At 42.8% G+C, this 121,896-nt stretch overlaps 2 long non-coding RNA genes and 1 pseudogene across 6 annotated transcripts; 2 read left to right on the top strand and 1 right to left on the bottom strand.

The window, feature by feature from the left end:
* Nucleotides 1-13,921: 13,921 nt before the first annotated feature.
* Nucleotides 13,922-76,328, bottom strand: LOC144313297 (uncharacterized). 2 transcript variants are annotated; one of them, XR_013378978.1, is made up of 3 exons: nt 76,176-76,328; nt 72,109-72,520; nt 13,922-14,046 (listed from the first exon to the last, which is right to left on the bottom strand). It is a non-coding gene; the product is annotated as an uncharacterized LOC144313297 (long non-coding RNA). The 2 variants fall into 2 exon arrangements; XR_013378977.1 differs by lacking the exon at nt 13,922-14,046 and adding an exon at nt 28,893-29,024 and having other exon boundaries at nt 76,176-76,327.
* Nucleotides 29,989-49,893, top strand: LOC144313589 (uncharacterized). 4 transcript variants are annotated; one of them, XR_013379187.1, is made up of 4 exons: nt 30,016-30,573; nt 30,990-31,138; nt 31,630-31,844; nt 33,003-33,591. It is a non-coding gene; the product is annotated as an uncharacterized LOC144313589 (long non-coding RNA). The 4 variants fall into 4 exon arrangements; XR_013379185.1 differs by lacking the exon at nt 33,003-33,591 and adding an exon at nt 49,571-49,893 and having other exon boundaries at nt 30,019-30,573; XR_013379184.1 differs by lacking the exon at nt 33,003-33,591 and having other exon boundaries at nt 29,989-30,573.
* LOC144315074 (U6 spliceosomal RNA) lies at nt 52,848-52,944 on the top strand (annotated as a pseudogene).
* Nucleotides 76,329-121,896: the final 45,568 nt, after the last annotated feature.

Here is a 121,896-nt window from a genome sequence, read left to right as displayed (position 1 = left end):
CTATGTCACTCACTGGTTCTTCCACCTCGTTAACCCTCGTCGTTAGGACTTCTAGTTTGGATTGCATCTCATTCAATTGATTTTTAATTTCTGCCTGATTAGCTCTAAATTCTGCAGTCATGAAGTCTCTTGAGTCCTTTATACTTTTTTCTAGAGCCACCAGTAGCTGTATAATAGTGCTTCTGAATTGGCTTTCTGACATTGAATTGTAATCCAGATTTTGTAACTCTGTGGGAGAGAGGACTGTTTCTGATTCTTTCTTTTGAGGTGAGGTTTTCCTTCTAGTCATTTTGCTCAGTGCCGAGTGGCCAAAAGCAAGTTGTATTGGGAAAAAGAGAAAAAGAGAGGAGAGAAAGAAGGAAAGAAAAGAGAAAGAGAAAAAAAAGGAAGAGAAAAAAAACGAAAGAAAAAAAAGAAGAAAAAGAGAAAGAAAAAGAAAGGAGAAATAAAAGGGGGGGTGGGGGAAGGAAACAAATCAAAAAGCAAAACAAAACAAGAAAACAAAAAAAAACAAAAAAAAACTAACAACAACAACAAAAAAAAAACCAAAAAAAAAAAAAGAACCACAGGGGAGTATCTTCTGATTCTGTGTTCTTTAAGTCCCTTGGCTTCTCCTGGAAGTTGTCCGTCTAGCTGGTGTTCTGGGGGAGGGGCCTGTTGTGCTGATTTTCAGGTGTTAGCACTTGGGGGAGCTGCTGTGCCCCTGCCTGGTGCAGGGCTCAGTGGGGGTTGTTTACCCCGTGAGGCCGCAGGAGGAACAGCCCCAGTGGCGGGGCAGCTCTGGAAACCTGGATTCAGCTCCGGCAGGAACTCCGTCTGCAGGGCCTGGAGGCTCCGGGGCGGGGCCGCTGATCTGCTCAGCTGGGGCAGGAGCGTCCTCGCTGTCCTGGGCCCTCCCGGTCTCTGCCTGTCCCGGAGGAGGCCGGATCCTGGGCTGTGTCCCGGCGCCCTGTGCTCCGGAGCCTGCGCTGGTGGATTCGCGCTCCCGGGCCGCGCAGCCCCCTCCGCGGAGCCGCCGCCCGAGCTCCCCCCCCCCCCCCCCCCCCCCCGAGCTGCTCCGGGTCCCGCCGTGCGCGCTGCAGCCCTTAGGGAGCTTGGCGCACTCTCCTGGGCGTGCAGTTGCTGTTACTGTCCCGGGGAGCCCGAGGGCATCCCCGCCCTCCTGGGTCCTGCTCCAACTCCCCGCGAGCCCCTTTCCGCCCGGGAAGGTCGGTGCAGCTCCTGCTCCTCCGGGACGGGGCTCTCCTGTCCTGGGGACACTCGCCCCGGCCTCAGCCCGGTTCCTCGTGGGGCCCCTCCCCCTTGGAGCCCTTTGTGTCTTTATTTCTTTTTCCCCGTCTTCCTACCTTGATAGAAGCGCGAACTCTTCTCACTGTTGCATTCCTGCTGGTCTCTCTTTAAATCTCAGGCCGAATTCATAGATTTTCAGGATAATTTGAAGGTTTTCTAGGTAGTTTGGTGGAGACAGGTGATTTGGAGACCCTACTCTTCCGCCATCTTGCTCCTCCTCAATGTTCTTTTAAAAGTAATGGGTTGGACATATAAATCATAGGAGTAATGTTGTACAAAATAGTGAATGAAATATTTATACATTCCATTGAAGCTTAGCATGTGTTCCAGAGGGAGATGTCCTAGAGAGATGGGTCTTCCCCTTTGTTCTGAATCTATTTTTCCAATTGCTCTGACACAGCTGTTGGCTTCACAATCATTCTGAAGTTGATTAGATCAGAAAGCAAAGGCTTGCCTGCTCAGCATGACCAATGATAAACATCAAGGTTGTGGGTATTACAGGCTTGTAGTTTATATATTGAAGTTGTTTTTGGTGTTTTGTGGGTCTCCGAGTGGTTCTCTAAATTTTCATCCTCCTGTATTTATATATCATTTGTAACTGAAAGAGTACAGCATAATGTGCATTGCATACACTTGCATAAACTCTACCAATCAAGTTTGAAAATGGCTGTCAGATTTATGGAGCACAACTACAATTACATTCATACACATGTTCAGCTAAAAAGCAGAAATAGAACCTTGTTACCTTTGTTTTGCTTGTTTTAATAAAACAAAACATTTGAATTTAACTTCAAGGAAGTAAATTGTTACCTGCTGAGAAATTCTTTTGACTTGCTGTTGGAATGATTTAATGTTTCCAAAGCATGATGTAGGTGAGCCTGAGTGCAGATTCTTTTATGTCCAAAGGTCAGAGAGGTTTATAAAAATTCCTAAGAATAATCAGAGATGGGGATCCCTGGGTGGCTCAGCGGTTTGGTGCCTGCCTTTGGCCCAGGGCGTGATCCTGGAGTCCTGGGATTGAGTCCTGCATCGGGCTCCCAGCATGGAGCCTGCTTCTCCCTCCTCCTGTGTCTCTGCCTCTCTCTCTCCCTCCCTCCTTCCATGTCTATCATGAATAAATAAATAAATAAATAAATAAATAAATAAATAAATCTTTAAGAAAAAGAATAATAAGAGATACTATACTAAGTGCTTTGCAATCACTATTTTATTTAATCTTCACAAAAACTCAAAGAGGGAAATACGGTTTTTATTTTCTGTTTTATAGATGTGGAGATTGAGGCTTTTAGATGTCTTCCTGAGATCTGGGTTAGCCTTTAGCACAGGTTCTGACATCAGGTCCATCTGAGAACAAAGCTGCAGGTAGGGTAGTATTTTAGTGAAGTGCTTTTCTTCTTTTTAAAGAATTCTCCCAAGTGAGTATTGGTCTCTGGGTCTCTGTGACTATGAGCTTGGTCTGGAATGATTTGAGGTGGCATGGAGAACCAAACCTGGGTCTTTGCCAGCAACAGCATTGCTTCCACTTGCCTTTCTCAAGTCCCATTGCCAGCTTGGCTCCTTGAATGCTTTATCTTGCCATAGGTACCCAGTCTCGAAATGTAGGCTCTAAAGTCAATGTTATTTTAACTATGTCATCGGGAATAGCCAGCTGAGTTATTGAGTCATACAATTGTAGGGTTGGACATGACCTTATAGACCATCTGATGTAACCTCTCTTTCTCCAGGTGATCAGGCTGGTGGTCTCTAGGGAATGAAGAATTGTTCTAAGTCAAACTAGTGGGGTGGGGGCAGTCTGAATGAGAAACCACATATATTCACTCTTTCAACCATAAGGTATTAGTACACGCCATGTACTTTACCTTGGCAATAGATATTTTCCTCTTGACACTATAGTATACAATGTTGAAACGCCATTAAAGAAATAAATATTGAATAAGATTTTTTTTTACTTTTTAAAAATATTTTATTTTTTTATTCATGAGAGACAGAGAGAGAGAAAGAGGGGGGAGGGAGAAGCAGGCTCCAGGCAGGGAGCCTGACATGGGACTTGATTCCGGGTCTCCAGGATCATGCCCTGGGCTAAAGGCGGCACTAAACCGCTGAGCCACCTGGGCTGCTCAAGATTTTGTTTTTTAATTTTTAGAGAAAGGAGCTGTTTTTCATTTATTTTAAAATCCTTACTTGAAAAACCATTGATCATTCCTCATCAAAAAGAGAAACAGAAAATGAAATCGTTGTCTTAGAATATCCAGCAATAAAGATAAGCTCACAGGAGACCAAGACAACTCTTAAGGGTTTTTTTTTTTCTACTCATTCAAATATTACTACTTTGTAGGAATTTGGGTAAGAATCTGGAGGCTAAATCTCGATACACAGTTCCTTTAAGCTAATATAATTGCAACAACAAAAAAAATGAGGAGTGGGCACAGAGGAGGATATCATATCCTAGATACTGACATTTCAAATAGCAGTAGTTGTGTGTTTCAGATGGGTACAGGCCGATGGGACACATGCCCTATAATAACCAGTACATTGCGGGTGTGTTTTGATGTCCTCTGCTCTTCTCACAAAATTTAAATCTGTTTATATAGTTCTTTGGCACAGTCATAGGACAAGAAGGCTACCTCCCCTGAAAGACCCTTCCTAATCACCAAAACTAAATTTAACCATCCTGTCACTACCAAATGGTTCCCTCTCAGTCAACTCACCTTCCTTATTTTCTGCCTAGTGCTTATGGCTATCTGGAATTGTCTAGTTAGTCTACTTATTTACCTGCTTCTTGCCCATCCCAGCCACTCACATCCAAATGTGAAAGTGGGGATTTCATCGGTTCTGTTCACCACTGTTTTTCTGAGTCCAGCTGGGAGCCTGACACATTACCACCAAGCAATAAATGTCTGTTCAATAGATGCATGAGTTTGCAATGGCACAGACTTGACCTGAAGTATTTTCTCTGAGGGAGATAGAGTAACATAGGGACTGGGGAGGAGAACTTGGAGCTCTAAGTGGCTAAACAGCAAAGTGCGCTGTCCTGAGAATGTCGCGGCACCTCGGGAACCTGCACTTGATCTCCAGAATACCATGGGCTCACATTTCCCTGGACCAGGAGCTGCCCTGCTGAGAGTTCCATAGAGACTCTGGTCTCTTTGCCTACCGAGTCTAAGCATACTTGCATGTAGGTTAGCAGTGGGACAGCAATATGGTAATAATATGTGTGGGATGGATAGAAGGTATGTCTAGAAGGGATACTCCCCTGAGCTGTGAGAATCATCCTGGTGTGACTCAGGATCTGGGATACCCTATTAATTCCCCTTTGACAGATAAATAATAGATACCAGAACATACTCTATGGGATAGTACATTGTTAATTTTATAGTGATTCATCTGTAATCAGGAGTTCTGGGATACTCTCCTATTCTACCATAATTTAGTTATGATTTGATAATATCATTAGTACTTACGGAATACTGAATCTGCTAATATATTAGTAGGGATATTATAATCTGCTATTGTATTAATTTTTAGTTTGAGAAGGGGCATATGTTTTAAAACACAAGTGAAACATGAAAGTGGCATCGGGTTATCTGAAATTTATCATCATGTGTAATATATTTCTAATGTAAAACATATTTAATTAAGATATATCATCCATTGGTGTCAGAACTGGCAAATGATCCTATATATAAAACATATATTTATGAATAACCGTGATATTGATCCCTTCAAATAAAATTGAGAATGTTCTTTTCTTCTTCTCCTCCTCCTCCTCCTCCTCCTCCTCCTCCTCCTCCTCCTCCTTCTTCTTCTTCTTCTTCTTCTTCTTCTTCTTCTTCTTCTTCTTCTTCTTCTTCTTCTTCTTCTTTGCTTTAAAGCATTCCACTTTAGAATGTAAAGTCCTAAGTCCATCTTTAAAGATTTATTTGAAATTCTTGAATTTTTTTTTAAATTTAAGCATCACTGTTTATAGGGCTCATTTGGTGGCAGGCAACAGAGACTATCTTTGGCTAACAGCAGTAGAAGCCATTTATTGAAATGATAAGTAGATTGTGAAATCAAAGGCCTCTCAAAGAAGAGCTGAATTTGAGAGATCAAGGAGCAGGAACTAATGAGGATTCTGTTCAGAGCATCACTGTGATGAGGAAGAAATGTCAACCATTTTGCATCCTGTGGTCACTTAAGACAAACAGTTTTGGGAAATACATCTGATTGGTTCAGCTGAGTCAGATGCCCAGCCCTCCTATGGGTGGGAGACCATCTTTAATAAAAATTTAGAAACACAGAGGGACTTCCCCAGGGAAAAATTAGCATGCTGCCAGCACTAAATAAACATGAGAGAGAGAGAGAGAGATATGCTGGGCAAGCAAAAACACAAATATCCACTATAGTAAATGAGCTAATCCTGTCAGTTTCCCATAATTTGTTCTCAGAAGCATGGGAAATAATCTCTCATACTGATCACATCACCTTGAACAATGATAAAAGAATAAACTTAGATTAAATCTTAGTGTTGATTATGGTACAATACAGCCAGTGCGTTAAAAAGAAATATTAATTGATGGTGACATGGTAGGAAAGTGGAAGGAAATTAATATTTGGAGAGAGCCAAGTGTTATGCTAATTGCTTTGCTGGAGCCTCTCATTTAATATTCATGATGATTACAGGAAGAAGGCATTTTAAACTTATCTTGCTGATAGGGAAACTGAGGATCAGAAAGATTAAGCAACTTCTTTTCAAGGTCACATACTTAATGGCATACAAATAGAACGATGTGGTACAAGTGTTGTATTACTGTCAATACAATTCCAAAGGAAAACAACATGTAATTGTTAGTCTGCCTTGCTGATGTGATGTTGCTGTTGTCACGGATAATTACTACATAACTCCTCTTTGTTGGACCATCATGTTATCTTGAGACCTAATGAAATATAAGCATCTCTTCTCTTTTGCCAGTATTGTTAGGATTATGAATATTACCACCAAATAGTGTTCTCCCTCTCTTATTTTGCTAAAAATCTCAGTTGCCAATTTTTTATTTTAGGCCAGCCATATTATTGGTAAGCCTTTTATTTTAGGTCACGTTTCCTAAAAGCAGGCCTTGGGGGAGACATTTGGGTCTCAGTGATTTACTGTAAGAGTGCTTTTCAGGAAGCAAATGGGAAAAAAATAAATAAATCAGGGAAGTGAGGGAAGCAGAATAGGAAAGAGAAAAGAGTCAAGCAAGGATGTGCTCTCAGGGGAAAACAATCAGCTCTGTCCTGATCTTTGGGGGTCCTGGAACCTAAGTCATATTAGAAAGTATTTCTCTCTGGAAAGTGGGGACTCTGGGTAATTATCCGGAGGCAGGGCAGCTGTGAGCTCTTATGCACAGGAGCTGGGGGATGGGTGTACCGGCTCTATAAAGGGGATCTGGGTTGTTTTGTTTTGTTTTGTTGTTTTGTTTTGTTTTTTAAGATTTTATGTATTTATTCATGAGAGACCTAGAGAGAGAGGCAGAGACACGGGCAGAGGGAGAAGCAGGCTCCATGCTGGGAGCCCAACTTGGAACTGGATCCAAGAATACTGGGGTCATGCCCTGAGCCAAAGGCGGGCACTCAACCACTGAGCCACCCAGACATCCCATATAAAGGGGATCTGTCTACACTCATGTGCATTCAGGAGAAGAAGCATTGCCAGGCACTTCCCTTGGTCAAAGGGGGAGTATCTTTGCTTCCTTTTCCCTCCCTCCTAGTAAGATAAGTCACTAACAAAACTTGCTTACAGGAGGATACAACTCACAGCTGAGCCTGTGAATTTTTGGCAGGAGGGCATGGGTCATTGGATGCCTAAGACAATGTTTAGCCATTGGCTGGGCTCAGACCTGCTGTCATAACACAATGGCATAGTGGCCTCTCCCAGAGGAGACTAGAGTAGCGTAGCATCAGTGCCATGTAGCTATGATTCATGGCCATAGTTAGCAAACCCAGAGTTTAATGATGAAATTTTACAAGAGAAAAATGACACCTTTTTTGTTGTTTTCCTAGCTTTCAGACCTAGCTAAATGTTCATATCTCACTTTTATGATTTAGGAAGATAGCTTTTGTTTATGTCTCTCTCTATTTCTCTTTTCCTTATCTGCCTCTCTTGAATTGAGTTTTGCAAACTGATACACTTTTGTGGTTTAACAAACAAGAAGCTATTTAATATTATTTTAGTGTGCTAACACTGTGGCATTTCTGAGCATGAAGATTTTTAAGGTGGCATAAATAGGTATTTTCTATTTTAGCCTATCTTACTTCCAAAGGATAGCCAGTTTGCATTTATTTTATTTTTACCGAATAAATCTTTCAGTGCCCCATCGTGATCCTCCCATCCCTTTCTCCTTCCCTAGATCATTGTCTTAGTTTAACCCTTATCACTTCTTCCCTGGGATATTGTAATGGGTTGCTGTGTGCCTGTCAAAAGCATAATGGTGATTTACAGAGAAATCAAAGAATACAAGTCCCTTTAATATAAAGAAAAGATGGAAGATATCAACTGCGTGGGAATGGTTTCACAGAGCTGGAGATTCAGAAACATTCACCCCATTGGAGAGACAAATGTCTTTTTTTTCACAGAGGGATCCTGTTGCTGATAATAGGACCTGACGGATGACTGAGAATTTTTCTTTGCCCTTCTCACGTGGAGTCCCATACTCTCTGACCTATCCTGAAAGATGTAGGGGGTCTGGCTTTCCGCCTACTTACCTACTAAGTGCAAGAAATAGAATGACCCCAACACATCTGAGTGTATAAGTAGATTTAATTACAGACCAGTTCCTCTAGAGCCTGCATCCTCCCAGCCTGCAGAGTTTCTGGCACCTTTACTCCCATCGTTCAAATGGTTTTTCCTCCTGCAGATCCACTCCATTCCCTTACATTTTCTATATTGTTGCTAGAATCTTCTTTAACTAAATGTTTATATCATGTTATACATTTTGAGTTTTTTTCTCATCCATTAGTTTTTCACCTAAACTAAAATAATTAATTTAAAAAATTTTTAAAGAAATCTATGTCATTTTCCTACTTATCTTTCTCCGGTTCTCCATCATGTAATTGATCGAAAATTCTATGTAATTCTATGTATGTGCATATGCACAGACACACATTCATCTTGTACCAATTTGCAACTTATTCCCTCTTAGCACATTACGTGCACATTTGTGAACACAACATGTTTCTCAAACCTCTTTTAACTAAACATGACATTTTCTCTCTGGTTCAGCCTTACCCCTTGTCTACCTGAGCAAATCTCAGCCACTTTCATGTCTTCATGATTGAACCCAAATTTAACTCTCTCAACAGAGCTTTCAGTGACTTCCCAGCATCATTATTCACTCTTCTCTCCGGTATTTCTTAGCACCCTTCATCTATGTGCATTTTACTAATTTGTGATTGTTCATTTACGTATCTGTTTCCCCCTGAGGCCGTGAGGGCAAACGTGTAAATCCCTAGGTCTGGTTCCCTAAGGCTCAACTGGTTGTTTTCAGACGATGATGCTGGCCAAACATCTTGTAGAAACCAGTAGAAAACCTCACCCAGCCGAAATCTGAGCAAACATGCTCTTAGGCAGGGCTGTCTAGAAGCACTTGTGATTCGTGTAGAAGTGACTCACTGAAGGTGTGCTCTCACGGAAAAGCTTTGAGTCAGGGAAGCTGAGTAGGACGGGGAGGCGTTAGGCAAGGGCCTGCTTTCAGAAGTCCAGTTTAGCTTTCTCCCTGGGGAAGAAGCTCTGAAGCAGTTGCATCGCCTGCCTGTAGGCAAAAGAGCTGGGATTGTCTACTCTGGTCACGTGCGTGCACCCACCCCCCACCCCAGGGGGGCAGATAGTTGTAACCTCCCAGGCTACTCTGGGTAAAGGGGGTTTTTTAGACCAAAGCACGCCTCCAGAAAAGAGAAGGGCCTGGGGACAGGAATTTAATAAAGGAGATTAGCAGAGTCAGGATCGGCATCTGCTCCACATACTCAGATATTTCATGCCAAAGAAGGCAGTTGTTCTCATTGGTTGAAAGCTTGCTTTTTGTCAGGCGAAGTGCTAAGTACCCTCGCGTGTGGGACCGGGGACCCATCTGTCCTGGAATATAGTTAACCAACTTTCGGCCAGGTATAATATCATACGACAAACCTAGTTAGTGAGCCAGGGAAACAGTGTCTGTTCCTATAGTTCATTGAATTCAAGAAACAACGATTACAAGAAACATCATCATTTTATGTTTTATCACTCCAACTGGGAAGGAGAACAAAAGGCATCCTATTAAGCTAGTGTGCGGTACTTTCATATCATCCATTATGTGACACAACCTGCTCTCAGAGATGCGGAAATGAAAATTTTAAAAAAAAGTGCGCATGAAATATGGAAATTTATGAATATTGATGACCAAATGACAAGTAGAAAGATGTTTATATTTAGAATTTCACAATATTAGATTATTAATAAGTTTAATCTCTTAGAAATAAATTCTATAATGGGTTATTTAAAATGATTATTACTAACTTTATTTTATTTTATTTTAAGATTTTATTTATTTATTCATTAGAGATGCAGAGACATAGGCAGAGAGAGAAGCAGACTCCACGCGGGGAGCCCGATGTGGGACTCGATCCTGGGACTCCAGGATCACTCCCGGGGTCGAAGGCAGGTGCTCAACTGCTGAGCCACCCAAGGATCCCGATTATTACTAATTTTAAAATAATATAGTACATGCAAGTGTTTGTAAGAATTATATGTACTTGTGAGTTGATCAGAGGGATGGACTTTTGATAGAATTTACAAATAATTTTTGAAACTTATATCTAATTGAGGGCAATTATATGATGTTCTCATACACAATCATTATGTGTCCTAAGAAAAGATTAATTACATTTATCAATTGTTACTCAATGACTACTATGATTTGCAAGAATGATATATATGGTATTGAAAATAGTGTTATCACCTGCATACTTAAAAAATCTGCAGCGTATAACATACAACCAGTGAGACTATTGATAATTTCAAGATTTTTAAATAAATGGGACCACTCATGTGTACTTTTGTATGACACACCATCTTTCATTCCTACCCATTGCTTGCCTGGCACCTGCCACATTTCTAGAGGTCAAAAGCCAAGGACAACACCATTAATTCAATAAAAACAAGAGTTTTAGTTGGTGTAATGGCCCTTCTATCTCAGATTTGTGTTTTTCTAATTTTCCAATATTAGTATGAACATTATAGTATTAGTTATAATGTTTATGTTAGTGTGAACATTATAAATATTAACAATGAAACATTTTTTGAGTGAACATTCTTTGAGCAACAGCCAAATGAAATGAAACAGTCATGCTCTTTATGATTTGGTTCAGTTAGTTAATTGAAATATGAGAGATTTCTTTATTTAGTCTTTGTTAAAAAGGGCTTATTGCCTTAGCCAGCTAGTTGCTATTACCAAAATTAAAAACTATATAAATTATATAAAGCTATCCACCGAGGCTAGAGTAAAAGTGATTCTCCCTCCTACGGACGGAATGATGTCTTTGGTTGAACTGCCAGATACAAAATAACAGCACGAGATAAATTATTTTCTGGACTATTATTAAAGGATTAAAGGTAGGTCCCATATTTCTGCTGACCAGACTCATTTTCTCCTCCATGGTTGGTATGTCTTTGCTCGATTTTGAGTTGTTTATTACAGAGGAAATTGCTGCAATATTAAATAAAGCAAAGAGTGGCAAAGGATGAATCTCATATATGGTTTTTGTTTGTTGGCTTGGTTTTATTTACCATTGTCAGAGAGTCAGGTCGGAGATATTTTGCAAATTATCAAAATTTTCAGTGGGTTAATACCTTAACTGACTTTAAAAATACTTAAAAGCAGATTTAAAGATGGGTTCAAATGCACTTGGTCATTAACATTTTTAGAGCTGAAAGTCTGAGTCTTCAGAATGTTTTCTGCCATGTGTGAGGGTAGGAGGACTCGTAACAGAGAAAAAGTTTCATCGTATAGTATGTCCTTAGATATAAGCTTCAATTTTTCTCCTAAGAAACACTATCTTAAAAGAAAGCCCAAAGGATAACCTTTTAAGAGAATGTGAGAGCATCTCTCTGCTGGACCATTCGACTTGGCCCATGATGGAATCATATCATAGAAAAATTGAATAGCTTCAGATGTTATGAAATTGGGTCATCTCCTACCATCGTGACTGATCAGAAACTACACCAAAATCAGTGGGAGTGAGGAAAACCCATGGAAATAACTGAAGAGCTTAGAGATGCTTTACTGGGTATTTGATTCAATGATAGTTTAAACAGATAATCTTCTTTAGTTGTTCTTTAGTGTGAGTCCAGAAGAAATTTACTTTCCAGGCTAAGAGCAAGAGAAATGAAATGAGTAGTAGTATACATTTTTCTTTTTACTAATTATTTTCTAGTTTTTATAAATAATAGGGGAAACAGAGATCATTTACAGAAGAAAATAAAAATCACTTTTATTCCTACTATCCTGTGATTCATTCATCCAGTAGCAGGTGCTACATGCCAGCATTATTCTAGAAACTGAGGTGAAAGCCATAACTGCTAAAGACATTTCTGCCCTCATGCAGCTGACAGTCTCACGGGGGGGGGGGGAGTAAAATAAAGTGGGATCTTTACATTGCTCACAATGTCAGAGGGCATGGTTCACATTCTACTTTATGAGAATCTCATTCCCTGTAACTTTGCAACATGGCCCCAAGAAAGTAAGTTGTGGAATCTTGCTTACAGGAGGGAGGAAGAGGGTGTTTGGGGTAATGGCTAGGCTGCTAGGAAAGGAGGCATTAAAGACTTGAAGATGGTGCTATTGAAAGGAAGGGTGTTCTAGGCAGCAGGAACAACCTGTGCAAATAGAAGGGGATGTTTGGCAAGTCTGAAGACTGGAAAGAAGACCAGTCTTATCTTACTAGATTCTGTACAAGGATGATAGCAGGAGAAATATGTAAAGTAATAAAGAGGTTTATGAAATGAGTATGATATGCAGCCACCGGAGAGTTTTGAGCAGAGGAATCTGACTCACATTTTTAAAAGCTTACTCTAGCTGCTGTGTAGTGGATAGACTATGAGAATGGAAGCCAGGAGGCCTATTAGGAGGCTAATGCACTAATCCAGGTGAAAAATGATGGTGCTTCTGACCGGGGTATTTGCAGTGGTGAATAGAGTATAGGTTCTGGAAATATTTGGAATGAAGGGCCAATTAAATTTCTTTTCTCATAACATGTAAAATAGAAAGAAAAATAAAGATAACTTTGGGATTTTTTTTTGGTTATTATTACCATAATGGAGTATATCTTTCTACTACTTTTGTATGGATTTATGTGTGTGCTGTATGTATAAAATATTGTGAAGTTGTAATCCAATACCCCTGACTCATGTATGCACTTTTTCATTCACTTAATACAACATATATCATGACATGAGGATATTCTGCATCATATTCTGCATCCTTGAATATTTAGTTGAGAATATGGTATTTAAAATGAAAGTTATATAGCATTCCACAAATAGAATATATTACCCAATACATGGAACTGAGAACTGGGTTGTGTGCCATCAGAGATTGAGGGGTGACCTACAGAAGTCTTTCAGAGAAAGGACCAGCTTATGCATGCTATGCTCCTATCTTGCCACTCTAGAGCCCCTTTGCCTGGAGATTTGCTGAGCAGTGTACTCCTCAAGTTTGTGAGGAAGCCAAGAGTTAGCTGATCAGAGCTCTGTTCTTTGACAGGCAAGGATACCCTTGTTCTGAGGTCAAAGTCTGAGGTCAGGGTACCCCGATCTCCCTTCAGCACTGACTGGGCTATGCTAGCATAACACAAGCCTAGGAAGGCTGCTCACGAAGGTGTCTGCTACCTTAGTCTTCCCAGAGATGCTGCTAGAGTCCAGACATACACTACCATCACTGTCTCCACACAGGCAGTGAGTGTGATCTAGGTTCTGCTGGAACCTCATTCTTATTTATCTTAGACAGTTTTTTTCCCTCTCACTTCCCTGTCACTGTGGTGTGGTTGCCTTTCTTTTAATCTGGCATATTTACACCAAAATGACCAGAAATCATGCCTGCTCTCTGGTACATCTATATGGTTCCTAGCGTGTCCTTTTCCCAAGTCAAATATAGGCTTTTTCATAGTTTCATGTGGGTGATTATGTCCACATATTCATATCACCATTTTGCCTGAAAGTCTCTAAAACAGTGTGTGTCGGGGATCCCTGGGTGGTGCAGCGGTTTGGTGCCTGCCTTTGGCCCAGGGCGCAATCCTGGAGACCCGGGATCGAATCCCACGTTGGGCTCCCGGTGCATGGAGCCTGCTTCTCCCTCTGCCTATGTCTCTGCCTCTCTCTCTCTCTCTGTGTGACTATCATAAATAAATTTTTAAAAAATTAAAAGTAAATAAAAAATAAAACTCTGTGTGTGTGTGTGTATCTGTCTCAACCAGAGCATTAGATGGGAGCTCCAAGTCACATGGTAATGTACTTCTTAAGTTATTGTTGAATAATTACATTACCTTATTTCCTTGTGGCTTTTAGATATGCTTTTATGAGTATTTCTGGCACTCAAGATAAATTTTAATCAGAATTGAAACACATTTTATTAATTAGATAGTATTACAAGTTATAGGATGTGTCTTAAGTTGAGACTTGCCTTTTATTTCATAGTAGAGAGATAGATACTGTTCAGATTTCAAGACATACACAGCTACACAGTGCATCCTGGAAAATGAAGGTCTTGCCTAGAGGGAAATAGGTGAAAAAGAAAATATGACCTCCTTAGACTTACTGTGGGCATCAGAGTTATGACAGAAAGATGCCTACACAGGATTAGGTCCCATTGGCTTCTACTCTGATGCAGCTCAATGTTTAGCAATGGAATGCCTGCTTTTTAGGCACTGTGTCTAGGCTCAGAAGAACCAACAATGAATAAAACATAAACTCGGGGATCCCTGGGTGGCGCAGAGGTTTAGCGCCCACCTTTGGCCCAGGGCGCGATCCCAGAGACCCGGGATCGAGTCCCACGTCGGGATCTCTGCATGGAGCCTGCTTCTCCCTCTGCCTGTGTCTCTGCCTCTCTCTCTCTCTCTCTCTCTGTGTGTGTGACTATCATAAATAAATTTTTTAAAAAAAGAAATCAATCTAAAAAAACATAAACTCTAGTCTCATGGGATTTACTCTCTATTTAGGAGAAAGATAGTAAACACCTACATACCATGTCAGGTGGTTATAAGTGCCAAATATGTGGAAAGTAGGGTAAAAGGCTACAGAGTGAGGTAAAGGTACTATGTTATGTAAGAGGATCAAGGAAAACCTCTTTAATAAGGTGGCATATGGGTAAGAAAACTATAAGAAGCAAGGAATTAAGCCCTGAGGCTATCTAGAGAAAGCTTGTTTCAGGCAGAGGGAAGTCAAGTGCAAAGGCTCCCAGGTGTAAGTATTCTGGCTTCCTGGAGAGACAGCAGGGAGGCCAGTGTGAATGTAACAGTGAGCAAGGTGAGCAAGGTAGGAGGGTCACAGTGGGTCTTGAATCCTTTCTTGCCTGCCATACTACCATTACTACTTTGGTCTTATAGATCTTGAAGATGATTATATCTTTCAGAACTCCCTTTTAGAACAGAAATGCCCCCAAGGAGAGCAAGACCTTAAACTCATTATCATTATGATGTTAATTTTTCAGTTAACTTTTTAGAGATTCATGGATAACCAGCACACATTTGATTAAAAAGGAGTGTCTAGCTGGTAAATTAAGGAAGGACAATGTTATCGGGGAAGAGAGCGTGATAATGTAGGTGAGAAGATAACGAAACAAGTTTAATTTATATTGGAGACAATTGCTTCTTGCCTCCCTGAATATAGTTCCTCTTTAAGTCCCCCTTTCTTTTCAGGAGGACTCCACTTCTTGTCCACAGCACATGTTCCATTCTCCAGCCATATGCCGCTGTTTGGAGCCAATGATCTTTTGCCTAGGCTCAGAGGGAGGTGTGTCTTACGTAGTCTAAACCAATCATTACCCTTCCATCTGCATCAGTGAATGAGTTAGGAAATTGCACGTGACCCGTTTTGTCCAATGAACTGTGAGGAGCAGACTGTTGGGGGTAGGAGCCTTTAGTAAGATTTCTTACATTTTTAAAAGATACCAGAGGAAGAAGAAACTACTTGAGGTGGGCGATTATAACATGGCCAACACTGCTGTGGTCATCTTGTGACCATGAGGCTAGATATCAACACACAGAAGATGGCTTGTCATGGTCATGTGGATGACCCAGACACTGCCCACTGATGGATATCTGGCCCTTGTTGCAGAAAGGAATCCCAGAATCCACACTGAGGGGGGGGGATTTCAAAACATGTATATATGAAATATATATAAATATAAGGTTATACATAACAAACATTAAAAAACCTTATACATCCGTAACAGAGAATTACAAAATATTATGATTATATATTATGCCCCCATTAAGTGCTGTGTTCAAAGAAAATGTTCATGGTATGTTGTCAGAAGAAGGAAGTGCACAGAAATACAATATTTTTTCTAGATCTCACATATATGGACAGGGACAACACAGAGAAAGAAAGAAATATATATTCATTATTCATAGGAAAAACTAGAAACAAATAGAGCAAATATTAATAGCTGTTACCTCTGTGTGATAGGATCAGAGATGTATTTTTTAAGCGCAGCTTTTATTTATTTTTAATTTTTTTTAATTTTTATTTATTTATGATAGTCACACACAGAGAGAGAGAGAGGCAGAGACACAGGCAGAGGGAGAAGCAGGCTCCATGAACTGGGAGCCCGATGTGGGATTCGATCCCGGATCTCCAGGATCGCGCCCTGGGCCAAAGGCAGGCGCTAAACTGCTGCGCCACCCAGGGATCCCAAGAGATGTATGTTTAATGTAATTTTTATACAATTGTTTTAATGCAATTTTGCATTTTATAGTGAGAAAGTAGAGCTTTTACAGTCTTATAAAAATCTTCAATTTTATGAAAATCAAAGGATGATCCATGTCCCTCATGGGTCTTCTCTAATACTACTTTTAAGGTACTACAGTCCTTTCCATGAACTGAAAGACTGGTCCCTCAGCTCACCTTAGGCCCACTCTGGCTACTATATTAGGCACTGGCCTCAATTTGCCCTTAAAGAAGCCAGAGGTCTAAACACCGGTGTCTTCAAAACTGCTGAGAATTCCCTGCATTTCTCTATCTAGTGTGGCCAACAGGGTAGCCCTCCAGTGAGTATGAGGCAGTCAACTCAAAGATGGCTTGGCCCTCCTCTGTGGCAGCCCGTCCTTGGCTTCATGATGTGCATAGTCATTACATGGTGGACCCAAGTCTTCATCAGGCTGTATTCTTAGGTTAGGACACTACCCATTGATGATCTACACTAAGCAGGGATGGCAGAGACAGGTGCTACTGCAAATATGTTTTTTCCAAGGGCCAAGAGAGCAAAAGACTTAAGCATGCAAGTGGCATTGCTAAGGTTGCTGCATAGTACAAATTAGGATTCAAGTCAGCTTGAGTCATACAGAGGCTTGGGGCCTCTAAGCTAATTTATGATGACCTGCAGAGGCTAAAATGAGGCAGAATCTGGACTGTCCTACTAATTATGAGACTCTGGGAATGCCTCTTGAGCCATTGGTAAGGTAAGATATTTAGAGCTAAACTAATATAGTTAGAATACATCAAGGCACAATCTTAGTTCTCCTCCTTTTTCCTGGCATAAATATAGCATATAATCTGTCAGCCTATATATATATCAGAGTGGTCTTGGTGTATGGCTTATCTGTCCTATGATAGGGAAAGAAAATGAATGGTGGGGGAATAGGTACTCTATGTGTTCATATGTGGATAGTCTGCTGGTGTGACTGTCAGCATGGTGATGTCCTAAGTCATTAGAGTCTGGATTCCCCCAAATTCGGAGCCTGAGGCAAGGGGGCAGATAGTCCATTTGAGAGGTGATTCCCTGAAGCAGGAGCAAGGGAGTGGGAAGATGGGAAGGAGAAATGTCCAATACAATGGTGTGTTATCAAGGTCACTGAGAAAAAGATTACAGAAAAAGAAAAAAAAACTGAGGTTGGTCAGTGGGATTCAGTTTTATGGAGATATGCAGAGAAGGTATGGAAGGACTTCCAGGATTGTCTGCCTGAAGTCTGGAAGGCAGGAGCATTTCTCTACTAGTCCCTATCTTCCACTGGTTTACTGTTGGTTTGGTGCACTCACCTTGAATCTGCAGACCAGCATCTCTGGCAGTCACCTCTGAGAGATGGTATTGGTCGTTTGCAAGGTGAGCCTATGCTTGCACGTAACTGTTCCTAGAGCTCAGGTAGCCAAGGGATGTGACTTTGGGGCCACCAATGTTCCTGGAGTTTTAAGGTGTACCTTAAAAAACTATACCTTGACCTGCAGTCCTTAAATTGCATTTTGGGTCTTAGAGCTAAAGATTAAATAGGTTTGTCTACGTAGTCTATATTTTAATCCATTAGTTAAGTACCTACTATGTTCTAGGTGCCAGGGAAACAGAAACGGATAGGATACCTTCTAAGATTCCAGTTTGTTACAGGAGATAAGCTCTTTACAGTTAAATGTATTACCTACTCAAATAAGATATGCATAGAATGCCTAACATGGTATTTTTGTGGGGAAAGCTGTTTTTATTCCCAACTAAAAAGGACCCCCCAGAGGGAGGTAAGAGTTGGTATACCCAAACACACACACCCCTATACGTGCATGGAAGGATGTGTGCACATACCCATGTGCCCCCGTGTGTACATGTATTTGTGTGTAAAATTCTTTGAGAAAAGGAATGATTGCTTTATGTGAATTATTTATCCTTATTGTCAACATTCAAATCTAGAAGCATTATAAGATTCATGGAATGCAAAATGATCACACAATAGATTGGTTTTAGTGAGCATGTATTTTCTTTTCCATTCATATTGATGCTTTGGATGCTTTTATATTTTTGGTTCTGTGAAAGTTATGTTCATTGAGAAAAATAAAAATAAAAAGCATCCAAGAAGCTTATTCCTATGTTAGAATTTGTATTCAGCTGAAGAAAACCTTTGCACCTGCCACTAAAATGTATCCACTTCTGGGGTGGAATGCACCAGCTGTTCCCCAGCCTCCATCGGCACGCCAGGCAGTTCAGGACCGAGAAGGAGGCACCATATTCCAGGCAGATTAAACTGGTGGGGAAATTTCAAGTCGACAGAATGCAATTACCCAAATTGAAATTAGGCCAGGGGCATATCAGGAGGCCCTTCCCATCTGTTGGGTAAAAGGATCACCAGATATTTAACAAGGGCAAGTGGTCAGGATCTCAGTTCTAGGAGACACTTAAAAAGCAGGCACTTAGGGGATCCCTGGGTGGCGCAGCGGTTTAGCGCCTGCCTTTGGCCCAGGGCGCGATCCTGGAGACCCGGGATCGAATCCCACATCGGGCTCCCAGTGCATGGAGCCTGCTTCTCCCTCTGCCTGTGTCTCTGCCTCTCTCTCTCTCTCTCTCTCTGTGACTATCATAAATAAAAAAAATAAAAATAAAAAGCAGGCACTTAAAAATGCTAAAGGAAAACTGTACCTGGCATAAAAATCATATCCCTTCACTGGAAAATAAATAACATTAGGCCTTGAGAAGATCAGCCTTTTTCTGCTCTGGGAGGAAAGAAATGTTTATGGATGGGGTGGTTAAATATTTCTACATCAGCTTCTCTTAGCAAGGACATGGTATAATGGACAATTGGTTATCCTGGGTTTGACAAAAAGAGATTTCCCAAACCAAACATATTGAATCGAATACATTTATCCCTGGTCAAAATGGATAGATCCTCCCATTAAGACCTTACAGAATAACACTGTTTGATTTTTCCAGGGACCTTGACACAACATTGTTTCTTTACCAGGAAACTAATTTTTAAAGTTTTCAGCAAAAATAAGTAAGCTGGATCTGGACACCAGATCCCATTTCAGAACCATCTTTGGTTTCCCATTGTCAAAACCACCAGATCCACAGGTCCACATTAGCACAGTGGTCCCTGACTGTTTCCCTCTCTCTGGACACCTGTGTACCTTTCTCTCAGGAGGGGAGAGAAAACTCTGTCTTAATCTTAAAATCAGAATGAACCCAAGCATTGGCATGAGCCTCCCACCCCCTAGTCAGAGAGAGATGAAGAATGGGCATCTGACCCCAGATGGTTGGATGGCATTCTAGGACATTGAGAAATAGACGGGCTTCCCTATGGCCCTTTTAATAATATGTCCTCCTTTATAGACCAAGAGAACTCAATGTTTTCAGCCTAAGGTCTGGGAGGGGAGGAAGAAAGAGGCATCTCTGGGCGAGATGTCTCCTTTTCCAGATGCTGCTTTTTTGGAGACTTGCTGACACTGGGTTCCTATGGGCCACTCCCCAAAGCAATGTACCAGGGAGTCTCTTCTCTGTGCCTTCCCTGGGAGGGACTGTTTAATGCCATGCAGCTAATCCTGACAAGCTCTCAATTCTCTTTCCTACTGAATTTGGAGAGGAAGGAAAAGAGATGAGCTGGTAAGGGGTCTTATTCAGCATTGTTATTTTTTTCCTTTGTTGGAGTGGTTCACTTTTAACTCTCTTTGCTAGCCAAGAGGTGACATCCTGGGGACCCTGACAGTACGGCCACTCCTGGAAGGGGTAAGGCAAGGTTAACTGACAAATTTAGCACAGCTGCCCATTGGGGGGTTGGGGGAGAGCTACAGGCAGGCCATGTACACACTGAGTTACTTGCAGCATCTCTGTCCCTCCTCCCCTGCACACACATATGTACCTGTCATTGCAGCAGTTAAGGTAGGAGAGCAGTAATCCAAAAGTCTAGGGATTTCACACTGGTTTCTCCCATTCTGCAATGCCAAGCCTTCCTGGACAGTGTCCTAAAAATGAGCTCAGTGTGACCTAATGGTCCATCCTAGTCATAAGTGACCATTGTTCTTAACTCTGAACAGGTGTAAACATTTGCTTGCACTTGCTGAATTCTGACCTGAGCTGCTTACCTTTTTTTTTCTTTCTTTCTTTCTTTCTTTCTTTCTTTCTTTCTTTCTTTCTTTCTTTCTTTCTTTCTTTCTTTCTTTCTTTCTTTTTCTTCTTCTTCTTCTTCTTCTTCTTCTTCTTCTTCTTCTTCTTCCTTCCTTCTTCTTCTTCTTCTTCTTCTTCTTCTTCTTCTTCTTCTTCTTCTTCTTCTCCTTCTCCTCCTCCTCCTCCTCCTCCTCCTCCTCCTCCTTCTTCTTCTTCTTCTTCTTCTTCTTCTTCTTCTTCTTCTTCTTCTTCTTCTTCCTCTTTCTTCTTTTTTTTTCTAATTAGCTAGAACCAATTTCTTTGTTTTGTTTTCTATCTTGATAATTTGTGAATAACGAAGTTTTTTTCTCACAGAGGAAAACAGAGAGAGAAGTTATTAGTTAATGTTGATCCAGAACTCTGCAAATGTTAAAACTTGACATTATTATTTAGAGGTTTGGTTTGTACTAATTACCTCTCAGTTTTACTTGCCCTATATAACAAGATAGCTTCTGCAAATTTTATGGGAAAGCCAGTTTTCTGAAAGGATGAAAGTTGTTGGAGCAGGGAATGAAATAGGCGCTAAGTTTTATTTTCCACTAAATAATTCTCCTCAAGGTGGGTAAACTTTCAGTAGTTAAATTGCTAAAAATGAAGATTCTACACTACAAGAGCAGATCTTCAGGAGACAATTATATGTCTGTGTTCATAGCATTTATGAGTGTCAGTAAACAGTCAGTACATTTATGTTCCCCCCATTACCTTCGGTCATAAACTTCCTTAAAGAAAAACGAATAATTATGTTTCCTGACTGCAGAATGAGCATCAACATTCAAATACTGAAAGCCCTGGGTGGGATGGATGGTACACCTAGACTTCCAGGGATTGAGCTGTTTTCGAGGCATTGGCTAGAGTGTCAGGCTAACTGCTTGGCCTTGATTTAGTGCCATTCACAGAGATGTCATCTCTAGAAGGTAAATCATAATTTGTGGGGCTATTTTTGGACTTGGGGCCTCCCAGCCTACAGCTGTTGGGAATGGCTGGGCATCACATAAAGCCCCTGGCTGAAGCGTGTCAAGCTTGTGCTATTGGCCTGAAGCTCGCCATCCACCCCAGGGGCCAGCCAGTGTATCCCTGGAGCTAAAATGATGCGGTGTCATTGGAGTTTAACAAGCATATCCCGGCATCGTGGACTATTGGAGTTAGGAAACGACCTTAGATGACCTCATTACAACCTGCATTTTACACAAGAGGCTTTGGCTGGGGAATCATTCTATCCAGGGTCCCAACCAACAAGTCTCATATCTCCTGGCTTTGGGTTTGGTACTCTTAAATATTGTCCTTGGGGTCAGGAAGGTGACATAGGTTAGAGGGTAAGGAATAGATTTTTAAAAAGTGAGTTAGGAAGACAAAAGTAAATTTGAGAGAATTGCATTTTTCCTTTGTAGTTCATATGAGTTTCATTATTCCTTGTATCTCAATCAGAAAACACATCGATGCAACTTCTCCACCACTAGAAATGTGCAAATGGAAATGAAAGGAAATAAGACAATTGAATATTTTCTAGATCAGCACTTTTCAAACTGTCATGAAAGACAGGTTTTTGTTTATTTCTAATTGACCTCAGCTGATATCTCTGTAATGTGCGATAGAAATTACTAGAAAAAATGAAGTGTAGACTTTCAAAATACAAGTCCAAACTTTTATTTCTTGGAGACAAGAGACATAAACTTCTGCTGACAAATTACTATACAGTTGCTAGACACTTATTCTTGATCGCAGTACACACTGATCATGGACACAGGAGAACTGCCTTGGTCTCCTTTTCTCTATTATTTTGTGCTTTTGTCTGGTTCTCTAGGTTGCAACTTTCTGATATCAGGGATAGGATCTAGGCATCTGTCATTTTTGATAGGTACTTTATTGCGTTGAATAACAACTTAAGAAAAAATTTAAATGTTTCCTCGTGTAAAAGGAAAAAAAAAAACAAGTTTACAATCATAAAAAAAAAAAAAACAAAAAACCCAGAGATCAGTGTATGGATTCTTCTTAAGAGACTTAAAATGGGGATATTTTTGGTTTACGTGGTTTGAGTGTAAAGAGGATTGAATATATTAAGCATTTCCGTTGTCATTAAGTTTGAACTTTCTACCAATTCTTATATCCTCTAAAAGACCTGTAGACCTTCTAAGTGCATCAATTAGGATTAAGTTTGTTAGCTTTAGGAAATAAAAAGTATGTAACACCCAGGTACATTTAAGTCTCAGATAAGCATTGAGTGCTTTTTAAAAGTATGGCCCAGATATTTCATGAGAAGTGCCATGTGCAATATTTGGGCGGGACATAATTTGTATTAAAAATGTATTAATCGGGATCCCTGGGTGGCTCAGCGGTTTGGCACCTGCTTCCGGCCCAGGGTGTGATCCTGGAGACCCGGGATCGAGTCTCACATCGGGCTCCCTGCATGGAGCCTGCTTCTCCCTCTGCCTGTGTCTCTGCCTCTCTCTCTCTGTCTGTGTCTCTCATGAATAAATAAATAAATAAATAAAAATCTTTTTAAAAAATGTATTCATCGTTTGTCTGAAATTCAAGTTTAACTGGATATCTTGTATTTTATCCAGTAATTCTTCTTTTTTAATTTCTTTTTTTAAAATTTTTTAATTGAGATATAGTTGACATACAATATTATGTTAGTTTTAGGTGTACAGCATAGTGATTCTAATTAGTAGTGAACTTTTAGCCTGGACTTCTGCAGATGTTTCTAGAGAGAAGGCTCAGCCCAGCCAATCAAATGTGGTCATATTGACCTACCTTGCTTAGCTTTTGGCAGCTGGAAGCTGAATAGTGAATACAAAGTAATGATATTCCTTTTAGGAAAATGTGTTTCTCATGTGACAAAGCAGCTACTCATCTGTCCTGACTTTGAGGCTGTTAGTTGGTGTTTTCTAAAGCTCTGGTTCACTGCTGGCAAAAGTCATGGCGGAAGGTGTGTTTGTAAGAAGGCCACAAGAATCTGCCAGCTACATGAAGACAAAGTTGGCTCAGTGGTCTGCAAATAGTGGAATTCTTTGCACGGAAATATACAAGGAGACAGTGATAGCCACCCCCCAAAAAAAGAAAGAAAGAAAGAAAGAAAGAAAGAAAGAAAGAAAGAAAGAAAGAAAGAAATTCCCTGTTTCTACAGCATATTGTAAGCAAACTGATGTTTACAAATAAACTTATGAGAAAGAAATGCAAAGGCAGAATTAGTGGATATTAAAAAAATTAATGTTTTAGATACTTATGTAGGTTTACTGTAGTGTCTGCAAAGATATGTCCTTTGCCGTTGGTAGCTGTTTTTCTTTCTTTAAATGAGGATATTTGGTTATAGGCCTTAAATCAGAGTTTTGTCATTGTTAAATTATAGAATTTATGCTCCCAGTCTTTAAAGAAAGGTAAACTTTTCTTAAAGTGATGTCTGATTCAGGTAAGAAGGAAATGGCTATTTCAAGTGCACACACAATTTATTTTAATGTCATATCTGGGTGTTTTAAAATGTCCTGTCAGCTAACAACAACAACAACAAAAATCTTAAGAATATACTTACCTAAGAGAATTCTTTAAAAATAATATTTATTTTAAATAATGAAATATATGCTCATTTTAAGACAAATTTGAAAAATGCTGGGATTTCTGGAGGGATAAGGAAAAAAAGTAAAATCACCAATAACACTATCATAGAGGAAACATTTCCACTATTGTTACTTCGATGTAGTTGTTCTATTGTCTTGTCTATGTGTTTTTAGTTCATAGTTGGAAACCTACTGTATATACAAGGTTGTATTCTGATTTTTTCTTTTTTAAAAAATATTTTATGTATTTATTCATGAGAGATAGAGAGAGAGACATAGGCAGAGGGAGAAGCAGGCTCCATGCAGGAAGCCCTATGTGGGACTTGATCCCAGGACCACAGGATCACCCCCTGAGTCAAAGACAGGCGCTCAACTGCTGAGCCACTCAGGTGTCCCTGTATTCTGATTTTTTCATTAGCTATTTGACTTAAGCATTTCCCATATGTTAAAGTATTTCTTAAGTATCGTTTTAATGGTTGAATCATACTCTGTACTGTGATTTACTTAACCAAACTAGAGTTGGATACTCAGAGTTCTCCAATTACCTATTCCTAAATGTCTAGTGATGATCTGTTTGGATTCCTAGAACTGAAATTACTGGGACTGACAAGGATGAAAAGTTTTAAGGCTATACATTTTGTTAAGCTCTATTAGAACCATTATAGATATTTACTAGGAATGTGTAAGAGTGCCTATATCACTGACCTTCATTGTTGTCATTTATTTCATTTTATTAACCTAGTGTATTTGTCTGGGTTTTCCAGAAAAACATAACCTGTAAGATGTGTTTGTATGCAAAGAGAATCTTAAAGGAATTGACTCATGTGATTCTGGGGGGTGGGAGTGGATCCCCAAACTTCAGGTCAGGTTGTCAGGCTGAAGACTCAGGAAGAGCTGACGTTGAATCTAGAAGCCAAAGGCAGTCTGGAGACAGAATTTCTTCCTTCTAAAAGGATCTCAGTCTTCATTCTTAAAGCCTTTACGTTTTTGGATGAAGTTCAGTCCCATTGTGAAGAATAAGGTGCTTTACTCAGAGTCTACTCATGTAAATGTAAACCACATTGAAAAATACCTCACAGCAACATCTAGACTGGTATTTGACCAAATGACTGGGCACTATAGCCTAGCCAAGTTGACACATACAATTAACCATCACATCTGTGGTCCAAATAGAGTTTATACTATTTGATAGAAGGCCATGTTCTTTCTTTCCAGTTTTTTCTCTGTTCAGTACCATCTGTTTCTATGAAAACACACTGACTTATTTAGGACTTTTATGTATACTGTGAGTTTTCTGTTGTAAACACAAAGATTATCTTAATCTAGTTTTGGAATAAAACATTTAAGATCTCCATCAAGTGATGCTGAGAAAAAAATCTGGGTTTGGGCTTTATGCAGATGTGACTTAGGAATATTCCCCTACCACGTTACAACTGTATTAATTTGGTTTGGATAGCTAAACCCTTTCCTTCTTAATTTGCTCAACTAAAAAGTAGGGAGAATCATACCCATTTTCCAGTAACTTGTTAAGTTCTAACTGGGGAAACATTTATGAAATTCTAGTACAGCATCTAGTATATGAAAGGCCATCTATATGATCAGTACAGAAAAACCTTCCCTGTCTCTGAACATTTAGTAGTTCCACTCGTAGCAATTTTCCTCCTAGAAGACTTAAACATTTTTTCCATTTTAAGTATAAGCTTCATTTCCCTTCTATTTCATGAAGTATTGCATTTTAACCACTGATAGATAAATTAGATGATTTTAAATTAATATTTTACTCATTTATCTAACAAATATTTATTAAATGTCTATTAAATCCCAAGGATTGTTCTGGGTGCTGGAGATTTAACAGTGAAGACGATAGATAAATTCCTTGCCCTTTTAGCTTGGATATTAGTGGGAGAGACTCTCAAAGAAAGAAATCAATAAGCATAAAATCACACTACAAGTAATATCATATTAGTCAGGGTAGGCTAAGTGATGCTGTGGTAAGTCACTAAATCTCATTAGCATAATTACAACAAAAGTTTATTTCTTGCTCGTGACAAGTCAGTGGCTGGTTCAGGTGACTATTTGAAACAGCTATTCTAAGCCTTCCAATATGCTTCCTCCATCTAAGCACATGCTTCCATCAGGGAAGAGTGGACCAGTGAATCAAACAGCAACAGTTAAAAGATTCTACATGTATCACTTTTGCTTCATATTTTTATTGGCCATAGCAAGTCACATTGTCATGCCTAATTTCAATGAAGGGGAGAAATGTGACTCTTGGTAATCCTAGTGGTAAAGGAGAAACATATGTGACTACCACAGTATTAAGTATATAAAAAACAAGAGAATAAATAAGTATTTTTAAAAAGATAATAAAACAAAATAAACATAAGTTTTCAAGTATATCATTGTTTAAATTTATAATAAAATATGTATTTAAAAAATTGGGTCAACTTAAAGTTATTTAATAACAATTATTAAAATTTAGTATTTAGATAAGAGGAAAGGCATTTAGGTCATTTATGAATGACTGATGTTTAATAGATATTGAGATGTTAAGTCTACTTGAGGACAAGGGTGATGGTTTTTATATTGCTATTCTTGGTTATTTAGGCACATACAAGATGCTCAGTAAAACTTCATTGAAGTTAATAATGTTCATTGTTTTAAATTATTCTTCTGCATTTGGTTGACTGTCTTAAAATATAGTCCATTATAATTTTGCTCAGAAGCAAGGCCAATTTTCATTGTTTTTATCTACATTAAAATTTTACATTTAATTATAGTTTAAATTTGGACCACAAATGCTTGAATCACTAGTGGTCTCTTTCTCCTAGTTTGTCTCGGGTATGTTCCTAAACCATGGGTATGTCCACTAGGACAAAAGACTACTACTTTACTGTTGGAGTTTGTGATCTACCATCTTGTCTTCTAAAAACAACAACAACAACAACAACAACAACAACAGCAACATTTACCTTTAATATCTGTTTGGCAACTGCTGTGTTGAAGAGATTTCACAAATTTGAATAAAGAGGGCAACAAATACCGAGTGGCAGTTTTGTTTGTTTTAATTTATTCATGATCATGAATGTAAGAATAGTATACTTGCTTTCAAAGATAGCATATGATGATGATGGTGATGATGATGGTGATGATGATGATGATGATGATGCCTCTCTCTCTATTGTTCTTTCCTTTTGCTTTTGACTAAGTCTTTGTCATTTAAAAAATAAATCAGCCAAAGAGAGGACCCAGTTATTCTTTGACTGGATAGATCAAGAGCAAACCAGAAGAGAATCTCTGTCTCTACCCAACTGAACCTCGTTTCGGTACCATCACTTCTCTATTTATGGATGGTATGTCTGAGATGTTGTCTCTATCCTAGAAACCAAGAACTTGTCTTAAATCAGTGCCTCTCCAGTCTGTGCCATGAATCCCGTGAATCTGTAAGAGTCCATGCCCTTTGATGAGTTTGCTGCTCTTGGATTTGTACAAAATTTGTTTGTTATTTGGCAAATGGGACACAGCTGGCTTCTGATTTAGAGAGTGTTTTAAATTAGTTACCTCCTACCTTAACTTGATCATTTAAATGGAAAGCACTATGGCTCCAACAGAGTAGACATGATATAAAAACCATTTCCGACATGAGTATCTTGCCTCCTCAGTTGTGATGGCTACTGGTATCTCTGAAGGAAAATAAATAATAAACAAACAAACAAACAAATAAATAATAATAAATAAATAAATAAATAAAACACAGGTTCTGTGATTCTCACAAGTGGTAAACTGTCTTTGCATTATTTAAGAAAAGCTTTAAGTGTTCAATGAATGTGCTTAGACTAATGACAGTTGATGCCAAGAATATAGCAATAATCCAATACCATTTTGTAAAGTGGCAATTTGTGTAGAAATTGCAGAAAGCATCAACACATGCTGGGAACTTTACGTATAAGTGAGCTATAGCATGGGTGAAGGAGTTATTTATTTGGCCTTTCATTTGTAAATAAGACACTAATCTTTTCCTTCCAAGGAGTAGCTAGGCCAGTTATTAGTAAAAGAATATTGATAGCCTTTGCTCATCATGGCAAAATTGAGGATCCTGACCTTAAAAGTCTTAGTATTTGGAGGAGCCTTAATAAGTCATTTAGGAGAACAGCATTCTATAGTTGAAGATGGCTAGATCTATAATCAAAATATTTGGGTAGAGTCCAGGCTATACTATTACCTGTCAGTAATTTAGCTTTCCTCATCAAGGCTTATATGATCTGGTCTAGGGAACCTCTCTAGTCTTGTTTGATAGTCTTTACTTCTTACTTGCTCCATTTCAGTCCCTATGCCATTTCTCATACATTTCAAAAGAAGTGTTCTTGCTGCCAGGCCTTCTGTTCTTCCTGTTCTCTCTTCCTGGGATGATCTTCCCCCAGAGACAAGCTGACATTTATTGGGCAGATCCAGTATGTTCCAAGGCGTTATAAATGCTTTGCATGTTTGTTGTGGTGAATTTTCATGATAACCGTATGAAGTGTGTAGTGACACTGGATGGATGAGAAAGGAGGCAGAGTGATCTGGCAAAGGCAGGATTGGAACGAAGGCCTTGGCTCTCACAAGAAGTGCTCTCATAGTACACAACACCCAGGGTGTGGTTCCCACTCTTCCTTTAACCTCAGAGCTCTTTCTTGGTGAGCATTTCCTGACTATCTTATTTAAAGTGGAATTCCTGTGACTCTTTCTGTTTACTTAGCTTTATATTTATGAACAGTACTACATATTACCTGATTTATAATGCCTGTTTACTTGCTTACTTCTTTGCTTATCTCCCTCACTAGAATATATATTCTATGAGGGATGGACATTGTTCTGATCCGTGTTACCACTCTATCCCCTGCATCCAGAAGTGTACTGAAATGTACTGAGAGAGGATAGGAATTGAGTTAGAATTTTTATCGGGTTTAAGGTATCTTACTCTTCAAACACTTGCAGAGCACCATTTTGTGTCAGATTCCATGACAGTTTGTGGAAATAGGAACGTGAATGTGAATGATGGGGACTCCTACTTTTCTGCTTTTCCTGATGCTTTTCCGGCATCCTAGAAGAAACAAACATGCAATTAACAGACAGTTGCCCAGGATAAGCATCCTTTTAGGGCAAATATAAGGTGCAGCAGGGAAGGGAGGCTTTAGGGAAAGCTATTCCGAGGGGTGATATCCATGTTGAGAGCTGAAGGATGGGCTGAATGGGGATGCAAGACCATTTGGGGCAGAGCAGATGACAGAAGTCTCTGAGAGGGCACATTCCAGTTTATTATTTTTTTAAAGATTTTATTTATAGAGACAGAGAGAGAGGGGCAGAGAGACGCAGGCAGAGGGAGAAGCAGGCTCCATGCAGGGAGCCCGGCGTGAGACTCGATCCCAGAACTCCAGATTCAGGCCCTGGGCTGAAGGCAGGCGCCAAACCGCTGAGCCACCCAGGGATCCTCCGCACATTCCACTTTAAAAGCAGTTCACTGTGACTCAGATATAGACTACGAGGGCCAGAGTTTACTCTCTGAGGCTGGAGAATAAAGTTGGGTTTTCAAGGGTCTTGAAAACTATTCCAAGAAGCCAAGACTTTATTGTCTGAGCATTGAGATGTCACTGAATGATTTTTAAATCAATGTAGTTTTGATTTAGTATCTGATTCCGTTTACCACCTTCAGCCACATAAGTTGGCAGTATTTCCACTTTCTGGATGGGACGAATAAGGCCCAGAAGAACACATTTCAATGTTGGTGGAATTGATTTAATTCTCTTAATGACAGTGATATCAGGGCTTCTAACTCCTACCTTCCCACCCTCTCTCCTTCCTTCTTTCTGGTTGTTATTCTTGTCAAACATAAAGCTATTTATCCACCATCCTTAACTTTTTCCAAGGAATATCCATGCACTCACACAGCTTCTAATAACCAGACCCCTGAGTGAAAGCCAGTGACCTCACGGGCGGCAGGGCTTGTTTGTGGCTGGATACCATATTGTGCACCGGGCTGGAATTCTCTGTTCTTCCTCACTAGGAAGCTGGATTTGTACCAGGAACCTCTTATCTGAAAAGGCAGCTCTAGGCTGGGGAGAACAGAGCTGGTTTGACGAAGTGGAGAGGCGCTCAATGTTGGTCTGGCCACGCTTTGGGCATGCGTGAGCGCTCACAGCAAAACACAGCTGGCATGTCTAATTTTAGCCTTGACTGCCTTGAAAAGGGACCCTTAAAGGAAATATATTTTCGCTGAAACCATTTGTATTATAATGTAACAGCCGACAGACATGTCAGAATATTACTTATTATTGGTGGGGAAAAACTCTGTCAGGTAATTGTGCTTTTTTTTGTGATGACATCGGGAAAGTGATTAAAGCATCCCTGAATCAAAATCATCATAGATAGACAGTGAGAGAACCAGAGCTTTTATTTATGAAGACGCCTGTAAACCTAATGGGATACCTCCTTTGATGCTTACAAAACGGATGTAAGGGTAAGAATGATCATTTCGGCTATGGCAAGTGGGTCCTTGTGATCTGACGATGCAGGGCTTGCTAATAGTAGTCCTGGCATAGACTCTCAAATTTCTTCAATGCTTAGCATCCTCCGTGTCGTCCGAGAAGTAAAAGGTTAGTTTCTGGACCGGGTCTTGGATTCATCTGGCTTTCGTATGTTAACAGGTTCTGAAAGCATCTGGGACACACTTGTTCCATTTTAACCAGCACGGGTCGTCCGTCTGCTTTTATTTTTGTCTTTCTCTTCCTTCCTCCCTTCGTCCTCTCTTCCCTCCCGTGGTCTTCTGTGTTTGCTTTAGCAGTGTGGCTTACCTTGCCACTTGGCAAGAAAAAAAAGGCAGCTCTTGTGTGGGGTAGATGGAGGGAAGGATAAGAAATAATCCACCGCCCGAATTTGAGTTCCCTGGGTTCAGTTCCAGCGGCAGCAGCTTTGCTGCAAAAATTGCTTTGCTGTTCGAGATAGCCAGCAGAGGGAATCAGGACTTTGCTTGCAGCAGGGGTTGAAGCAGGCTTTTTTTTTTTTCTTGGAGGAAATACTGCAGCTTTCTGGACTGCATACCCTGCTCCCTGGAGAGGTTCCACCCACCAGCTGGAAGGAGAGGAAGTGAATGAAAGGACAGGAGGAGCCCGAACACCATGTCACTCTGGAAGGGAGACAGCAGCAACCAGGCTGTGCAAGGTTGTTTTGTTTTGTTTTCTTTTCCCCTTTCTCTTTCTTTTTTTTTTTCTTTTTCATTTTTTTGTTTTCTTTCTTTCTTTCTTCTTTCTTTTTTTCCCTTTTTCTTTAAGGTGGGGAAAGAGACAAACAGGAGACAGGAAGCTGATCTGCAAGGATTCGGAGTTGTGCTAAAAAGACTTTGATTTTTTTCTTCTCTCCCTCTTTACAAACGCTGGCAATTGACATCACTACAGACAGCCTGGGTAGAGAACAAAGTGCCTCATCCCAAGTGGACCCTGGCAGCTGGGGGAAGGAAGGCAGGATCTGGGAAGGCTGTGTGTGTGTGTGTGTGTGTGTGTGTGCGCGTGTGTGTGTGCGTGTGTTGTTCTACCAATACCTTTCCTTTTTTCTTTCTTTCTTTCTTTCTTTCTTTCTTTCTTTCTTTCTTTCTTTCTTTCTTTCTTATTTTTTTGGTGTGTTTCTTTTTTAAATTCCTGCCGTGTTGGAACTAGTGAGTGGTGGAAGACGAAGGATCTCTGAAGCCTCATCAGTCATCGGGACCATCAGGAATAGTGGTTTAAGAGGACGCTCGGCCTGGGGCACTATACCCTGTCATCGAGTTCCCTGCCTCGGAGATAAAGATTCCAGCTACATGGGTAAACGCCTGGATCAGCCACAAATGTACCCCCAGTACACTTACTACTATCCTCACTGTCTCTAAACCAAGGTATGGCTCGACCCACAGTCTGGCAAGCAGTGTGTATCCTGCACTTGGGATGGGAAACAGGCATGTGGATTATTATTTACCTCCCCTTTCCCATCACCTTTTCCTGCTTCTTTGAAATTAGTAACATAGCAATGGAGTTAATGAGGCAGAGGAGAATATGAAAAGAAAGCAAGCCCTGGGACTGTGGTTTTTCTCTTCTAGCAGAGATAATAGTTTCGCTCGTGTTCCTTTGTTGTTATTTGGCAACATAAAAATGTTCCTGATATCCGTAGTAAAGTGCTTTGCAGATGGACAGGGTTGATAGAAAGGAGATTGTGACAGTGATTATCAGGAACAACAACGATTTCAGAGGCTTTTCTGGTGAGCTGTTCTTTGTGGCTCTGAAAGGGTTTTTCTCACTGGATAGGATGCACCAGGGTGGGGGCAATTCAGACTTTCAATCACAGAGTATAGAATGAAAGAAGGGTGTGGGAAGGTATAGTACGACTAACTGACGTCCCGTAGAGTTTGTTTGGGTGTGCTTTTGTTTTTGTGTATTTGCCTTACATATTTTATTTTATATGGAGGGTGATCAAGACTCTAGAGACTGAAGTTTGGAGCTTTACAATAGATGTTCTTTACTTTTCGAAGCTCTGTTTTTCTGTGCTGGCTGCCATCAGGAGGCCTGTGGATCTTGAAACGGGATGAAATATAACTGATGATAATTGGACACGAATTGGTTAAATACTTCAGTCTTGGGATCCCTGGGTGGCGCAGTGGTTTGGCGCCTGCCTTTGGCCCAGGGCATGATCCTGGAGACCTGGGATCGAATCCCACGTCGGGCTCCCGGTGCATGGAGCCTGCTTCTCCCTCTGCCTATGTCTCTGCCTCTCTCTCTGTGTGTGACTATCATAAATAAATAAAAAAAATTAAAAAAATTTTTAATACTTTAGTCTTTATGTGTGTGCGCAAATGACCATTACGGGGCCAGTGGAAAGCCCACGTAACTAAGCAGTGGGCAGTGCCAACCATGAACTTGATCCTGCAGTTCAGACCTGAAAGGCTCTCAGGTGTGAAATCACTGCTCCAATTTGTCAGTTAAATTGGACTTGATTGAGTTGGGGGGGAGGGTGTCGGTAGAGTTATCGCTTTGAATGTATGGGTTATGTTTCTTTACAGATGATATTAATTTTGTATCGCATTAGCCAGACTCCACTGTCTTCTTAATAAATAAATATGCGGAGAGTGACCAAGGCGTGCCTGAGTGATCTGTGCTGCCACCGGGACTCGTTGATGGGATTAGTGTTTGGTAATTCATGCTGTAGTTAGCTCTTATTTATTCTGTCTCCTCCAACAATGCCTATTTGTAAACCAGACGAGGCAGCAGACTTTCCGAATTCTATTAAAAATTGTTGCTTTTTTTTCTTTCTTTTTCAATCGCTCCATGACTCGCCCTGCCCCTGCAAGGTCTACTCACATTGCTTTTTGCCCTTGTGAGCATTTAGTTTGTGGGGCTGCTGCTTTAGTAGACCAGCCCTCCTGCTCCCGTGCAGTGCAATGTGTTTTAACTCTTTGGGGGATTGGGTGGAGAATGCTGTCTGCCTTCCTCAAGGAAATGGCAAAGCAAGGGCTAGTCTAAAAGAGGAAATTTATAGTCATTCCTCATCCCCCCCCCAAGAAATAAAAACAACAAACCCAAGGGTTCCATGAAAAATATCGGACATTCCATCCCTTTTACTCATTTGGCTAAATTTTTCCAAATGTTTCAAAATTCATGCTTTCTTTTTGGTTCTTTTTTTGACTACGAAGCATATTCAGAAAGGAAACTTTAGATAAAAATGAATGGAATAATTGCTTTCCTGCCTGAGATTTCTTTTAACTTATTGCTAGCAGGAAATAATGTCTTGCACATTATATTAAGGACAGGATGTTGGATGAGCTACACTGATGGGAAGTGTGTGTGTCTGTGTGTGTGTGTGTGTGTGTGTGTGTGTGAAGAGAGAGACTGGGAGAGGGAGAGAGAGAGGGATTGAGGTAAAGAAAGTGCAGTGGTGAGGGAAAAGAGGAGAGCCTGAAAAACATAGAGGGAATTTAAAAAAAAATCTGTTTGGGGTCCTGTGTAGTTTAGTGTGTAGACAGGCGGCATCTGGATCTTGTTACTTTCAAGCTAGTCAAAGCCATCAACTTCTGGAACATTTTTAAAGAAGGTAGATCCATTAGGTGACCTAAACTGATATTCGGGCAATCAGATCAGGGTGGTGGGGAATATAGGATCAGCTATTTGGCTATCATGGTAGTTCATATTGATTATTATGTTGCAAACTTTCGACAGAGCTGTGAAGTTGTTGAATACTGTTTCGGTGGCTCTGAAATGATAGACATTAATAACATTCCTGGAAGCTGAAGATGTGAAAACTTGCCCTGCTTTGAAACTTGGGCACACAGGGAATAAGAATAAGGATCAATCATACTTTAAAATGTGGGGACTTTCTGGCAGCATGAATACTATGTAAGAAAGTACTATCATGACCCAGTATAGCATGAAAACAACTGGGTTATTTCAGTGGTGTCTTTTTGCTCCTTTTATATTTTTATCTTAAAATATTACCTATAATAATTCTGAGGGGAATACATGCTGCTCATGTTTATTTGGTAAGCAAGCCTTGGTGGAATTCACAAAATCTACAGTCCTAGCCTTGGCTTATAGTTATAATCTATTTTAAAAATCAGCTATTTAAAATGATACTGATACATAAAGAATACTTATGGTTGATAAAAATAGAGTTCTGTGGTTGACTATAAAAGTCATATTCTGGTGACATCATAACTTAAGCTGTCCTGTAAAACCAGGTGTTCTTAACTAATCAACAAAAGCCATTTACTGACATTAGTTTGGGGTGAAGAATCTTTATGGGGTTCTTAAAGAACTCAAGGTGTATCATTGCATTTATTCAGACAGTACAAAATACTGAACCTTTTCTTTCTACTTAAATGTGTGTGTTAGATACAGCTGCTCTTTTCTTATGATAAAACAAAATGAGAGTAGGGTGTCTAAATAAATGGAAAGGTTTCCCTTTCCTCAAATGCAATTAAAGTTTTAGAAAAACTTGGGGCACTTCCCTGCTTTCTCTGATCCTCTTATTTTCCCATCACATTAGAACTAATTCACTACCTTTGTTGCTTAAAAAGAAAAAGAAATTAGAAATAAGTTACTTATGCTTCTCTCCCTTTGAATAATTTTCCAAATGCTTAAATTATTATATTAGATAAATGTACATAGAAGTAAAATGAAAACCCAATGACTAGCTGATAGCTATCTTGTAGCGGTATTGTTCTAGGATGCATGCTTTCCAAGACCTTGCATTAAAAGCTGTCATTTGTCAATTTTCTTTTGGCCATTTTTTCCCCCTATTAAAAGAAGCAATTTAAAAAAGAAACATTGTGATTGAGCAGAAAAGAAGCAATCTTGATGACATGTTTTAATACTTACATAAGAGCCATAGCCAGATTTAAAAAAAAAAAATCTTCATCAAAACGAATTTGCTCTTTGAAGGCCACCAGGATAATCAGCAAATTTTAGAGAAAGGGGACCAAAAAATAGCTCATTAGCTTAATGATAATATCCATAATCACGTTTGATTGAGTCACAACCTAATATTTCTCAGCAATTTTGTTATAGCCCATTCAAAGCAAGCAACCTGTTGCTATTGCATTGTGAGACCCAGGGTGAATCGCAATCTGAGTTATTTTGTGGAGGGTTTCTTGGAAAAGCAACTTAATCATAACTAGGAAGGCTAAAAAGAGTAAAACATGGTCACAGCCTGGTGAATTGATACTTTGCTGCTGAGAAAGATATTTCCCTCATGTGTGGTATCTGGAAAACTTTATCATCTTCCCAAAACTTTAAAATGCATCCAAACGCACACAGCAAGCTAGTCCTTCCTTCCATTTCCTTACCCTGACCGGGTCACGATGTTTCTACCGATCCAGGGCATGGTTTCTACTCATGCTGCTTTTCCATCAGCCTACTGCTTTCCCACCTTGGACCATCTGCTTCCCCTGAAGATCTTGCAGAAAGATCTGTGGGACCCAACAGAGTTTTTCTGGCTGCTGGTACTCAGATCGTATTCAGAACCTGGTGTGAAGTTGGGGTCAGGTATAGGGAGTAACTCAACTGCACACTGACTTCAGGCTGAGTTTCCAACCATCTGCAGCCTGGACAGCTGCTTATCTCTCAAAGTCTAGCTAGAGCCCGATTGATTGTGCCATAGAAAGAGCAAACACTTGAAACACGAAGGACTAAGGAGTAGGGAAAGGAAGAGAGAGGCTCCTATGGGGCAAGGGATATTCTCAAAGATGTGAATGTACAGATCCTTCAAAAGCAAAACAGGACAACCCCTTAACATGCTTCTTGCACATGAAAATGTAGAAAATCCTGCAGAGGGAGGGAAAGAGTTTACGATTTCCTTAGTACTTCCTGCCTCAGATTTGCATTGATAGCCAGAGTTGGTAACTTGCCTGTTTTAAAACAGCCTTGAAAACTCCCAAGTTCTGTTTTCCTTTGAAAGGCTGAAACATACAAAACTGGTTTTCTAAAAATTGTCCAGCAATAGAACCTTGAGGTACAACTCCAAATATTTCTTCCGCTTCAGGGGGTAATATGATAGCATGAAACTATGATAAATCTTGTTTGTCTCATTTGAGAATGTACGCAATTTTAATTGGTTTTGAATAAGAGAAAAATAGTAACAAGGGGCCACTCTCCCTTTCTAGTTGTCCTGTTTTCTTTACCTCCTCCCCCATATTTAATTATCTTTGGAATTGTCTTTTCTATAATGCAGCCATTGTTTTCACAGTACTAAGTTTAGTGCCTAGCTAAAAGGAGGAGCTATGTAAAAAGTTCATGTTGTTGTTGTCTTTCTCTCCAGAATCATTCTTAATTCAAAAGAAACCTCATGTCAATTTGTTCTAACAGTATCTTCCTAACAGCTTCCTTTCGCTTTCTCTCAGTTTGGGAAAAGAACAATAGAATTATAAATCAAAATTATTTCTCTGAAGTAATTAAATCTATTAGAGGGTTGGAGGTAGGGGTGATTTGCAGGGAGGGAGACAAAAGAAGAGAAGTAGGATGTAAGTTCATTTCAGGTCTTTCTGGCTCCAGGAATTCTGGAAAGCATCATTATTGCACTAATATGATTTTACACAATCCTTTTTGACATTATCAGTCTTTTTGGCAGAGAGAGGGCTCAGTCACAATTACGTCCATGCCAAATTCTAAGAAAACCAGTCTTTCTTTAAAAGAAAATCTTTTTAGTGTTGGACTTCTTATTCGGAGTAAATGGTTGATGTTTATCCACAATTGGCTTCGAGTACTACATTAAAATTGTGTTTTGTAGCAGTCTTGTAAGCCACAGCTGTATGTGATTAAATAGTGTAATATCAAAAGCGTGTGCGAATAGGCTTTTTTATGCTATAGCTGTTGCACAGCAAGAGAGCAGATGGAACCAGAGGGAGAGCCAGGGCAACAGTGTATTTATGTGTTGTAATACCTGCGTCGAGGATACACATTGCTGTTTTTTGCAGTAGTGGGAAAATGCTGACCTATCTTGGATGTCATTGAAAAATACACTTTTTGAAAATGGACATGGACCTATCATACCAATTTTTATTTTAAACAGAGAGTTACTGTTTAATTAGAAAACACATATTTACCGAAGGGTCCGAAACATTTGCAAGTGGAAGGATCATAATGATTTTCCATGCAGCACACATTCAAATAACAAAAGTGAATTTCTCATTTCTGTTTTGAAATCATAACTTTTTTGGTTTTTAAAAAAAATTTTAAATGTTTTTTGCTGCTTTAAGCTGTGGAACTATTGTAAGAAAATCATCAGGCCATTTATCCCTAAAAAAGAGTGACAGGTAATGAGGAGAACAAAATAGGCGGTGGTATGATTCTTTTTTTTTCTTTTCAGATATTTGGAAATATAGTATTTGGTTTTGTATGCCTATTGTTCCTTTGTGGCCACTGTTAAGAAGTACATACTTGTACAAAGGGACACACTTTTGGGTCTATCTCTTTAGCAGGATATCATAATAAGGAGATTTATTTTTCATGGGATGGTTAAACTATAAAGTTCTTGAAAGAAAATATTCATGAAACCTGTCATCTTGAGTTTTCTTGAGCTTGTGAATCTATAGGATACTAATAAGAGATTTACTAGTACGTCATTGTTTTCAGGGCCTTGAAAAAGCCTATAGAAGTAGCTGTTGGTTTTCAAATTTCAGGCATTAAAAAGCAATTTGGAAAAGGAAAAAAAAGAGGGGGTTGACAGAGATAAGTTGGATTCTGTTTGTTTTGTTTTTCATGTTGATATAAGCAGCAAATTTGTTCACATTTAAACTTTTTTTTTCATGTAGATTTACTGGTCAGGAAGTATATACCATGTGGAATCAGTAACTGGATATAGCTTTGGAATTCAGAACATTGACATCTAATAGATAACAAATTTCAAGAGTATGGATAACAAATGCTGAGTCATGGAGTCTGGTTTTGTTTTATTGTTGTGGAGGGAGGGAATTCTCTGATTTGTGTGTCAATGGATTGGTTTCAGGTTCTCTAAGATCTCTTCCAGGCTTAGTATTTGTGACTCACACTTTGAGACTAAATGAGCCTGCTTTGATGTATTCGTGGTACTGGGAGATGACCTTGGTTTTGTGCTGTCAATGAGTTTTGTTCAGGTCCCCATCCTTTCTCCAGAGCAGATCAAATACTGCTTTGCCCACTCTGGTGATTGATGAATTTAACTGTCTGCTTCCTTTGCCAATCTAAACCCAGTGTACCAAGAGAAACACATCCATCACCTGGGAGTGGGTGGAGAGCAGCTCCCAGGGGTAGGACAGAATGACAGGCATCATTTAATCATGGTCATTGCCAGCTTTGTTATCATGGTTAAAGTTTTCTCCTTTGGGTAAAATTAGAGCTTATCTAAAGATGGTGACAGTGTGATGCTTTACTTTTCTTCATTTAACTTCCTCTCTGCAGGTGGTTTCAGAACTGAATGGGTCGGCATATGTTTGGCCTAACCAGTGGGGTGATGGAGGCAGAAGGATTGCCTCATTAAGGCCCTGACAACCCTAGTTTTGTGAATGAAACTAGGAGCTAGTGCCAATATGGAAATGACAATTGATACATGAAATACTATTTTGACTGGAGGTTATAAATCCTTAAAACCCCTAAATTGCTGAATAGTAGTCTTTAAAACATGAGAAAAGAATACTATAGTAACTCTAGTATATGGAGTAGTAGGAGGAAGAGAATTACTTCTCCGGGACACATAAGCACAACCGTTATCTTTCTCTCTTTTTCTAAGTACCCTTCTCATTCCCCCAAAAGCTCCTATTAGCTGAATTAATGAAAGTAAATAGAGGGACGCCTGGGTGGCTCAGCGGTTGAGCGTCTGCCTTCAGCTCAGGGCATTATCCTGGAGTCCTAGGATCCAGTCCCACGTCAGGCTCCCTGCACAAAGTCTGCTTCTCTCTCTGCCTACATCTCTGCCTCTCTGTCTCAGTGTCTCTCATGAATAAATAAATAAAATATATTTTTTAAAATAAAGTAAATAGAACCTTGAATTTTGTTTTTATGAATGATAGCCAGATAGAAAAAAATAGACTTACCAGCCCTTTCTGGCCATAGACATGGCCAACATGCACATGAGAAAATGCTCTGCATCACTTGCCATCAGGGAAATACAAATCAAAACCACAATGAGATACCACCTCACACCAGTGAGAATGGGAAAAATTAACAAGGCAGGAAACAACAAATGTTGGAGAGGATGTGGAGAAAAGGGAACCCTCTTACACTGTTGGTGGGAATGTGAACTGGTGCAGCCACTGTGGAAAACTGTGTGGAGGTTCCTCAAACAGTTAAAAATATACCTGCCCTACGACCCAGCAATTGCACTGTTGGGGATTTACCCCAAAGATACAAATGCAATGAAACGCTGGGACACCTGCACCCCGATGTTTCTAGCAGCAATGGCCACGATAGCCAAACTGTGGAAGGAGCCTCGGTGTCCAACGAAAGATGAATGGATAAAGAAGATGTGGTTTATGTATACAATGGAATATTACTCAGCTATTAGAAATGACAAATACCCACCATTTGCTTCAACGTGGATGGAACTGGAGGGTATTATGCTGAGTGAAGTAAGTCAGTCGGAGAAGGACAAACATTATATGTTCTCATTCATTTGGGGAATATAAATAATAGTGAAAGGGAAAATAAGGGAAGGGAGAAGAAATGTGTGGGAAATATCAGAAAGGGAGACAGAACGTAAAGACTGCTAACTCTGGGAAACGAACTAGGGGTGGTAGAAGGGGAGGAGGGCGGGGGGTGGGAGTGAATGGGTGACGGGCACTGGGTGTTATTCTGTATGTTAGTAAATTGAACACCAATAAAAAAATAAAATAAAAAAAATAAAAAAAAAAAAAAAGAAAAAAATAGACTTGACTTCATACATAGTTCAGGCAACCCTGATAATATCCTGTCTTATTGTGTGGAAAGTAAGAGACAATGGAAGAAAAATAAATCTTGCTATATTCTAAGTATTGGTACTAATTATTTTAGGTATGGAGTTTTGGTCTCAGAGTTAGCTTTCCTACCATTATATTGTAGGGTTAAGAAGTTGGTATACATCACACTTCATATGCTAGAATCTTTGGCTATTTCATTCTTAACTAATGGTTTTTTTTTTTTTTTTAATTTTTATTTATTTATGATAGTCGCACAGAGAGAGAGAGAGAGAGGCAGAGACATAGGCAGAGGGAGAAGCAGGCTCCACGCACCAGGAGCCCGATGTGGGATTCGATCCCGGGTCTCCAGGATCGCGCCCTGAGCCAAAGGCAGGCGCCAAACCGCTGCGCCACTCAGGGATCCCTTAACTAATGGTTTTCAAGCTGAATATGAATCATGCATAGAATTTAAGGAGAGTTTTTGAGGAGCCTTCCTATTTTTATCTTGTGTACTGCTGTCTATTTATCTTAGTCACATTGCTGATTGATGACGATTTAATGAAAACGAAAATGGAAAACAGAATACTAACTGTCTGGGTTTCTGGACCGGTTAAGATACCTTAAAAGTTTTCCTTACATATGCGAGTCATATTTGAAGCTATTATCGATGTCTGTAAACTCTCATATTGCCCCTTTTAAAACTTATCAGTCACATAAATTGGGTGGTGGCACCCTGACTATAGCTCCTGTTGAGGTCACTTAGCATTCAAGCAAATATACTTTTGAGCTCCTAGCTAGTTTCGAGTGGATGAAGTATTTGAAGGAGTGTGTACAAAGCTTGGAATAAAATTTCAGAGATTGTTTTCTAGTGTATCATACAAAAAACCCATCTGACATACTTACGATGTTTCATTTCTTCATCTCTTCTCAAGAGATGAGAAAAACACTTTTTTGACTTGGTACTCATCCCTGGAAGGGTTGTGACACTCCTGAATTACCCTCGGTCTTGCTTTTGGCCCCTAGACCTCTTGTCCCTTGCTGTGCATACCAATTCAAACTGAACCATTAGAAATAAGGATGTTGTATTTCAGTATAAGACAGGAAATTCTGAAAAAGCATAAAATTCTGATGTCCTTTTTAAACTTATTCCAAAAAATTAACCACTGCTTTTTTTCTTATGATAGTCACACAGAGAGAGAGAGAGAGAGAGGCAGAGGGAGAAGCAGGCTCCATGCACTGGGAGCCCGATGTGGGATTCGATCCCGGGTCTCCAGGATCACGCCCTGGGCCAAAGGCAGGCGCCAAATCGCTGCGCCACCCAGGGATCCCTTTTCTTTCTTTTTCTTTCTTTCTTTCTTTCTTTCTTTCTTTCTTTCTTTCTTTCTTTCTTTCTTTTTCTTTCTTTCTTTCTCTTTCTTTCTTTCTTTCTTTTTCTTTCTTTCTTTCTTTCTTTTCTTTCTTTATTTCTTCCTTTTCTTTCTTTTCTTTCTTTATTTCTTCCTTTTCTTTCTTTCTTTCTTTCTTTCTTTCTTTATTTTTCTTTCTTTCTTTCTTTTTTTCTAATAAAAATTTATTTTTTATTGCTGTTCAATATGCCAACATACAGAATAACACCCAGTGCTCATCCCATCAAGTGCCCCCCTCAGTGCCCACAACCCAGTCACCCCCACTCCCCGCCCTCCTCTCCGTCCACCACCCCTAGTTCGTTTCCCAGAGTTAAGAGTCTTCCATGTTCTGCCTCCCTTTCTGATATTTCCTATCCATTTCTTCTCCCTTCCCCTCTATTCCCTTTCACATCTTCTTTATCCATTCATCTTTCGATGGACACCGAGGCTCCTTCCACAGTTTGGCTATTGTGGACATTGCTGCTAGAAACATCAGGGTGCAGGTGTCCCGTCGTTTCACTGCATCTGTATCTTTGGGGTAAATCCCCAGCAGTGCAATTGCTGGGTCATAGGGCAGGTCTATTTTTAACTCTTTGAGGAACCTCCACACAGTTCTCCAGAGTGGCCTGCACCAGTTCACATTCCAACCAAGCGTGCAAGAGGGTTCCCTTTTCTCTGCATCCTCTCCAACATTGGTGGTTTCCAGCCTTGTTAATTTTCCCCATTCTCACTGGTGTGAGGTGGTATCTCATTGTGGTTCTGATTTGTATTTCCCTGATGGCCAGTGATGCAGGGCATTTGCTCATGTGCTTGTTGGCCATGTCTATGTCTTCCTCTGTGAGATTTCTGTTCATGTCTTTTGCCCATTTCATGATTGGATTGTTTGTTTCTTTGGTGTTGAGCTTAATAAGTTCTTTATAAATCTTGGAAATTAGCCCTTCATCTGATACGTCATTTGCAAATATCTTCTCCCATTCTGTAGGTTGTCTTTTAGTTTTGTTGACTCTATCCTTTGCTGTGCAAAAGCTTCTTATCTTGATGAAGTCCCAATAGTTCATTTTTGCTCTTGTTTCTTTTGCCTTCATGGATGTATCTTGCAAGAAGTTACTGTTGCCGAATTCAAAATGGGTGTTGCCTGTGTTCTCCTCTAGGATTTTGATGGAATCTTGTCTCACATCTAGATTTTTCATCCATTTTGAGTTTATCTTTGTGTCTGGTGCAAGAGAGTGGTCTAGTTTCATTCTTCTGCATGTGGATGTCCAATTTTCCCAGCACCATTTATTGAAGAGACTGTCTTTCTTCCAGTGGATAGTCTTTCCTCCTTTATCGAATATTAGTTGACCATAAAGTTGAGTGTCCACTTCTGGGTTCTCTATTCTGTTCCATTGATCTATGTGTCTGTTTTTGTGCCAGTACCACACTGTCTTGATGACCACAGCTTTGTAGTACAAGCTGAAATCTGGCATTGTGATGCCCCCAGCTATGGTTTTCTTTTTTATTTATTTTTTATTTTTTTTAAACAAGCTTTTTTAAAATTTTTATTTATTTATGATAGTCAGAGAGAGAGAGAGAGAGAGAGAGGGAGGCAGAGAGAGAAGCAGGCTCCATGCACCGGGAGCCTGATGTGGGATTCAATCCCGGGTCTCCAGGATCATGCTCTGGGCCAAAGGCAGGCGCCAAACTGCTGCGCCACCCAGGGATCCCTGGTTTTCTTTTTTAAAATTCCCCTGGCTATTCGGGGTCTTTTCTGATTCCACACCAATTTTAAAATAATTTGTTCCAACTCTCTGAAGAAAGTCCATGGTATTTTCATAGGGATTGTATTAAACGTGTAAATTGCCCTGGGTAACATTGACATTTTCATAATATTAATTCTGCCAATCCATGAGCATGGAATATTTTTCCATCTCTTTGTGTCTTCCTCAATTTCTTTCAGAAGTGTTCTATAGTTTTTAGGGTATAGATCCTTTACCTCTTTGGTTAGGTTTATTCCTAGGTATCTTATGCTTTTGGGTACAATTGTAAATGGGATTGACTCCTTAATTTCTCTTTCTTCAGTCTCATTGTTAGTGTATAGAAATGCCACTGACTTCCGGGCATTGATTTTGTATCCTGCCATGCTGCCAAATTGCTGTATGAATTCTAGCAATCTTGGGGTAGAGGCTTTTGGGTTTTCTATGTAGAGTATCATGTCATCGGCAAAGAGGGAGAGTTTGACTTCTTTGCCAATTTGAATGCGTTTAATGTCTTTTTGTTGTCTGATTGCTGAGGCTAGGACTTCCAGGACTATGTTGAATAACAGTGGTGAGAGTGGACATCCCTGTCTTGTTCCTGATCTTTGGGGAAAGGCTGCCAGTGCTTCTCCATTGAGAATGGTATTTGCTGTGGGCTTTTCATAGATGGCTTTAAGATGTTAGGAATGTTCCCTCTATCCCTACACTCTGAAGTGTTTTGATCAGGAATGGACGCTGTATTTTGTCAAATGCTTTCTCTGCATCTAATGAGAGAATCACATGGTTCTTGTTTTTTCTCTTGCTGATATGATGAATCACATTGATTGTTTTATGAGTGTTGAACCAGCCTTGCATCCCGGGGATAAATCCTACTTGGTTATGGTGAATAATCTTAACGTACTGTTGGATCCTATTGGCTAGTATCTTGTTGAGAATTTTGACATCCATGTTCATCAGAGATATTGGTCTATAATTCTCCTTTTTGGTGGGGTCTTTGTCTGGTTTTGGAATTAAGGTGATGCCAGCCTCATAGAACGACTTTGGAAGTACTCCATCTCTTTCTATCTTTCCAAAGAGCTTTAGTAGAATAGGTATGGTTTCTTTTTTTAAACGTTTGATAGAATTCCCCTGGGAAGCCATCTGGCCCCGGACTTTTTGTGTCTTGGGAGGGTTTTGATGACTGCTTCAATTTCCTCCCTGGTTATTGGCCAGTTCAGGTTTTCTATTTCTTCCTGTTCCAGTTTTGGTAGTTTGTGGTTTTCCAGAAATGCATCCATTTATTCTAGATTGCCTAATTTATTGGCGTATAGCTGTTCATAATATGTTTTTAAAATCGTTTGTATTTCCTTGGTGTTGGTTGATCTCTCCTTTCTCATTCATGATTTTATTAATTTGAGTCTTCTCTCTCTTCTTTTTAATAAGGTTGGCTAATGGTTTATCTATCTTATTAATTCTTTCAAAGGACCAACTCCTGGTTTTGTTGATCTGTTCCACAGTTCTTCTGGTCTCGATTTCGTTGAGTTCTGCTCGAATCTTTATTAACTCTCTTCTTCTGCTGGGTGTAGGATCTATTTGCTGTTTTTTTTTCTTTTTTCTCTAGCTCCTTTAGGTGTAAGGTTAGCTTTTGTATTTGAGTTCTTTCCAGTTTTGGATGGCTGCTAGTATTGCGATGTATTTCCCCCTCAGGACTGCTTTTGCTGTATCCCAAAGGTTTTAAACCGTAGTATCTTCATTCTCATTAGAATCTTTTTAATTTCTCCTTAATTTCCTGGTTGACCCTTTCATCTTTTAGCAGGATGGTCCTTAACCTCCACGTGTTTGAAGTCCTTCCAAACTTCTTGTGATTTAGTTCTAGTTTCAAGGCATTATGATCTGAGAATACACAAGGGACGATCCCAATCTTTTGAAATCGGTTCAGACCTGAATTGTGATGCGGTATGTGGTCTATTCTGGAGAAAGTTCCACGTGAACTTGAGAAGAATGTGTATTCATTTGCGTTGGGATGTAAAGTTCTGTAGATATCTGTGAAATCCATCTGGTCCAGTGTATCATTTAAAGCTCTCGTTTCTTTAGAAATGTTGTGCTTAGAAGACCTATCCAGTGTAGAAAGCGCTAGATTGAAGTCACCAAGTATAAGTGTATTATTATCTAAGTATGTCTTAACTTTGGTTATTAAGTGATTGATATATTTGGAAGCTCCTACATTCGGGGCATATATATTGAGGATTGTTAAGTCCTCTTGTTGGATAGATCCTTTAAGTATGATATAGTGTCCCTCTTCATCTCTCACTACAGTCTTCAGGGTAAATTTTAGTTTATCTGATATAAGGATGGCTGCTCCTGCTTTCTTTTGGGGACCATTTGAATGGTAAATGGTTCTCCAAACTTTAATTTTCAGGCTGTAGGTGTCCTTCTGTCTAAAATGAGTCTCTTGTAGAGAGCAAATAGATGGGTCCTGCTTTTTTATCCAGTCTGACAGCCTGCGCCTTTTGATGGGGTCATTAAGCCCGTTCACGTTCAGAGTTACTATTGAAAGATATGAGTTTAGTGTCATCATGATACCTATTTAGTCCCTGTTTTTGTGGATTGTTCCAGTGGACTTCTTCTTAAAGGGGAATTTTGAGAGTCCCCCTTAAAATTTCTTGCATAGCTGGTTTGGAGGTCACATATTCTTTCAGTTCCTGCCTGTCTTGGAAGCTCTTTCTTTCTCCTTCCATTCTGAATGAGAACCTTGCTGGATAAAGTATTCTTGGCTGCATGTTTTTCTCATTTAGGACCCTGAATATATCCTTCCAGCCCTTTCTGGCCTGCCAGGTCTCTGTGGAGAGGTCTGCTGTTAATCTGATATTCATCCCCATATAAATTAGGGATTTCTTGTCTCTTGCTCTTTTAAGGACCTTCTCTTTATCTTTGGAATTTGCAAGTTTCACTCTCAAGTGTCGAGGTGCTGAAGGGTTTTTATTGAATTTAAGGGGGGATCTATTTCCTGGATCTGAATGCCTGTTTTTCTGCCCAGATTAGGAATACATATTCTGGCCCTCTGGCCCTTTCAGCGCCCTCGGAAACCCCAATTAAATGTAGATTTTTCTTCCTCACACTGTCACTTATTTCCCTTAATGTATCCTCATGATCTTTTAATTGTTTGTCTCTTTTTTCCTCAGTTTCTCTCTTTGCCATCAACTTGTCTTCTATGTCACTCACTCATTCTTCCACCTCGTTAACCCTCGTTGTTAGGACCTCTTGTTTGGATTGCATCTCATTCAATTGATTTTTAAGTTCTGCCTGATTAGATCTAAATTCTGCAGTCATGAAGTCTCTTGAGTCCTTTGCTTTTTTCTAGAGTGACCAGTAGCTGTATAATAGTGCTTCTGAATTGGCTTTCTGACATTGAATTGTAATCCAGATTTTGTAACTCTGTGGGAGAGAGGACTAGTTGTGATTCTTTCTTTGGAGGTGAGGTTTTCCTTCTAATCATTTTGCTCAGTGCAGAGTGGCCAAAAACAAGTTGTATTAGGAAAAGGAGAAAAAGAGGGAAGAGAAAGAAGAAAAGAAAAAGAAAAAAAGAAGATAGAAAAAGAAAAAAAAAGAGAAGAAAAGAAAAAAAGAATAAAGGGGGGCAAACAGAAATCAAAAAACAAAAAACAATGGGGAGTATCCTCTGATTCTGTATACTGTAAATCCCTCGACTTCCCCTGGAACTTTCCAGTGCTGCTTGGTTAATAATTTGTTTTTCCCCTGTCGGTCTAGCTGGTCCTCTGGGGGAGGGCCCTGCTGTGCTGATTTTCAGGTGTTAGCACTTGGGGGAGCTGCTCAGCCCCCTGCCTGGTGCAGGGCTCAGTGGGGGTTGTTTACCCCGCGAGGCCCCAGGAGGAACAACCGCAGTGGCGGCAGCCAGCTCTGGAGCCCTGGAGTCAGCTCCTGCAGTAGCCCCAGAGCTCTCCGTCTGCAGGGCCTGGAGGCTCCGGGGCGGGGCCGCTGATCTGCTCAGCTCGGGGCAGGAGCGTCCTCGCTGTCCTGGACCCTCCCGGCCTCTGCCTGTCCCGGGGGAGGCCAGATCCTGGGCTGTGTCCCCGGCGCCCTAGGCTCCCGGCCTGTGCTGGTGGGTTCGCGCTCCTGCCCTGCAGCCCCCTCCCCGCGAGCCGCCGCCGGAGCCCCTCCGAGCTGCTCCGGGTCAATGCGTGCATGCGCTGCAGCCCTTTAGGGAGCTCGGCGTGCTCTCCCTAGGGCGCGGTGTCTGTTAGTGTCCCAGGAGGCCTGAGGGCACCCCCGCCCTCCTGGGGTCCTGCTCTAACTCCCTGCGGGTGCCTTTACACCCGGGAAGGTCGGTGCAGCTCCTGCTTCTCCGGGACGGGGCTCTCCTGTCCTGGGGACACTCGCCCCGGCCTCAGCCTGGCTCCTCGCGGGGCCCCTCCCCCTTGGAGGCCTTTTGTTTCTTTATTTCTTTTTTTCCATCTTCCTACCTTGGTAGAAGCGTGAACTCTTCTCACTGTAGCATTCCAGGTGTTCTCTCTTTAATTCGCAGGCCGAATTCATAGATTTTCAGGATGATTTGAAGATTATCTAGGTAATTTGGTGGGGACAGGTGACTTGGGGACCCTACTCTTCTGCCATCTTGCCCTTTCTCCTCTCTTAATATTAGAGATATTTGGATGGCTGCATTGAACTCATATCATCCTGCAAATAAATATCTTTTTTTAATTTATTTTTATTTTTTTAGAGATTTATTTGTTTTAGAGAGTACAAATGAGAGAGAAAGAGAGACTCTCAGGCAGACTCCCTGCTGAACCCAGAGCCCAATATGGGGCTCCATCTTACCACCTTGAAATCATAACCTGAGCTGAAACAACCCATTGGGCCACCCAGGCACCCCTAAATAGCTTTTTAATATGCAAACACAAGCACTAGATTTAAGCAAAAACCTTCACTCCATAAAGAAAATGTGCTATCCTCCCTTACTTATATTTCTGTGACTACTGAATGAATATACCAACAACTGGAGAAGATAACAGAGCTTTCTTTTCTGCTCTACTAAAGTTCACCATGTATTTTTTTATACTAAGCCTTGTGTAGACTTTAACTTTTGTTCAATATGTTTTAGTATCTACAAAATCTCCAGAAAATTTGAAATTCGATGCATTTTCTTTTAAAAGGATAAAAGGTTTTAAAACCCACTTTTATGGTTCTCCTTGGTGACTGAAGATATTAAACTAAATTAATGATAAATTGAAAGGACAACTAAACCAAGCAGAAGTAGGTGAAGAAATTTTTCCATTAGAGTAAAATTACTGAAAATGCAAATTATAGTAAGAGATGTATTTGGCTAAATTTTAGGGAGCCACTTTATGAAGTAAACTCAAAAAAAGCATTTCATTAAAAAAAGGCATTTCAAAGCACTTTTTCCTAGTGCTGATATTTAAGAAAGACAGAGAAGGGAAAATATTAAGGCCTGGGATTAATGAGATTTATAATCTAGTAGGAGAAGGAAAATAAACCCACATGGATATGTGTGTGAAAAGGACAACCATACAGTATATTACTGAAATAAATTAAAACCCTAACATCAGGAAGAGTGCTCACTTTGGCAGCACAGATGCTAAAGTCAGGAAGAAAGTTTTTTCTTTCTGTCTCAGCCACCTCTACTCTCCACTTACAGATACAGCTTACCTGACAAACATCCTAAAGCTTAATTGGTACCATTTCCTTCCTGGCATCTTGAGCACAGCAAAATATATTCTCCACTACCCTAGCAACTTCTAGTCAAGATTCTCATCTAATATGATTCTTATATAAATATTCAGTGCCCTTAGAATTTAAAATAATGGCTGTGATTTGGCAGATCAGTAGTGTTATTTTCTAGACATATTTTGCCCACAGTATTTTTTCCACACAGTCCTCCATGCCATCAGATATGATGCCAACCTCAGAAGCAAAAGTTACTTTCACTTCATTCCGGACATAACTTCTCATCTTTTCTAAGTAGCATCCTTTAGTTTTGTGAATATCTTTATTCCATTTTAGAGACCCATCTTCTTCCCATTATGGTTGATAGTATTCATAATTAATTGAAGGTGAATGTATGTTACAAACAGAAATTTCTTTTTTTTTATGATAGTCACACAGAGAGAGAGAGGCACAGGCAGAGGGAGAAGCAGGCTCCATACACCGGGAGCCCGACGTGGGACTCGATCCCCAGTCTCCAGGATCGCAACCTGGGCCAAAGGCAGGCGCCAAACCGCTGCGACACCCAGGGATCTCCACAAACAGAAAATTCTTTAGAACTCTGGAGAGACAATCATTCATCATATAGGTAAAAATAATGGCATTGCTTCTGCCTTCCTGGAGCTTATGGGCTGGGAAAGACATAGAAGGTCTTTACTTCTCAGAGATACTGTTTCTCTTTAGTTCATGTCAATAAATCTCCCTGAATCATTTCAATGAATTTTCCTCTTTCTTTTCTCAATTCTGTCCACAGATACCAGATTAATTTTTAATGCCCCTCTCTTATCTTATGACTCATTTGCATAAGAACCTAAATGATTCCTGTATGCCCCCGAAATCCCCCCACCCCTGCCAGTATTAAACTCCTTAGTGTAGTATATAGGCTGTCTGCAATTTAATTCAACTGATCCTTCCAATCCTCTATCATAATGTAAGAACTTACATTTAACACTGCATTAGGGACATGTACTTTGATGACTTTTTGCATGTATTTTCTGATTTGTAGCTGACAATTATTATATGAGATATGTAGTATGTATGCTGATTTTTTTCAGATGAAGAAACTAAAATATAAAGAGTTTGCACCATCACCTATTTCCACACAGATAATGAATGCTGGCTCTGGGATTAAACTTAGTGTTATTTGATCTCACTTGTTCACTACAGTAAGTTAAATAATGGCCCCCAAAGATATCAGGTCCTAAACCCTGGAACCTGTAAAACCTGATATCTTATTTAGCAAAGCCTATGCAGATGTGATTAAAGTAACAATCTGGAGGTGGAGCAATTACCTGAATTAAATGGATGAACTCTTAATGCAATCACAAGTGTCACTACAAAAGTGAGGCAGATAGAGACTTGACACAGACACTAGAGGAGGCAGCAATGTGACCATGGAGGCAGAAGATGGGAGTGATGTGACTACAAACCAAGAAATGGCAGCAGCTACCAGAGCCTTCAGAGGGGAGTACCCTCTCAATACCTTGCTTTTGGCTCAGTGACATTTATTTCAGACTTTTGGCCTCTGGAACTTGGAAAAATTGTTTTCTATTGTTTAAAGCCTCCAAGTTTGTGATCATTTGTTACAGCAGCCACGGGAAATTAATGCAAGAACAGAAACTCTGTTCTACACTGCCACCTATAGGCAAATTCTCTGGTTCCCAAATCAGAATCCTCTCAGTAGGAATTAGATGGCCACAGATCTGGATACAGGGGCATTACTTCCAAGTCTGCAGTAATAAATACTTGGATAGAAAAGTCAGATAACCCAAACCTGAAGGAAATGAGGTACCCAGAGTCCAGGGATACTCTTCAAAAAAAAAAGGCATCAAATTAGAATTAGAGAAGCATCGCAGAAGACATAGGCCAGGAGCAACCCTAAATAATGATGTTAGCTTCCTTTACTTGTTATACTGAAAGAAAAGTTGATTCTTGAACTTGTCAGTCCTAATCCTGCAAGATAGAGAGAGCTACTTGTTTCTAAAGGGAGAGATTCCCATGTAAGAACAAACTAGTAAGGTAGGTTTAATGAATGTAGTCACATGTATTCATTGTTGGGTGAACAGCTGCAAGTAGGTGCATGGTTTAATGACGTGGCAACATAAAAACAGATCCCTGGGTATATGTAAAGCTTTGGGCTTTGACTGATTCTACTCAACATGTACATCATTAAGTGCTAGCAACAGAAAGACACCAGGATCAAGATGCAGATTTCGTCACCTAGGGCTACACATCATTCAGTGACAAATTATAATAAATTGAACCAGATTGCATTTATAGGCACAGCTTGGAGATATTGTGTCTTCAATTCCAGACCACCAAAATGAAGCAAGTATCTCATGAAAGTGAATCAACTGAATTTTTTTTTGGTTTTGCACTGCATATAAAGTTTATGTGTATACAATATTGAAGTCTATTAAAAGTGTGCAATAGCATTATGTCCAAAAAACACAATGTATATACTTTAAATTTAAAAATACTTTATTACTGAGATGCACGGGTGGTCCAGTGGTTGAGCATCTGCCTTCAGCTCAGGGCATGATCTTGGAGTCCCAGGATGGAGTCCCACATGGGGTTCCCCACAGGGAATCTGCTTCTCCCTATGCCTAGGTCTATGCCTCGTTCTCTTTCTGCATCTCTCATGAATAAATAATTAAAATCTTTAAAAAATAAAAATACTTTTATTACTAACAAATGCTAACCATCATGTGAACTTTCAGTTGGTTGCAATCACTGATCATAGATCCACGTAACAAATTAAGTAATAATGAGTAAGTTTGAACTGCAAGAAGGACACAGAGACATGAAGTGAGAAATGCTGTTGAAATAAAAATAACACCAAAAGACTTGCTCAATGCACGGTTGCCACAAACTTCAATTTGTAAAAAAAAAAAAAAAAAAAAAAAAAATATTTGTGTGAAGCCCGATAAAATAAGGTATGTCTATATAAAAAAGTGTTAAAGTGATTAGTTATTAAAGAAAAAAAGGGTTTTTTTCTCATAACATTTATCAAAATAAATTCTCAGATGAATTAAAGGCATAATTGTGAAACAATGAAACTACTGACATATAGTTGATAATATAGGTGAATTTTATATGAACATGGATAGAGAAAGCCTTTTTAAGCATAAAAGTCATAATGATATCACCAAGATGGCAAGAAAAATGATCTTCTCCAGTTCCCTCAGAGAAAAACCAACTAGGAGTATCTATAGTCAAGGCATCTTTGTGAAAGTCCTAGAACCAAGGATGAGGCTGGAGTATCTACTTGGCTCAGAAAAAAATAAAATAAAATAATGCATTTGAAGGGTAAAGGGAGCAGTTTTACTTTGACCTAATCACCCTTTCCCAAAACCAGTGCAGTACAGCACAAAGATATACTCCCAGAAACCTCTGATTTCTCCAGTGTGAAAAAGCCCAAAGGAGGATATCCAGCTTCTCCACTGTTATGAGTGCTTCTAAGGATGCCTACACTTCAGTCTCATCTCACAGGGACCACTGAAGAAATAAATAGCATAAGACTTTCAAGCATCAGAGATGGAGAGGGAGAAAGGGGCTCATAGCAATTAAGGCAGGGATCATGGTAAGCTGTGGTTTGGGGAGTGTAAGTACCTGAACAGAGCTCTTAGCTAAGAGCCAGAGTGAGAGCCATTTGGAGAACCAAAGTGATGGTGCTCACTTCAGCAGCACAAATACTAAAATCGGAATGATACAGAGAAGATTAGCATGGCCCTTGCACAAGGATAACATGCAGCATTCCATATTTTTTCAACTTCTGGTCTTTGGCCTTGTCAGAATCATCTAGGGTGAAATTTACTTAGGTCATGGTTGATATTCTTGACTCAGCCCGCTCATACAGCCACTCTGCACTTAGCAAAATGACTAGAAGGAAGAATTCAACACAAAAGAAAGAATCAGAAACAGTACTCTCTGCCACAGAGTTACAGAATTTAGATTACAATTCAGTATCAGAAAGTCAATTCAGAAGCACAATTATAAAGCTACTAGTAGCTCTGGAAAAAAAGCATAAAGGATTCAAGAGACTTCATAACTGCAGAAATTAGATCTAATCAGGATGATATTAAAAATCAATTAAATGAGATGCAATCCAAACTGGAGGTCTTAATGATGAGGGTTAATGAGGTAGAAGAAAGAGTGAGAGATATACAACACAAGTTTATGGCAAGGAGGAAGCTGAGGAAAAAAGAGAAAAACAATTAAAAGACCATGAGGAAAGGTTAAGGGAAATAAATGATAGTCTGAGAAGGAAAAATCTACATATTGAAAAAATCATAGCTGAGAACTTCCCTAATTTGGAGAGGGAAACAGGAATTCAGATCCAGGAGATAGAGATATCCTCTATCAATAAAATAAAATAAAATAAAATAAAATAAAATCAATAAAAACCGTTCAACACCTCAACATTTAATAGTGAAACTTGCAAATTTCAAAGATAAAGAGAAAATCCTTAACGTGGTAAGAGACAAGAGATCCCTAACTTATATGGGGAAAAATATCAGATTAACAGCAGACCTCTCCACAAAGACCTGGCAGACCAGAAAGGGCTGGCAGGATATATTCAGGGTCTTAAATGAGAAGAACATACAGCCGAGAATACTCTATCCAGCAAGGCTCTCATTCATAATAGAAGGAGAGATAAAGAGCTTCCAAGAGATGCAGAAACTGGAAGAATATGTGACCACTAAACTAGCTCTGCAAGAAATATTAAGGGGGACCCTGTAAGATAAATAGGAAGCCCAAAGTACCTACCCACAAAAACAAGGACTGAATAGGTATTATGATGACACTAAGTTCATATCTATCAATAGTTACTCTGAACATGAATGGGCTAAATGATCCCATCAAAAGACACAGGGTTTCAGGCTGGATAAAAAAGCAAGACCCATCCATTTGCTGTCTACAAGAGACTCATTTGAGACCTAAGGACACCTCCAACCTGAAAATGAAAGGGTGGAGAACCATTAACATTCAAATGGTCCTCAAAAGAAAGCTGGGGTGGCAATCCTCCTATCAGATAAAGGTTATCCCAAAGACTGTAGTAAGAGATGAAGAGGGACACTATGTCATACTCAAAGGGTCTATCCAACAAGAAGACCTAACAATCATGAATATTTATGCCCCTAATGTGGGAGCTGCCAAGTATATCAAACAATTAATAACCAAAGTAAAGACATATTAAATTATAATACACTAATAGTAGGAAACTTCAACCTAGCACTTGCGGCAAATGACAGATCTTCTAAGCACAACATCACCAAAGAAACAAGAGCTTTAAATGATACACTGGATCATATGGATTTCACAGATATCTACAGAACTTTAGGTCCAAACACAACTGAACACACATTCTTCTCAAGTGCACATGGGACTTTCTCTGGAATAGACCATATTGGCTTACAAACCAGGTCTCAGGCAATACCAAAAGATTGGGATTGTTCCCTGCATATTTTCAGACCACCATGCTTTGAAACTTAAACTCAATCACAAGAAGGAATCTGGAAGAAACTCAAACACATGGAGGTTAAAGTGCAGCCTGCTAAAAGATGAAAGAGTCAACCAGGAAATTAGAGAAGAATTTAAAAAGATTCATGGAAACTAATGAGAATGAAGATACAACCATTCAAAATCTTTGGGATACAGCAAAAGCAGTCCTGAGAGGGAAATACATCACAATATAAGCATCCCTCAAAAAATTGGAAAAAACAAATACACAAACTAACCTTGCACCTAAAGGAACTACAGAAAGGACAGCAAATAAACCTATACCAAGTAGAAGAAGAGAGTTAATAAAGATTCGAGCAGAACTCAATGAAGTAGAGACCAGAAGAACTGTAGAACAGATCAACAAAACCAGGAGTTGGTTCTTTGAAAGAATTTGTAAGAGAGATAAACCATTATTCAGTCTATTGAAAAGAAAGGAGAAAGGACTCAAATTATAATATTATGAATGAAAGGTGAGAAATCACAACCAATACCAATGAAATACAAAATTTAAAATTAAAAAAATATGTAATTTTATATATATATAATAATAAAAATATTATTATAATATTTTAATAAAGCAATTTATTTATACACCAATAAATTAGTCAATCTAGAAGAAACAGACACATTTCTGGAAAACCACAAACGACCAAAACTGGAACAGGAAGAAACAGAAAACCTGAACAAGCCAATAACCAGGGAGGAAATTGAAGCAGTCATCAAAAACCTCCCAAGACACAAAAGTCCAGGGCCAGATGGCTTCCCAGGGGAATTCTATTAAATATTTAAAGAAGAAACAAAACATATTCTACTAAAGCTGTTCCGAAAGATAGAAAGGGACAGAATACTTCCAGACTCATTTTATGAAGGCAGCATCACCTTAATTCCAAAACCAAAGACCCCACCAAAAAGGAGAATATAGACCAATATCCCTGATTAACACAGTTGCAAAAATTCTCAAAAATATACTAGCCAATAGGATCCAACAGTACATTAAGAAGATTATTCACCGTGACTAAGCAGGATTTATCCCTGGAATGCAAGGCTGGTTCAACACTCTTAAAACAATCAACGTGATAGATCATATCAACAAGAGAAAAAACAAGAGCCATATGATACTCTCAATAGATGCAGAGAAAACATTTTTAAAAAGATTTTATTTCTTCATGAGACACACACATACACACACACAGAGAGAGAGAGAGAGAGAGGCAGAGACACAGGCAGAGGGAGAAGCAGGCTCCACGTAGGGAGCCCAAGGTGGATTCGATCCTGGGACTCCAGGATCAGGCCCTGGGCTGTAGGAGGCGCTAAACCACTGAGCCACCCAGGGGGCCCCAGAGAAAGCATTTGACAAAATACAGCATCCATTCCTGATCAAAACTCTTCAGAGTGTAGGGAAGGAGGGAATATTCCTCACCACCTTAAAAGTCATCTATGAAAAGCACACAGCAAATATCATTCTCAATGGTTGGAAATACTGAGAGCCTTTCCCCTAAGATCAGGAACACGACAAGGATGTCCACTCTCACCATTGCTATTCAACATAGTACTGGAAGTCCTAGCCTCAGCAATCAGACAACAAAAAGAAATAAAAGGCATTGAAATTGCAAAGAAGTAGTCAAACTCTCCCTCTTCACAGATGACATGGTAAGGTACCTATAAAACCCAAAGACTCTACCCCAAGATTGCTAGAACTCATACAGCATTTCGGCAATGTGGCAGGATACAAAATCAATGCTCAGAAGTCAGTGGCATTTCTATACAGTAATAATGAGACTGAAGAAAGAGAAATTAATCAATACCAAAATCCCATTCAGGTTTATTGCACCCAAGCATAAGATACCTAGGAATAAACTTAACCAAAGTGATAAAGGATGTATACCCTAAAAACTACAGAATGCTTCTGAAAGAAATTGAGGAAGCCACAAAGAGATGGAAAATATTCCATGCTCATGGATTGGAAGAATTAATACTGTGAAAATTTCTCTGCTACCCAGGGCTATTTACACATTTAATGCAATCCCTATCAAAATACCATAGACTTTCTTCAGAGAGTTGGAACAAATTATCTTCAGGTTTGTGTGGAATCAAAAAAAGACCCTGAATAGCCAGGGGAATTTTGAAAAAGAAAACCAGAGCAGGGGGTATCACAATGTTGGATTTCAAGTTGTACTACAAAGCTGTGATGATCAAGACAGTGTGGTACTGGCACAAAAACAGACACGTAGATCAGTGGAACAGAATACAGAACCCAGAAACGGGCCCTCAACTCTATGGTCAACTAATATTCAACAAAGCAGAAAAGACTATCTCCTGGAAAAAGGACAGTCTCTTCAATAAATGGTGCTGGGAAAATTGGACAGCCATGTGCAGAGGAGTGAAACTAGACCATTCTCTTACACCATACACAAAGATAAACTCAAAATGGATGAAAGATCTAAATATGAGACAAGAATCCATCCAAATCCTAGAGGAGAACACAGGCAACACCCTTTTTGAACTTGGCCACAGAAACTTCTTGCAAGATACATCTGTGAAAGCAAGGGAAACAAAAGCAAAAATGAATTCTTGGGCCTTCATCAAGATAAAAAGCTTCTGCGCAGCAAAAGAAACAGTCAACAAAACTAAAAGACAACCTACAGAATGGGAGAAGATATTTGCAAATGACATATCAGATAAAGGGCTAGTATCCAAGATCTAAAAAGAACTTAGTAAACTCAACAGCAAAGAAACAAACAATCCAATCATGAAATGGGCAAAAGACATGAACAGAAATCTCACAGAGGAAGACATAGACAAGCACATGAGAAAATGCTCTGCATCACTTGCCATCAGGGAAGTACAAATCAAAACCACAATGAGATACCACCTCCCACCAGTGAGAATGGGGAAAATTAACAAGGCAGGAAACCACAAATGTTGGAGAGGATGTGGAGAAAAGGGAACTCTTACACTGTTACTCTTACACTGTTGGTGGGAATGTGAACTGGTGCAACCACCCGGGAAAACTGTGTGGAGGTTCCTCAAAGAGTTCAAAATAGAGCTGCCTTATGATTCAGCAATTGCACTGCTTGGGGTTTTACCCCAAAGATACAGATGCAGTGAAAGACCGAGACACCTGCACCCCAATGTTTATAGCAGCAATGTCCACAGTAGCCAAACTGTAGAAAGAGCTTCAGTGCCCATTAAAAGATTAATGGATAAAGAAGATGTGATCTATATACACAATGGAATATTACTCAGCCATTTAAATGACAAATACCCTCCATTTGTTTCAATGTGGATAGAACTGGAGGGTATTATGCTGAGTGATGTAAGTCAATCGGAGAAGGACAAACATTATATGGTTTCATTCATATGGGGAATATAAAAAATAGTGAAAAGGATTAAAGCAGAAAGGAGAGAAAATGCGTTGGAAATATCAGAGAGGGAGACATAACATGAGAGATTCCTAATTCTGGGAAACAAGGGGTAGTGGAAGGGGAGGTGGGTGAGGAAATGCGGTGACTAGGTGATGGGCACTGAGGATGGCATTTGATGGGAAGAGCACTTGGTGTTATACTATATGTTGGCAAATCAAACTCTAATAAATAAAAAATATACAAAAAAAATGAGAAGCGAAGAAAAAAAAAGTGATGACACCCCAACCCAACTGGCTGGGTTTGGTTCTGTGTGTCCACCTAAAGGTCTCTATAAGGAATGCCTGGGTGGCTCAGTGGTTTAGCGCCTGCCTTCGGCCCAGGGCATGATCCTGGAGTCCTGGGATCAAGTTCCGCATCAGGCTCCCTGCATGGAGCCTGCTTCTCCCTCTGCCTGTGTCTCTGCCTCTCTCTGTGTGTCTTTAATGAATAAATAAATAAAATCTTTAAAAAACAAAAACAAACAAACAAAAAAACAAAGGTCTCTATAGACAGAGCCATCTTACAGCCTGCTCACACAGGGAAGGAAGTCAGCAAACCCACCCAGTGTGGTACACTGCCTCACCTAGGAGCCTAATCAATGATCTATGAGAGGTCACACAGCCCAGGCTATGACCTCACCTAGACAAAGAGCCAACCCAGTAGCTCTGTTCAATTGTTGAGCAGAGACTACAGCCCTTCTTATTCAGGACACCTCAATAGTGACCATGGACATCCTTGGAGCTCAACATACAGGACACAGAGCATAGCCAATGGCCCTGTCCAGCACTAGAACCCAGCCCACAGCCTTGCCTGATTGCTGAGCACAGCCTGAGGTCCCCCCTAATCCCAAAGAGACTTTACCTGAATGCCGAGTCATGCCAGAGGCACATCTGGATTGGGGGCACAGCCTGCGCTCTCACCCTACCAGGGCCAATTGCAGACCCAGCCTACAGCCCCATTCATAAGCAAAGTAAAAACTAGTAGCACCACTCTGCCTGTGACTCCAGCCCACCAGAGGTGAATGCTGATCCAGCTAATGGCTCCACCTGACCATGAAGCCAATACATAGCCACTCAACCAGGGAGCCAGCCAGCAAGCAGCCCAATCTGAATGCCAAGCTGAGTCAGCAGGCTCACCTAACCAAAGAGCTCAGCCAGGAGTACTCCTATCTCAGAGAAGAGACAGAAGCCTCACCAAATTAGAGACCCTAACAGTAAGCCCCTCCTGCCCTCAGTTACTTCCATCTGACCCATCCAAGCCCCACAGTGAACTATTATTGGTTTAAAAGAGAATGCTGAAACTATAAGATAGGGTACATAAGCCTCACGGCACTAACAAAGAAAAACCCTGTAGTAGATGAGCAAAGTATTGAGATAGAAGAATCAAAGCACACCACCACAAAGGGTCATCAAATCAGAAAAATAAGACAGGAAGGGACAAAGAAGAGAATATAGGAATTACAAAACAATCAGAAAAAAAACAATTAACAAAAGTTAAAAAAGAAAAGAATACAATTAACAAAATGGCCATAGTAAGGCCCTACCTATCAATAATTACTTTAACATAGGTGGATGAAATTCTCCAATCCAAAAACCTAGAGAAGCTGGGATGGTTAAAAAAAAAAAAACAGGAAACTAGATCCAACAATATGCTGTCTACAAGAGATTCACTATAGTTTTAAAGACACACATAGATTGAAAGTGAAGGGATAGAAAACATTCCATACAAATGGCAACCAAAAGAGAGGAGGAATGGCTATACTTCTATCAGAAATAGAGTAAGTTTCAAATAGTCACAAGAGACAAAGAATGTCACTGTATAATGATAAAAGGATTAGTTCACAAACAAGCCATAATAATTGCAAATATGTATGCATCCAACATCAGAACATCCAAATATATAAAGCAAATAATAACAGAGCTGCATGGGGAAATAAACAACAATACAATAAGAAGGGTTTTAATATTCCATACCCAATAATTGATGGATTACTCAGACAGAAAATCAATAAGGAAAGAGCACTACAGTGTTATCTGACTGTATATACACATGATTGCATATAACATATGACTATATGATCATATATTGTTATTCAACACTAGATAGTGATATGTGAAAAACACTATAGATCAAATAGACGTAGCAGACATATATAGAACATTCCACCCAACAGCAGCAGAATACACATTCTTCTCAAGTGCAGACAGAACACGTTCCAGGACAGATCATATGTTTAGACACAAAAAAGTCTTAACAAATTCAAGAAAATTAAAATTATATCACATGTCTTTTCTGACCACTATATAGATACCAATAAGAAGAGGAAAGTTGGGAAATTCACAAACATAGAAATCAAAACACACTACTGAACAAACTATGGATCAAAGGAGAAATTAAAAAATCTTGATATAAATGAAAATGGAAATATAACATGCCAAAATTTATGGAATGCATTAAAAGCTGTTCTAAGAGGAAAGTTTACAATCATAAACACCTACATTAAACAAAGAAATATCTCACATAAACAATCAAACTTTACAACTCAAGGAGCTTGAACTAAGGTCAATGGTAACAGAAGAAAAAATAATTAGGATTAGAATAGAAAAAATGAAACACAGAAGAATAAAACAAAAGACTAACAAAACTAAAAAAAAATTTTTAAAAGAATTAGTTTTTTTTAAAAAAACTACACAAAATTGACAAGCCTTTCACTAGGCTAACCAAGAAAAAGAGAAAAGACTCAAATGAATAAAATTATCAATAAAAGAGGGATATTACAATTGAAACATCATTCCAAAATATCAGAAGAGGGCAGCCTGGGTGGCTTAGCAGTTTAGCACCTGCTTTGGCCCAGGGCCTGATCCTGGAGACCAGGGATCGAGTCCCACATCAGGTTCCCTGCATGGAACCTGCTTCTCCCTCTGCCTGTGTCTCTGCCTCTCCCTCTCTCTCTGGCTCTCATGAATGAATAAATAAAATCTTTTAAATATATATATATATATATATATATATATATATATATATATGTATATCAGAAGAGACTATGATAAGCAATTATATACCAATGAATTGGATAATCTAGAAGAAATTGTACATTTCTAGAAACATACAACCTAATAAGACTGAAGCAAGAAAAAAACAATATCTGAGCAGAATAAATATGAGAAAAGCCATTGAATCAGTAATCAAAAACCTCCCAACACAGAAAAGTCCAGGACAAGATGGTTTTACTCATGGATTCTACCAAACACTGGTGAATTTAAAGAATCAAAGCCAATCCTTCTGAAATCCTTCCAAAAAATTGAAGAAGAGGGAATACTCCCAAATTCACTTTATAAGACCTCCACTATCCAGATACAAAAGGCATATAGATACTAAAGGTCCAATAGCCCGATGAACATAAATGCAAAAATTCACAACAAAATACTAGTTAATGAAGTTAGCACATTAAAAGGATTATATGCCACGAAGATGGGATTTATCCCTAGGATGCAAAGAAGGCTCAACAAACACAAGTCAATAAACATGATACATTAATATATCGTTGGATAAAAATCACACAATCCTCATAGCAAAAGCATAATAAAAGCATTTCATAAAATGCAACATGACAAAAATAAAGCCCATATGTAATATAATTAAAACTTCTGGAAGAAAATATAGGGTTAAAAACTCCTTGATGTTGGTCTTGGTAATGAGTTTTTGCATAGAACACCAAAAGCACAAGCAACAAAGCAAAAATAAACAAGTGGCTCTACATCAAACTAAAAAAGTTATCTTTACAGCAAAAGAAATTATTAACAAAGTACTTAATAACAGAATAATAATGGTGACACAAAGAATAGGAGAAAATACTTGTAGACCATATGTCTGATAAGGCATTAATTTCCAAAATATTTAAGGAACTTCTACAACTCGATACTTAAAAAAACAAAAACAAAAAAACCCCAAATAATTCAATTAAAAAAGGGGCGAAGGACCTGAGCTGATATTTTTCCAAAGAAGATATCCACATGTCCAAGAGGTACATGAAGTTGTGCTTAACATCAGTAATTACCAAGAAATACAAATCAAAAACACAAAAAGATATCACCTCACACTTGTGAGAATGACTATCATCAAGAAGACAACATATGCTGGAAAGGAAGTGGAGAAAAGGAAATACTTCTGCGCTGTCAGTGGGAATGCAAATTGGTGCAGTAGGTATGAAAACAGTATGAAGGATTCTCAAAAAATTTAATACAGATTCTCAAAAAATTAAATACTCTATATGATCTACCAATCCCACTTCTGGGTATATATACCTAAAGGAAATGAAATTAGTATCTTTTTTAAAAATTTTTTTATTTATTTATGATAGTCACAGAGAGAGAGAGAGGCAGAGACACAGGCAGAGGGAGAAGCAGGCTCCACGCACCGGGAGCCCGACGTGGGATTCGATCCCCGGTCTCCAGGATTGCGCCCTGGGCCAAAGACAGGCGCCAAACCACTGCGCCACCCAGGTATCCCTGAAATTAGTATCTTTAAGAGATGCCTGCATCCCTATGTTCACTGCAGCATGGTTCACAATAGCCAAGACATATAAAGAACCCTAAGTCTCCACTGACAGATGAATGGACTAAGAAAGTATGGTGCATAATACCGACATATATTCAAATACAGGTGTGGGCACACAGGAATACTAAAAAAGAAAAAATCTTGGGGCACCTGGGTGGCTCATTTGGTTAAGCATCTATCTGCTTTTGGCTCAGTTCACAATCCCAGGGTACTGGGATCAAGCCCCACATCAGGCTCCTTGCTCAGTGGGAAGCTTGCTTCTCCCTTTCTCTCTGCCCTCCCCGCCCCCATTTGTGGTCTATCAAATAAATAAATAAAATCTTAAAAAAAAAAAGAAATCCTGCCATTTGGAACCACATGGATGTATCTTGAAGTCATTATGCTAAGAGAAATATGTTAGACAGAGAAAGATAAATGCTGTATGATCTCACTTACATGTGGAATTTATAAAATCAAACTCATAAAAATAGACAATAAAAAGGTGTCACCTGGGAGAAGGGCTTGGAGAGATGGAGGAAATGGTTACAAGATAAATAACTACTAGGGGTAAAATACACAGGATGGTGACTACAGTTAACAGTAATGTATTGTATATATGAAAGCTCCTAAGAGAGTAGATCTTAAATGTCCTCACCACATTCTCTAAAAAAAAAGGTAGCTGTGACATGATGAATGTGTTAATCAACTTTCCTGTAGTAATCATTTCACAATATAATCACATTGTACACCTTAAATTTACATGTTATATGTCATTCATGTGTCAATAAACCTAATGAAAAATATCATTCTGGAAAAAATAACAAAAAGATAAACTATAAAGGACACCCTGGCAGACATAACTATGCACAACCTAAAAACTAGGAAGGGTGAAAACATGAAAAACTAATAAAAGGTCAATAAAACTTGGGGAAAATCTTTGCAACTTTCACAACAAATAAAAAAATACCTCGATGCTTTAAAAGATTAAGTCAGTAAGAAGAATAATAAGCATTACACACTGAAAACCAAGCAAAAAGCACAAATAGGAAATATAGATACACACAGAAATATAACTACACAAGGCACACATGCACACAAACTTGATCAACCTGCTTAGCATTAAAGAATTGGAGAAAATATACAGTTACCTCCTACTTTAACCATATTTTCAGACTGAAACAATGAAAAAAATAATTAGACAGTGTTTGGCAAGCATACAGAAAAACAGACACAGTCATGTATTGCTTGTGAAAAAAAGGTACATTATTGAAGAGTAATTTAAAATCATAAATCAGGGATCCCTGGGTGGCGCAGCGGTTTAGCGCCTGCCTTTGGTCCAGGGCGCGATCCTGGAGACCCGGGATCGAGTCCCACGTCGGGCTCCCGGTGCATGGAGCCTGCTTCTCCCTCTGCCTGTGCCTCTGCCTCTCTCTCTCTCACTGTGTGCCTATCATAAATAAATAAAAATTTAAAACAATAAAATCATAAATCAAATGGTTTAAAAATGAATATCAATTAAAAATTCTACTCTGTATTTTCTTTTACTCTTAGGATATAATTTGCAATGTGTGCAAACCTGTATACTGTTCAGTAAAGACTTTTTAATTTGTGTACAATCGAAAGCAACTCCTAAATCAATAGTGAGGAACTGAATTAGTGAATGGTGGTACATCCATTTGATGGAATACTATTGGCCCAAACAAAATATTGGTGAATAGGTGTTTAAAAATTATATATAAAATTAAAGCAAATTAATTGAAAACAGTGTTGCTTTTATTTATTGTATTAATTGAAAGCAACGTGGTAGATTGTAAAGACACACACAATGTTTTTATCATGAGGGTGTAAGCAGCATTGATGTGGTTTACCTTTTCTACCTATATTTAAACATTTTCCTACAATAAAAATGAATTTCGTCTTTTGTGGTAAAAGGAAAGATTTTTTTAGAAATAAAAATAGTTAAATTCTTAAAAAGAGTCAGTATGTGGTCTTTATCCATAGTATTATCTTAGTTCATTTGTATTATCCAGTAACATCCAAAAGTAAAGACTCCCTTCAAATATTTTTTTTTAAATGGAAAGGTCCTCTTTTTTTCTTTTTTTAAATTTATTTATGATAGTCACAGAGAGAGAGAGAGAGAGAGAGAGAGAGGCAGAGACACAGGCAGAGGGAGAAGCAGGCTCCATGCACCAGGAGCCCGACATGGGACTCGATCCCGGGTCTCCAGGATCGCGACCTGGGCCAAAGGCAGGTGCCAAACTGCTGCGCTACCCAGGGTTCCCCCCTTCAAGTATTATTAAAGACATACACACCCAAGATAGACCTGAAGACTTGTAAGTTACCTGAGTCTCCCAATGGACCTCTCTTTCAGCAAGTAACATTTTCCCCGAGGCATTACACATCAATTCTGCGTATGCTGGTTCCATGTGTGATTAAGTTTTCTCTTCTCACGGAGTAGATGCTCCAAAAACACATGCCTAACCTAACAAATTATGTGCCTAGCCAAGGCCATCTCTGCAATCTTTCAGGCCAGAAAGCTCTTTGATGTCTCCTCTAGATTTGTCTAACACATCTGTGCAGGAAATAGAATAAAACTACATTTTTTTTCATTTTAATATAGTGAAAGGAAAAGCATATTTAAAAATTATACCATGAAAATGAATTTTTAATTAACTTCTGAATGCAGTTATAACCATGACATAAAATTATTTTATTATTAAAAAGTGATCTTGGCCATGTCTATGTCTTCCTCTGTGAGATTTCTGTTCATGTCTTTTGCCCATTTCTTTTTTATTTATTTATTTTTTTAATTTTTATTTATTTATGATAGTCACAGAGAGAGAGAGAGAGAGAGAGGCAGAGACACAGGCAGAGGGAGAAGCAGGCTCCATGCACCGGGAGCCTGATGTGGGATTCGATCCCGGGTCTCCAGGATCGCGCCCTGGGCCAAAGGCAGGCGCCAAACCGCTGCGCCACCCAGGGATCCCTCTTTTGCCCATTTCATGATTGGATTGTTTGTTTCTTTGCTGTTGAGTTGAATAAGTTCTTTATAGATCTTGGAAACTAGCCCTTATCTGATATGTCATTTGCAAATATCTTCTCCCATTCTGTAGGTTGTCTTTTAGTTTTGTTGACTGTATCCTTTGCTGTGCAAAAGCTTCTTATCTTGATGAAATCCCAATAGTTCATTTTTGCTTTCGTTTCTTTTGCCTTCGTGGATGTATCTTGCAAGAAGTTTCTGTGGCTGAGTTCAAAAAGGGTGTTGCCTGTGTTCTCCTCTAGGGTTTTGATGGAATCTTGTCTCACATTTAGATCTTTCATCCATTTTGAGTTTATCTTTGTGTCTGGTGCAAGAGAGTGGTCTAGTTTCATTCTTCTGCATGTGGATGTCCAATTTTCCTAGCACCATTTATTGAAGAGACTGCCTTCCTTCCAGTGGATAGTCTTTCCTCCTTTATCGAATATTAGTTGACCATAAAGTTGAGTGTCCACTTCTGGGTTCTCTATTCTGTTCCACTGATCTATGTGTCTGTTTTTGTGCCAGTACCACACTGTCTTGATGACCACAGCTTTGTAGTACAACCTGAAATCTGACACTGTGATGCCCCCAGCTATGGTTTTCTTTTTTTAAATTCCCCTGGCTATTCAGGGTCTTTTCTGATTCCACACACATCTTAAAATAATTTGTTCTAACTCTCTGAAGAAAGTCCATGGTATTTTGTTAGGGATTGCATTAAATGTGTAAATTGCCCTGGGTAACATTGACATTTTCATAATATTATTTCTACCAATCCATGAGCATGGAATATTTTTCCATCTCTTTGTGTCTTCCTCAATTTCTTTCAGAAGTGTTCTATAGTTTTTAGGGTATAGACCTTTATCTCTTTGGTTAGGTTTATTCCTAGGTATCTTATGCTTTTGGGTGCAATTGTAAATGGGATTGAGTCCTTAATTTCTCTTTCTTCAGTCTCATTGTTAGTGTATAGAAATGCCATTGATTTCTGGGCATTGATTTTGTATCCTGCCATGCTACCAAAGACATGGCCAACATGCACATGAGAAAATGCTCGGCATCACTTGCCATTAGGGAAATACAAATCAAAACCACAATGAGATACCACCTCACACCAGTGACGATGAGGAAAATTAACAAGGCAGGAAACCACAAATGTTGGAGAGGATGTGGAGAAAAGGGAACCCTCTTATACTGTTGGTGGGAATGTGAACTGGTGCAGCCACTCTGGGAAACTGTGTGGAGGTTCCTCAAAGAGTTAAAAATAGACCTGCCCTACGACCCAGCAATTGCACTGCTGGGGATTTACCCCAAGGGTACAGATGCAATGAAAGGCCAGGACACCTGCACCCCGATGTTTCTAGCAGCAATGTCCACAATAGCCAAACTGTGGAAGGAGCCTCGGTGTCCATTGAAAGATGAATGGATAAAGAAGATGTGGTTTATGTATAGAATGGAATATTACTCAGCCATTAGAAACGACAAATACCCACCATTTGCTTCAACGTGGATGGAACTGGAGGGTATTATGCTAAGTGAAGTAAGTCAATCGGAGAAGGACAAACATTGTATGTTCTCATTCATTTGGGGAATATAAATAATAGTGAAAGGGAATATAAAGGAAGGGAGAAGAAATGTGTGGGAAATATCAGAAAGGGAGACAGAACATAAAGACTCCTAACTCTGGGAAACGAACTGGGGGTGATGGAAGGGGAGGAGGGTCGGGGGTTGGGGGTGAATGGGTGATGGGCACTGAGGGGGGTACTTGACGGGATGAGCACTGTGTGTTATTCTGTATGTTGGTAAATTGAACACCAATAAAAAATAAATTTATTATTAAAAAATAAAGGGTTAAAAAAATGAAAAAAATGTAAATGGTCTAACAGCTCTAATCAAAAGATAAAAGGGTGGCAGAATGGATAAGAAAAACAATATCCATTGGGGTCATGTTGGTGGCTCAGTGGCTGAGCATCTGCCTTTGGCTCAGGTCATGATCTCTGGGTTTTGGGTTTGAGTCCTGGATCAGGCTCCCCACAGCAAGCCTGCTTCTCCATCTATGTCTCTGCCTCTATCTGTTTATCTCTCATGAATAAGTAAAATATTAAAGAAAAGAAAAACAATATCCATCTAATGATGCCAACAGGAGTCTCACTTCAGACCTAAAGACTCATAAAGATTGAAAATGAAGGATTAAAAAAAATTCACCATACAAGGAAAAGCAAAACAACAACAACAACAACAACAACAAACAACAAAACAGTCCAGGATGGCAATACTTATATCAGACAGGACAGACTTTAAAACAAAGAGAGTAGCAAGAGACAAAGATGGTCATTACAAAATAATAAAGGGATTAATCCATAAGAGGATATGGCAATTATAAATATCTTGATCATATGCTATAAAACTAGAAATAAATCACAAGAAATAAGTGAAAATGTCACAAATATATGGAGACTCAACAACATACTACCAAACAGTCAACAGGGTAATTAAAGGAGAAATAACAAAATGCATAGACACAAATATAAATGACAACACAATGGTCCAAAATTTTGGGAAGGCAGCAAAAGCAGTTCTAAGAGAGAAATATATAGGGTTATCAGCCTACCTCAAGAATCAAAATAAAGCTCCAATAAACAATTTAACATGTCTACGGAACTAGAAAAATCCCAAGTATTTTTCAAAGAACTACAACAAATAATACTGAAATTTGTAGGAAACCACAAAAGACTGAATAGCCAACACAATCTTGAGAGCGAATAACAAAAGCTAAAAGTGTCATGGTTCCAGATTTCAAGATATATTGCAAAACTGTACTAATAAAAAAACTATGGTACTGGTACAAAAAATCAACACATAAATCAAAAGAACAAAAGAGAGAGTTCAGAAACAAACATAGGATTAAATGGTCAATTAATCTATGAATAAAGAGGCAAGAATATGCAATGGAGAAAAGATAGTCCTTCGATAAATGGTGCTGTGAAAATTGGATAGCTACATGAAAAAGAAGGAAATTAGACCACTTTTTAACACCACACACAAACTCAAAATGGATTAAAGAACTCAACATAAGACCTGAAACCATAAAAACCCTAGAAGAGAGCACAGGCAGTAATTTCCCTGGCATCAGCCATAGCACTATTTTTCTAGATATGTCTGCTGAGGCAAAGAAACAACATCAAAAATAAACTATTGGGACTACGTCAAAATAAAAAGCTTTTACACAGCAAATATAATTATCAACAAAACAAAATGACAACCTACTGAATGGGAGAAGATATTTACAAATGATATATGTAATAAAGTATTAATATCCAAAATATATAAGGAATTTATACAACTTAATACCAAAAAAGCCAAACAATCCAATTAAAAAATGGGCAAATGACATACATACATTTCTCCAAATACATATAGATGGCCAACAGACACATGAAAATATGTTCAACATCACTAATTATCAGGGAAACGCAAATTAGAACCACAATGAGATATCACTATAAACCTGTCAGAATGGCTAAAACCAAAAATACAAGATACAAAAAGTTTTAGCAGGACATATAGAAAAAGGAACCCTCTTGCACTGTTGGTGGGAATGCAAGAGGAGCAACCACTGTGGAAAGAGTATGGAGGTTGCTCAAAAGCTTAAAAGTAGAAATATCTTATGATCCAATAATGCACTATTATTTACCCCCAAAACACAAAAACACTAATTTGAAAAGATGTATGCACCCATATGTTTACCACAGCATTATTTGTGATAGTCAAGATTTGGAAGCAAACTAAATGCCCATCAATAGACAAATGGATTAGAAAGTATTATGTATATACATACACACACACTCGGAATATTATATAGCCATAAAAAGGAGGAGGTGTGCCATTTGAGAAAACATGGATTAACCTAGAGGGTATTGTGTGAAGTGAAATACCTCAGACAAATACTTAAGTGGAAGTTTTTAAAAATGAGTAAACAAACAAAAAACAAAATGAGATGCATAAATCCGGACCACTAACTGGTGGTTGTCACAGGAGAGGAGTGTGGGGTGTTGGGCAAAATGGTGAAGGGAAGTGTGAGATATAGACTTCTAGTTATTGAATGAGTAGGCCATAAGAATGAATGCCTAGCGTGAAGAATACAGTTAAAGATGGTGTAAGAGCAGTGTGTCAGGACAGGCCGTAGCTACACTTGTGGTGAACATAGTATAATATATGGTCTTAAAAAAAATATATATATATATATATTTATATTTATAAAAAACATATATATATATATATATATATATATATATATATATAGTCTTGTTGAATCACTATGTTGTACACCTGAAGCTAATGTAACCTTGTGTGTCAACTATATATACATACATAGCTCCTGAAAAATCCTTGGATTTTTCTTTTAAACAAACATTTAATGAGCACATTACCTGCTGGACTGACACTAGCTAATTTCACCTACAATATCACAGCTAAGTAAAATCTTGGTTATTTCTGCTCTCACCACAACTCTGTATACTTATTATTCAATGAAGGAATATCTCTGGTCGCTGAAATTGGACCCAATTTTTATTATCTTAACTACACCACAAGCACAATCTGATTTTACCTTCTCAAGCCTGAATGTCATTGGAAAAAAATAAAGCCTAGAAGAACCATTGGATAAAAACAGAGTACTGCATGTATAACCCAAAATTGGTTCCACACACCAATTTCTATATTTTTGATTCATAACTAAAGGATTCCTTGGTTAGTTCTCTGTTCATCTGAATGTGAAACAGCTCCCTTGCCAAGGTGATTTTCTCCTGGCAACCAACTCTTGAGTAAATATCAGAAGGATACTAGTTTGACCCAACTTACAATTCATCTGATTAAATTTGAAGTGGGTGATCCATTATTAAATAAAAGTCGAAGAACCTTCCTTCCATTTCATTTCTTGTGATTACATGCACCTGCCACATGGCTGAACAGCAAAATAACACTCTACATATAGCAGACTAGTTCTCATAATTTCCGCCTGTGTCTATCTGGACAAATCACCCATTTCAATGTATTCTTTAGTGAGTCATATACAACGTATATCTATGATGGCTTTTTAAAAAGCTTTTATTTATTTATCTGACACAGAGAAAGAGAGCATAAGCAAGAGGAGTGGCAGGCAGAGGCAGAAGCAGGCTTCTTAGTGAGCGGGAGCCCAATGCAGGGCTGGATCCCAGGACCTGAGATCATGGCCCGAGCCCAAGGCAGATGCTTAACTGATGCAGCCACCCAGACGCCCCTCTATCATGGCTCTCAAGATATTTAGGTTGAAACAGCGCTTTAAATAAGGGAACAGAGAAATTCAGTACATGTAAAAAAAAAAGTTTAGCCAGGAGTGGTAAGGAGTTCCTCCCTGTATATTACATATAGATCTATTGGAGCAAAGAGAAAAAGAATATTCGACCCTCCTACACATGACAGGCTGTATGATATATTAGAAAGGGAATGAATGTGAATTAATTGGAAACTGCAGATTCCATTCCAAGCCCCCATCCTGCTGTGCACCATCTATTTGGCCAGATATAAATAACAACCTCTCCAAATGTTTTATTCATATTTGTAAAACTGATAAAAAAAGATCCTGACTTACCCACTTCAGGAAATTGCTAAGGGAATCCAAGAGATAATAGAAATTGCCTTCATAAAATCTTAAAAGCCACGTAAGCATTTAAACCCACCATTCCAAGTTTTTCTTTTATTTATTTTTTTAAGATTTTATTCATTTATTCATGAGAAACACAGAGAGGAGAGAGAGAGAGAGAGGCAGAGACACAGGCAGAGGGAGAAGTAGGCTCCTCACGGGGAGCCTGAGGTGGGACTCGATCTCGGGACTCCAGATCAGCCCCTGGGCTGAAGGCAGCGCTAAACCGCTGAGCTATCCGGGCTGCCCCCAAGTTTTCCTTTTAGGAGAAGGTAGGTGAGAATCACAGTAAAGAATATTTCAGCAGGAGTGAGGAGACCTAGCTAGACCTCTGGCTCTGCCCCAGAGTAGCTGTGTGATTCTCCAACACAGCATGCACCCTTCTCGAATTTCTGCTGCTTACCTATAAAAGGTGGAAAAGTCTGATGGAATATTTAAAAATCACAGATTTTAGAACCTGAACATTTGGCAGAGTACCATATATTGTGCAAAACTCTTTTTCCCTCCAGATTTTTTATTTCAAGAGAAAAATGACTTAAAGTCAGAGGGACCTGTAGCTGCTGCCAATGCCATGTGTCCACCTTTAGAAATTTTAATCACAGATTATTGGGGGTAGTCAAAGAGGAAAGCAACTTAACATGCTTTGGCACAACCTTAATTGCATGATAAATGTACTTCCAAATAACTCTGACCAAATTCCACTGGCTTTTAATTCAAGGATATAGTGATCTTTCATATTCCTTAGACATTCTGAATGCATCTTAAATACACATTACGAAAGCCATTATCTATACCTGAAAAGGCTTCCTGCTGGAAAGATTGAGGCGTTTCCTTATCCATCTGTTGCCTTGATTCCCAAATATCTGCCACAGCAGCTGTCTCTTGTGTTACTCCAAACTCTCTGGTAGATGGCCAGCCTATAAATATGCTTTCCACACATGTGGTAATATAAGCGGAAGGTGCAGCCCCCTGCATCGGTGGCATTGAGGACAGGGCTGAGTAAAGTAGCTCTGTTTTGGGAAACCTGTGGCTCCGAAGATTCTATGTAGAGATAGTGTCCTTTAGCTGTGCCCAAGGTATGAGCCTTCATTGGCCCTGTATTAAGTGTTGAAGTTGGACCGTGCTTCCTGGTCCAATCAACGTCGTCTTCTGTATCTTGTTCCCAGTTACAGATTCCATTTTCAAAGTTACATTGGAACTCAGGTACTGAAATTGGCATGAAATAACAACAAAAAAATAATTAAGGACAAAAAACATGATTAAGAATACTTGTTGATATTTGGCTCCTGCCAAGGTTAATGATTTTAATGTTTTTTAAATGTGACACTAAAAATTTTTAAAAAGTGAATAAATCCTAGATTTATATCAAGTAATAATATTTTATAGACTGGGGGGGCATTACTTCAGCCATTATTTTCCAAATGCCTTTTATACCCATCCTTCACCATTTCCAGCACTATAACTTTATGCAAATGATGAGGGCACCATGGCTGACTCAATACTATAAACTTCTGGCTCAGTCGATTTCAACCTTAGCCAAATGTCCCAATCACCAGTGAATGTTAAAAATCAAAACAAAACAAAAAACATGAAGTTCCAGAACTTATCTTGAGGGATGTTGATTTATTTTTTTAAAGATTTATTTATTTTAGAGAGAGAAAAGGGGGGTCAAGGGACAGAGGGAGAGATAATCTCAAGCAGGCTCTCCACTGAGCACAGAGCCCTACAGGGGCTCAGTCTCACAACCCTGAGATTATGACCTGAGCTGAAATCAAGAGTTGGATGCTGAACCAACTGAGCCACCCCAGCCCCCCCAGAGATGTTGACTGAACTGCCACAAATAGTGCGGTTAAACATCAAGATAATTCATTATCTCCCTTGGCGATTCTAACATGCAGAACTGAAGAGTCATACTTTAATAGAGTCCAATCTTTCAGAATCACCTGATGTGTACAGCATAATTGCTTGCTCCATGGCGAAGCTCCATACCAGCACTACCTGGTTAGATATGGGGGACCGAGCAATCCATATTTTTAACAAGTACTCAACATGATCCTGATGCCAGCATTTTCCAGACCTCAGGCTGAAAAACTCCTCCCTTTGGTTTCATCTTGCCCCAATTCCACATTTCCCTCCATCAGTGCCAGAAAGACCATTCTTCTGCCTTCCATGGCAATTTATCATTTTCTTCCTGTACATACATGCTCATTTAATCCAAACTGAAATCTAAGCTCTTCTTTCAAGCTTTACCTTTCCCAAGTTAAATTAACTTCCTGTTTGTCCCTGGCCAGCCTTTTCTTAGCATACACCACCTTCCCCACTTGCCTTAAACACCTCACTCCTCTCTCCTTCTCTATTTATGCCTCCTGTTGTGCTGCGGGCTCTTGGCAGCATCTCCTGAGAGGCAGTCTTTTCTTCTCACTGGATTGCAGCTCCTTTGAGCTGGAGCTTTTAAGCTTAAAACTCCTTCCAGGCACTAGAAAAATTCAAAGCACTTATAAAGGATTGACTAGCCCCTCGTCACCTAGCTTATCTACCACAATTTCCAGAATATAGTAATGTAGTCATTTTCAGGATGTGAACATTTTGTTGACAACAAGGATTTGTTTTTAGAATAAAAACGTTTAGCATTATTTGGGTAGAAGGAACAGGAGTTAGAATTAATGCATAGTTTTACATTTTAGCTTCATTCACCGAAGTTAATATTTTTTAAACATATAAATGTCAGCTGTCCTTTCACTATTCATCTTAGTAAATGCACTTGGTGCCAAAGGGGAATAAATATTCTGAAACAATAAATATAAGCAAATGTGGATAAATGCAGCCGGGCTAGAACAAATCATCTGTCTTTGAAAACCACAGAACAGGAGCTTAGAACTAATGATGGGAGCCCAGTGAGTAAATGTCAAATGGGAGATGAGCTTTTGTTTGATATTTCCTCACTTGTGACTAATCAAGCCCAGCTGTGACGTGAACTGGGGACCCACAGCATACTCTCCGGGTGTCAATCTTTGGCTGTGGAGCAGAAGGAGAATGTCAAGCTGCTAAGTTTTTTGACATAAAACTGGCACTAAAGCCAACAGATTTTGATATTGCCTGTCTTCATATTGACTGTATGTTCAATCTCTATTTTGAAAGGGAATGCACGTAGCTCCACCTTCAAATAAAAAAACCCTATCTCTAAACGTAGGAAGATTTAGGAAATAAAACATAGATTTCTGGATGCCTAATGCTTTCTATGGAATCCAGGAACACATTTATATGGAAAGCTGCGAGAGAAACTGACACTCTGATACCACTACTGTTCTCTTTCACTAATATTTAGTCACAAGTAGTATTTTGATTATTATAGTTGTACTGACATAACTCCATTCTAAGTTAATAGTAGTTTTAAGGATAATTTTCTTTCTTTTTTTTTTTTTTTTTGAGGAGTGGGCTTCGGAGAGCTTCAGAAAGATGAAAAAGCTTTCTAAAGCGGCAAAAATAAATTACCTTGGGGACAAGTTACACTTCTTATGTTAGCCATTGTCTAAATTATCAACTTTATTCATATCCACTCAAAGAATTAGTTGTGTAATGAGATGCATGGTAATTCTGACTTCAATCCACCTGACTGTATCAAAGATCACATATATGCAGCATGCTGTACAATAATTTATATGGAAATTTCTTAATGCAGTGTTTCCTATGATGCACCAAGCATTTTATGGCTTCACTTTGGTTTATAATTAGCCTCTCAATGTAATAGGCATATAGCTTGAATTTTAAGAATTGTTGCTATTTCTGGACAAAGAAAGATGCAAATTCTTTTTCTGATTGATTTTGTAATTGAAGTAAAAAACAGCTATAAGCTTCTGATTCATTTTCAGGAGCAAGTGCAATGGGCACTACCTGGTGCTAGGTTTATTAAATTATAAAATGTATACAATCATCAGATACCATAAACTTTCTGGTAATTTAAACCAGAAACTCAAGACTTACCTTTGACACAGCACTCCCTGCTCCCTATAGCCAAAACATCATCAAATGTCCCTCCTAAGTATTTCCCCAAACATCAGTCCCTCCATCTCCATCACTGCCGCTGTGATACAGGCTGCCCACCCCTCCTCAGTGGATTATCGCAATGGCCTCATGATGGGTCTCCCAAATCCACTCTCCTCCAATCCACTTATCACTCTGTATCTACACTGACATGTTTTAATATGCCAATTTTATTATACCACTTTCCTTCTTAAAAACCCTCAAATGAAGAAAAACTTTCCTAATATAGACTATAAATATCTGCAAATCTGGCCTCCTTCACATTTCTGTCCTTATACTGCACCCTATCTCTCCTTCACCTCCTCGCTCCTACCGCACTGGCTGGCCTCCATCTGCTACACGGTCACATATCAGGGCTTTTGCATATATATGCTTTGACTTTTTTATTTTCAGATCTCAGCTAAGTCATCTCCTTTAGAAAGTTTAATACCATTATTATAAAGTCACCACACTCCTCTCCATATCTCCCATCAAAGCTTCCAGTTTGTATTTTTTTTTAATTTTTTTATTTATTTATGATAGTCTCACAGAGAGAGAGAGAGAGGCAGAGACACAGGCAGAGGGAGAAGCAGGCTCCATGCACCGGGAGCCCGATGTGGGATTCGATCCCGGGTCTCCAGGATTGCGCCCTGGGCCAAAGGCAGGCGCCAAACCGCTGCGCCACCCAGGGATCCCTAGTTTGTATTTTTAAAACAATATTTGAATAATATCTACTTCTCAATTAGACTGTAAATTCCATGAGATCTGAAACTCAGTCATTGTGGTTAGCACTTTATCTATAGTATCTAGTTAATAAGTCCACATAACAAATATCGGTTACCTGATTAATCAACCACTCATCACGGTCGTCAACTCTGGAACAATGCTTCCTGTCTTTGCCTTGATTGGCTAGAAAACAGTGAACAAATCAAGATCTCCACTGTAAAAATACGATGGACCAAAATAATAATAATAATAATAATAATAATAACAACAACAACAACAACAAAGCACTTACCACGGTCAACCTCATCAGTATGATCACCACAATCATCTACCAAATCACATAACAGAAGTTTTTCTATGCAAGCCTTGCTGCGTCGACACCAGAAAAAGTCCGGCTCTTCACAGCTCTCTGCAGGAAGAGAAAGGGTACAATTTTCAAATCTGATGTCATCAATAGCTGAGACTCCGTCATAAATGCCAAGACTGACTTTATCTAGTGACAAATGGAAGGGCTGAGTAAGGCGTCCAAGCTGAATAGTGGCCTGTGACCACTGGTTGCCCTGGTTACACAATACTCTCCAGAGTACTGTAGAGTCATTGGAATCTTCCACATGTAGCTGTAGCTCAGCTGCTCCCACTGACAGACCATGGTCATAAAACCTGAAAAAGAACAAACACAAGGAATGGAAATGATTTATTGCATAGACTAAATATTTAACTTATAGGCTCTTCCACTCAGTCAACCGTTGATTAATAATTAGCTACAATGGACGCCTTTATTTCTTGCAGTAATCATTGCTGCTCATATGCGAGAGCTTATCTGCTGAGGTGCATACTCTGGCTCCAGGACCCTGGGAGCCTTTCTCAAGGAGTTCCACCTAGAACAGAGGAGGCAGAGTTAATTAAATTATAATCCACTGTTGGAGGGAAAGAGTCTCTTTCATCTAAAGAAAGAACACAACAAATACTGATAATGTGCTTCTAAGTAAAATGCTAATTGTATAAATATAACAGTACCTATTTTTAAAGGCAAACCAATGGCAAATCATAAAGTCTAACAAGTGCAGAAGTACACCTGCAACCACCGGGTTGCTGGGGTAGCTGACCACAGTTTTTAGTATTTACCAGAAGGAAAGTATGCATCCAGGTCCTGCCTGGCTAAACGTTGGGCTCTGGAGTTTGGCAACTTGTGACAAGCTTCTGCTTTCTTCAGAATGAACGTAAAATGCCCTATTGAGATACAAATACAAATTGTAAGTTAGCCAACTGAGTTGAGGCACCTGCCTCTTAACCTTGTACTAAGCTCTGTGTCTGACTAAAATTAAGACTATACAATCAAAAATCAATAAATATGATGAGTCAAATTTGCTCTTATGAAAACTAAACTAGTATCTACCTCCAGGTTGAAAATCATGCAAAAAGTTAATTTAAGTGAATTCAGCCAAAAGCATATCTATACTCCCTCCCCACCACCCTTAAAGGAGTCATTTCACACTAACAACATAAACGTAATTGACACTATTTAGCTATTTGTCACACTATTTGTTGCAGTAACATAGAGCTTTAAATGCTTATCTTTCTCTTAACAGGCCTGACCAAGGGTGAACAAAAGCCTCTCCTTGCTTATTACCTTCAGTTGTGTTGGGAGTATGATCCCTAGGTGGAGCCTGTTGCTCAAATTCAGCCGAAAGGTTACTTCTAGAGTTCCATACCCAATCAAAATGGTCACGACTAATTGCTTCAAACCAACCACAGCTATCTGCTTCAAAGTCACATTTGGAGCCTGAAAAACAAAATGTGACTCCTAGGATGGCTCTCCGGAGTATTCATATAGTTTAGAATCGTAAAGCTCAACTGAAATCACCTTGTTATACTTCTCTAAGTACATTAAAGGATACATTTGAGGAAAAAATGGATCCTATCTGATCTGAAAGAAATAAAAACCAGAGTTGTGCTTTCCATACTGAAAAATTAATAAAGCAGAATTATCAATTTAAGAAGTTACATTTTTACCAAATAATTTTTCAAAGAAACAGCATTATTCAGCTATATTGAGTATAGAATTGCCAAGGTCTACCTAATTTATTCGATACTCATGTTATTTCTCTGCCACTATGACATTATTTGGAAGACTTCATTGTTCCTACAGATTATTTTATACTAAAATATGAAAAGTAGCTACTTCAAAAAGATTAAAATTTGAAAAACCAAGATTATTATAATTAATATTACGTTCACCACCAATTTTGTAGAGCTTAATATTTCCCAAAGTATTATATGCATTGCATAATATTTATAGGGCAGAATAATTTGACCCACTTTTCAGGAAATAGGTAAGGAATAGTTAATTTCCACAAAGCCATTAGAAAAGAGGAAGAGAAAGTCAGGACTGAGAAGTTATAATAATAGTATGAATTATAGCTAATATTTAATAGATACCTATGTCATAGACCCTGTACTAAACAATTTATATAGATCCAACTTTCACAATAGCCCAAGGAAGAAAGGAAAGTTCAGGGAAGTTATTAATCTAACTAAGGTCATAGAGTTAGGAAACTATGTAAATGGATTGAAATCCAAAGATTTTTCACTCCAATGATAATTATGACAAGTTAGGGGAAAAATACTAAGAATTTTTAAAACTACATTTTTATAGGCCATCTCTGTTTATAAATACATAATATATAAATAACTCATAAATATACCTAGATTTCAGTGGTTTCAAAGTATGTAGTTGCCATTTCAATCCCTGAGAAAGTAATGCTTTTGATTCCTTTTTCAGACAATTAAAAAAAAACAAAGGGGGACACCTGAGTGGCTCAGTGGTTGAGCATCTGCCTTCGGCTCAGGGCATGATCTCAGGTCCAGGGATCAAGTCCCACATTAGGTTCCTGCAGGGAGCCTGCTTCTCCCTCTGCCTATGTCTCTGCCTCTCTGTCTCTCATGAATAAATAAAATCTTAAAAAAAAAAGATCCAGGAGTTCTTTTACGAAAATACAGAAAGAAAACAAGTTATTGCTACTATGGAATAGCTATCACACATAGTTACCTGGAAAGGGAGCCTTATTGTCTATTGTCTGCTATCCAAGGAGATACCAATGTAGAAATAAATGAATATACTAATGGTGGTAAAATTTCAGAAACCACTGTGGCAATTTTCTAGTTTTATTAGATAAGATCCATCAAAGACAGCAATTTTTAACAGATGCTTTGCTGCTAAAATTTAAATACGCCTATCTAATATACTGTGTTCCCAAATATTTAGATTTCTATACACATTTTAAAAACTCACCTCAAAAAAAAATAAAAAAAATAAAAACTCACCTCAGCTGTTCAGAGATGTAATAAACCAGCTGAAATTAATTTAGCTAGCTGTTAACCAAATATACACTTTATAAGAACAGCTATTAAAAATTCTGTATGTTGGGACGCCTGGGTGGCTCATCAGTTAAGCAACTGCCATCAGTTCAGGTCGTGATCCCAGGGTCCAGGATTGAGTCCCGCATTGGGTTCCCTGCAAGGAGCCTGCTTCTTCCTCTGCCTAAGTCTCTGTCTCTAAGTGTTGTTCGTAAATAAATGAATAAATAATCTTAAAAAAACAGTCTTTTCTGACTTAGAGATATAATATTCTGGGTAAATTTTAATAATTGAGGTTCAAAGATTGTTCACTTTTCTGGAGCCTCACTATTGACTTTCTTAATTATCATCATTATCAGAAACAGCATAATTTGCAAGAATCATAGTTATCACTACTTCAGGGTTTATTGTATACCAAGCTTTGTGCTAGAAGCTGTTATGCTCATCATAGGATAACTGTTGACATAGTTTCTTTTTTAATTTTTTAAGATATTATTTATTTATTCATGAGAGAGACAGAGAGAGGCAGAGACGTAGGCAGAGGGAGAAGCAAGATTCCCACAGGAGCCTGATGCAGGACTCGATCCCAGACCCCAGGATCATGCCCTGAGCCAGAGGTGGACGCTCAACCACTGACCCACCCAGGTGTCCCTGACATAAAGTTTCTAAAACTTATTTGTCTATTTCTATTTCTATGGATATGAGTAAAAAACCTAGTGACTCTATAGCAGCTTTTAATTATTTTCAGTAAAATTACTCTTGTTGCCACTATTAGTTATATAAATATAATTATAGTAGCTACCCCCAAGGAAAGGATGTTAGGGGATATTTGGTAGAAAGACACACAGGTCCATCACCCTACACTATCACTGTCACGTTGAGAGCTTTTCACTAGGAGAGAAGAAATTAAATTTATGTAGGAGCCAAGGAACCTTGGCAGGGTGATGGATACAGAATCAGATGGTCTTATATCAGACTCACTGTTAGAACTTCTTTGATGGTTTGAGATGATTCCTACAGAGAATCATGTATAAGAAATAAACATGAAATGAGCAAAGCACTGGAGCTGATAATTTGGGTCTCATGCAAAGACTTAAAAATTTAAAGAAGGGTACTCTTTGATATATACCCAAAGGAGTCCAAAACACATCCACACAAAAAAACTGTACATGGCAATTCCTAACTGCCAAAACATGGAAGCAAAAAAAAAAAAAAAAAAGTCCCTCAATAGGTGAATGGACAAACCGTACTATACCCAGACAGTGGAATGTTATTCAGCACTAAAAATAAATGAGCTATCAATCCATGAAAAGCCATGGAGGAAACTTAAATGCATGTTACTAAGTGAAAGAAACCAGGCTGAAAAGGCTCCATACTGTAGGCTTTCAACTATTTAACATTCTGGAAAAGGCAAAAATATGAAAAGAGTAAAAGGAGGAGTGGTTGCCAGAATTTAGAAGTGGGGGGAAGGCTGATGAGGTGATTCACAAGAGTATTTTCAATACAAGAGCAATGTCATGAAAATACTTTGTATGATACCATATTGACAAATAGATTTTACCACACATTCTTCCAAACCCACAGAATGTATCACACCAAGAGTGGATCATAATGGGCTTTGAGTAATTATGATGTATCAGTGTCGATTCATCAGTTGTGACAAATGCCCTCCTCCCCTGCCCGCTGGGAAATCTGATGTAGGAGACGCTCTCTCTCTCTCTCTCTGTCTGTCTCTCTCTCTGTGTGTGTGTGTGTTTAGGGCAGGAGAGGTATGTGGGAAATCTCTACTTTTTCCTCAACTTTTCTGTGACTTGAAAACTGTTCTGAAAAAAAAAAAAGTCCTAATAATTAATTAGTTGAGCTGCAGAAGAAAAGTCTGAGCTAGCAGAGGTTATTTCATGAAGTTTAAGGAAAGAAGCCATCTCTATGACATAAAAGTGCAAGGTGAAGCAGCAAGTGCTGATGCAGAAGCTGCAGCAAGGTATCCAGAAGTTGTAGCAAAGAGAATTAATGAAGGCAGCCACACTGAACTGCAGATTTTCAATGTAGATTAAACAGCCTCATAGTGGACGTTAGGACTTTCATAGCTAGAGAGAAGTCAATGTCTGGCTTTAAAGCATCAAAGGACAGGCTGACTCTCTAAGTTAGGGGCTAATGCAGCTGGTGACTTTAAGCCAAAGCCAATACTCATTTACTGTTATGAAATTCCTAGGGCCCTTCAGAATTATGCTAAATCCCTTCTATCTGTGCTCTATAAATGGAACTGCAAAGCCTAGGTGACCGTACATCTATTTATGACATGATTTCTTGAATGTTTTAAGTCCACTGTTGAACTGACTGCTCAGAAAAAAAAAAAAGATTCGTTTCAAAATATGACTGCTCACTAACAACGCACCTGGGCACCCAAGGGCTTTGACAGAGAAGTACAGTGAGATTAATGCTGTTTTTCTACCTCTAATACAACATCCATTCTGCAGCCCATGGATCAAGTGGTCATTTTCAACTTTCAAGGCTTAATATTTAAGAAACACATTTCATACAGCTATAGATGCCATAGATACTGATTTCTCTGATGGATGTGGGAAAAGTCCATTGAAAGCCTTCTGGAAAGGACTGACCACGCTAAATGCTATTAAGAACATTTGTGATTCGTGAGAAGCATTCAAAATATCAACAGAAATAGGAATTTGGAAGAAGTTGACTCTAAACCCCAGGGATGACTTTGAGGGGCTCAAGACTTCAGTGGAGGAAATAACTGCAGATGGGGTGGAAACAGCAGGAGAACTAGAATTAGAGGTAGAACCTGAAGTTGTGACTGAACTGCTGCAATCTCATAATAAAACTTGGATGAAATAAGTCAGTTAGAAAAAGATCAATACCATATCATCTCTGTTATATGTGGAATTTAAGAAATAAGACAGATGAACATAGGGGAAAGGAAAACAAAAAAAGAAGCAAGCCACAGGAGACTCTTAGCTACAGAGAACAAACTGAGGGCTGCTGGAGGGGAGATGGGTGAATTGGGTGATGAGTATTATTGGTTGCACTTGTGATGAGCACATGATTTTATACATTAGTAATGAATCACTGTACTCTACTTCTGAAACCAATATTGAACCACATGCTAACCAACTAGAATCTAAGCAAAAACTTAAAATTTTTAAAAAAGTACTAATGCCAAAAATGATGGCTTTAAAAGTGGGGGGAAAAACTTGAACAGATTAGGAGTTGCTTCTTATGGATGAAAAAAGAAAGTGATTTCTTGAGACGTAACCTATTCCTACTCCTGGGAAAGAATCTGTAAAGACTGTTGAAATGGCAATAAGGGATTCAGAATATTACATAAACTTAGTTGATAAAGCAGCAGCAAGGTTTGAGAAGACTGACTCCAATTTTGAAAGAGGTTGTACTGCGGGTAAGATGCTATCAAATAGCACCATATCCTACAGAGAACTGTTCATGAAAGGAAGAGCCAATTGATGTAGCAAATTTCATTGCTGTCTGATTTTAGCAAATTGGCACAGCTACTCCAACCTTCAGTGACTACCACCCAGACCAGGCAGCAGCAATCAACGTAGAAGCAGGACCTTCCACCAACAAACAATTATGACTCCTTGAAAATTTGTATGATAGAATTTTCTAACAATAAAGTACTTTTTAATTAAGGTATGTACATTGTTTCTTTAGACATAATACTACTGCACACTTAACAGGCTAAGGTATAGTGCAAACATAATTTTTATATGCACTGGAAAAGCAAAGAATTGATTTTATTGTGATACTTGCTTAGGTGCAGTGGTCTGGAACAAAAACCACAATATCTCTGAGGCATAGTTATGATAACTGTAAGTCCACTAGGTTAACTCTCCCTGTTTATCTCTCTTTCTTGCTAGATTTCATGACCCTCCTTGAAAGTTACATGAAGGAGGACAAAAGTTATTTGAGTGTTCTAGTACATTGAGGTTCTACTTTATTTGATTTGATTAAGCAGAGGTTATTATAAGCTTTAAATGCATTAAAACTATGCATACTATTTTAGAATATGTTCTCTACTCATAGTATTTCTTTGAGCTTCAGGCTTTTTCATGCATTCAAAAGGAGTTATAATAATTTTGGAGTTGTAATGTTAAAATAACTGTAGTCTTCACCAAAAGTTAATATTCATTAGTTATTAAAGCATAAAATAGTCAAATATTTGTAAAAGTACCATGAAATCAAAAAGACTGCTATATGAATAAATAGATGAAATCTTTTAAAGGAACACCAATGCACAAACAGTAACACTTTACATTCAAAATTATTGCATTTGCAGTAGCAATTATTAATTACATTATTCTACACATGGTTTTAAGGGTCTCCTGTAATCTGACCAGCAGAGGTACTATTGGGACATAATTCTCCAGGGTCTCTCATGTTTCTGCATGTCCTATAAGCTGAGCCATTAACTGCCCCTTTGTTCCAGACCATCCTTTTAAGGATATTAAAATAGTAAATGCTCATGAAAAATAGAGGTAGTGACTCCATCTATAAGAGAGGGCAAATTATTATCTTGTATAATATAATAAGGAAAATGTACTCCTCTTAAACATAGGTCAGACACATTTGCTTGAATCCCACTATAAGATTTGGGTTCCATAAACACAGGCTTTCTTAGCTGTGATGCATAACCTATTTCTCATGCATATCAGCCTGGGCCCCTCTGAGCTGCTCCTGGGACTCAGGGAGCAAGAGGAACTAAGGCAAACAGGACATTTTTGCTGGGTGTTACACCATTAATAATGAATCCTTTAGTCTCTGAACCAGAAGTCTCACCTATTTTGGCAGCATCCATAGAACTACACAGGCTAACTTGCTAGCTTATAAGTAAAGTTTCAGACTCTTCACATTTCTCAACACATCCTACATTAAATATTATGTATATACATATAAAATACATACATATATATATATATATATATATATATATATATATATATATAGTGCTCACCAATAGGGAGCCTAAAATCTAGCATGGGAAATTTATAAACAGGAAATTATGACAACAGAATAACAAGTACTCATTCATTCACTCTTCATTCATTTGACAAAGATGTACTGCGTACACACTATATGTTTGGCACAGGTATAGTGTCTTCTAAGAAGACAGAAAAGTAAAATGGGGAAAAGAAAACAGAAAAAAAATCTCTGTCTTCATGGCATTTAAATAATGTGAGTGAGAAAGGTAGGGATACTAGGTGAGATATTGAAAAAAAAAAGAAATAGGTAAGACATATATAATTCATTTAATGATAATAAGGCAAAAAAAAAGAGAAAGGAATAGAGCATGACAGAGTAGGGTTGAAAATTCACAGATGGTGATCAAGGGAGGTGTCCTAGAAAACCTGGCAACTAGGTAAACTCAGAGCAATCACTTTAATTTTTTGGCTTTAATTTTGAGGTATTGGAAACAATTAGGGATGCTTTAACAAATTCTGACTTAATCCCATCCCCATGGCTACTGTACTGAGAAAAGATAAAAATAAGGTGACATCAGCAAGAAAAGGAGATTTCAAAAATTCCGATAAGGAATGATAATGGTCTGGACCAGGGAGGTAGTAAGGAGATAAAAACGAGGCATTCTGGTTATATTTTAAAGGCAGACATGATAGAAATAACTGGCATCAGTTACAAAATGTAAAAAAAAAAGATGAATCCATATGATTTTGAAGTCTTTGACCTGAGCATCTGAAACAATGGCAACGGGGGGCGGGCCAGGATGCAAAGGAGTGGGGTCCTCCACACACCGGCCCCACCAACACCCCTAGATAACTTTCAAACCATCCTGAACACCTCAAATTCGAACTGAGATGTAAAGAACGCTACAGAGAGAAGGCTTTTCGCTTCTGACAAGGCAGGAAGGAGGAAAATAATAAAATAAAAAAGAATCCGGTGGGGGAGGGCCCGCGAGGAGCCGCCGAGGCCGGGGAGAGCCTCGGGACAGGGCGCCCCGCCCGGGAAGCGGGCACGTTGACAATCCCCACGACTCTTCCTGGACGGAAAGGCGCTCAGCAGGGAACCAGGTGGGATCCCGGGGCGCCGGGGGAGAGCAGCTCCAACTGAGGCCCAGAGAGGACCAGAGTCACCCGGTCCAGGTGATATCCAGGTGGGGACCAGAGTTACCACGTCAGGGTGAGGCCCAGAGGGTTACGAGAATCACTAGGTCCAGGTGAGGCCCCGATGTGGAACTGAGTAACCAGGTCCCATGGTACCCATGTGAGGACCAGATTCACCAGGTCCAGGTGACGTTTCTGTGGGAACCAGTCACCTCGTCCAGGTGAGGCCCAGTGGGACCACAGTCACCAGGTCAGGGTGAGGTCCAGATGGTGACCAGAGTCACCAGGTCCAGGTGAGGCACAGTTGAGAAGAGAGTAACCAGGTCCCAATGATGCCCAGGTAAGAACCAGAGTCACCAGGTACAGGCGAGGCCCAAATATGGATCAGAGTCGTTTTGTTCCAGGTGAGGCCAGAAGGAAACCACAGGAACCAGGTCCAGGAGAGGCCCATATGGGAACCAGAGCCACCAGATCCAGGTGGGGACCACAGACACAAGGTCCAGGCGAGGCCCAGTTTGCAAAAAGATTCACCAAGTCCAGGTGAGACCCAGGTGGTGACCAGAGTCACCAGGTACAGGTGAGGACCCAGTAATGACCAGATTCACCAGGTCCAAGTGAAGCCCATGGGGGACCATAGTCACCAGGTAAGGGTGAGGCCCAGAGGGGGAACCAGAGTAAGCAGTTTAGTTTGAGGCCCAGAGTGGAACCAGAGGTCCCCGGTCAAAGTGAGGCCCAGGTGTGCAATAGAGTATCCAGGTCCCAATGATGTCTAGGTGACGACCAGAGTCACTAGGGCCATGCAAGGCCCAGATGGGGATCAGAATCACCAGGTCCTGGTGCGGCATCGAAGGAGACCACAGTCACCAGTATCAGGTGAGCCCCATGTGGGAAACAGAGCCACTCTATCCAGCTGAGTCCCAGGTCCATGTGAGGCCCACGTGGGGACCAGATTCATCAGGTCGAACTGAGGCATAGCTGGGGACAAGAGTCACCAGGTCTGGGTGAGACCTAGGTGGGCACAAGATTCAGCAGGTCTGAGTTAGGTCAAAGTGGGGACGAGACTCACCAGTTCAAGGTGAGGCCCATATATGGATCAGAGTCTTTTTGTTCCAGGTGAGGCCAGAAGGCGACCACAGGAACCAGGTACAGGAGAGCAACAAATAGGAACCAGAGTCACCAGATGCAGGTGAGGTCCAGGTGGGGAGCACAGTCACAAGGTCCAGGTGAGGCCCAGGTGGCAACAAGATTCACCAAGTCCGAGGAATGGCAAGATGGCTGAAGAGTAGGGTCCCCAAATCACCTGTCTCCACCAAATTACCTAGAAAACCTTCAAATCATCCTGAAAATCTACGAATTCGGCCTGAGATTTAAAGAGAGACAAGCTGGAACGCTACAGTCAGAAGAGTTCATACTTCTCTCAAGGTAGCAACACGGAGAAAAAGAAATAAAGAAACAAAAGGCCTCTGATAGGGAGGGGCACGAGAAGCCAGGCTGAGGCTGGGGCGAGTGTCCTCAGGAAAGGAGAGCCCCGTCTTGGAGGAGCAGGAGCTCCACCAACCTTCCTGGTTAGAAAGGTGCCTGCAGGGAGTTAGAGCAGGATCCCAGGAGGGTGTGGATGCCCTCGGGCTCCCTGGGACATTAACAGACACCTGCGCGTGCAGGAGAGTGCGCCGAGCTCCCTAAGGGCTGCAGTGCACAGCCGGACCCAGAGCAGCTCGGCAGCTCCGAGGGGCTCAGGCGGCGGCTCCGTGGAGGGGGCTGTAGGGTGGGAACGCGAATCCAACAACGCAGACCAGGAGCCCAGGGCTCTGGGACACAGCCTAGGATCCGGCCTTCCCCGGGACAGGCAGAGGCCGGGAGGGCCATGGACAGCAAGGATGCTCCTGCCCTGAGCTGAGCAGATCAGCGGCCCCACCCCTAGAGCCTCCAGGCCCTGCAGGCACAGTGCTTCAGAGTTCCTGTGGGGGCTGAATCCAGGTTTCCAGAGCTGGCCCCACCACTGGGGTTGTTCCCCCAGGGGCCTCACGGGGTAAACAACCTCCACTGAGCCCTGCACCAGACAGGGGGCAGAGCAGCTCCCCCAAGTGCTAACACCTGAAAATCAGCACAACAGGCCCCTTCCCCAGAAGAACTGCTAGACAGACAAGTTCCAGAGGAAGTCAAGGGACTTAAAGTATACAGAAACAGAAGATACTTCCCCGTGTTTTTTTTTCCTTTTTTTTCTTTTTGTTTTCTGTTTGCTTCTGCCACCCTTTTTTCCCTTTCATTCTTTTTCTTTCTCTTTCTCTTTTTCTTCTTTTTTTCTTTTTTCTTTTTCTTTTTTCTTTCCTTCTTTCTTTTATTTCCCCTTTTCCCAATACAACTTGTTTTTGGCCACTCTGCACTGAGCAAAATGACTAGAAGGAATATCTCACCTCAAAATAAAGAACGGGAAACAGTCCTCTCTCCCACAGAGTTACAAAATCTGGATTACAATTCAATGTCAGAAAGCCAATTCAGAAGCACTATCATACAGCTATTGGTGGCTCTAGAAAAAAGCATAAAGGACTCAAGAGACTTCATGACTGCAGAATTTAGATCCAATCAGGTAGAAATTAAAAATAAATTGAATGAGAAGCAATCCAAACTAGAAGTCCTAACGACGAGGGTCAACGAGGTGGAAGAACAAGTGAGCGACATAGAAGACAAGTTGATGGCAAAGAGAGAAACTGAGGGAAAAAGAGACAGACAATTAAAAGACCATGAGGTAAGATTAAAGGAAATAAATGACAGCCTGAGGAAGAAAAACCTATATTTAATTGGGGTTCCTGAGGGTGCCGAAAGGGCCAGAGGGCCAGAATATGTATTTGAACAAATCCTAGCTGAAAACTCTCCTAATCTGGGAAGGGAAACAGGCATTCAGATCCAGAAACAGGCATTCAGATCCCCCCCTAAAATCAGTAAAAACCATTCAACACCTCGACATCTAATAGTGAAGCTTGTGAATGCCAAAGATAAAGAGAAGAGCCTTAAAGCAGCAAGAGACAAGAAATCCCTGACTTTTATGGGGAGGAGTATTAGGGTAACAGCAGACCTCTCCACAGAGACCTGGCAGGCCAGAAAGGGCTGGCAGGATATATTCAGGGTCTTCCATGAGAAGAACATGCAACCAAGAATACTTTATCCAGCAAGGCTCTCATTCAAAATGGAAGGAGAGATAAAGAGCTTCCAAGACAGGCAGGAACTGAAAGAATATGTGACCTCCAAACCAGCTCTGCAAGAAATTTTAAGGGGGACTCTTAAAATTCCCCTTTAAGAAGAAATTCAGCGGAACAATCCACAAAAACAAGGACTGAATAGATACCATGATGATACTAAACTCATATCTCTCAATAGTAACTCTGAACGTGAATGGGCTTAATGACCCCATCAAAAGGCGCAGGGTTATGGACTGGATAAAAAAGCAGGACCTATCTATTTGCTGTCTCCAAGAGACTCATTTTAGACAGAAGGACACCTACAGCCTGAAAATAAAAGGTTGGAGAACCATTTACCATTCAAATGGTCCTCAAAAGAAAGCAGGAGTAGCCATCCTTATATGAGATAAACTAAAATTTACCTTGAGGACTGTAGTGAGAGATGAAGAGGGACACTATCTCATACTTAAAGGATCTATCCAACAAGAGGACTTAACAATCCTGAATATATATGCCCCGAATGTGGGAGCTGCCAAATATTTAAACCAATTAATAACCAAAGTGAAGAAATACTTAGATAATAATACACTCATACTTGGTGACTTCAATCTAGCTCTTTCTACCCTCGATAGGTCTTCTAAACACAACATCTCCAAATAAATGAGAGCTTTAAATGATACACTGGACCAGATGGATTTCACAGATATCTACAGAACTGGTGAGGCATAGAAGGAAACCAGAGCCACTATATCCTGCTGAGTCTCAGGTCGATGTGAGGCCCATGTGAGGACCAGATTCATCAGGTCCAATTGAGTCATGGCGGGGGACAAGAGTCACCAGGTCAGGCTGAGGCCCAGAGGGGTTCTAGAGTCATCATGTCCAGGTGAGGCTCAGGTGTGGAACAGAGTAACCAGGTCCCAATGATGCCCAGGTGAGGACCAGAGTCACCAGATCTGGGTGAGGCCCAGATAGGATCAGAGTCACCAGTTCCAGGGGAGGCCAAGAAGGAGTCCACAGCAATCAGGTCCAGGTGGGGAAAAGATCACCAGGACTGGGTGAGGACCAGATGAGAACCAGATTCACCAGGTCCAGGTGAGGCCCAGGTGGTGACCAGAGTCACCAGGTCTGGGTGAGGACCAGGTAAGGACCAGATTCACCAGGTCCAAGTGAGGCCCATGTGGGGACTGAGTCACCAGGTTTGGGTGAGGCTCAGGTGGCAACCCCACTCACCAGGTCCAGGTGAGGCCAACCTGCAGGTCAGAGTCACCAATTCCAGGTGAGGCCCTGGTGGGGACCACAGTCTACAGGTTCAGATTGAGTCCTAGGTGGGGGGCCCAGAATCATCAGGGCAGGTAAGGCCAAAGTGTGGATCAATGTATCAGATCCAGGTGAGTCCCAGGTGGGTAACAGAGTAACCATGTCCCATTGATGCCGAGGTGAGACCAGAGTCACAAGGTCCTGACGAGGCCTAAGTGAGGAGTAGATTCACCAGGTCCTGTTGAGGCCCAGTTGAGGACCAGAGTCCCCAGCTTCAGGTGATATCCAGGTGGGGACCACAGTCACCACGTCAGGGTGAGGCCCAGAGGGGGAGGAGAGTTACTAGGTCCAGGTGAGACCCCGATGTGGAACTGAGTAACCAGGTCCCATGATGCCCATGTGGGACCAGATTCACCAGGTCCAGGTGAGGTCCCTGGTTGACCACAGTCACCAGGTCAAGGTGGGGTCCAGAGGGTGACCAGGGTCACCAGGTCCACATGAGGCCCAGGAATAGAAGAGAGTAACCAGTTCCCAATGATAGCCAAGTAAGGACCAGAGACACCAGGTCCAGGTGAGGCCCAAATATGGATCAGAGTTTTTTTGTTCCAGGTGAGGCTAGAAGGAGACCACAGGAACCAGGTCCAGGAGAGCCCCATATGGGAACCAGAGCCACCCGATCCAGGTGAGGTCCAGGTGGGGACCACAGTCACAAGGTCCAAGTGAGGCCCAGGTGGGGAACAGAGTAACCATATCCCATTGATGCCCAGGTGGGACCAGAGTCACAAGGTCCAGACGAGGCCTAAGTGAGGAGTAGATTCACCAGGTCCTGTTGAGGCCCAGTTGAGGACCAGTGTCTCCAGCTCTGGGTGAGGCCCAGAGGGGGACGAGAGTCACCCCGTCCTGGTGATATCCAGGTGGGGACCAGAATCACCACGTCAGGGTGAGACCCAGAGAGGGACAAGAATCACTAGGTCCAGGTGAGGCCCCGATGTGGAACTGAGAAACTAGGTCCCATGATGCCCATGTGAGGACCTGAGTCACCAGGTACAGGTGAGGTCCCTGTGGGAACCAGTCACCTCGTCCACGTGAGGCCCAGGTGGGACCACAGTAACCAGGTCTGGGTGAGGTCCAGAGGGTGACCAGAGGCACCAGGTCCAGGTGAGGCCCAGGTATAGAAGAGAGTAACCAGGTCCCAATGAGGCCCAGGTAAGGACCAGAGTCACCAGGTCCAGGTGAGCACTAATTTGGATCAGAGTCATTTTTTTCCAGGTGAGGCCAGAAGGAGACCACAGGAACCAGGGTCAGGAGAGCCCCATATGGGAACCATAGCCACCAGATGCAGGTGAGGTCCAGGTGGGGACCACAGTCAAAAGGTCCAGGTGAGGCCCAGGTGGCAACAAGATTCACCAAGTCCAGGTGAGACCCAGGTGGTGACCAGAGTCACCAGGTCCAGGTGAGGACCAGGTAAGGTCCAGATTCACCAGGTCCAAGTGAAGCCCAAGGGGGGACCAGAGTCACCAGGTAAGGGTGAGGCCCAGAGGGGGAACCAGAGTAAGCAGTTTAGTTTGAGGCCCAGAGTGGGACCAGAGGTCCCCGGTCAAAGTGAGGCCCAGGTGTGGAATAGAGTATCCAGGTCAAATGATGCCTAGGTGAGGACCAGAGTCACTAGCGCTATGCAAGGCCCAGATGGGGATCAGAATCACCAGGTCCTGGTGAGGCATCGAAGGAGACCACAGTCACCAGTATCAGGTGAGCCCCATGTGGGAAACAGAGCCACTCTATCCAGCTGAGTCCCAGGTCCATGTGAGGCCCATGTGAGGACCAGATTCATTAGGTCGGTTGAGGCATAGCTGGAGACAAGAGTCACCAGGTCTGGGTGAGGCCTAGGTGGGGACAAGATTCAGCAGGTCTGAGTTAGGTCAAAGTGGGGACGAGAGTCACCAGGTCCAGATAAGGCCCAGGTGAGGACCAGAGTTACAAGGTACACGTGAGGCCCAGGTGGGGACCAGAGGCAACAGGTCCATGTGAGGCCGGCTGTGGACCATGGTCAACAGGTCTACGTGAGGCCCAGGTGTGGAACACAGTAACCAGGTCCAGGTGAATCCCAGGTGGTGACAACAGTCACCACGTCCAGGTGAGGCCCAGGTGGGGACTAGGATCACCAGGTACAGGGGAAGCCCTTGAAAGAACCAGAGTCAACAGTTCGAGGTGAGGCGCAGGTGGCAACCCGAGTTAGCAGGACCAAGTCAGGCCAAAGTGGGATTCACAGTCACCAGTTCAGGGTGAGACCCAGAGGGGGACCTGAGTCACCTGGTCCAGGTGAGGTCCAGTTGTGGAACACAGTAACCGGGTACCAATTTTGCCCAGTTGGGACCATGGTCAACAGGGCCAGGTGAGGCCCAGGTGGGGTTCAGAGTCACCGGTCCAAGTGAGGCCCAGGTGGGGACCACAGTCACCAGATCCTGGGTACTCTCAGGAGCAGACCAGAGTCACCATGTCCAGGTGAGGTGCAGGTGGCAACCACACTCACCAGGAGCCGGTGAGGCCCTGGTGGGGACCAGAGTCACCAGGTACATAAGAAGCTAGAAACACTGCAGTCACCAGGTCCACATGAGGTCCACGTGGGAACGAGAGTCACCAGTTACAGTTGAGGCCCAGGTGGGGATCAGACTCACCAGGTCCAGGTGAGACCCAGGTGGGAACCAGTGTCACCATGTCCAGGTGTGGCCCAGGTGAAGACCAGAGTTAACAGGTCCAGATGGGTCCCTGTTAGGGAACAGTGTAACCATGTCCTGATGATACCCAGGTGGGTACCAGAGACACCAGGTGCAGGTGAGGCCCAGGTCGGGACCAGAGACATTAGGTCTAGGTGAGGTCCTGGTGGGAACCACAGTCACCAGGTCAGGTGAGGCCATACTGAGGATCAGAGTCACCAGTTCCAGGTGAGGCCCAGGTGGGGCCAGAGCCACCTGGTAGAGAAGAAGCCAAAGTGAGGACCAGAGTTACCAGGTCCAGGTGAGTCCCAGTGGGGAATAGAGTAACCATGTCCCGATGATGCCCAGGTAGAACCAGAGTCACCAGGTCCAGATGAGGCCCAGGTGGGGAGCATATTCACTAGGTCCAGGTGAGGCCCAGTTGAGGACCAGAGTCACCAGGTCTGGCTGAGGCCTAGAGGGGTACCAGAATCACCTGGTCCAGGTGACATCCAGATGGGGACCAGAGTCACCAGGTCAGGGTGAGGCCCAGAGGGGTTCCAGAGTCATCATGTCCAGGTGAGGCTCAGGTGTGGAACAGAGTAACCAGGTCCCAGTGATGCCCAGGTGAGGACCAGAGTCACCAGATCTGGGTGAGACCCAGATAGGATCAGAGTCACCAGTTCCAGGTGAGGCCAAGAAGGAGTCCACAGCAATCAGGTCCAGGTGGGGAACAAAGTCGCCAGGACTGGGTGAGGCCAAGATGGGGACCAGATTCACCAGGTCCAGGTGAGGCCCAGGTGGTGACCAGAGTCACCAGGTCCGGGTGAGGACCAGGTAAGGACCAGATTCACCAGGTCCAAGTAGGCCCACAAGGAGACCTGAGTCACCAGGTATGGGTGAGTCCCAGATGGTAACCCCACTCACCAGGTCCAGGTGAGGCCAACCTGCCGGCCAGAGTCACCAGATCGACGTGAGGCCCTGGTGTGGACCGGAGTCACCAGGTAATGTGAGGCTAGAAGGACACCACAGTCACCAGGTCCAGGTGTGGTTCATGTGGGAACGAGAGTCACCAGGTCCAGGTGAGACCCAGGTGGGACCACAGTCACCGGGTCCAGATTGAGGCCGAATTGGGGGGCCCAGAGTCATCAGGGCCAGGTGAGGCCAAATTTTGGATCAAAGTTATCAGGACCAGGTGAGTCCCTAGTGGGTAATAGAGTAACCATTTCCCATTGATGCACAGGTTGGACCAGAGTCACAAGGTCCAGACAAGGCCTAAGTGAGGAGTAGATTCACCAGGTCCTGTTGAGGCCCAGTTGAGGACCAGATTCCCCAGCTCCGGGTGAGGCACAGAGGGGGATCAGAGTCAGCCGGTCCAGGTGATATCTAGGTGGGGACTAGAGTCACCATGTCAGGGTGAGGGTCAGAGGGGAACGAGAATCACTAGGTCAAGATGAGGCCCCGAGGTGGAACTGAGTAACCAGGTCCTATGATGCCCATGTGAGGACCAGATTCACCAGGTCCAGGTGAGGTCCCTGTGGGAACCAGTCACCTCGTCCAGGTGAGGCCCAGGTGGGACCACAGTCACAAAGTCAGGGTGAGGTCCACAGAGTCACCAGGAAAAGGTGAGGCCCAGGTATAGAAGAGAGTAACCAGGTCCCAATGAGGCCCAGGTAAGGACAGAGTCACCAGGTCCAGGTGAGGCCCAAATATGGATCAGAATCGTTTTTTTTCCAGGTGAGGGCAGAAGGAGACCACAGGAACCAGGTCCAGGAGAGCCCCATATGGGAACCAGGGCCACGAGATCCAGGTGACGTCCAGGTGGGGACCACATTCACAAGTTACAGGTGAGACCCAGGTGGCAACAAGATTCATCAAGTCCAGGTGAACCCAGGTGGTTACCAGAGTCACTAGGTCCAGGTGAGGACCAGGTAAGGACCAGATTCACAAAGTCCATGTGAAGCCCAGGGTGGGATCAGAGTCACCAGGTAAGGGTGAGGCCCAGAAAGGGAACCAGAGTAAGCAGTTTAGTTTGAGGCCCAGAGTGGGACCAGAGGTCCCCGTCAATTTGAGGCCCAAGTGTGGAATAGAGTATCCAGGTCACAATGATGCCTGTGTGAGGACCAGAGTCACTAGGGCCATGCAAGGCCCAGATGGGGATCAGAATCATCAGGTCCTAGTGAGGCATAGGAGGAGACCACAGTCACCAGTATCAGGTGAGCCCCATGTGGGAACCAGAGCCACTCTATCCAGCTGAGTCCCAGGTCCCTGTGAGGCCCATGTGAGGACCAGATTCATAAGGTCGAATTGAGGCATATCTGGGGACAAGGGTCACCACGTCTGGGTGAGGCCTAAGTGGGGACAGGACTCACCAGTTCTGTGTTTGGTCAAAGTGGGGAAGAGAGTCACCAGGTCTAGGTGAGGCAAAACTGAGGACCAGAGTCACCAGATCCAGGTGAGTTCCATGTTGGAAAGAGAGTCACCAGGTCTAAGAGAGGTCCAGGTGGGGACCAGAGTCACCAGATCCAGGTGAAGCCCAGGTGGGGACCAGAGTCAACAGGTCCAGATGAAGCCCAACTGAGGACCAGAGTTACCTGGTACACATGAGGCCCAGGTGGGGACCAGAGTCACTAGATCCAGGTGAAGCACAGGTGGGGAAAAGATTCACCAGGTCCCCGTGAGGACCACGTGAGGACCAGATTCATCAGGTCGAATTGAGGCATAGCTCAGGACAAGAGTCACCAGGTATGGGTGAGTCCTAGGTGGGGACAAGATTCACCAGTTCTGAGTTAGGTCAAAGTGGGGACGAGAGTCACCAGGTCCAGGTAAGGCAAAACTGAGGACCAGAGTCACCAGAACCAAGTGAGGTCATATTGGAAAGAGAGATACCAGGTCCAGGAGAGGTTCATGTGGGGACCAGAGTCACAAGATCCAGGTTCATCCCAAGTTGGGAACAGAGTCACTAGGTCCAGATGAGGCCCAGGTGAGAACCAGAGTTACCAGGTACACGTGAGGACCAGGTGGGGACCAGAGGCAACAGGTCCATGTGAGGCCGGCTGTGGAACATGGTCATCAGGTCTACATGAGGCCCAAGTGTGGAACACAGTAACCAGGTCGGGGTGAGTCCCAGGTGGTGACAAGAGTCACCACGTCCAGTTGAGCCCCAGGTAGGGACCAGGATCACCAGGTACAGTAGAGGCCCTTGAAAGAACCAGAGGCAATAGTTTGAGGTGAGGCGCAGTTGGAAACCAGAGTCAGCAAGTCCAAGTCAGGCCAAAGTGGGTTTCACAGTCACCAGATCAGGGTGAGACCCAGAGAGGGACCAGAGTCACCTGGTCCAGGTGAGGTCCAGTTGTGGAACACAGTAACCAGGTCCCAATTATGCCCAGTTGAGGACCATTGTCAACAGGGCCAGGTGAGGCCCAGGTGGGGATGAGAGCCACCAGGTGCAAGTGAGGCAGAGGTGGGGACCACAGTCACCATATCCAGGGAAGTCTCAAGTGCAGACCAGAGTCACTAGGTCCAGGTGAGGTGCAGGTTGCAACCACACTCACCACGTCTTGGTGAGACCCTGGTGGGGACCAGAGACATCAGGTCCAAGTGAGGCCCAGGTGGGGACCAGTGATATGAGTTCTAGGTGAGGTCCCGGTGGGAATCACAGACACCAGGTCAGGTGAGGCTATGCTGAGGATCAGAGTCACCAGTTCCAGGTGAGGCCCAGGTGGGGCCAGAGTCACCTGCTACAGAAGAGGCCAAAGTGAGGACCAGAGTTACCAGGTCCAGGTGAGTCCCGGTGGGGAATAGAGTAACCATGTTCCGATGATGCCCAGGTATGGACCAGTGTCACCAGCTCCAGATGAGGCCCAGGTGGGGAGCATATTCACTAGGTCCAGGTGAGGCCCAGTTGAGGACCAGAGTCACCAGGTCTGGCTGAGGACTAGAAGGGTACCAGAATCACCTGGTCATGTGACATCCAGATGGGGACCAGAGTCACCAGGTCAGGGTGAGGCCCAGAGGGGTTCCAGAGTCATCATGTCCAAGTGAGGCTCATGTGTGGAACAGAGTAACCAGGTCCCATTGATGCCCAGGTGAGGACCAGAGTCACCAGATCTGGGTGAGGTCCAGATAGGATCAGAGTCACTAGTTCCAGGTGAGGCCAAGAAGGAGTCCACAGCAATCAGTTCTAGGTGGGGAACAAAGTCACGAGGACTGGGTGAGGCCCAGATGGGGACCAGATTCACCAGGTCTAGGTGAGGCCCAAGTGGTGACCAGAGTCACCAGGTCCGGGTGAGGACCAGGTAAGGACCAGATTCACCAGGTCCAAGTGAGGCCCATGTGGGGACCTGAGTCACCAGGAATGGGTGAGGCCCAGTTGGCAACCCCACTCACCAGGTCCAGTTGAGGCCAACCTACAGGCCAGAGTCACCAGATCCAGGTGAGGCCCTGGTGGGGACTGGAGTCACCAGGTAAATGTGAGGCTAGAAGGACACCACAGTCACCAGGTCCAGGTGTGGTGAATGTGGGAACGAGATTCACCTGGTCCATGTGAGACCGAAATGGGGACCACAGTCACCAGGTCCAGATTGAGCCTAGGTGGGGGGCCCAGAGTCATCAGGGCCAGGTGATGCCAAAGTGTGGAGCAAAGTTATCAGGTCCTGGTGAGTCCCAGGTGGGTAACAGAGTAAACATTTCCAATTGATGCCCAGGTGGGACCAGAGTCACAATGTCCAGACAAGGCCTAAATGAGGAGGAGATTCACCAGGTCCTGTGGAGGCCCAGTTGAGAACCAGAGTCCCCAGCTCCGGGTGAGGCCCAGAGGGGGCCAGAGTCACCCGGTCCAGGTGATATCCAGGTGGGCACCAGAGTCACCATGTCAGGGTGAGGCGCAGAGGGGGACGAGCGTCACTAGGTCTAGGTGAGACCCTGTTGTGGAACTGAGTCCTATGATGCCCATGTGAGGACCAGATTCACCAGGTCTAGTTGAGGTCCCTGTGGGAACCAGTCACCTCGTCCAGGTGAGGCCCAGGTGGGACCACAGTCACCAGGTCAGGGTGAGGTCCAGAGGGTGACCAGAGTCATCAGCTCCAGGTGAGGCCCAGGTAGAGAAGAGAGTTACCAGGTCCCAATTATGCCCAGGTAAGGACCAGAGACGCCAGGTCCAGGTGAGTCCTTATTATGGATCAGAGGCGTTTTGTTCCAGGTGAGGCCAGAAGGAGACCACAGGAACTAGGTCCAGGAGAGCCCCATATGGGAACCAGAACCACCAGATCCAGATGAGTTCCAGGTGGGGACCACAGTCACAAGGTCCAGGTGAGGCCCAGGTAGCAACAAGATTCAACAAGTCCAGGTGAGACCCAGGTGGTGCCCAGAGTCACCAGGTCCAGGAGAGGACCGGGTAAGGACCAGATTCACCAGGTCCAAGTGAAGCCCAGGGTGGGACCAGAGTCACCAGCTAAGGGTGAAGCCCAGAGGGGGAACCAGAGTAACCAGTTTAGATTGAGGCCCAGAGGGGGAACCAGGAACCAGTTTAGATTGAGGCACAGAGTGGGACCAGAGGTCCCCGGTCAAAGTGAGGCCGAGGTGGTGAATATAGTATCCAGGTCCCAATGATGCCTAGGTGAGGACCAGAGTCACTAGGGCCATGCAAGTCCCAGATGGGGATCAAAATCACCAGGTCCTGGTGCAGCATAGGAGGAGCCGCAGTCACCAATATCAGGTGACCCCATGTGGGAACCAGAGCCACTCTATCTAGCTGAGTCCCAGGTCCATGTGAGGCCCACGTGAGGACCATATTCATCAGGTCGAATTGAGGCATAGGTGGGGACATGAGTCACCAGGTCTGCGTGAGGCCTAGGAGGGGACAAGATTCACCAGGTCTGAGTTAGGTCAAAGTGGGGACGAGAGCCACCAGGTCCAGGTGAGGCCAAACTGAGGACCAGAGTCACCAGATCCAGGTGAAGCCCAGGTGGGGACCAGAGTCACCAGGTCCAGATGAGGCCCAGGTGAGGACCAGAGTTACCAGGTCCCGGTGAGGCCCTGGGGGGACCAGAGTCACCAGGTACATAAGAAGCTAGAAACACTGCAGCTACCAGGTCCATATGAGGTCCATGTGGGAACGAGAGTCACCGGTTACAGGTGAGGCCCAGGTGGGGATCAGACACACCCGGTCCAGGTGAGACCCAGGTGGGAACCAGTGTCACCATGTCCAGGTGTGGCCCAGGTGAAGACCAGAAATATCAGGTCCAGGTGGGTCCCTGTTAGGGAACAGTGTAACCATGTCCTGATGCTACCCAGGAGGGTACCAGAGAAACCAGGTCCAGGTGAGGCCCAGGTGGGGACCAGAGACATGAGGTCCAGGTGAGGTCCCGGTGGGAACCACAGTCACCAGGTCAGATGAGGCCATACTGAGGATCAGAGTCACCAGTTCCAGGTGAGGCCCAGGTGTGGCCAGATCACCTTGTACAGAAGAGCCCAAAGTGAGGACCAGAGTTACCAGGTCCAGGTGAGTCCCAGTGGGGAATAGAGTAACCATGTTCCGATGATGCCCAGGTATGGACCAGAGTCACCAGCTCCAGATGAGGCCCAGGTGGGGAACTTATTTGCTAGGTCCAAGTGAGGCCCAGTTGAGGACCAGAGTCACCAGGTCTGGTTGAGGCCTAGAAGGGTACCAGAATCACCTGGTCCAGGTGACATCCAGATGGGGACCCGAGTCACCAGGTCAGGGTGAGGCCCAGAGGGGTTCCAGAGTCATCATGTCCAGGTGAGGCTCAGGTGTGGAACAGAGTATCCAGGTCCCAATGATGCCCAGGTGAGGACCAGAGTCACCAGATCTGGGTGAGTCCCAGATAGGATCAGTGTCACCAGTTCCAGGTGAGGCCAAGGAGTCCACAGCAATCAGTTCTAGGTGGGGAACAAAGTCACCAGGACTGGCAAAGGCCCAGTTGGGGACCAGATTCATCAGGTCCAGGTGAGGTCCAGGTGGTGACCAGAGTCACCAGGTTCGGGTGAGGACCAGGTAAGGACCAGATTCACCAGGTCCAAGTGAGGCCCACGTGGGGCCCTGAGTCACCAGGTATGGGTGAGGCCCAGGTGGCAACCCCACTCACCAGGTCCAGGTGAGGCCAACCTGCAGGCTAGAGTCACCAGATCGACGTGAGGCCCTGGTGTGGACCGGAGTCACCAGGTAATGTGAGGCTAGAAGGACACCACAGTCACCAGGTCCAGGTGTGGTTCATGTGGGAACGAGAGTCACCAGGTCCAGGTGAGACCCAGGTGGGACCACAGTCACCGGGTCCAGATTGAGGCCGAATTGGGGGGCCCAGAGTCATCAGGGCCAGGTGAGGCCAAATTTTGGATCAAAGTTATCAGGACCAGGTGAGTCCCTAGTGGGTAATAGAGTAACCATTTCCCATTGATGCACAGGTTGGACCAGAGTCACAAGGTCCAGACAAGGCCTAAGTGAGGAGTAGATTCACCAGGTCCTGTTGAGGCCCAGTTGAGGACCAGATTCCCCAGCTCCGGGTGAGGCACAGAGGGGGATCAGAGTCAGCCGGTCCAGGTGATATCTAGGTGGGGACTAGAGTCACCATGTCAGGGTGAGGGTCAGAGGGGAACGAGAATCACTAGGTCAAGATGAGGCCCCGAGGTGGAACTGAGTAACCAGGTCCTATGATGCCCATGTGAGGACCAGATTCACCAGGTCCAGGTGAGGTCCCTGTGGGAACCAGTCACCTCGTCCAGGTGAGGCCCAGGTGGGACCACAGTCACAAAGTCAGGGTGAGGTCCACAGAGTCACCAGGAAAAGGTGAGGCCCAGGTATAGAAGAGAGTAACCAGGTCCCAATGAGGCCCAGGTAAGGACAGAGTCACCAGGTCCAGGTGAGGCCCAAATATGGATCAGAATCGTTTTTTTTCCAGGTGAGGGCAGAAGGAGACCACAGGAACCAGGTCCAGGAGAGCCCCATATGGGAACCAGGGCCACGAGATCCAGGTGACGTCCAGGTGGGGACCACATTCACAAGTTACAGGTGAGACCCAGGTGGCAACAAGATTCATCAAGTCCAGGTGAACCCAGGTGGTTACCAGAGTCACTAGGTCCAGGTGAGGACCAGGTAAGGACCAGATTCACAAAGTCCATGTGAAGCCCAGGGTGGGATCAGAGTCACCAGGTAAGGGTGAGGCCCAGAAAGGGAACCAGAGTAAGCAGTTTAGTTTGAGGCCCAGAGTGGGACCAGAGGTCCCCGTCAATTTGAGGCCCAAGTGTGGAATAGAGTATCCAGGTCACAATGATGCCTGTGTGAGGACCAGAGTCACTAGGGCCATGCAAGGCCCAGATGGGGATCAGAATCATCAGGTCCTAGTGAGGCATAGGAGGAGACCACAGTCACCAGTATCAGGTGAGCCCCATGTGGGAACCAGAGCCACTCTATCCAGCTGAGTCCCAGGTCCCTGTGAGGCCCATGTGAGGACCAGATTCATAAGGTCGAATTGAGGCATATCTGGGGACAAGGGTCACCACGTCTGGGTGAGGCCTAAGTGGGGACAGGACTCACCAGTTCTGTGTTTGGTCAAAGTGGGGAAGAGAGTCACCAGGTCTAGGTGAGGCAAAACTGAGGACCAGAGTCACCAGATCCAGGTGAGTTCCATGTTGGAAAGAGAGTCACCAGGTCTAAGAGAGGTCCAGGTGGGGACCAGAGTCACCAGATCCAGGTGAAGCCCAGGTGGGGACCAGAGTCAACAGGTCCAGATGAAGCCCAACTGAGGACCAGAGTTACCTGGTACACATGAGGCCCAGGTGGGGACCAGAGTCACTAGATCCAGGTGAAGCACAGGTGGGGAAAAGATTCACCAGGTCCCCGTGAGGACCACGTGAGGACCAGATTCATCAGGTCGAATTGAGGCATAGCTCAGGACAAGAGTCACCAGGTATGGGTGAGTCCTAGGTGGGGACAAGATTCACCAGTTCTGAGTTAGGTCAAAGTGGGGACGAGAGTCACCAGGTCCAGGTAAGGCAAAACTGAGGACCAGAGTCACCAGAACCAAGTGAGGTCATATTGGAAAGAGAGATACCAGGTCCAGGAGAGGTTCATGTGGGGACCAGAGTCACAAGATCCAGGTTCATCCCAAGTTGGGAACAGAGTCACTAGGTCCAGATGAGGCCCAGGTGAGAACCAGAGTTACCAGGTACACGTGAGGACCAGGTGGGGACCAGAGGCAACAGGTCCATGTGAGGCCGGCTGTGGAACATGGTCATCAGGTCTACATGAGGCCCAAGTGTGGAACACAGTAACCAGGTCGGGGTGAGTCCCAGGTGGTGACAAGAGTCACCACGTCCAGTTGAGCCCCAGGTAGGGACCAGGATCACCAGGTACAGTAGAGGCCCTTGAAAGAACCAGAGGCAATAGTTTGAGGTGAGGCGCAGTTGGAAACCAGAGTCAGCAAGTCCAAGTCAGGCCAAAGTGGGTTTCACAGTCACCAGATCAGGGTGAGACCCAGAGAGGGACCAGAGTCACCTGGTCCAGGTGAGGTCCAGTTGTGGAACACAGTAACCAGGTCCCAATTATGCCCAGTTGAGGACCATTGTCAACAGGGCCAGGTGAGGCCCAGGTGGGGATGAGAGCCACCAGGTGCAAGTGAGGCAGAGGTGGGGACCACAGTCACCATATCCAGGGAAGTCTCAAGTGCAGACCAGAGTCACTAGGTCCAGGTGAGGTGCAGGTTGCAACCACACTCACCACGTCTTGGTGAGACCCTGGTGGGGACCAGAGACATCAGGTCCAAGTGAGGCCCAGGTGGGGACCAGTGATATGAGTTCTAGGTGAGGTCCCGGTGGGAATCACAGACACCAGGTCAGGTGAGGCTATGCTGAGGATCAGAGTCACCAGTTCCAGGTGAGGCCCAGGTGGGGCCAGAGTCACCTGCTACAGAAGAGGCCAAAGTGAGGACCAGAGTTACCAGGTCCAGGTGAGTCCCGGTGGGGAATAGAGTAACCATGTTCCGATGATGCCCAGGTATGGACCAGTGTCACCAGCTCCAGATGAGGCCCAGGTGGGGAGCATATTCACTAGGTCCAGGTGAGGCCCAGTTGAGGACCAGAGTCACCAGGTCTGGCTGAGGACTAGAAGGGTACCAGAATCACCTGGTCATGTGACATCCAGATGGGGACCAGAGTCACCAGGTCAGGGTGAGGCCCAGAGGGGTTCCAGAGTCATCATGTCCAAGTGAGGCTCATGTGTGGAACAGAGTAACCAGGTCCCATTGATGCCCAGGTGAGGACCAGAGTCACCAGATCTGGGTGAGGTCCAGATAGGATCAGAGTCACTAGTTCCAGGTGAGGCCAAGAAGGAGTCCACAGCAATCAGTTCTAGGTGGGGAACAAAGTCACGAGGACTGGGTGAGGCCCAGATGGGGACCAGATTCACCAGGTCTAGGTGAGGCCCAAGTGGTGACCAGAGTCACCAGGTCCGGGTGAGGACCAGGTAAGGACCAGATTCACCAGGTCCAAGTGAGGCCCATGTGGGGACCTGAGTCACCAGGAATGGGTGAGGCCCAGTTGGCAACCCCACTCACCAGGTCCAGTTGAGGCCAACCTACAGGCCAGAGTCACCAGATCCAGGTGAGGCCCTGGTGGGGACTGGAGTCACCAGGTAAATGTGAGGCTAGAAGGACACCACAGTCACCAGGTCCAGGTGTGGTGAATGTGGGAACGAGATTCACCTGGTCCATGTGAGACCGAAATGGGGACCACAGTCACCAGGTCCAGATTGAGCCTAGGTGGGGGGCCCAGAGTCATCAGGGCCAGGTGATGCCAAAGTGTGGAGCAAAGTTATCAGGTCCTGGTGAGTCCCAGGTGGGTAACAGAGTAAACATTTCCAATTGATGCCCAGGTGGGACCAGAGTCACAATGTCCAGACAAGGCCTAAATGAGGAGGAGATTCACCAGGTCCTGTGGAGGCCCAGTTGAGAACCAGAGTCCCCAGCTCCGGGTGAGGCCCAGAGGGGGCCAGAGTCACCCGGTCCAGGTGATATCCAGGTGGGCACCAGAGTCACCATGTCAGGGTGAGGCGCAGAGGGGGACGAGCGTCACTAGGTCTAGGTGAGACCCTGTTGTGGAACTGAGTCCTATGATGCCCATGTGAGGACCAGATTCACCAGGTCTAGTTGAGGTCCCTGTGGGAACCAGTCACCTCGTCCAGGTGAGGCCCAGGTGGGACCACAGTCACCAGGTCAGGGTGAGGTCCAGAGGGTGACCAGAGTCATCAGCTCCAGGTGAGGCCCAGGTAGAGAAGAGAGTTACCAGGTCCCAATTATGCCCAGGTAAGGACCAGAGACGCCAGGTCCAGGTGAGTCCTTATTATGGATCAGAGGCGTTTTGTTCCAGGTGAGGCCAGAAGGAGACCACAGGAACTAGGTCCAGGAGAGCCCCATATGGGAACCAGAACCACCAGATCCAGATGAGTTCCAGGTGGGGACCACAGTCACAAGGTCCAGGTGAGGCCCAGGTAGCAACAAGATTCAACAAGTCCAGGTGAGACCCAGGTGGTGCCCAGAGTCACCAGGTCCAGGAGAGGACCGGGTAAGGACCAGATTCACCAGGTCCAAGTGAAGCCCAGGGTGGGACCAGAGTCACCAGCTAAGGGTGAAGCCCAGAGGGGGAACCAGAGTAACCAGTTTAGATTGAGGCCCAGAGGGGGAACCAGGAACCAGTTTAGATTGAGGCACAGAGTGGGACCAGAGGTCCCCGGTCAAAGTGAGGCCGAGGTGGTGAATATAGTATCCAGGTCCCAATGATGCCTAGGTGAGGACCAGAGTCACTAGGGCCATGCAAGTCCCAGATGGGGATCAAAATCACCAGGTCCTGGTGCAGCATAGGAGGAGCCGCAGTCACCAATATCAGGTGACCCCATGTGGGAACCAGAGCCACTCTATCTAGCTGAGTCCCAGGTCCATGTGAGGCCCACGTGAGGACCATATTCATCAGGTCGAATTGAGGCATAGGTGGGGACATGAGTCACCAGGTCTGCGTGAGGCCTAGGAGGGGACAAGATTCACCAGGTCTGAGTTAGGTCAAAGTGGGGACGAGAGCCACCAGGTCCAGGTGAGGCCAAACTGAGGACCAGAGTCACCAGATCCAGGTGAAGCCCAGGTGGGGACCAGAGTCACCAGGTCCAGATGAGGCCCAGGTGAGGACCAGAGTTACCAGGTCCCGGTGAGGCCCTGGGGGGACCAGAGTCACCAGGTACATAAGAAGCTAGAAACACTGCAGCTACCAGGTCCATATGAGGTCCATGTGGGAACGAGAGTCACCGGTTACAGGTGAGGCCCAGGTGGGGATCAGACACACCCGGTCCAGGTGAGACCCAGGTGGGAACCAGTGTCACCATGTCCAGGTGTGGCCCAGGTGAAGACCAGAAATATCAGGTCCAGGTGGGTCCCTGTTAGGGAACAGTGTAACCATGTCCTGATGCTACCCAGGAGGGTACCAGAGAAACCAGGTCCAGGTGAGGCCCAGGTGGGGACCAGAGACATGAGGTCCAGGTGAGGTCCCGGTGGGAACCACAGTCACCAGGTCAGATGAGGCCATACTGAGGATCAGAGTCACCAGTTCCAGGTGAGGCCCAGGTGTGGCCAGATCACCTTGTACAGAAGAGCCCAAAGTGAGGACCAGAGTTACCAGGTCCAGGTGAGTCCCAGTGGGGAATAGAGTAACCATGTTCCGATGATGCCCAGGTATGGACCAGAGTCACCAGCTCCAGATGAGGCCCAGGTGGGGAACTTATTTGCTAGGTCCAAGTGAGGCCCAGTTGAGGACCAGAGTCACCAGGTCTGGTTGAGGCCTAGAAGGGTACCAGAATCACCTGGTCCAGGTGACATCCAGATGGGGACCCGAGTCACCAGGTCAGGGTGAGGCCCAGAGGGGTTCCAGAGTCATCATGTCCAGGTGAGGCTCAGGTGTGGAACAGAGTATCCAGGTCCCAATGATGCCCAGGTGAGGACCAGAGTCACCAGATCTGGGTGAGTCCCAGATAGGATCAGTGTCACCAGTTCCAGGTGAGGCCAAGGAGTCCACAGCAATCAGTTCTAGGTGGGGAACAAAGTCACCAGGACTGGCAAAGGCCCAGTTGGGGACCAGATTCATCAGGTCCAGGTGAGGTCCAGGTGGTGACCAGAGTCACCAGGTTCGGGTGAGGACCAGGTAAGGACCAGATTCACCAGGTCCAAGTGAGGCCCACGTGGGGCCCTGAGTCACCAGGTATGGGTGAGGCCCAGGTGGCAACCCCACTCACCAGGTCCAGGTGAGGCCAACCTGCAGGCTAGAGTCACCAGATCCAGGTGAGGCCCTGGTGGGGAACGGAGTCACCAGGTAAATGTGAGGCTAGAAGGACACCACAGTCACCAGGTCCAGGTGTGGTTCATGTGGGAATGAGTCACCAGGTACAGGTGAGACCCAGGTGGGGACCACAGTCACCAGGTCCAGATTGATGCCTAGGTGGGGCCCAGAGTCTTCAGGGCCAGTGTGGAGCAAAGTTATCAGGTCCAGGTGAGTCCCATGTTGGAACCAGTCACCTCGTCCAGGTGAGGCCCAGAAGAGTCGTGCCTCCAAGCTCAATCCCGCGATTTCCTAGTAATTCCTGTCTTAGACTGGTGCTACATACTAAGTTCCATACTAGCTAATTGAACCCTGCATCCAACGGTAACTTACATCCGAGAGTTGGGCTCACACGCAGTCCCTCACAGTTCCACACTGCCTGCAGAATGTGTTTCCAACGTCTTCACCAGAGACGCTTGTGAGACGTAAGTGGAATAATGCAGACCTGGAAGGTGTCTCCAGGTGGAGTAGAGTGGTATTCTTGGAACCTCCTGAGTTAGAATACTACTGCGTTCTCTGAGCCAGGAGAATGCAGCTAGTTGAAAGCTGGCTTCTAAACATGCTTCCTTGTGAGAGTTGAGGTGAGGGCGGGACCCTCCCACAACCTGAGTGCCTGTAGACATAGGTCCTAACATCCTTATGTTAGGTGCTGGAAGAGGTTGTGAAAAGCATGTAGACATTTCAGGCTTGTAGTCACTTGTAACTGAGTTCAATACAGCGATTTCCAACAGCCTTGTTCAATTGAAGTGTAGCTAGGTTCTAACTCCCATAAAAGAGCGGCGAGCAGACATCTGCCTGCAAGGCATACACGCTTCTCAGAGTTGAGCTTATGGCCTGTACCTCCCACAATCTGACGGCCTGTACGGATCGCTTCCACAGCATTCCGTTCTATGCGGGACAGTAGCGGAGTGAGAACCAAGTGTCTGCATTGTCAGTTTCACGACTACCGGACACCTGCCTCCAAGTGATGCACACTCCTTTGGATGAGCTTATGGCTTGTTCCTCCCACATGCTGACCGCCTGTACCTTCACTTCGAAAGGATGTCGTTCGATATGGGACACAAGTTTTGTGAGAGGCAAGTGTCTCCTAGCCCAATCCAACGACTTCTGAGTAATTCCTCCCTCAGAAGGGAGCTACATACTAACTTCCAAACCTGAGTACCTAGTTGAAAGCTGTCTCTCTGGGGAACTTCCCTCTCAGAGTTGAGCTGAAACGTGGTCCTTCCCAGTTCCACACTGCCTGCACATGGAGTTACGAACATCCTCACTAGACATGTTTGTCAGAAGCTCATGGGATGCAAGGGGCAAGCTGCAGGCTTCAACGGTTGTGTCTCCAGGTGCAGTAGAGCTTTATTCATGGAACGACCTGACTTCCAACGCTGTAAAGTTTGGGTTAGGTTACGGGTTAGGGTTAGGGTTAGGGTCCTGTTTAAGCTTAGGGTTAGGCTTAGGTTTAGGGTTAGGTTTAGGGTTCGAGTTAGGGTTAGGTTTCAGGTTAGGGTTAGGGTTCAGGTTAGGGTTAGGGGTAGGTTCAGGGTTAGGGGTAGGCAACGGGTTAGGGTTAGGGTTAGGGTTAGGGTTAGGTTACGGGTTAGGTTACGGGTTAGGTTACGGGTTAGGGTCCGGGTTATGTTACGGATTAGGGTACGGGTTAGTGTTAGTGTTACGGTAGGGTACGGGTTAATGTTAGGTTTAGGGTTAGGGTACGGCTTAGGGTTCGGTTTAGGTTTACGGTTAGGGTTAGCATTAGGGTACGGGTTAGGGTTAAATTTAGGGTACTGTTTAGGGTTAGGGTTACGGTTAGGTTACAGGTTAGCGTTAGGGATAGGGTAAGGGTTAAGTTTAGGATTAGGTCAGGGTTAGGGTTAGGGTTAGGATTAGGGATTGGGTTTCGTTAGGTTTAGGGTTGGGGTAAGTTTAGGGTTAGGGTACGGGTTAGAGTTTGGGTTAGGGTACAGGTGAGGGTTAAGGTAAGAGTTAGGTTACGGGTTAGGATTAGGGTACAGTTTAAGGTTAGGTTTAGGGTTAGGTTTAGGGTTAGGGTATGGGATAGGGTTAGGTTTAGGGTACTGTTTGGCGTTAGGGTTAGGGTTAGGGTTAGGGTACATGTTAGAGTTATGGTTAGGGTTAGAGTATGGGTTAGGGTTAGAGTTAGAGTTCAGGTTATGTTTTGGGTTCGGGTTAGGGTTATGCTACGGTTTAGGGTTATGTTAGGGTTATGATTAGGGTTCGGTTTAGGCTTAGGTTTAGGGTACATGTTAGGGTAGGGTGAGGGTACGGTTTAGAGATATGGTATGGATTATGGTACGGGTTAAGGTATGGGTTAGGGTACTGGTAACGGTTAGGGTTTGGGTTAGGTTTAGGGTTAGGTTTAGGGTACAGGATAGGGTTAGGTTTAGGGTTAGTGTTAGGGTTTGGTTTGGGTACGGGTTAGGGTTAGGTTTAGGGTACTGTTTAGGGTTAGGGTTAGGGTTAGGGTTAGGTTTAAGTTACGGGTTAGGGTAGGTTACGGTTAGGGTTAGTGTTAGGGTTAGGTTTCGGTTAGGATTAGGTTTCGGTTAGGGTTAGGTATAGTGTTAGGGTTTAGGGTTAGGGTTAGGGTACTGTTTAGGGTTAGGTATAGTGTTAGGTTTAGGTTACGGGTTAGTGTTAGGGTTAGGTTATGGTTTAGGGTTAGGGTTAGGGTTCGGGTTAGGGTATGGGATACGTTTAGGGTTAGGGTTATGGAACGGGTTAGGGTTAGGGTTGGGTTTAGGGTTAGGCTTAGGGTACGGGTTCAGGTTAGGGTTAGGGGTAGGGTATGGGTTTGTTTATGGGTTAGGGTACGGGTAAGGTTACGGGTTAGTGTACAGGTTAGTGTTAGGGTTCGGGTTAGGGAATGGGATAGGATTAGGGTTTGGGTACGGGATCGGGTACAGGTTAGGGTACAGGTTAGTTTATGGTTTAGGGTTAGGGTACGGGTTAGGGTTAAAGTTCAAGTTAGGGTTGGGGTTAGGGTTAGGTTTAGGGTACGGGTTAGGTTTAGGGTTACGGTATTGGTTAGGGTATGGATTAGGGTTAGGGTTAGGGTTAGGATAGGGGTTAGGGTTATGGCACGGGAGAGTTAGTGTTAGAGTTAGGGTACAGGTTTGGATTAGGGTTAGGGTTAGGGTAGGGCTTAGGGTTAGGTTTAGGGTTAGGGTTAGGGTTAAGGTACACGTTAGGGTTAGGGTTAGGGTACTGTTTAGTGTTAGGTTTAGTTTACGGTTTAGGGTTAGGGTTAAGGTTAGTTTACTTGTTAGGGATAGGGTTAGGGTGAGGTTTAGGGTTAGGTTAGGGTTAGGGTTAGGGTTAGAGATAGGGTTAGGGTTATGATGATTTGTGTTAGGGTTAGGTTAGGGGTAGCTTTAGTGTGAGGGTATGGGTTATGGTTAGGGTTAGGGTTAGGTAGGGTGTGGCTTAGGGTTAGGTTTAGGGTTAGGGTTATTGTTATGTACTCGTTTGGGTTAGGGTTAGGGTATTGTTTAGGGTTAGGGTTAGGTTTTTTATGGGTTAATGTTAGGGTTAGGCTTAGGTTTTTTATGGGTTAGTGTTAGGGTTAGGGTTAGGGTTAGTTTACGTGTTAGGGATACAGTTAGGGTGAGGGTTAGGATTCGGTTAGAGTTAGGGTTAGGGTTAGGTTTAGAGATAGGGTTAGGGTTATGATTAGTGTTAGGGCTAGGTTAGGGGTAGTTTTAGTGTGAGGGTACGGGTTATGGTTAGGGTTAGGGTAGGGTACGGTTTAGGGTTAGGGTATGGGTTAGGGTTAGTGTTAGGGTTAGGAGTTAGGGTTAGGGTTTGGGTTAGGGTTAGGGTTAGGGTTAGGGTTATAGTTATGGTTAAGGGTTAGGGTTAGGGGTTAGGGGTTCGGGTTCGGGTTAGGGTTAGGGGTTAGCGTTAGGGTTAGGGGTTAGGGGTTAGGGTTAGCGTTAGGAGTTAGGGTTAGGTTTTGGGTTAGGGTTATGGTTAGGGTACAGCTTAGGGTTAGGGTTAAGGTACACGTTTGGGTTAGGGTTAGGGTACTGTTTAGGGTTAGGGTTAGGGTTAGGGTTAGGTTTAGTTTATGGGTTAGTGTTAGGATCAGGGTTAGGTTTAATTTACGTGTCAGGGATACGGTTAGGGTGAGGGTTAGGGTTAGGTTAGGGTTAGGGTTAGGGTTAGGGTTAGGTTTAGAGATAGGGTTAGGGTTATGATTAGAGTTAGGGTTAGGTTTAGGGGTAGTTTTAGTGTTCGGTTATGGGTTAGGGTTAGGGTAGGGTACGGTATAGGGTTAGGGTACGGGTTAGGGTTAGTTTTAGGGTTAAGATTAGGGTACGGGTTAGGGTTAGTGTTAGGGTACCATTTAGGGTTAGTGTACGGGTTAGCATTAGGGTTGGGGTTAGCGTAAGGTTTAGGGCACGGGTTAGGATTAGGGTAGGGTATTGGTTGGATTAGGGTCAGGGTTAGATTTAGGTTACGTGTTAGGGTTAGGGTACGGGTTAGGGTTAGGATACAGGTTAGGGTTAGTGTACGGGTTAGGGTTGGGGTTAGGGTACGGTTTAGGGTTAGGGTACGGGTTAGGGTTAGGGTACTGTTACGGTTAGGGTTCGGTTAGGGTTAGGGTAGAGGTTAGGGTAAGGTTTAGGGTTAGGTTTAGGGTTAAGTGTTGAGGTTAAGGGTCACGGATAGCATTAGGGTTTAGGGGTTAGGGGTAGTGTTAGGGTTAGGGTTAGGGTTAAGGTTTGGGGTTACAGTTAGGGTTAGGGGTTAGGGTTAGGGTTTGGGTGAGGGTTAGGGTTAAGGGTAGGGTTAAGGTTAGGGTTAGGGTTAGGATTAGGGTACAGGTTAGTGTTAGGGTGCGGGTAAGATTAGGGTAAGGTACAGGTTAGGGTGAGGGTACGCGTTAGTGTTAGTGTTAGGTTTAGGGTACTGGTTAGGTTTAGGGTTAGAGTACAGGATAGGGTTAGGGTTAGGGTACGGGTTAGGGTACGGGTTAGGTTTAGGGTATGGTTAGGGTTAGGGTACGGGTTAGGGTTAGGTTATGGGTTAGTGTATGGGTTAGGTTTCGGGATAGGTTTCGGGTTAGGTTTAGGGTTAAAGTTAGGGTTAGTGTTAAGGTTAGGCTTAGGGTTAGGTTTAGGGGTTAGGGTTAGGGTTAGGGGTTAGGGTTATGGTTATGTTTAGGTTTAGGGTTAGGGTTAGGGTTAGGGTACCAGTTACAGTTAGAGTATGGGTTACAGTTACGGTTCGGGAATGGGTTTGGGTTAGGGTTAGGGTACTGGTTAGTGTACGGGTTAGGGTTAGGGTATGGTTTAGGGTTAGGTTACAGGTTAGGGTTAGGGTACGGGTTAGGGTTAGGGTTAGGGTACGGGTTGGGTTTAGTCTAAGGGTTAGGGTTAGGGTTAGTCTATGGGATAGGGTAGGGTTAGGGTACGGGTTTGGGTATGGGTTAGGGTTAGGGTTAGGTTTAGGGTATGGGTTAGATTTAGGGTACAGTTTAGGGTTCGGTTTAGGTTATGGGATAGGGTTAGGGTTAGGGTACTGGTTAGTGTATGGGTTAGGTTTCAGGTTAGGTTTAGGGATAGGTTGGTTTAGAGTTAGGGGTTTGGGTTGGTGTTAGGCTTAGTGTTAGGGTTAGGGTTAGTTTGAGGGGTTAGGGTTAGGGTTAGGGGTTAGGGTTAGGTTTAGGGTTAGGGTTTGTGTTAAGTGTTAGGTTTAATGGTTAGGGAAAGGGTTAGGGTTAGGTTAGGGGTTAGGGGTAGGGTTAGGGTTAAAGGTTAGTGTTAAGTGTTAGGTTTAGGGTTAGGGGTTAGGTTTAGGTTTTGGTTTAGGTTTAGGGTTAGGGTTTAGGGTTTAGGGTTATGGTTAGGTGTTAGGGTTAGGGTTAGGGGTTAGGGTTATGATTAGGTACGTGTTAGGGTTAGTGTTAGGATACGGGTTAGGGTACGGTTTAGGGTACAGGTTAGTGTTAGAATACTGGATAGGGTTAGGGTTAGTGTACGGTTTAGGGTACGGGCTTAGGGTTAGGGTACGGGTTAGGGTACGGGTTAGGGTTGGGTTACATGTTAGTGTTAGGGTACCTCTTAGGGTTAGGGTATGGTTAGGGTTAGGGTATGGGTTAAGTTTAGGGTTAGGGTTCAGGTTAGGGGTTAGGGATTAGGGTTAGGTTTAGGGTTACGGTTAGGGTTAGGGGTAGGGTTAAGGGTTAGGGTTAGGATAGGTTTAGTGTTAGGGGTTAGGGGTTAGGGTTATGGATTTGATTCGATTCAATTCTTTTCGATTAGATTCAATTCGATTCTTTTCGATTCGATAGATTCTTTTCTATTCGATTCAATTTGATTCGATTCGATTCTTTTCGATTCGATTCGAGTCTTTTTGATTCGATTCGTTTCGATTCGATTCTTTTCAGTTCGATTCGATTCAAATCTTTTCGATGCGATTCAATTAGATTCTTTCCGATTCGATTCGATTGTTTTCAATTCGACTCGATTTTTTTCGATCAATTCGATTCTTTTCCATTCGATTTGATTTGATTCTTTCGATACGATTCAATTCTATTCTTTTCGATTTGAATCTCTTTGATTCGATTCGATTTGATTCTTTTTGATTCGATTTGATTCTTTTCTATTCGATACAATTCAATTCAATCCTTTTTGATTCGATTCTTTTCGATTCGATTCGATTCGATTCTTATATTCGATTCAATTTGATCTTTTTTGATTTCATTCGATACGATTCGATTCGATTTTTTCGTTTCCATTCGATAGTTTTCTATTCGTTTATTTTCTATTTGTTTTGATTCGATGCTTTTCTATTCGATTCGATTCGATTCGATTCGAATCTTTTCGATTCAATTCGATTCGATTCTTTTCGATTGGATTAGATTCGTTTCGTTTCTATTCATTTCGATTCTTTCCGATTTGGCTCGATTCTTTTCTATTCTTTTCAATTCAATTCGATTCGATTATTTTCGATTCAATTCGATTCAATTCGATTCGTTTTTTTTCGAATCTTTTCGATTCCACTCCTTTCGACTCGATTTATTTGGATTCGATTCTTTTCGATTCGATTAGATTCTATTCCTTTCCATTCGATTCGATTCGAATATTTTTGATTCGTTTCTTTTCGATTCTATTCGAATCTTTTCGATTCGATTTGATTCTTTTCGATTCGATTCGATTTTTTTCTATTCGATTCTTTTTTATTTGATTTGTTTCGATTATTTTCTATTCGATTCGATTCAATTCTTTTCGATTCGATTCGATTCTTTTTGATTCGTTTCGAATTGATTAGATCCTTTTCGATTCGATTTGATTTGGTTTTCTTTATTTGATACGATCTTTTTCTTTTCGATATGATAGTTTTCGATTAGTTTCTTTTCGATTCTATTCGATTCGATTCTTTTTGTTTCGATTCGATTTGATTCGAATCTTTCGATTCGAGTCTTTTCGATTCAAATTCCTTTCCTTAAGGATCGATTCAATTCATTTCTTTTCTATTCGATTGAATTCGATTCATTTTTTCTGAAACAATTCGATTCTTTTTGATTCTACTCTTTTCAAATAGTTTCATTTGGATTCGATACTTTTCGATTCGATTCGATAAGATTCTTTTTGATTTGTTTCTTTTTGATTCCATTCGAATAGTTTCGGTTCGATTAGATTCTATTCGATTCAATTCGATTCGATTCGAAATTCTTCGACTGAATTGTGTTCGATTCGATTCTTTTTGATTCGATTTGATTCAATTCATTTCTTTTCGATTCGATTTTTTTCTATTTGATTCCTTTTTATTTGATTTGTTTCAATTATTTTTGATTCGATTTGATTCGATTCTTTTCAGTTCGATGCGATTCGAACCTTTTGGATTCGATTCGATTCAATTTATTTTCGTTTCGATACGATAGTTTCTGATTCGTTCTTTTTGATTCTACTCGATTTGATTCTTTTTGTTTCGAATCGCTTTTCATGTGGAAGTATCAGGCCTGTACTCACGAGTATCTGAGTTGAATATAGCGATTTCACACAGCCTTCTTCAAAGAGTGTAGCTAATTTCTAACTCCTATGTACGAGTGGGTATCAGACATCTGCCTCCCAGGCGTACACACGTTTGAGAGTTGAGCTTATGGCCTGTACTTCCCACATCCTCCTGCAGATACAATTCGTTGCTAACAGGCCTAGGCTCGATGCGTTTCTGAAGTGTGAGAGGTAAGAGGAAAGTCCCGGCACAAAAGACTAGTGCCTGCAAGATCAATCCAGCGATTTCCTAGTAATTCCTGTTTAGACAGGTGCTATATACTAAGTTCCATACTTGAGAACTAGCTGAACCCGAGTCCAAAAGCATCTCTCTTCTGAGAGTTGAGCTCACACCCAGTCCCTCACAGTTCCACATTGTCTGTAGAATGAGTTTTGAACATCTTAACCAGAGACGTTAGTTGGAAGCTTGTGAGACAGAAGTGGAATAATGCAGGCCTGGAAGGTGTCTCCAAGTTCAGTAAGGTGGTATTCTTCGAACCTCCTGAGTTAGAAGACTGCTATGGTCTCACATTAGAACATTAGAACACAGCTAGTTGAAAGCTGGCTTCTAGGCATGCCTCCTTTTGAAAGCTGAGCTCAGGGCAGGACCGTCCTGCATCCTGCGTGCCCGTAGTCGTAGGTGCAAAAATCCTTATGATAGGTGCTGGGAGAGGTTGGAGAAATGCAAGTGGAAGTGTCTGGACTGTACTCACGTGTATCTGAGTTCAATACAGAGATTGCCAACATCCTTGTTCCATTAGAGTGTAGCTCGTGTATACCTCGCCTCGATAAGTGTCTAGCAGACATCGGCCTGCAAAGCATACACACTTCTGAGAGTTGAGCTTGTGGCCTGTACCTCACCCATCCTGACTGCTTGTACGTTACTCTACCACAACATTTCGTTGTAAGTGGGACAGTAGCGGAATGAAAACCAAGTGTCTGCCTTGTCAATTTCCCGCCTAGCAGAAAGCTGCCTCCAAGGCAAGCACACTCCTTTGGATTGAGCTTAGGTCTTGAACCTCTCACATGCTGACCGCCTGTGTGCTTCACTTCCAAAGGATTTCTTTCGATACGGGACGCAAGTTTAGCGAGAGGCAAATGTGTCTTAGTTCAAACCAGGAACTTCTGAGGAATTCCTCCCTCAGATGGGAGCTACATTCTAACTTCCAAACCTGAGTACCTAGCTGAATGCTCTCTCTCTGGGGAACATCCCTCTTGGAGATGAGCTGAAACGTGGTCCTTCCCAGTTCCACACTGCCTGCAGATACAGTTACGAACATCCTCACTAGACATGTTTGTCAGAAGCTTATGGGATGCCAGGGGCAAGCTGTAGGCTTCAAGGTTGTGTCTCCAGGTGCAGTAAAGCGGTATTATTGGAAATCCTGAATTACATTGCTGCCACGTTCTCATGGCCATCAGAAAGCAGTTAGTAGAAAGCTGGCTTCGAGGCAGGCCTCCTTTTGAAAGCTGTGCTCAGGGCAGTACCCTCCCGCATCCTGCCTGCCTGTAGTTGTAGCTGCTAACATCCTTAGGCTTCGTCCTGGGAGAGGTTGGAGAAACGCTTTGGAAGTGTCAGGACTGTACTCACGTGTTTCTGAGTTCAATACAGCGATTACCAACGTCCTTGTTCCATTAGAGTGTAGCTCGGGTATACCTCGCCTCGATAAGTGGCTAGCAGACGTCGGCCTGCAAAGCATACAAACTTCGGAGAGTTGGGCTTATGGCCTGTACCTCCCCCATCCTGACTGCGTGTATGTTCCTCTTCCACAGTATTTTGTTGCATGCGGGACAGTAGCCCTGTGAAAACCAAGTGTCTGCCTTGTCAATTTCGCGCCTAGCAGACTCCTGCCTGCAGGCATGCACACGCCTTTGGCTTGAGCTTATGGCTTGAACCTCTCTCTTGCTGACCGCCTGTATGCTTCGCTTCCAAAGGATTTCGTTCGATACGGGACACAAGTTTTGCGAGAGCCATGTGACCCTTACTTCAGTTCACTGACATTGAGGAATTCCTCCCTCAGATGGGAGCTGCATACTAACTCCAAACTTGAGTACCAAGCTGAAAGCTGTCTCTCTGCGGAATTTCCTTCTGTGAGATGAGCTGACACGCATCCTTCCCAGTTCCACACTACCTGCAGAAGCAATTACGAACATCCTAACTAGACTTGTTTGTCAGAAGGTCATGGGATGCCAGGGGCAACCTGCAGGCTTCAGGTTGTGTCTCCAGGTGCACTAAAGTGTGTTCATGGAACATCCTGATTTCCAAGCCTGCTGCATTCTCATGGCCATCAGAACACATTTAGTAGAAAGCTGGCTTTGAGGCATTCCTCCATTTGAAAGCTGAGCTCAGGGCAAGACCCTCCCGCATCCTGCCTGCCCGTAGTTGTAGCTCAAAATCCTTATATTAGAAGATGAGACAGGTTGGAGAATGCAAGCGGAAGTATCAGGACTGTGCTCACGTGTATCTGAGTTCAATACAATGATTGCCAACGTCCTTGTTCAATTAGAGTGTAGCTCGGGTATACCTCGCCTCGATAAGTGGTTAGCAGACATCGGCCTGCAAAGCATACACACTTCTGAGAGTTGAGCTTGTACCTGTAACTCACCTATCCTGACTGCCTGTACGTTCTTCTTCCACAGCATTTCATTGTAAGTAGCGGATGCCAGGGGCAAGCTACAGGCTTCAAGGTTGTGTCTCCAGGTGCAGTAAAGCGATATTCATGGAACATCCTGAATTACAGTGCTGTCACATTCTCATGGCCATCAGAACACAGTTAGTAGGGGATCTCTGGGTGGCGCAGCGGTTTGGCGCCTGGCTTTGGCCCAGGACACGATCCCGGAGAGTCGGGATCGAATCCCACATCGGGCTCCCAGATCATGGAGCTTACTTCTCCCTCTGCCTGTGTCTCTGCCTCTCTCTCTCTCTGTGTGACTATCACAAATAAATAATTTAAAAAAATAAAAATAAAAATAAAAAAAAGAACGCAGTTAGTAGAAAGCTGGCTTCGAGGCATGCCTCCTTTTGAAAGCTGAGCTGAGGGCAGTACCCTCCCGCATCCTGCCTGCCCGTAGTCGTAGCTGCTAACATCCTTATGTTTCGTGCTTGGAGAGGTTGGGGAAATGCAAGTGGAAGCGTCAGGACTGTACTCACGTGTATCTGAGTTCAATACAGAGATTGCCAACGTCCTTGTTCCATTAGAGTGTAGCTCGGGTATACCTCGCCACGATAAGTGTTTAGCAGACATCAGCCTGCAAAGCATACAAACTTCAGAGAGTTGGGCTTATGGCCTGTACCTCCCCCATCCTGACTGCCTGTACGTTCCTCTTCCACAGCATTTCGTTGTATGCCGGACAATAGTCCAGTGAAAACCAAGTATCTGCCTTGTCAATTTCGCGCCTAGCGGACACCTGCCTGCAAGGCATGCACACGCCTTTGGCTTGAGCTTATGGCTTGAAACTCCCTCTTGCTGACCGCCGGTATGCTTTGCTTCCAAAGGATTTCATTCGATACGGGACGCAAGTTTTGCGAGAGCCATGTTTCCCTTAGTTCAATCAGTGACTTCTGAGGAATTCCTCCCTCAGATGGGAGCTACATACTAACTTCCAAACCTGAGTACCAAGCTGAAAGCTCTCTCTCTGGGGAATTTCCTTCTGTGAGATGAGCTGACACGCGGTTCTTCCGAGTTCCACACTGCCTGTAGATGCAGTTACGAACATCCTCACTAGACATGTTTGTCAGAAGCTCATGGGATGCCAGGGCAAACTGCAGCCTTCAAGGTTGTGTCTCCAGGTGCAGTAAAGCGGTGTTCATGGAACATCCTGAATTACAAGGCTGCCACATTCTCATGGCCATCAGAACGCAGTTAGTAGAAAGCTGGCTTCGAGGCATGCCTCCATTTGAAAGCTGAGCTCAAGGCAGGACCCTCCCGCCTCCTACCTGCCTGTAGTCATATCTGCAAAAATCCTTATGTTAGGGCCTGGAGAGGTTGGAGAAATGCAAGTGGAAGTGTCAGGACTGTACTAACGTGTATCTGAGTTAAATACAGCAATTGCCAATGTCCTTGTTCAATTAAAGTGTAGCTCGGGTATACCTTGCCTCGATAAGTGTCTAGCAGACATCGGCCTGCAAAGCATACACACTTCTGAGAGTTGAATTTATGCCTTGTACCTCGCACATGCTGACTGAAGGTACACTTTGCTCCTATCAGGCCTAGGCTCGATGGGTGACAGAAGTTTTGTCAGAGGTTAGTGGAAAGTGCCGGCCCACATGACTAGTGTCTCCAAGCCCAATCCAGAGATATGTGAGTAACTGCTCTCTTAGATGGTGCTACATACTAAGTTCCATACATGAGAAGCTAGTTGAACACAGTGTCCAAAGGGTACTTGCTTCTGAGACTTGAACTCACCCCCAGTCCTTCAGTTCCACACGGCCTTCAGATGGAATTTCGAACATCCTCACTAGACATGTTTGTAAGAAGCTCACAGGACACAAGGAGCTAGCTGCAGGCTTCAATGCTTGTCTCTCCAGTTGCAGTAGAGCGGTATACATGGAACATCCTGACTTACAGTGGTGCTACATTCTCAAGGCCATAACAACGCAGCTAGTAGAAAGCTGGTTTCGAGGCTAGCTTCCTTTTGAGAGCTGAGTTCAGGGCAGGACCCTACCACATCCTGCCTGACTGTAGACGTAGCTGCTAACATCCTTGTGTTGGGTTATGGGAGAGGTTGTGAGAAAAGCATGTGGAAGCGTCGGGCCTGAACTCACATGTATCTGAGTTGAAAAAAGCTATTTCCAACGGGCTTCTTCAATCAGATTGTAGCTATGTTCTAAATCCCATGTACAAGTAGGTAGCAGAAATCTGCCTCCCAGGCATACACACTTTTGAGAGTTGAGCTTATGGCCTGTACTTCCCACATCCTACCTGCAGGTACACTTCACTGCTAACAGGCCTAGGCTCGATGCGTGACTGAAGTGTTGTGAGAGGTAAGTGGAAAGTCCTGGCACACAAGACTAGTGCCTCCAAGCTCAATCCAGCGATTTCCTAGTAATTCCTGTGTTAGACTGGTGCTACATACTAAGTTCCATAGGTGAGAAGCTTGATGAACGCCTTGTCCAAAAGCAACTTACTTTACAGAGTTGAGCTCGCACTGAGTCCCTCACGGTCCGATACTGCCTGCAGAATGAGTATCAAACATCTTCACCTTCACCATAGACTTTTGTCAGAATCTTGTGAGACGCAAGTGGAACAATGCAGACCTGGAAGGTATCTCCAGGTGCAGTAGAGTGGTCATTTTGGAGCTTCCTGAATTAGAATACTGCTACATTCTCACTGCCATAAGAACGCAGCTAGTTGAAAGCTGACTTCTAGGCATGCTTCCTTGTAAGAGCTGAGGTCAGGGCAGGACCGTCCTGCATCCTGACTGCCTGTAGACATAGGTCCTAGCATCTTTATGTTAGGTTCTGGAAGAGGTTGTGCGAAAAGCATGTGGAAGTGATGGGCCTGTACTCACGTGTATCTGAGTTCAATACAGCTATTGCCAACATCCTTGTTCAATTCGAGTGTAGCTCAGTTCTAGCTCCCATCAATAAGTGTCTAGCAGACATCTGCCTGTAAAGCATACACACTTCTGAGAGTTGAACTTATTCCCTGTACCGTCCACATGCTGACTGCAGGTACACTTCGCTCCTATCAGGCCTAGGCTCGAATCGTGACAGAAGGGTTGTGAGAGGTTAGTGGAAGGTGCTGGCCCACACGACTAGTGTCTCCAAGCCCAATCCAGAGATATGTGAGGAACTGCTCTCTAGGATTGGTGCTACATACTAAGTTCCATACATGAGAAGCTAGTGGAATGCAGTGTCCAAAGGGTACTTTCTTCTGAGACTTGAGCTCACCCCCAGTTCCTCACAGTTCCACAGAGCCTTCAGATGAAATTTCGAACAGTGAGGACTAGATGTGCTGGTCAGAAGCTCATAGGACAAAGGAGCTAGCTGCAGGCTTCAATGCTTGTGTCTCTATGTGCAGTAGAGCGGTATACATGGAATGTCCTGACTTACAATGTAGCTACATTCTCACGGCCATAAGAACAGCAGCTAGTGGAAAGGTGCATTCGAGGCATGCTGTTGAGGATCAGAGCCATCCGTTCCAGGTGAGGCCTAAGTGGGGCCAGTGTCACCTGGTACAGAAGAGGCCAAAGTGAGGACCAGAGTTACCAGGTCCAGGTGAGTCCCAGTGGGGAATAAAGAATCCATGTCCCAATGATGCCCAGGTAGGGACCAGAGTCACCAGGTCCAGATGAGGCCCAGGTGGGGAGCATATTCACTAGGTCCAGGTGAGGCCCAGTTGAGGACCAGAGTCACCAGGTCTGGTTGAGACCTAGAGGGGTACCAGAATCACCTGGTCCAGGTGACATCCAGATGGGGACCAGAGTCACCAGGTCAGGGTGAGGCCCAATGGGGTTCCAGAGTCATCAGGTCCAAGTGAGGCTCAGGTGTGGAACAGAGTAACCAGGTCCCAATGATGCTGAGGTGAGGACCATAGTCACCAGATCTGGGTAACGCCCACATAGGATCCGAGTCACCAGTACCAGGTGAGACCAAGAAGGAGTCCACAGCAATCAGGTCCAGGTGGAGAACAAAGTCGCCAGGACTGGGTGAGGCCCAGATGGGGACCAGAATCACCAGGTCCAGGTGAGGCCCAGGTGGTGACCAGAGTCACCAGGTCCAGGTGAGGACCTGGTAAGGACCAGATTCACCAGGTCCAAGAGGCCAACGAGGGGACCTGAGTCACCAGGTATGGGTGAGGCCCAGGTGGCAACCCCAGTCACCAGGTCCAGGTGAGGCCAACCTGCAGTCCATAGTCACCAGATCCAGGTCAGTCCCTGGTGGGGACCGGAGTCACCAGGTAAATGTGAGTCTTGAAGGACACCACAGTCACCAGGTCCAAGTGTGGTTCATGTGGGAACGAGAGTCACCAGGTCCAGGTGAGACCCAGGTGGGGACCACAGACACTAGGTCCAGATTGAGGCCTAGGTGAGGGGCCCAGAGTCATCAGGGCCATGTGAGGACAAAGTGTGGAGCAAAGTAATCAGGTCCAGGTGAGTCCCAGGTGGGGAACAGGTAACCATGTCCCATTGATGCCCAAGTGGGACCAGAGTCACAAGTTCCACATGAGGCCTAAGTGAGGAGTAGATTCACCAGGTCCTGTTGAGGCCCAGTTGAAGACCAGAGTCCCCAGCTCCAGGTGAGGCCCAGAGGAGGACCAGAGTCACCCAGTCCAGGGAATAAACAGGTGGGGACCAGAGTCACCACGTCAGGGTGAGGCTGAGAGTTGGACGAGAGTCACTAGGTCCAGGTGAAGGCCCGATGTGGAACTCAGTAACCAGGTTCCATGATGCCCATGGGAGGACCAGATTCACCCGGTCCAGGTGAGATCCCTGTAGGAACCAGTCACCTCGTCCAGGTGAGGTCCAGGTGGGAACACAATCACCAGACCAAGGGTAGTCTCAGGTGCAGACCAGAGTCACCAGGTCCAGATGAGGCCCAGGTGAGGACCAGAGTTACCAGGTCCCGGTGAGGCCCTGGGGGGACCAGAGTCACCAGGTACATAAGAAGCTAGAAACACTGCAGCTACCAGGTCCATATGAGGTCCATGTGGGAACGAGAGTCACCGGTTACAGGTGAGGCCCAGGTGGGGATCAGACACACCCGGTCCAGGTGAGACCCAGGTGGGAACCAGTGTCACCATGTCCAGGTGTGGCCCAGGTGAAGACCAGATTTAACAGGTCCAGGTGGGTCGCTGTTAGGGAACAGTGTAACCATGTCCTGATGCTACCCAGGTGGGTACCAGAGACACCAGGTCCAGGTGAGGCCCAGGTGGGGACCAG

The sequence above is a fragment of the Canis aureus genome, chromosome 5, assembly GCF_053574225.1.
Source record: "Canis aureus isolate CA01 chromosome 5, VMU_Caureus_v.1.0, whole genome shotgun sequence".
In the NCBI taxonomy this organism is placed as follows: Eukaryota; Metazoa; Chordata; class Mammalia; order Carnivora; family Canidae; genus Canis; species Canis aureus.
The sequence above is the reverse complement of the archived record's forward strand: the minus strand, read 5'-3'. Positions and strand labels throughout refer to the sequence as shown.